This window comes from Schistocerca serialis, chromosome 7 (genome assembly GCF_023864345.2).
Source record: "Schistocerca serialis cubense isolate TAMUIC-IGC-003099 chromosome 7, iqSchSeri2.2, whole genome shotgun sequence".
Lineage (NCBI taxonomy): Eukaryota > Metazoa > Arthropoda > Insecta > Orthoptera > Acrididae > Schistocerca > Schistocerca serialis.
Genome location: NC_064644.1, coordinates 570,718,865 through 570,863,043, shown reverse-complemented (window position 1 = coordinate 570,863,043; position 144,179 = coordinate 570,718,865). Strand labels below are relative to the sequence as shown.

Here is a 144,179-nt window from a genome sequence, read left to right as displayed (position 1 = left end):
GAAAATGATATGGAACATTTCTTGTCTGTTCTGGACACAATTGACCTGATTCAGGAGGATGCTAAGGCAGCCTCTGAACAGGGTAGAAGTAACGGAAACGGTTATAGAAATGGTAGAAATAACACGCCTCCACCAAGTAATGGAAACGGCGGAGGTATTAATAGGAGACAAGATTATGCACAAAACGGAAATAGAGGTAGAGACCGGAACGGCAATAGTCCGCCGGTGAATAATGACCGGAAAAGGAGGTTCGATGACCGGTATGAGACAGGCCCACCAAGCAATAATAGATGGAAAAATGCCAGGGGGCCGAGCAATACTAATACTTATAATGATGCAAACCGAACTTGGCCGCAGAACCAGAGGCCCAGTCCGGACCGGCAAAACAGTGATAGATATGACAATAACCGACCGCCACCACAAAATGCGCCAATTGCGCAACCGTGGCGGCCGACGCAACACAACGTGCACATAGTGGAGGTCAGTGACACAGAGCAGCCACACCCATCCACTAGCAATAATTCAACAAACTAGATGCAGCCGAGATACGCTCTCCATCGTCGGCTGAGGTTTGGAGTGAGAGCAGCCCGACACAGAACAAAACACCGAACAACATCTGTATCCTTAGGTATAATGACGGGGTACAGATGGGAGATGAATTAATAACTGAACCATCCACGTGCATAAAGGAGCACAAAGACAAAGTACAAGCGATAATAGGGGTCAAAATTAACAATATTGATGTGCAAGCGGTCGTAGATACAGGTGCTACTGTCAGTGTTATGAGTATGGACTTATTCAAAGTACTGGGGAAGGAAAGGCGTATGCTGACTTTTCCCGTGAATAATTGTAAAGTCACTGGAGCCATAAGTGCACAGCGACAAATAATTAAACTCCAAGTGCGGGTAGAGATGTATTTAGGGGATGAAGCCATAGCGTGCTCATTCCTGGTAGTAAAGGGTTTAAAAGTAGCCTGCATTTTGGGGGTAGATTTTTTAAGAGAAAGGGACGCAATAATCGACCTTTCTCGGGGAAAATTAAGTTTGATGAATGCTGGTAGGAGAATAGAATTGTCCATGCTCAGATCTGAAGAGGTACCTGTACCTAATTGTAACGCTATTAACATAAGGTGTAGGAATCAGTGGATACTACATTTAGACAATCATTGTCTAGGTCAGAATCTCTATTATCCTGACGTACAAGGTGATCCATTAAAAGCAAATGTGGACGCACTTGTGAACAAAGTATCACAGTCCAAAAATTTGAACTCTATGCAACAGCAGGATTTGGTACAGTTATTATCTAATTAAGCAGATGTATTTTCTGAACGACCAAGAATTGTTAAGGGATATCAATACAATATCGAGGTGAAGCCTCACAAAACTTACTGTCGAGCCTCATACTCCATTCCTTGGTCCAAGAAGGAAATAGTAGCTAAAGAAATAAGAAAACTGATCTAGTGGGTAATAATAGAACCGTCTTTGTCTCCTTATAGTAGTCCTTTGGTGGCGGTAGCAAAAGCAGACGGACAGGTACGGTTAGTACTAGATGCGAGAGACATAAATGAAATTATTGTACCTGTTAGGACTCATCCGGAAAATCTTGATGAGCAAATTCAAAAATTTCATGGAGTGCAATATTTGACATCTATTGATATGAGAAGTTCTTTCTGGCAAATCCTGCTCACACCCGAGTCGAGGAAATATACTGCATTTATATTTGGGGGAAGGAGCTACCAATTTAGGGTACTACCTTTCGGCTTAAATGTAAGTGTAGGAGTTTTCATAACAGCCCTTGACGCGGTTTTAGGTCCGGATTTGCTGCAAAGGGTAACAGTGTATGTAGACGATCTAGTGATTGCCACTGCCACCTTGGAGGAGCACGTAGAACTACTGAGTAAAGTCTTAGAAAGGTTTAAGCAAGCGGAAGTAACAGCGAATCTTGATAAATCCAAATTTGGACGTAATCAGATTAAATTTCTAGGTCACATAATAACGCCACAAGGCATCAAACCTGACAGCAAAAAACTTGATGTAATTCGTGGGTTTCCTAGTCCGAGAACTAAGAAACAGCTCAAAGCGGTTTGTTCCCAACCAATTAATGAATAACGAATCTTTATTGAGCCTGTAGCGTTAAAATGCGCACTGGGTGTGGACAGAAGAATGTCAACGCGCATTTGACGATATCAAAAATGCCTTGGTGAATGCAAACATACTGCGACACCCAGACATGACAAAAGATTTTTGTATAGCGACAGATTCGTGTTCATACGGTCTGGGCGCGTGTTTATTTCAGTGGGACAGGAGCAACGACCCCACAACAATCAATGTAATCGGATTTGCCAGCCGCACACTAAACAGCTGCGAGAGAGCATATTCCAGTACCGAATTAGAGGCTCTTGCAGTGGTTTGGGCGGTAAAGAAATTTAACTATTACATCTATGGTAAAGAAGTCAAAGTATTCAGTGACCACCAGGCTCTGAGCTATTTAATGACTTGCAAATTATACCATACCCGCTTGCTAAGATGGAGGTTAGCATTACAGGAATATAAAATTAAAATCATGTACCTAAAAGGACAAGATAATGTTGTAGCAGACGCCTTGTCGAGGCTTCCACTAGGGCAATCCTCAGTGTCAAATATTTTGGAACAATCGGAGGAACATCGAATACTATTAGTACAAGATAAGGTACATAGGAGGGACTTTTTACATATGTGTAAAAATATGTCTATATTGCAGGAAACTGATCCGATTTGGCGAGATATCATTAGCAAAATTAAAGAAGGAACCAATCTTCAAAGTGTTCAGAATTTCAAAATTGTAGATAATATTCTGTATTATAAAACAGGTGTGTCAAATGACCATGGAGTCGTGTGTATACCACAACAGGCTATCCCAGCTGTAGTGTGGCACACGCATTTAGCATGGGGTCACGCTGGGATAGGCAAGACAATAAGGATTTTGTCCAAATTCTGTTATTTTAAGGGGATAAGCCAGCAGACTCGCACCATTATCAGGACTTGTCCTCTGTGCCAAAAAGCTAAGTTTCAGAATAAGTCCACAAGGTTTGAACTGCATCCTATAGTGCCTCATCGACCACTTCAGTTAGTATCTATAGACATAGCAGGACCCTACCCACGAGCCAGGGGTGGATTGAAGTACATTTTAGCGGTGTATGACCTTTTCTCTAAATATTTAAAAATATACTGCCTTAAATCAGCCACTGCTCGTGGAATAGTTAAATGGTTAGGGAAGGAATATTTTACACAAGTGGGTAAGCCTGAAGCGATAATATCGGATAATGCTTCCTATTTTACAGGCCATACCTGGAAAAACTATTTACATGAAGAAGATATAAAGCATATATTAATTTCCCGTTTTCACCCACAAGCAAGTTTAGTAGAGAGAACATTTGGAGAGTTAAATAAATTTTTCAGGTTATACATTGCATATAAACACACAAGATGGCCAGATGTGATACCTAAGTTTGTAGAAGTTCACAACGCAACCCCGCATGCTTCTATGGGGTATCCACCAAACGAGATTATAATGAATAATAATGGAGTTTTGAATGAGTGGCTGGCACCTTTGCCTAAGGTCCCAGTCATTCCTGAGCCTAAGGAAGAGAAGATAAGAAAAGCAGGGTGCAACCTTACCAGGTGCGCTCAGAAAAGGAAAGAAAAATATAATCGACATGTGACGAATAACCAAAAATTTAGTGTTGGGGACTTGGTACTCTTACGCAATCATCCTAAGTCCTCGGCATCCTTGAAACAGAATAGCAAGTGGCAATTGGTGTACAATGGACCTTTTAGAGTAGTAAGTGTGCCACATGAGTGTAGCTATCTCTTAGCAGATCCCCACTCAGGGAGAGTACGGGGACTGTATCCGCGTAAGGATGTAAAAGCATTCCTACAGTAAAAGACTAATAGTCCTATGTGGACACCATTCTTTTGTAAATAATGAACATTAATGATGTGTGATCTTTAGACATAATGTACTAGTGTAGAAGTGTTTAGTTATAAGAATATGACTGACTTTCTCATGTGTATGGATATTTGTGTTACGTACTCTTTTAATTTGTGTTATCTAGAACATGCTCTAAATGTTTGCACAGATAATCTGATTAGTGCAATTATTTGTAGTGTTAAGTTGTGACAGAGTTCAATCAAAAAAATTTTAGTAATGATTAGTTAGTGTACTACATAATTTTCTATGTGCCCAAATTTGAAATATTTCTTGGCACAATCTTTTCTATTATGTGTATGTATGTATATATGTGTAGTTGTCAGATTGACAGATTCGAACCCAGAATAATATCAATAATATGAGGCCCTGAGAACTTTATTATCTAACCAATGTTATTAGAAAAAATAATGCACCCAGTAGTGACCCGAGGGCACCACGGGAGGCAAACTTGTTGCAAATTTATGTAATGCAAAGTTACGCACGAAGAAGCTTCAATTGAAGCATGTGCAGATTCAAACAGTAAAAAAGAGCTAGCCAGATACAGTCCAAGTCAATTTTTGCCTACAGAGACTACAGTTTAGTTACGTAGGACGTTGATAGTAAAGTGTGACATGAGTTCAAAGGAGTTATTGAACAATATGCCTGAATCCGGCTGGAATGCACAAATAAAATCTACTCGAACACGAATATAGATGACTTTTGGGCAAACTAATACCAAATTTTAATATTTTGTTACCATGTACGCAAATATCACACCTTGGTAAAGAGTTACGAATGTGCTGTTACAAAAAAAAAAAAAAAAAAAAAAAATTGTACAGCGGACATTGTAAATAAAAATAAAGGAGCTTAAACAAAAGTGCAGTATTGTGCGGCAGAGACAGACAGTGACTGTTAAATCTGCAGCAATACGTCACGGAGTAGTTGTGTATAAGTGATAAAAAACTGTATCATCGCCGTGTGTGCAAATGGACAAGGAACTAGCACGACACGAACAGTGAACCGATAACGGACGATGGATCAAGTTAGTGTCAAACTTTAACTCTTTGTGTGTCAAGAGACGCTAGGAAAGCGCATTGACTACAGAGATACATTTTGTCCAAAGGTGAAAACTTGCGTGTGACTAATGACAAGTCATGACATGGTGAAAAATATTGTATGCCCATAAAACGTGTTATTGTGACAACGAAACATTGTGCAAACCAGACTAGTGAAGGCCTACTGAGTAATAACTGCCACTAACTGTGTGCGTTCTTTCCCACAGCAGGAAAAATGCCTATAAGGATAGTACACTGTTTCTGAACTTGTTGCATGTTTCCTGGAGCACTGCAAGAAGACGTCGCACGGGCGAGCGGATATCCAACGCGCACCCGGCTACATCAGCTATGCAGCGGCCGCAGCAGCCCGTAGCAGACCAGACAGACAGCCACGCCCCTCCGCGCCGTAGCTGTCAACGCCGGGGGCGGTGACCTACACGGAGTCAGCGCGCCGCGCCGAGCGCCGCTCAACAATCACTCCGCACCGCTCACCAAATACAGCATTATTGATTTTTTTTTATGTTCACATAAACTGAATAACATGTCAATGACTTCATTTCGATAAACATTGAACATTTACTATGTATGTCTGTAAGTGATATATCCTAGGACAAGTGACCTTGTAGTGTATCACAAGAATAATAGTATCACACACAAAAAACTTCCGTTGAACTGTATGTGACTGTGATATTGTGTAATTGTGTAACCGTTTGTGACGAACTGCTAATTTAATTCAAATGAATAACTGCTAAAGAGACAATATTGACCATGAACCAACTGGGATGGCTGGGCTCCGGCACAGTTTTGCCCAGGTTTCCTGTTTGCCTACGCCCAAATGGGGGAGCCATGAACTTATATAACCCTGGGACTAAATAAAAGAGCCATTCCGTAAAAAAATACAGAAGTGTAAAGAACATTACTGGCACCATTGTGTCAAAGTGTAAAAACTCTTTGCCAAATGCTGCCAGGGGGCAATGTAACGTTCCCTGGCAAACTCACGTTATTAAAGAACAAGAGTTTATTTGTACCATATACGCCGCTCTGGGCAAGTTGTATATATCGTAATTATTGAACAAAAATATTACTGAATGTGGTGTAAAAGACATTTGTTATTCTCCTTATATTTTTTGTTGTAATATTTCTCTGTATTTAGGATAGGAATTTTTCTGTATTTATTATGTGATTGTAAAATGTGTCAGTATTTGCGATAGCAGAGATATAAAATGTTGCCAGAAGAGAATAATATCGTCAATTTGCAAAGAAATGTTAATAGTCAGCAATACTATTGAAGCACAATGCATTATGTATTCTTTGGTCTTCTCTGTTCAGAAGTCATTGCGGTAGGAGACTGTGAAAGAGTTTTTTACGAATGTGTAGAATTCTTTTGTCTCTGTCTGGACTTAGCCGCCATTAGACGATGCGTTACGAATTAATGTGAGTTGTATTGTTGTTTGATCTAAATATATTAGAGTTTATCAAAAGTGTGAATTATTTATGTAAATTAGCTTGCCCACGTCATCTATAAAATTTCTTTAAGAATTTTTCAGCATTTTTTAGCGGTGTTGCTGGGCTGTGCCGCGACCAACAATAGCAGAGGCGGCACATTTAAAAAATTATCAAACCCGTAAATCAGGAACAGATGCATAAAAATCAATAGTGAATTAAGAAATTGTTCTTCTTTTTCAGTGATCCTGTGGCTGATAAAATTTGAATTAATTATACGTTTGTGCATTCGTAGGCGGATAGTTAATGTTAGTTAACATTGAAATTTAAACAGTTTGGTTCTTTAAAAAAACTCAAATGCATAGTGAAGTAGGTTTGATCAGTGATAAATGTCGGCTTGGCAATAATTAAAACATTTTCTGCTGATAGAGATAATCTTGTGTTCTATGGCTAGTGCCGGGATAAAATTCAGTAAAAATATTTAACAAAAAACCCACTGCATCTGGAAAGTGTATGCCAAGGCCGAATGATTTAAAGGACTCATTTCTTAACCAAATATTCTTAACCAGTTCATATGAGTTCACGTAAATATTATTTTTTCTTTAAATGTACGTAATTCTTAAGAAAGTAAAAATTTTTATTACCACACGAAAATAAGAGAGTGGTTCTACAACAAAGTTCGCACGAAAGAAAATTAACTTAAAAGCAAAAGATAAAATTTATTATTCTTCTTTAACGAAATTGCGACGATTTCGTTAAAACTTGTTCCGTCTAAGTTTGAGTGAAGTGTAAAAAGAAGAACTGATATAACTTATCGTGACGACGCACGGGCGACTCAAGAGGATAAAAAAGAGCACTCAATGGACATGAAACGGACGTAAAAATCTAGCGTCATTGTTGTACTAAGCATAAGGTACGATATATGTTTTAGTTATAATAAATATTTGTTCTGGAAATGCTGAATCATTTAGCAGTGCTCATTCCTATCATCTCCTCAGTATTATTTTCATTTTAATTATGCATTTTGCTACGATTACAGACGCCAAGATCAGCAGTCCAATGCGTGTGTTACATTAAAAAAAAACTATTTTATCGCCTTCTTGCATCTGTTTTAATATTAAATTCCTTTTTTGTGTGATATTGCAGTTGTTCTTGCGCCCTTAAGAACTTTCTGGTCCGTTAGGAAATTGTTTTGTCGTAACAAGGACTTCACAACCGAGTATAATCGTATCTACGTTCATGAACTAATTAGAAAAACGATAATGGAAATTATTAATCAATAGCACGCTTGCTGTGACTGCCTCAAGCCACGCGAAACTGCAAGTGAAGACTATTCACATTTCATAATGCAATATCTTATAACAATGGTCAATCCATGATTCTTACGCCAATTGTGATTGATACAACAGTAAACGAAATCTCGAATTCCAACTTTTCACTGAATAACAACATCACTTTTACTTTATTACATCACACTTGGCGCGTCGCACGGAGTCGGGCTGGAGCTTCTAGCGGCGTGCACGCGCGGTTTGAGTATGAGGTGCTGCTTGAGACTGCTGCGAAGTTCGTCCACCACCGATCTTGAACATGAAAGTTGGGTCCTCAATTAACTTAACATCGAGCATCAGCTCTTTACATTTCTTCGTTTGATCCTGGTTGTCGCTTTTGGGACATTCCCGAGAGCAACGACGTGTGTGTATTTAAGTCGGCCTAAGATTCCAGCCGCCTTCCTGTGAAATTTAGCTTAATTTATTCCCTGTTATGGAAGTTCACCAGCGGTATCTTCTGGCTTGTGGCCGTTGACGTTCCGTTTACCTGCCCTGGTCGTTGCCGTAATTTTAGGCAGTGTATTTTCCTCGTCGTGTTGTTGCTGTCCAGCGCGGCGTGCAGTTCGACAGCTGAGGTGTTGGTGGTCGTTGTGGCCGCCTGTATTCTGTGTGTCGTGTACTGAAATCTTGTGGTCGTTTTGCTGGTCGCGTGGAGTGGAACTGATTTGGTAGACTGGTCGGTCGGCTGTCTGTCGGTTGGGTTGCCTCCAGATTAATAAGTCGTTGGACAGGCTGCCTGTCTCACCTAAACGTGGGTCAGCGTTACAATCGTAGGTCGACCCTTGGAAAGTTCTGAGCGCCGTTCCTTGTGTGTTATGTAGTAATTTCCCCGTTTCGATTTTAGTTATTTGGTTGATGTGTGGCTTTCAGCTGAGTATCAATATCTCTTAAATTAATGTTCTTGTCTTGCCCTTAAGGCATGAGATTGTTATATTTTTATATGGGGGCTTCAGCTGAATTTTACTGGAGAGGTTTTAAGATAAGGCCTTCTGCCTTATAGATTGAAATGTTTTCCAGGCCTTAAGCCATTAAACATATTTGTTGATATGCAGCCTTCAGCCGAGTATTAATATCTCTTAAATTAATGTCCTTGTCTTGCCCTTAAGGCATGAGATGTTATTCTTTATTTTATATGAAATGTTTTAAGATACGGCCTTCTGCCTTTTGAAATCGAAACTCTTCTTCTAGGGCTTAAGACGTTAAATTATTTGTTGGTGAACGGACGGCCTTCAGCCGAGTTTTAATATCTCTTAATTAATCTTCTTCTCTTGCCCTTAAGGCATAAGATTGTTATGCTTTTGAATGTTGCCTTCAGTCCAATTTGCATAAATATTTTAAGATAACGACTTCTCCATTTTTATTGAAACTTCTCTTATTGCTTAATATGGGACCTCCAGCTTAATTCCATTAAAATTAAATTGCTAAGACCTTCAGCCGATTAGATTGAAGACTTGGAAAATATTCTTGGGTGACACTTCCAGAAGACTTCGTATTTCAGTTTTGCTTAAGCCTTGCGTCTTGGATTTTGAGGTCGTGCGGTAGCGTTCTCGCTTCCCGCGCACGGGTTCCCGGGTTCGATTCCCGGCGGGGTCAGGGATTTTCTCTGCCTCGTGATGACTGGGTGTTGTGTGATGTCCTTAGGTTAGATAGCTTTAAGTAGTTCTAAGTTCTAGGGGACTGATGACCATAGATGTTAAGTCCCATAGTGCTCAGAGCCATTTGAACCATTGGATTTTGAATGTGGCCTTCAGCCGATCTAAAGTTAATCACAGGAGGTCGATTAAAGTTTTGAGTGTTTTTCGTCCTTGCTGTAATACTGTTTGTTGATAAATAAAGTTTGTATATGGAGTGCAACTGACTGGAACTCATTTTGGCCCCTTTCCACAACCTAATCCATTCCGTCATACTAGTTCAGGCATTTCACTAAGGTTCATTGTATACTCATGAAACCAAAAGCCAAAATAAATTTAAAAAAAGAAAATAAAGAAAACACAGAGTCGATGATTTTTGGAATGGGTGCTAATAAGAGGAGGGAGGATTCCCATAGTAACAATGAAAAAGTAGGTCCAGCATCATTAGTTCCACTAATCCTTAATCACGTCTTAAGCTGTCCTTCAACTACTTTAAAACAGTATCTCCAAAATCTTGTAAAAGTATGAAAGTGTGTAGCAAACAGGTCGGCAGTTTCAAAAAGCAGGACCCTGGTACTCCGACACTAGCAAACATTGTTGAGACAGTGCTCGTGAGAACGCATTTCAGCCTTTCCACAATAAGCAGGATTCTCAGCAGGATTACAACGATGGGAAAACCCGAAGCGTCGACATCATTGCTGAGGAGGGACAAGCTGAAGCTCAGTGTGACCTGCCAAATGGACCAAAGAGGCCAAGACGTTATAGCTTTCCGTGTGATTCTGTATTCTGTTACATGCTTTTTTCATTCATGGTTATTTTCATGTCTTAAAAATATGTTTAGCTGGTAAAGACTAATAGAGAATCAGATGTAACGGAAATTTTTCTAAAGTACACTTTATGTAGGTCAAAAATTGTGTGTGTCTGTGTAGTTTCGTACCTCTGCTGGGTGAAGATCGCATAACGAAAGTTACAAGGGGCGTTCATGAACTTGCTAAACGCTAACAATTATAAACACCTAAAATGAAAAACCTGCGTTTCTGTCGTTTTTGCCAACTTTAGTAGAAATGTGTATCCCCATTGGGAGAAAGAGTTGGGGCTCTTGATGTTAAGCATTGACCAACAGAGACGCTTAGCACTATACTTTTAAATAAGTATTATAATTACAGGTATAATTCTAAAGCTTGTCCTTTTTTCAGTTTTTTGTTAATTTGACAGTTTTATTGCTCGTTTGAAGCTCTGCATATTGGTAAGCATGTGGTGTACTCATAAAAATGCATTTGAACAGAAAAAATTGTAGAAAACAGTACACTGTACAAGAATGATCAAAATTTTTTTTTTAGAAAGCAGGGAAAACATTTGGAGGGATGAGCTGAAAAGAAAACTTTTCAACTTCGTGGTTTTTTCTAACCCGCACCCCAAGTTGGAATATGGTTCTCAAGGTCGAAAACTTGGAATCTACGGTAGAGACCTGTGCTCTGTAACCTTTCAGTGCTCAAGACACATCCAGATTTCCCTAGACTCAACATGGCACACCAAAATGTCCTCAAAATCGTGAAAATCATAATATTACGAAATAGAAAGGGTTGAAATAGCTCTGAGCACTATGCGACTTAACTTCTGATGTCATCAGTCGCCTTGAACTTAGAACCTAACTAACCTAAGGATATCACACACACCCATGCCCGAGGCAGGATTCGAACCTGCGACCGTAGCAGTCCCGCGGTTCCGGACTGCAGCGCCTAGAACCGCAAGACCACCGCGGCCGGCTATTACGAAATATTATGACGTTATGAAATCATTTATTACTGTTTATTATTATAGTTATTAATATTAAACACGGATAGCTCATTCATTTATTAATAACATACTAACTTCAGTTCTCTCACAAAACATTTAAAGTACCGTAAACAACTTCTTTCATGTCCGCCCCTGATAGCTAAGTGGTCAGCGCGACAGAATGTCAATCCTAAGGGCCCGGGTTCGATTCCCGGCTGGGTCGGAGATTCTCTCCACTCACGGACTGGGTTTGTGTTGTCGTAATCATCATTTCATCCCCATCGACGTGCAAGTCGCCGAAGTGGCGTCAAATCGAAAGACTTGCACCCGGCGAACCGTCTACCCGACGGGAGACCCTAGTCACACGACATTTCCACTTGATTCACACCTTCAATGTGATACTGTAAGTAGGCTGTTTAGGTTTTTCATTGGTAACGCCACCTCTGTATGAAAATCACTGGCTGTGCTGTGTGCAGTCTGTGGCTGTTTTGCATTGTTGTAATACTGCCATTGTAGTGTTGGGCAGCGGTAGCTGGATGTGAACAGCGCGTAGCGTTGCGCAGTTGGAGGTGAGCCGCCAGCAGTGGTGGATGTGGGGAGAGAGATGGCGGAGTTTTGAAATTTGTCATGAACTGCTATATTTATATATGATGATATCAAGGTAAATACATTGTTTGTTCTCTATTAATATCTTTCATTTGCTAACTATCCCTATCAGTAGTTAGTGCCTTCCATAGTTTGAATCTTTTATTTAGCTGGCAGTAGTGGCGCTCGCTGTATTGCAGTAGCTTGAGCAGCGAAGATTTTTGTGAGGTAAGTGATTTGTGAAAGGTATAGTTTAATGTTAGTCAGGGCCATTCTTCTGTAGGGAATTTTGAAAGTCAGATTGCGTTGCGCTAACAAAAACATTGTGTGTCAGTTTAAGCACAGTCATATATAAATTGTTCAAAGGGGACGTTTCATATGTCGACCCTTAGCCGAGGATACCTCACTGGAATCTTCTGATTTTTCTTGTAGTTTGTGTAATTAGTGTAGATTTTGTTTATTGCTAGCGCGTAACTGTAGAGAGAATCTCCTTTGTAGTTGCAGTCTTTCATTGTTGTACAGTAAAACAGTTGTGGCATGCATGTAGATTTGCACCAAGTATTTCGCAGCTGCGCTTGCAATTAACTAGATATTATTTTCAGTGCTATGTTAATGTGTTCTCTTATTTTTGATCTTCAAATTGTGTTTTTCTGTGTTGTCGTGTGAAATACTGTAACAATAATGGCGTGGGAAAAACGTAATACTAGGCTCCAAAGTAAACTGAGAAATGACAGTGAAAATGAAAGCAGTGTGTTAGCGCCACCGAGTAATAAATTAACTGATGTTCAAAGTAGTAATTTGATAATTGTGCATAGGGAAATGGAGCGGGCGGCAAACAATGGCGTGGACAGTGAAACAATTAGTGAAGAGGGAAGCATTATCGATCGATCGGTCGGCAACAGCTCGCCTCAGGAATCCGAAATGATAGGACACAATTTTGCAAACACTGTAGATTCAGGTTTTGCGTCCTCACCGTTTTCTCAAATAAGTCAAGACACATTTTCTGCTTGTCAAAATGTGAATGTTTCCGGTGTAAATTCACTGCCGAAAAGCACTGAGGAACATGTTTCAGACACCAGTGCATTGTTATTACAGTTAATGCAACAAATGGGACAAAGGCTACAAAAGTTAGACACAACGCTTGAACAAAATCAGAAACAAACACAGCAACAGTTACACACAATGGAACAAAATCAGAGACAAACACAGCAGAATCTTAAAACATTAGACACAATGGAACAGAATCTTCAAAAGTTAGACTCATTGGAGCAAACTCTTGAACAAACACGTGAGGATTTAACTACTGAGTTACATCACATTGAATCGAAATGTCAAAAAGTCTGTAATGACGTAAAAACACAAATTTGTGAGCATTTCCAACCTATTTTTTCGCGTCATGAAAATGCATTACAGAATCATGAAGCAGCCATAAAAGAACTGCAAACTATTGTTCATGAAAATCACAACACCTTGCAAGCTAAAATTGACTCAGTTGCATCTACCGATTCGGTTACGCAACTTGCAAAAACTCAGGAAAACTTAAAGGACACAGTAGATACTCTGAAACTTGGTTCAGAAAAACATACAGAGGAAATAATTTCACTATCGGATAAAGTAGCAGAACTTTCAGATCAGTTCACTAACTTATCTACAAAGGTAGATGATGATCTGAATAACACAACACCTGTAGCCTTCACTGACACTGAAGAGTATGTAGAAATTAGAAAATTCAAACAAAATCAAAATCAAATCAATACACAGTACAAAAGAGAAATCCGGGAAGTGCAAGATCAGTTGGCACAAGTAGTACAAGAATTACGTATTTCAGAGGATACTCGCGCCCCAATACGGGAAGAGGGACACAGAAATACGGAACAGCCACAAAATAATAACACAGGGCATTTCGGAAGTTATGAAAGAAATTGGCAATGTGCCCCGAATTGTGAGATGGAACGGCCGACACGACCTAACAATGACCGATATGCGACTCGCCGACATGACGATTTTGACTATAAGCTGTTCATTACTACACGTAAATTCAAAACATTTAAGAATTATGGCAACGACATTCATCCACAAGCATGGCTCCATCAATTCTCTCATTGTTTTCCTCCCAACTGGTCGTTAGAACACAGATTAGAATTTATGTGTGGCTACTTAGAGAATGAACCAGCTGTAAGAATACGATCGGTCATTCACGATTGCCACAGTGAGGGAGAATTTTACCATGCCTTCCTCTCAGCATATTGGTCTCAAGCCACACAAGACCGTGCAAAACATAGCATCATGATGATGAAACACTTTGAACAGTCTGAATTTTCCAGTCTTGTGAAATATTTTGAAGACATGTTGCACAAGAATCAGTACCTGACAAACCCATACAGCCCCTCAGAACTCATCCGCATTTGCTTAATCAAACTGCCTGAACATTTACGACATATTATTTTGGCAGGACGTTGCAAAGACGACATTGAAGCATTTCAGGGACTTTTACAAGAATTAGAAATTGACACTGACAATCGCGGAACGCGAAAGCAGGAACACAACAATTACAGGTCACATCCGTCGCAATTCCGCGATGAAAGAAGTAATAACTTGACACGACAAGGCTATTCTCACAACACAAATCGTGACCAAAACAGACACCACCCGTATGACAACCGTTGGCAGAGTAGTAATAACTACAGGGAAAGATCACCTCTCCGTGGTAATGACTATCACAGAGACAATAAGAGAAACAGACAATATGGGAACCAAAATAAATACTATCAAGGGAGACAGAATAACTTTAGACGCAACGGATCAGCGCGCAGTTACGATTCAAGGAGAAATTCTCCACCATGTGACCGACAAGAAAGAAACTATGGAATCTACCGACATGACGACAGACGATATGATCGTAACGACAGACCTGAATTGCATCAGAACTGGCGGGATTCAAACAGAGCAGGGCCCTCTCGTCACGGTGAATTTGTAGAAGTTAGGTCTCCTAACCCCAATAACGACGCGGGCCAACAAAGAGACAATAGGCAATGACTCACACCGCTGGCAGCCACAAAACATACTTATGAAACTGACGACGCAGCTGCCGTAGCTAGTAATTACGTAAAAATGGAAGACATTAGGGACATCTTACTCCAGGAACACGACATAAAACATAACAACATTGCATATCCTGTGATTCACATTACAGTAAATGATGTAAAATTTACGGCAGTACTTGACTCTGGCAGTCCCATTTCAGTAATCAGTGAAACAGCCTTTAGCAAATGCAACAAATCGAACGATTGCCCCACACTTCCGTTACGTAAGATTAAATTACAAGGTGCAATCTTTGGAAAAAGTGTAGATGTACGCCAACAAACCAACTTAGAATTCTTTTGTCAAAGCCACAGCTTCTCTACGAACTTCCTTATTGTTCCATTATTGTCGACGGAAATTATACTGGGAGTAGACTTTTTGAATGAATACAAAGCAATCTTAAGCTTTCACGATGCTGAAATAAGTTTAGAGAAGGAAGGTAAGTCAATAGCTTTGAAATTTGAAGACTGGCTCTCAAACCATGATGAGGAAATTAATCGGCTTTACCTTCTGTTAGATAACAGTTCGGAATTTTCTACGGAACTAGACACTAACAATCACTCTGCAAGTACTGACAGGGATGACATCGACGGCATATTTGAAATTAATGAGTTAATTCAGAATAAAATTCAAACAATTGAGAATTGTAATGACACTGATAGGCAGGACCTCTTTGAGATTTTACAAGCACATTCCACAGTTTTTACTCACAAAACAGGAACAATCAAGGGATTTCAATACCAATTTCGTGTTCGTGAGCATACTAAATTTTGTGTTAGACCATACGTAATTCCGGCGCATTATAGGGACCGTGTTAGAACAGAAATACAATCTATGCTTGACGAGGGCATTATTGAGCCTGCAGTAAGCTCATACAACAATCCGTTACATGTTGTTGAGAAGAAAAATGGATCGATCAGACTTGTCTTAGATTCGAGACAAATCAATACTATCATTATTCCTGAAACAGACAGGCCGCAGACGATGGAAGAACTTCTTCAAAATTTTAATGGTGTAAAAGTGTTGTCTTCCATTGATCTCAGATCCAGCTTTTATCAGATCGAACTTCATCCAGAATGTAGAAAATATACAGCTTTCCTTTGTTTCGGCGTTTGTTATCAGTTTCGGAAACTTCCTTTTGGTTTGAACATTTCTTCAGCAGCATTCATTCGCGGGCTAAATTCCATATTACCTGAATTCTTAAAACGCCACATCACATTATATGTAGACGATATTCTGATAGCAGAAGCCTCATGGGAACAACACAATCGCGTCCTCAACAGCGTGTTACATATTTTTGCAGAATCTGGAATTACAGTTAACTTGGAAAAGTCTGAATTCGGTAGGTCAAAGGTGAGGTTTTTGGGACATATTATTTCTTCTGAAGGCATTCAGCCGGATCCTGAAAAGTTAGAAGCAATCAGAGCCATTCCAGTTCCATCTACAAAAAGACAAGTCCACAGTTTTCTAGGTCTCGTAAATTTTTACCGTCGTTTTCTGAATATGCAAATTCTTGTTACACCAAAACTTTGTTCTCTCACTGGAAAAAATACTATTTGGAACTGGGACGAACAAGCACAGTTGGAATTCAATTCTTTGAAAGAATCGCTACTTAACGCGCCAATACTAGCTCATCCAGATCTGTCACAAGATTTCTGCCTTAGCACAGATTCTTCTAAAGTCGGTCTTGGTGCCCATTTATTTCAAGAAGCCATAGAAAATGACACTACCGTTCAGAAAACCATTGCTTTTGCTAGCCGAGTGCCAACAAAATCTGAAAAAAATTATTCCGTTACTGAATTAGAAGCTTTAGCTATCGTTTGGGCATTTAACAAATTCCGTTTCTTTCTTTCTGGTAAGCACGTAAAAGTATACAGTGATCATCGTGCATTACAATTTCTTATGTCTTCAAAATTAAATCATGACAGGTTAAAACGTTGGGCATTGTTTCTGCAAGAATTCCGCTTCACAATAGTCTACATTCCCGGCAAGGAGAACATTTTTGCGGACGCACTGTCACGCGCACCGGCTGGGCTTGAGAAAAGTAACAAAGAAGGCAACCTCGAGAAAAATTTCAGTATTCTTTACATTCAGAAAGTCGCCTTTGAAAACTTCATCACCACATCTTTAAAAGACATTGCTCATGAACAAGATAAAGATCCGATTTGGAGAGACATCAAAAGTAAATGGCATGAAAAGACACACACTCAGATTCGGCATTATTACCTGGTTAGAAACAACATACTCTTCAAACGCTGCACTGTTGATGACAAGCTATGGGTACTTTGCATTCCAGACGATTTTGTTAATAAGCTCATTTGGTACATTCATTTCAGCTACGCACATTTTGGCCCACGAAAATGTTATCATATTCTTCGAACGACTTGTTATTTTAACAATATGGAAAAGAGAATTCGAAGAGTCTTGTCTATTTGTAAACTTTGTCAAAAGGCGAAACCATCTACTATCTCCCATAGTGCTCCGCTGTTACCTATCATTCCTTCTAAATTAAAAGAATTTGCTGCTGTTGATCTCTTGGGACCGCTTGTCAGAACATCTAATGGATTTTCGTACGTTCTAGTCGCTGTTGAACTTACTTCAAAATTTGTTTCTTTCACACCGTTACGTAAAGCCACTGGACGGTCTGTATCCAACGCCTTTGTTAAAAATTTCTTACGTGAAGTTGGACACGTTAGCATAATCATTTCAGATAACGGACCGCAATTCAGATCTGCTGTTTGGTCACGCATGCTTCGCAACCATAAAATCAAACCTGTTTTTATTTCATTGTACTCACCACATTGTAACCCGTCTGAACGGATTATGAAAGAAATCAATAAGCTTTGCAGACTTTATTGTCACAGAAAGCATCAGCATTGGGACAGATATTTACACTTATTTCAAAATGTGCTGAATGAAATGCCTCATGATTCCACTGCTTTACCACCTACTCTTGTACTGAAGAATGTGGAACCTCCGAACAGAATCAGAGAGCTTGTACCTTTCCCGAATACACGTTAACTTCGACACAAAGACATAATTGATTTGGCTCTTAAAAATATAAAATCTGCAGCAGACAAACGGAGAAAACTAAACGGTAAAGCAAATGCAAAGAAATTATGTATTGGTCAGAAAGTTCTCATTAAAGCTCATTCATTGTCACATAAGAAGAAACACTTGAGTCACAAATTCTTTCTAGTTTACAATGGACCTTACAGAATCCGACGTATACCACATGATAATTGCGTTGAAGTTGAAACTCTGCGTACTAGGAAGAGTAAAGGTTTACACCACATTTCTCATGTAAAACCATTTATTGACAGATAATCTGCCTTTTAACTTTGTCTTTGCCATAAAACGTTTCACTTCACGTTACTAGTATGCTTTAGAAACTGTTACCATGCAACAATGTTTGAAGTTAAATATCCAGCCAAGAACCAAGAGAAATTATTTAAACAGAAATTACGAATGCATTGTTATTGCGAACAGACGCCACAGTGTAATTGTGTGTGTACATTCTTGCTTGTTAGTTGCACGATTATGGAACGACTATAAGGCTTACATACTTAGAACATTTACCAGTACTGCTAATGAGATTTTAATGCAACATTTTGGTTTATTTGAAAATACATTCTGAATTTAAAGTGCTTTCTGAGGGATACCAGATGACACAGAGGTTAGTTTATGTGACAGCTACACGATTTTATCACGACGCTACTAATGAGTGACAATTTACAATGTTGCTTTTGCGGTGTTTCTGTTTTATATCTGCACAGTTTTTCTGTTTTATTCTGGAAAGTAAAACATGTTTTAGTAGTAACTTTTGTAGTATAGCTACAATGAGACAGGGTTTTCCGTAGCATAACAATACGTTACAGCACAGTACGTTCTTCACCACAACAATAAGCATAATAACTACGATATCTATACGCAAAGCATTTCATTTTTGTTTATCATGAGGTAAGTACATTGACTTCTGCAGAACTTAGCTTTCGGAGGAAAATAACTACGACACTTCCACAGAGATTATCTTACAACAAGATGCACATTTAGCGCTACAGGACACGCATTTCAGTGATTAATTTTGTACTTAAAACATTTATTTTTAAAGATTTTTGAATTACAAAGAAAGTTTTCCGCGATATATTTCCTTCCATTGGTGTAATCTGTAACACCTGAGGGTATAATTACATTAATCCTCAGGGAGGTACACGCTTACTTTGTGTACCATGTGTGTGGCAACCACAAGGAACCCTAGGTAATATGGTATTTGCTTATACAACTTTACACATCGGTACCATATTTCTCTAACACACAAATTACACAGCTATCTGATCATTTAACTGAGAGATAAACATTTTTTTACTACATCAGTGAAACATGTTTACGCAGTACACAGTTGGATTACTTCACACTTACGAAATTGTATTTTGTCTGTACTGTGTGATCTGTTCATATTTTTTTGGAACCATTGTGGTACTATGAGAGCTTTGAATGATATATTTGGTAAGGGAGCATGATATTAAAGTACGTTTGAGGCAGCTGACACTTTTGACATGAGCAGAGAATTTTTTTAGGCTTAGAAATTATTGGAGGAAGTTACGACGATTTTGAGATTTGACTGAAGTGTTATGATGTTATTATTACGACGACGATGTGTATCATGTTGTTGGGAAATAATGACGAATGAAGGGAGATCTCTGAGAAATAATGCAAAATACTGCAGTACAACAAACCCTGTCCTTTCTATTGGTGTTATCCCATTACGTGTTTGTGTACCCTTGTGTATTTGTTTTCTTTCTGTCTCTGTGCAGTTTCATAGAATTTTTTTTCTTTTAATATTAAGCTACATTCACTATGATGAGGAATACTGTTATCCTCGAATATAATTGGCATTAATAATATGTTATTTACTTTGTAAAGATGTTAGTCATTATTAATTCTGTTCTGTTCAATGCTCATGTGTGAAGTTGATGTTTCAAAAGTTATTGTGATCTTTTATGTATGTACTCATGTCATAATTCCACTGATGTATATGTTAGTTCGATTCTTTTGTAAAGCCCCTATTACTACAAATGTTATCTGTATTATTATGTTTTTAGTGATGTATTTTGTACCTTTGTAATTGTATTCCCATGTTATAAAATTGTAATTGTCACCAGTTCATGATATTATTAACTTGTAAGTTACATTTCACTGCACACGTTTCTGTTGGTCATAGTATATGGACAATATGTGAGAAGTAGGGACTGATAGTGTTTGCATGTGTGTTAATAATTCAGCAAGGGACTGGATAACAGCATTGCTGGTTCTAAGGACAATTCCAAAAACTTTGTGAGCGCACAAGTGGTGGTTATGGACTTGCTACATTATCCGCAAGACTCTTCAGTGGTGATTGTGCACCTGCACAGTCACAACAGATGGCTGCTGGCCACCTCTTCAAGGACTACAGTGGGTCTACATCTTTGATGATCCATCAATACCATTATTTCTACAAGGACTGCAGTGGGTCTGCACCTCTGGTGGCCCACCAATACCATTATCTCTACAAGGACTGCAGTGGGTCTGCACCTCTGGTGGCCCACCAGTATCGTAATCTCTACCAGGACTACGGTGGGTCTGCTCTGTGATGACTTACCTACCAATATTCATCAAAACATCGACTGACTCTGCAGTGGGTTTGCTCCATGGTGGCCCATTACCTGTCAGCATGTCGAGAGTCAGCACTGTCTTTCTGTTGGAAGGACAACGCTACTTCTTCAAGACTGCATGGAAATCCACTACTTCTGTGTGCAATTTCTTTTACTAATGAGACTTTGTGAAAAAAACTGTAATTACTATTATGATGAATGATTAGGACTATCTTAATGGACTGTGAGAAAATTTTAGCTTTTGACCAACATAATATCAATAAGTGTGTGCATTTGATTTCTTTGTTATTGTAATTATGAAAAATTTTTCAAATCTGTATTGGCCACTGCCCAATACCATTTGTAAAATATTTTTGTGGGAAGCTATGTAAGTAGGCTGTTTAGGTTTTTTATTGGTAACGCCACCTCTGTATGAAAATCACTGGCTGTGCTGTGTGCAGTCTGTGGCTGCTTTGCATTGTTGTAATACTGCCATTGTAGTGTTGGGCAGCGGCAGCTGGATGTGAACAGCGCGTAGCGTTGCGCAGTTGGAGGTGAGCCGCCAGCAGTGGTGGATGTGGGGAGAGAGATGGCGGAGTTTTGAAATTTGTCATGAACTGCTATATTTATATATGATGATATCAAGGTAAATACATTGTTTGTTCTCTATTAATATCTTTCATTTGCTAACTATCCCTATCAGTAGTTAGTGCCTTCCATAGTTTGAATCTTTTATTTAGCTGGCAGTAGTGGCGCTCGCTGTATTGCAGTAGCTTGAGCAGCGAAGATTTTTGTGAGGTAAGTGATTTGTGAAAGGTATAGTTTAATGTTAGTCAGGGCCATTCTTCTGTAGGGAATTTTGAAAGTCAGATTGCGTTGCGCTAACAAAAACATTGTGTGTCAGTTTAAGCACAGTCATATATAAATTGTTCAAAGGGGACGTTTCAATACGAGTGTGCTTAGTTACATACAGACCGCTGATTCGTAGAGGAATCATTGACAAAGTAAGCCTCATTTCTTCATCGATGGATTTCAGTCTCTCTCTCTTTGATGTTTTTCTTTCAGTCAACAGCGAGAAGCCCAGTTCACTGAAATGAGTAGTTAAAAATGGTAATAATTCATTAACTACCATCTCATAGATTGTATTCACTGGTCTGCTTATTGAGAACCAAAATGTATCCTAAGGAACTTCGAAAAATTTTGATTTCAGTGTTCTGTTCGCTTTCAAAACTGCCGGTTCCTCTTGTAAGCCTAAACCCAAATTATTTAGAGGATGTTTAGAATCAACGAATGCATCACGAACCCAGTCAAAATCTTTAACACTCTCTTTAACATATTTTTTTTTAATTTGCTGCAAGAGTACTAAATGTTTTTAAATAAGTCCATCAACACCTTATTATCGTCAGTAAGGAGCCATACAATTGGAAACACTTCAGCCGATCTATTTTCAATGGTCTGTATCCAGAAATTTAACTTGTTAATAAATCCTTAAAAATTATTCATACTTGTCAGAATGTTTCTGTTTCTACCTTGCATTTTTCCCTGTAGTTCATTTAAGTGTAGGATACGAAAATATCAGAAAGTTACGCCAAATTAGATATTCATTCATCATCTGCAAATAAATCTGTATTCTCAGTAGTAAAAAATGCAAGTACTTCATCTCTAAGCTCAGACATTCTCATTAACACTATACCTCCTGACAACCATCGTTCTTCTGTATGTAGCAGAAATGTAATGTGGTGATCCCATTTCATAACACAAAATGAAAGGAAGTCGGATATTTAGGGATTGCGATTTGATGAAATTCACGGGCTTCACTACTTCGTCCATAACAGTTTTCTGAGGAGATGGCAAAGACTTAATTAGCAACAAAGGCTTCGCGGTGAATGAGACAATAGTCATTTCGTAAGTTACTTCGTGTACTTCGCCAACGAATCCTCTCACTCTACCTGTCATAGAAGGGGCTCCGTCTGTGCAAACACTAACCACTCATTACAGACCAAATATTCATTAGTCGCACAAATAATTCTTCATCTGTTGCTCGCTCGAGGAGTTCTGTAGCAAAAAAGAAATTACTTTCAATTACATCCCCATAATTATACCTTATGCAGAAAAGGAGTTGTGCGTGACGGTAAGTGACGGTGGACTCGTCGATCTGCAGGGTGAATTTACGACTGCTTATAAGCCTACCACTACTGTTGTAATTTAGTCTGCTTTTACCTAAGTAACAGAAACCCCTGTCTCTATGTTGCCACTTATACCATACCCCAACAGAACAAATAGTCCTGTCACGGGAAAAACTGCGTATAACCCTCGTATTAAAATTTAGTTAAGTTTCCAAATAAAGTACACTATGGGACGATAGTCCTGTCAATAGGAAAAGCTAATCAATAGAGTTACCCTTTTTACAGGACTTGAGCGTGTGTTGTGTCTAATGGATAAGTACATCAGATTATTCTCTTCTTTTCCTAAGATCCTACCCAGGGGTTAGATGGAAACGCAGTATGAATAATATTACACTGAAGCTAGGACAACTCAGTTCCAAGTTCATTTAGTGGTTTAAAACATGTACTAACGGTCGCCATCCTATCCTGGCAATTAAACAGTGAAGTGTTGGAAAATCAAAAGTATGAACTTCACCTACTTTCTTGGTACTGTTTAATTTGGTTCTTCAAATAAATTTTACTCCAGTTAATCAATGTTCAACTACACTCTTATACGTTACGTTTTAAATAAGAGAGACACCAGTAGATAACTTCAAGGAAGCTAAAAAAATTTGGGCATGGGGGACCTTTAGAAAAGCCTTCCCATAATTGACAAACTTAAATATTAAATACTCAGATACCAAAGCACGCGCTTTTTATACTGAACATTTCACTTCAAGAAAAACTCTTTCTTACTGAAATTTAATTCCAATAGCTATTACTCTTTGAACTAATTCTGTATAATCATTTAACAGATTCTAGTAACATGACTACACTCTGATTGAATTTTACATAAGCAAACTTTTACTATAACACTTCACAACAGTTAATAAAACACAAAAACAACTTTAATGGTGCCTCTTAATCTTAACTTGGCACTTCAAAAGTCTGTAAAATAGGATACTCGGATTAAGCAAACACCAGGAAGGAACCCTATATAGGTGTATGATTAGGATGAAATAACAGGGTGAACGTGTTTCTTTAAACTTCAAGAATGATTATTAAAACACAGTTTAAATTAATGGTTCACGCTGTACGAAAGTAAAAGTACAAAAATATCTTATCTGGTGCCTGCTGGCTTGGGTGTGGCGAACAGCTGTGACTGCTCCACTACCCACAGTATGGCCTGCAGGGATCTTGCTGTATGGACTCAATTTCTCTTCTCAGCATCGTTCAATTTTACATTCAGTAGTCCAGCAACTCGCAGGTATGCCGTAAACCGTTTGCAGTCTCCAATCGAGGCATTTTTGTGCAAATTTGCAGGCAAAGCTTCTCCTGTTCCACACAGGTGTTGCCTCAATCACTGCTACCTACAGACTGTGTGACTAATTTCCCTTGCTTGCTCTAGGTAGCGCGCCGATTCGCCCTTGCCAACTTCTCCACTCCCCAGAGCCACTTTCGTTTCAAACAAAAGCACACTGACTTTTACATAACATATATTTCTTACATTGTTTCTAAGAGTGACCAATTCTTAAACTGTCAAATTTTCATCCACATGAACAATTTATATAGACAAACAGTTTTAAATACAAAATGTCATCAGAATATTATTTAACGTAATAGACAAATTACGTAGTTTTTACATACATTACTCAAATATAATGAAAAAAACTTCAAACTCCAGTATAGCACACTTAACATCTACAGAAAATATAGTACCAATACGTGAAAATTGTAAATAAAAAAGAAATTATACAGATTTAAATGAACCATAAAGAAATGACGTTACATGCTCTGTATTTTGTCCATCAAAATGTCCTCGATGCCACTGGCCACCACACTAACTCGGCAGCTGATTTTTTCAGCGGAATGAGGAATTTCTGAAATATCAGTAGCAGCTTCTCACCTGAATGACTGATTTTACCATTTCCTTACATGCAGGTGTTAACAAAGTTCCTGCTATTGTGTGTGGTTTCTGGTCTTTACGATAAGTCCAGCTGCCTTATAGCTGGCTTCCTATACTGTTTAATCATCACGTACCCACTTCATTTTATTTTGTTACTCCAGCTGACGAAAATAATTCACATCATAAGTTATTAGAGAGGAATTTTTTGTTTGAGAATTTTCGTTTCCATATACTGGGAATCATAGCAGCATTAGGTTTTCACGACACACAACAGACTCGGAGACTGGGCACGTTTTGTCACCACATAAAAAAAAAGTAATATAATTAATCATCACGATATTGTCTCAGAATTATTTATGTTCCCTTTCTTCGAGCCCGATGGATTCACTGCTTGCACTCGAGGAGCGGTCCGCCCCTTATGATACAGTTACCCATAACGAGGAAACTAAACAGTGCAATAACACTGTAATAGAAAATAGTGGTGTAGCTGTCATAATATTTGCACTACTGGAGAGCACAGCTGTGTAAAAACTGAGCCGAAATACTCAAGTAATGTAAATTCCATGACGGGAACAATATTGTTGAACTGAAATTGTCTGACAATATGTGGTCCCTTTGGCGGTGAACGAGACCTCAGTGTTTGATTTGCAATGCAATATTGTCTTCACAGAAGAAGTACAGTGTCAAGCGACGCTATCGAATGCTTCACGAGAAGGATATAGTCGGTTTCAATAATGAAGTTGTTGTGGCTAAATTTTTACTCTTTTTCGTTTATGAGCTGCTGTTTGTCGGAAATAACATACGTTATTCTGTGTAGTGAAAGATAATATGGTAAATACAGTATCTAATATGTGATTCAATCCGGTTTTACAATGTGCAGAAATGCTACACATGCTAGAAAACGTCTGGAGAATCGCATGCTGTTTCAGCAGCGTGCAATGATAGCTTCAGGATTTGCAATGTGAATAAATATCAGTACCTTTTCTCATAGTCTAGTCGGTCCTACAAATGATCGGAATTCTATAAGCTCTGAGTATGTTGTGTGCAGGCGGTCCACAGCAGTGTACCGCAAGATGTGGGCCATGGGGCATTGGTTTCCCGCCACGAACTGAAAGGTGTGACATGAACATTTACATACGATTGTAAGAAACTGAGGGATTTCAATTTCATACATAACGTGAATTTTTAACTTATTTATTTAGACTTCAAGTAATAAGCTGTACGTTTTGAGCCGTGCATGGCTCGTGTCCGCGCCATCTCTTATTTTACATACTTTTTTCTCTGCCACCTCGTTAGGTTAGTTTCAATTTTTGTTGTCACTCAGTTGCTGCTTTGCCTCCCCATAAGCAACAGCAGCGGCGCTTATCGATGTAAGCCCTGACTATCTTTGCTGACTGCTATTACTTCTCAGTTGTCGTGTGTTGGGAGTTAGTTCGGATCTGCCAGTGACTTGGGAGGCGCTAGCAGTGCACTTCGGACCTGGCAGTGTTTGACTTAGGACGCGGCAGAAGTTCATTCGGGGCGCGGCTGCAGTGAGGTCCGGACAGCCATGACTCGCCCGACGGGTGCCGATACGTATGACTTGAGTGCGGACCACCTTGGTTGGTCGTCCGTCGGTCGCCTTGTCGGACGACGTGTATGTTGGCCAGCGATCGCTTATGGGTTGCCTGCTTGTGCCGACTCGTGATTCGTCCTTGTTATTGCACAGTCGCTGCCGTTAGTATTGGTTCAAATGGCTCTGAGCACTATGGAACTTAACATCTGAGGTCATTAGTCTCCTAGACTTAGAACTACTTAAACCTAACCAACCTAAGGACATCACACACATTCATGCCCGATGCAGGATTCAAACCTACGACGGTAGCAGCAGCGCGGTTCCGCACTGAAGCGCCTAGAACGGCTCGGCCTCAGCGGCCGGCAGTTGCTATGTTAAAATCTGTTTCTTTTGTCAGAACACAGCAGAGTCCAGGGTCAGTGAGCCACGGACCTCGTAGCAATGGGAACAGCTCCACACACTTCGACACAGCGTAGAGACCACCAGTGGGCCCGGCCAAACTACGCCCCGCAGAGATTTCCTCGCTGTTCCACGCCAACCGACCGACTGACACACATCAGCACGGAGACAGCACCAAAATAACTGAGCAGTCGACATCACAAGCTACACACAGTTTCACGAACACTTGCACGAAGGACTAGACAATACTAACGGTAGCGACTGTGCAATAACAAGGACGAATCACGAGTCGGCACACGCAGGCAACCCATAAGCGATCGCTGGCCAACATACACGTCGTCCGACAAGGCGACCGACGGACGACCAACCAAGGTGGTCCGCACTCAAGTCATACGTATCGGCAACCGTCGGGCGAGTCATGGCTGTCCGGACCTCACTGCAGCCGCGCCCCGAATGAACTTCTGCCGCGTCCTAAGTCAAACACTGCCAGGTCCGAAGTGCACTGCTAGCGCCTCCCAAGTCACTGGCAGATCCGAACTAACTCCCAACACACGACAACTGAGAAGTAATAGCAGTCAGCAAAGATAGTCAGGGCTTACATCGATAAGCGCCGCTGCTGTTGCTCATGGGGAGGCAAAACAGCAACTGAGTGACAACAAAAATTGAAACTAACCTAACGAGGTGGCAGAGAAAAAAGTATGTAAAATAAGAGATGGCGCGAACACAAGCCATGCACGGCTCAAAACGTACAGCTTCTTACTTGAAATCTAAGGAAATAAGTTACATTTAATTTCTTTAAAAATTCACGTTATGTATGAAATTGAAATTCCTCAGTTCCTTACAATAGTATGTAAATGTTCACTTCACACCCATCAGTTTGTGGCGGGAAACAAATGCTCCGCGGCCCGTGGCTTGCGGAACACTGCTCTGAACCGCCTGCACACAAAATACTCAGAGTTCACAGAATTCGGATCTTGTGTAGGACCGACTAGACTTCGAGAGAAGGTACTGAGATTTATTCACATTGCATCCCCTGAAGCTATCATTGCCAACTACTGAAACAGGATGCGATTCTCAGGACATTTTCTAGGATGTGTAGCATTTCTGCACATTGTAAAGCGGGAGTGAATCTTATATTAGATACTGTACTTACCATATTATCTTTCGCCACACAGGATAAAGTATGTTATTTCCTACAACAGCAGCTGATAAACAAAACAGAATAAAAATTTAGCCACAACACGTTACAACCATCAGCACTAAAGCAGTTTTGAACAAGGGTAAGATATAACTACAGAAAAACTCCAGGTATTTGTAGTGCACCAATGCGCCATATTCACTGAAAAACGTGAGCAAATGAGATAATCTCAGATGAGTGCATCTGAAAGACGTCAGTTTCAGAATAAACCAGAATAAAGACAACTTTTACCAAAAATAGGTGTCTTTCGTCTTAAAGAAACATGGAGAGCAAATGGTAGAAGCACATATATGGCAACATATCGTCAGAAGGACTTAACACTGGTCGGACTTGCACAGAGTACAAGAAAATTGTCACAGGTCCCTGCAGAGGAAATATGTCACAAACGAGAAGTAAAACAGCATCTCCAGCTATCTGCTTCTACAAATATTGTCCGAAGGTGTAAGTTAAACTTACAGGTCAATTTGTTTCATTTAGGGTAACCATACATGACATAAATAAGGATGACAATACAGATTATAGTCCAGCGCTGGGTGAGACGATGCGATGGAGGGTGGGTACACTCTGCTGCATCGGCGGTTGTGGCATTTATCACATTTCTGATCTCCGCATAGGTCGTTCTAACTTGATATAACTGGTGTCGGAAAGGCAACATATACAGTCGATGACAGTATTATCTCAAAAAGGCCAGGTGTGAGTAAGACCTGCCGGCCGGTGTGGCCGAGCCGTTCTAGGCGCTTCAGTCTAGAACCGCGCGACCGCTACGGTCGCAGCTTTGAATCCTGCCTCGGGCATGGATGTGTGTGATGTCCTTAGGTTAGTTAGGTTTAAGTAGTTCTAAGTTCTAGGGGACTGATGATCTCAGATGTTAAGTCCCATAGTGCTCAGGGCCATTTGAACCATTTTGATTAAGACCCGTGTGCGATCGCCGTCGAATTTACAGTCAAGAGCGATACAGATAGAAAAGTCGCGACATATTTTATCGATTGGGGTGTTTGGACGGTGGGGGGGGGGGGGGGGAGGGGGGGTGCTACCACGTGCTCCCTGAGTGCACTACTACTGGAGTGAGTGCAGTTAGCTACAAGACTAAGAGAGGAACTTACAGCCCCGAACAACCGGAACAGAGAAAGAAGTTAAATCGGCGGAGTCAGTTTCCGCCCTCTACTTGCCCACAGTGCTTTCTTACACGATGACAGATGGACGACCCAGTGCCTATACGGCTTTTGCCCCTCTTTGACTCGCATGTCGTCTATCTACTGTAGCGAAGGACAGCTCACTCTCCCTCCAACGCAGCATGTGTAATTATTTTAATTTATCTTCGCAGCATCAGAAGCAGCTCCAAATCTTATCAGCGAACGTCGTGCAGATTGTACGCTTTCGAGATAGAATCAGGTGACACTGTTCACATGATTTCTCCGATTATCTAAGTAATCTTTTTTCAGAGTTGTAACCACTTGAAATCATGTGTAGCGAAGGACAGCTCACTCTCCCTCCAACGCAGCATGTGTAATTATTTTAATTTATCTTCGCAGCATCAAAAGCAGCTCTCAATCTTATGAGCGAGCGTCGTGCAAATTGTACGCTTTCGAGATGGAATCAGGTGACACTGTTCACATGATTTCTCCAATTATCTAAATATTCTTTTTTCAGAGTTGTGAGCACTTGAAATCATGTGACAAGTGTCACCTGATTTCTCAGATTATCTAAGTACTCCTTTTTCAGAGTTGTAACCACTTGAAAGAGGCTGCCTCAGGTAGCAAGTGTGACTAATATATAAACGCCGTTGAACTGCCAGGCCATACTGGACTCCGTTTTTTGCACGAAATGCAGCGAGTGGCGCTACATGTTGCGGTGTTGACCGCAGTGAGTCTGTTGCTCGGAGTTCCCCAATCAGCGTTGGCATCACGCAGGGCTGCCAACCAGTTCCCAGACGACTTCTACTTCGGCGCTTCCACTGCCGCCTACCAGACCGAGGGCGCCTGGGACGCAGATGGTGAGTCACGATCTGACGTGCTGCAAAACTAAAAACAATGGAAAAAATAAAAAGGGTTATTATCCCATACCAAACTGGATAAAGAACTCGAGCTTTTAGTGAACGCCCCCAGTAACGATCAAGCTTCTTTGTCAGATTCACTCTTTTCTATCTGTCAGTTCGTCCAAGAAGCTGCCAGACGTACCAACAAAGATGGTCAAATTGGACTTCATTTTAGAAGTAACTGTCAGGCTGTCGTGGAGTATTTTGAAACTAATGGAGAAGGCTATAAATGCAGACAAAACGTTTCTTGCATTGACTTTATCGCTGGATATAAAGAAAAAACAAGACGCCAGTCCAGTGGATGTTTAAAATTCATATATAAATAAAACCATTAAAATCTAATGAAATTTTATTGAAATACCACAATGAGGAAGATGTGTGCAGAATATTGATTACCATATTATGTCTTCCTGCATAATGTACGGCTGGGAAAGACGCAAAACCTCTGCCGTTTTGGTAACTGCCACTGGTCCTCCGTTTGTTTTGTTTCCATATACTCTCACACAATGCAGTGAGGAAAACTGATTCTCCCTAAACATTCCAAGTGAAACGTTACCAGAAACGGTGTCTGTATCAAATTTGAGGGCAATCAATATTCCTCTGAAACCTTCCACCGCGGTCTATGTTTGACAAACATATCAAACATTTGAAAAACCGATAAAGTTTTGTTGATCTGGGCCTCAGATCTTATCGTTGTTGTTGTCAGCAATAAAACTGACTTCCAAATTGCAGTTGTAGCAGCACCTGTCTTTCTCTCGCTTTCTGTCTCTCTCTTTCTCTCTCTCTTCCACAAACACACACGCACACACAGTTTTCTACGCCTTTAATACTCTTCCTGTCCCATTCCTCACCATCTCTCTCACTCTTTATAAGCTTCTGTATGGTAGTAAAGGGAGCCTGCCAATTTGGATATCTAAAAAACGTTATTTGCTTCTGGCAGAGTCACAGCTGGTTTATACAGGTTGCATGTTCCGAAACAGAGACTGTCACGTTTTTCTGATTTGTCACATGCAGAGAACATCCAAACAAGCACCTTTGACTATAGCTCCATATGTTCTCAGTTTCGAACATAAAGCAGATGGATGTCTTTTGCGTAAGTCTGTGATATACAAAGACAAGCATTTTGTCGCATTACGCAGAAATGTAATACTGAACCGTCACGAGACCAGTACAAGACTTCCCTCCCTCAGCTTTCTCTGAAGCAGTGACAGATCTCACAGAGGCAATTCAGCTGCTCATCCGCACTACAGCTAAGCTCTACTCTTGACATCAATAAGAAAAAAGTGTATATTTTCTAAAGAAACTTCCCAAGACTAACAGAGAGAAAACGCAGCATTTTATTCTACGCGAGTAGTGCTATCTAATGGGTCGTGTTTCATGTGAAGAACCTGACTTATCAGCCGAGAGAAATTAGATATATATTTCTTTCTTTTTTCTGGAGAATACTGACGGGACATCACGGGAATAACTTTGATGTGAAATGACCAACAGCCACTACGATTTTAATTATTCTGGAACTATTTTTGACGTTAATATCACCATCTGGCAGAATTTATGTTTTTAATAATGGACACTGCACGTCTACAATTTAAGAAAAAATGTTAAATGTGTGTGAAATCTTATGGGACTTAACTTCAAAGGTCATCAGTCCCTAAGCTTACACACTACTTAACCTAAATTATCCTAAGGACAAACACACACACCCATACCCAAGGGAGAACTCGAAACTCCGCCGGGACCAGCCGCAGAGTCCATGACTGCAGCACCTTAGACCGCTCGGCTAATCCCGCGCGGCCTACAATTTTAAAATATAATAGATATGTATTTAGCAATGTGAATGTAGGCAACGCAGGAGTATGGCTCGACATCGTCAGAACCAGAATACAACTTGGTCGCGTTATGCGACTGGTTGGTTGTATCAGACGCGCGGATCAGTCCCGAAAAGCACACTTGGGCTCAAGGTTCGCCCTGCGGAATGTAGCCAGATAGCCACTGCACTCCCTCCGATGGCGAAGACGGACGCAGTGAAGAGGCTTGACATCGCTTAATTCCGTACAAATGAAACGTAACCTGGTTGATAAATTAAGGAGAAAATCAATAAATATTGGTAGGGAATCAAACAATGTAATACTGATTACATATTATAATAGGTGAAAAGTGCCATTAAAAAACACTCGATGCTGATACATTTCATTGTTTTGTAAGGAAATATCAAAACTAGATAACAAGGCGAACCAACTCAAAACTGAGGGCACTTTCGTTACGAGCTATGTACCACTGCAATAATTCATCATTACAGAAATAACCGCCGTCAAAAACGAGTGAAATAATCAAAATTAAAACCACGGTGCCGTTTAATAACTTATTAGCACCTTACAATTAATGAGAAAAATAGACCACACAAAGAAAGGCGTGGGTGGTCAATAAAGAAATATCAAACGAAGAAATACTTCATCCGACGTACATACTCACTTTTTGCTACATTCGTACTATGTTTTTATTAATATGTTGCGTGCTGTCGAAGAAAATGTGTTTAGAAACCCATATTTGTGGAGACATTTGTAAAGGCTGATTAGAAAGTTTTCCGGTAGAGGGCGTTGCTGCAGCTTGTATGCAACGTAGCGCAACTACTACGCCGGAATACAAGCATCGTTATATACTGCGTGATCCAAAAGTCAGTATAAATGTGAAAACTTAACAAACCACAGAATAAACTTAGGGACTGATGACCTTAGCAGTTAAGTCCCAAAAGTTTCACACACATTTGAACATCAAAAAAAAAAAAAAAAAAAAAAAAGAATGGTTCAAACGGCTCTGAGCACTATGGGACTTAACTTCTGAGGTCATTAGTCCTCTAGAACTTAGAACTAGTTAAACCTTACTAACCTAAGGACATCACACACATCCATGCCCGAGGCAGGTTTCGAACCTGCGACCGTAGCGGTCTCGCGGTTCCAGACTGCAGCGCCTAGAACCGCACGGGAAAATCTAACAGCTCAGCTGCGGTTCAAACTGCAAGAATAAATATTTTAAAAATTTCGTGCACTTGCATACTTTCCCTTGATAATGTGTCATCCATCGTTAAATATGCATGCGATTTTAACATTCGATATTCGTGGAAAAGAAAAATTTCTGTATTTCTGGAAAAAAATTTATTTATTCCTCTACATTAATGCTATATCTTTCAAAATAGTCCGCATTGGATATTATGCACTCATCCCATAGCTTTTTTAACCCCGAAATCCTTCTGGAACAAGATCATTAAAAAGCATTTAGCTCTCTCAGCGATGAGTTTTTAAGCTTATCTTGCGACTTTTCTGGCTGTAGAGCCATAATATTCCATCCTACCCATCACTACAAAGTTTTGTTGAGATTGTGTTAGCTGAGGTATGACGTCAGAAGGGGCGTGAGAGACCGAAAACATATGGTACAATGAGTACCATTTCCGTGAAGAATTGAGCTAGTTTAGTAAGAGGATAACATGGATGGCTGCCACCACAGGAGCCAGAGCGCCAAATCTCAAAGTATAATGATTGAGATTTAATTATCAATAATGCAAGTAACCCCTCAATGGTATACTAGCATCCATTCGTTTCAGATATGATATTTACAATAATCATCGTTAACATTGTAATAAGGATATATAGTGAAACACTTCAAGCACCTTCAGTTTCTATGGGAAGTGTGCGCCGAGCAAAGTGATTCGGGCAGACCACTCCAGTCTGTTAGGAGGGCCATAAGAGACACTCAACAGCAAAAATACTGGGACACTGTAGACAAAACGGCAGAAAAACGGATCATTTGGGAACAGTAGCATAAAAATTGGGCCAGAGCGTGTCATCAGAGAGAGGAAGTGGGTCATTGATTCAGGAAATGGGAGCTACCTGACGGTCATTATATTCGCTTATGCCCTGTATTTTAAGGATTGATTACGTCACGACACATATTATGGACCAGACAGAACATCTGAATTGCAGTGGCAGCATCTGGATACCAACAAACACGAAGCACAGAGGGTTTTAATAATGCGTTTACAAGTGATCACTATCTATCATTCAGGCTTAACTAACAATGAAAGACCAGTTCTGCCAACTCGGTCCTCGTCCTCGTCTTTTGCAAGTTGAGATGATAGCTCCGCACGTTTTAGAATGAAGATAAGATCAAAATCGTCTTCGACGAGCACATATTCAAGGAGAGTGCGTCGGAGCCTGTCTGTCGTGGCGTAATGGTTAGAAGAGTGCTAATCTGAAGAGTGCTAATCTGAAGGTCGCGGCGGACGGACACTCGAGCGTGTAACTTGTGTTTACTTGCTGATATTGTGCGGTTCTCAAGAGTCTTTACTTAGCGATCTTTTCAGGTTGATAACCGTTCCTGGAAAGTGTTGTTTACGTGTATCTTCACTATTTCAATAGTGCAACTGCAATGGAAACACACCCCAGAAAGAATACTTTCAAACTTGAATTCTCAAAGGATAATGAGCAGCCTACAGTCTTAGAAAACGAGCAGTAAGTAACTATCAGTCTCAGACTTACTAGAGATCAAGTGAATAGTATACAGCGTAACAGTCTATAATTTATTACAAAATTAACTTTCATCCAGTTTACGAACGTGTTGTTTGGTACTCTTCACGAAATATTGACATGGTACTAACTTCCGTACTTTAAGTTTTCTGTCGCTGCATAGAAGGCAACGTGCCCAAAGTGTTTAATATATTAGTGGAATTGCCGAACGAAGTTATGAGACGAAAGTTACATTTGTGGTATTTAAAACAAGGTATGGGCTGACTATTAACAGTTTCCCGTTCCCAGTCATATACGATCAATAAAATTGGAGGTGAAAAAGCAGGTTCCATCAGTGATCGACTCGAGGAACTATCAGGGCTATTTAACGTATCTGGGGCAGCTCTCATTGTGTTTCATATGGAACCAAACCGACCATGTTAAGCAGGACTACTAGAGACGGAAATTTCATATGTAAATAAATATTGCCGAAGGTCATCCTCTACTTTATGATCGGGTTCCGGGTACAACAAGAGATTCAGATGTAAACACTACTGTCTCAGCTGAAAACCGTGAGGAGTTGAGGACGCAGTTCGTGATCCCGCTGATGCAGTCAGTAATTTAGCACAGCACAGGACAGAAACAATGTAGAGAATCGATCTGACATTAATAACAGGAAAACAGCTTCGGCAGCAAGTATTCAGGATCCGTCTAGCCTCATAGTTGAGGTCAACAGTGCACCTTACTCGGACAGTGTTGAAACACGAAATCATGAGCATGAGCCACGTGACGTAGCAGACACTAATGTGAACGTGAGTAGGCGAAGTCCGAAACTCAATCTCACCAATTTCTAGGTGGAAGCAAATCAAATCGTTGCGTTGCTTGAAGAATCTGTAACAAACCCTGAAGTGCAGAGTAATATCCATTCCACAGAAGCAGACACAGAAGAAGTTCACTTAGCAGAGGAGTTACAAAAGAAGACAACTGTAGCTCAAGGTGTAGGACTACATATTAACAGAAAGAATTAACAACATAAAAGGAAGATATCAGGGACTAGCACTGAAAAAGCGCAGGAAAAAATAGAACAAGACCTCTTACACAGTCAAATACTGACCTAGGTGAGAGTAGTGTGTCAGGCTCCAAAAGATTCCCCCACACGGTGCACCCTAAGTTCCTGTAGGACCAAAGTGCTGAGGTCATCAGTCCCTAGGCTTACACATTACTTAATCTAGCTTAAACACGCCCAAGGGAGGACTCGAACCTCCGACGGGGGGAGCCGCGCGAACCATGGCAAGGCGCCTCAAACCAGGTAGCTACCCAGCCCCCTATGAAGAAAGGGGAAGACGAAAAGAAAGGACCGAAACAGGGTATCGTTGTGACTGAAAGCGTAAAATCAGAGACGCGAAACCAAATCTAATTACAAAAATTAAAACAAAAGCCGAAACTGACTATCAAGAAATCGTCAGCCATCGTCAGAAATCGTTGCAGAACCATAAAGTCTGCACTTTCAACAATAGCAAAATCTCTTCGTGGTTAAAACTCGTGTGTCTTCAACAGTTTTTATATGCAACTGTATAAGACCCAACATTACTACCGGAAGTTTCTACCATCTCAACTTCAGGCGAGAATTGTGATATATGTAGATTAATAAAGGATGGTACACCATCTGTAGAAACTGGAAGGTTGTAAAAAGAAGGGCGTTAACAATGTCCGAAACAGGGACACACTTCTTAAATGTATACATTCCGTCTGGAAGTAACTATAAAAACTTCACAGATGCTAAGTTCATTAAACACGAAGTTGTGCCTGTTTAGCCGATGACGTGGAACAAAGTTGAAACTCAGGAGATTTTAAATGTGGCATTAACCAAAGGGACCAAACTCCAACTTACAACAAGTGAGCAGAGCTGGAGCATATGATCACAAAGCTAAGTATGCGGGACATCTGGGAGATTGCAAACGGCGACACAATGGCCTACACCTACGTCACCAGCACTTCGGAAAGTAGATTTAATGGGATCTACGAGTCACGAGATACAGCTATTAATGTTACACCTGCTCAAATGTGGCCAGTAAAATTTTCGGATCACTGTGCCTACACAACCAGAATTAATTTGGCAAAACAGCAGTACTTTCTCGGCAGGGTCTATTGAAAACTAGACAGCAACTCACTCAGCGATATAAATCATTGGAGATGCTGTTTAGGACATGGGGGGCTTCCATAACAAATATTAGGAGATACCCAACAAACTGCAGTGGAGGGTGGAGCATGCGAAACCAAAACTGAAGACGCTGCCGTTGTAACAGGCATGACTGGAACAAGCGCTCTGAAGTATTTCTTTTCCTTTGTCTTCAAGATCTCTACACACACTTAATACAGATTTTTCGAACCCCTAAAACCGTCGTCGGGACACAAATGTCCCATATGTAGTCGATACTTTCACATCTTGTTCGTAGTCTTCTTTTCTTAATTTTACGGGGAGAGTTTTTTTTTAACAAATAGTCACACTAATGGTCTGTTGTTTTGTTTTAACTCTAGACATCGAATATTTTCTTATTTCTTGTCTGCATCAACTTAAATACGTATACACTTGAAAACTGTTCGTAATATCGTAAAGAAATTTTGCAATTCTATAGAACTACAGCCAAGTCAAAAAGCCTTCAGTAAAAAATGATGATTTCTGCAAGTAAGCTACAGCAGGTAACACAGAATCAATATATTGGCATAATCTAATACAGGTCTACATTTTCGCACACAGTGTCTATAAATGAACGTTGCGATCTGTGCAAGTAAATGTGTTTCAGGTACCTACGGATCATCACTGTCTGTAGACTGAGCTTTTGCAGTCTGCACCAACATAGGAACTTGTAACAACACATTTCCTGCAAGCTGGTTTTTCACACAAAGCACATCTATACCTACTTTCTTGTCTTGGCAAGATTTTCACACCTGGCAGATGACTTCCGCCTATGTGTGATGATTCAACGTGGATAACTCTGTCTTCCGTGTGATGTTTGGCCAGCTTGAGTGAAAAATCTCGTTTGTTGTTTTGATGTTTGTTTCACCACAGTAGGACACACAGCCATTGATCTAAAATGTATAAAAAGTTATCTTTATTATAGTTATTCTTTCACTGAATATTTGAGGGCCATATATAATTATTTGTAACATGTCCCTGCGTCAGGCTTTGACTTCCTACAAGTTGCAAACAATAAAGCTGGATGGAAGCAACTGACAACGGTTACAATCTTTCCTGGCTCTCTTTGATACACATGGAGGATCATATCGTCGATTTTGAAAGCTACAGTCTTGTATGGGTTCTCACGAGCTTTATGCACACACTTAAGACACTTCTTTTAGAATTTTGTTTATTCTAGTAAACACGCTTGTTGACTTTGTTTCCAAATGGCATGATAGTGAAAGTGAAGTGAAGAAGTTGTCACACGTAAAATGCCTTCTTTTATTTAGGTGTAGGAATAGTCTTTTCTTTAGTACAAATTCACTCAGATTTACACCAGCATGACGAGTTTCAATTAACGTATATTTGGAATCTTTATCGACAGACATGCAGTATGTCTGCCCATTCTTGTTACATTGTGACAAAAATGTCGCATTGGGGAATATAGGATTTTATATCTTTTATTTTTTTTAAGAACGCAATTATGGGAGACCCCGTGAAATGCTTTAGAGAAGTTTAATTTGCAAATGTCCGTTATTTCTAGTACATTATATTACGCAAGTCGCTTGGTGTGTGTGTGTGTGTGTGTATGGTACTGCTTCCGAAACAGAGCACGTCTGCTCCTCTCATGTCAAGATTTTCATTACTTCCCCTAGTGCGGAGTTAATACTTGGGCCAAAATTTCATAACCTGCATACATCCAAGTTGTTGGCCTCAACGATTCTATGATTGTTGGTGGACATATCTTCGGTATTAAAACGATTAGTCTTTCCTGGAAACTTGCAAGGAGTTGTCGGATGTTCCAGACATCGTTAAAAACGTCAACAAGTTCGCCTTCCAGAATGTCACAATAAGTGAGGTAGAATTCCGTTCGCAATCCATCTAAACTTGGTGATTTTGCTATCGGACTGCTGGACAATGCTTCAAATGCATGATTCCGTATTCTATGAGATATCCGCTCTCTCTCTTCTAATTGTATGAGAAGTTGGAAGAGGGTTTCTGACTTTTACTGTTTTTAGCCTTGTTCAGTCTGAAATTAACTTCTCTAAAGCATACCGAGAACAGCGCAGGCATTTGAAATTAGTAATAAATTCAGAGAGATCATGAGATAGCGCTCGTTGGCATTAAGCGATCAGTGTGACACGGTTTCCACTATCAACGGAATTTCACGCAATCGTGATGGAACCACTGTTAAAGAAATTAAACAGTGAAATTCCGAGTTTGACTTTAATATGAGAAAAAGTTACGTGCAGCGCACTAGCCCACAACTTGAGCGTATTTGTTTCGTTACAGAATCAGATAGCAACTTCCAGAAGCATTGTAGCCGCTGTTGCCGAGATACTGTAGCCATTATCAACTATAAAAAATTTCTAACCATGAATCTTAGCAGTGCTCTATAATTAGACGAACAGCAGTGGATCTCTGTAGCGAAGAAGATATTAGGTCTTGGGATCGACCTCGTATCATACCCACTGAAGACGGCGGCTTGCAGCTGGCGTTCAACGCTGCCGAAAGTTAGAGCTAATGTCCAAGAGCACTTAATGCGTCGTTTAAACATGTATCAAGAGACAAAATTGGTAAACGGCTGCTACTTATTAGGTTTTTTCTATGTCGTATTCACGTTACCGGCCCCGCAACAATAGTTAGGGTAATTCGCGAGAGGAAGAAATATCTTCAAGATCAAATAGAGATTCCTTGCGAGAAAGATGGATCGGCATAACTGATATAGAGCAAACTTGCAAGCCCTTCCTGGTAACGGTGTTATTAATGAGACAAGAGTAAATTCTCCAGATCTGACGGATACCTTTGCAAACGCTGTTACTCCTGAAAGCCGTATAGCACCTGTTAAGATTGGAAAATAAACCCAAAACTTAACTTCTTGAAAATGTCGATAATTGAGAATAGCTACACAAGCCGGAGCGCTAAACTGTGCACTGAAAGGAAATGGTGGCCAATTTACAAAAAGATCTCGAAACAGAATCCACAACAAGTACCCTCTTTTAAATTGGCCTGAGGTCTGGAATAATATTAATAACCATCAGTTATCAACAGATACCAGACCGACGTGGTATAAGGTTGTCAATGAAAGCATTCTAGTACATAGTAAGTTACATGCATTCACTAAACCCTCTCCCTCAACTGTGTAAAATGTAACAAACAAGACACATTGACACGTAGATTTACATGTAGCACAGCCACCGAAGTATGGCAGTGGCTTCAAGGAAGACTTGGTACCAGACTAAGAACGGCGATACAGAACGTACATGCAGAACAAGTGCTACTGCCAGACGTAATGCTACTTCCAATAGAAAACACAATATAATTATCAGGTCACTTGCTCCATTATATAATGAACGTGGGCAACCCAAAGCTCTTGAAATTCAAATATAGCCTCGCAACACTGCGTGATGAACCGCAGAAGAAACGAAAGTATGAAGTGCTAATTGCTAACTATACAGTGGCGTGGTGTTCTTATACTTAATTTTGCAACCATTCATTTCCTTGTTGTTTCGATTTCTTTAAGCAACGTAATATTCAGCCATCAAGTAACAATTGGAATACATAATTAATATTACACACTGAAGAGCCAAAGGTACTGATACACATGCCTAATATCGTGTAGAGCCCCCACAAGCACGCAAAAGTGCCGCAACACGACGTGGCATTGACTCAACTTACGTCTGAAGTAGTGCTGGAGGGTACTGATACCATGAATCCTCAAGGGCTGGCCATAAGTTCGTAAGAGTAGGACGGGGTGGAGATCTCTTCTGAACAGCTCGTTTCAAGACATCCCAGATATGCTCAATAATGCTCTGGGGATCGGAAGTGTTTAAACTCAGAAGAGTGTTCCTGGTGCCACTCTGTAGCAATTCTGGACGTGTGGCTTGTCGTATTGTCAAACTGGAATTGCCCAAGTTCATCGGAATGCACAATGGACGTGAATGAATGCATGCGATCAGACAGAGTGCTTACGTACGTGTTACCTGTCGGAGTCGTATCTAGACGTATCAGAGGTTGGAGTGATCTCCAACTGCACATGCCCCACACCATTACAGAGCGTCCGCCAACTTGAACAGTCCCCTGCTAACATGCGAGATCCATGGATTCATCAGGTTGTCTCCATGCCCGTACACGTCCATCTGCTCAATACAACTTGAAACGAGACTCGTCCGATCAGACAACGTGTTTCCAGTCACGAGCCGTGCAATACCGGTGTTGACGGGCCCAGGCGAGGTGTAAAGCTTTGTTTTGTACAGTCATCAAGGGCCACGAGTGGGCCTTCGGTCGTCGTTGGTCCCGTTCTTACAGGATCTTTCTCCGGCCGCCGGATGTTGGAGATTTCATGTTTTACGGGATTCCTGATATTCACGGTACACTCATGAAATGGTCGTACGAGAAAACCCCGCGTCATCGCTACGTCGGAGAAGCTGTGTCCCATTGCTCGTGCGCTGATTATAATGTTCAAATGCACTTAAATACTGATAACCTGCCATTGTAGCACTAGTAACCGATCGAATAACTGCGCCAAACTCTTGTTGCCTTATATAGGTGTCAGCGACCGCGGCGCCGTATTCAGCCTGTTTACTGAAATTTGAATTACGACTATCATAGCGTAGCAGTATAAATGTAGAGAATATATTTTTTTATTCAACAGTAGAAAATGAAATATTGTAAATTTACCAAAATTTTTGCAAATCGGGAACTGTAGTTGTAATTGAAGATCGTAAATTTATGTCTTAAAATAAAGTATTGATCGAAAAGGTTGCAGAGTACAAAGTTACATGTTTAGACTTTTTTATCTTTTGTAAAAATTCATTACAATGGAAAAGACGGCGAAATTTCGGACAATGCTTACGAAAATTATGAAATAGAGTATGACAGTAACGGAACAGCTGGCCTTATCGCATATCGGTTTCTTTATTATCCCAATATTTTTCTTCAGATAGCTAAAGTTGCCGTAAGATATGATGTTCTTGATTTCCTGTGACTGTTGGATCTTTGTTGCTTTGAGCATGGTGCTCAGAATTTTTCTTTGCTCGGATTTTTTAAGACATGCAGTGTTTCAGCCGGGAGTTAAGCAGAGTCAGTTCAGTAGAGACAGGTAGCGATGTATGTTTGTGGTTCAGTGAGAGTAAATTGGAACTTATCGTAACGTAATGAGAGCTGATAGTAGTGAATGAGAGGTACCATTCTTATTCTCGTCTCACGGGCCAAGGTGAGGCTGGTGAACTCGAGTGTCGATTCGGCTCTGCTGATCAGCTTTTCCGACAATGCCGCAAATGACTCGTAGAGTGAGACTGCGTACCTCACCGCACAGGGAGAGCGTGTCTGGTCTTCGGAACGACCACGATCTGCGAAAGTAGGAAATCGTCCGCGACGCATACAGCCGGTTCGTTCGTTATTCCGAGACAAATAAACATAGCAGAATCAACAGGTGCAATTAACTTCTTTTGCTGCTGAGTCGTGCACGGCTCGTGTTCATGCCATTTATTGTTTGTCATCTTCTATTACGGTACTGCCACCTCGTTTCCTTATTCCATTTACTGGCGTCACTAACTTCCTGCTTTACTTGCCTGTGAGTGGCAGGAACAGCGCGTATAGTTAGTGCACTGTCGTGCCATCTCTGGAGCGACTGGTCTTGTGGCCGTTGACGTTCCGCTTACCTGCCCTGGGCGTTGACGCAATTTTCGGCAGTGTGTCTTCCTCGTCGTGTTGATGCTGTCCAGCAAGGCGTGCAGTTCGACAGCAGAGGTGTTTGGTAGCCTTGGGCGTTTATTCTGACTTGGGTGGATTGGGCACCAGTATCCAGAACGTTGTGCTATTGACATCTTGTTGTCAAAAAATTGTTCAAATGGCTCTGAGCAATATGGAACTTTACATCTGTGGTCATCAGTACCCTGGAACTTAGAACTACTTAAACCTAACTAACTTAAGGACATCACACACATCCATGCCCGAGGCAGGATTCGAACCTGCGACCGTAGCAGTCTCTCGGTTCCGGACTGAGCGCCTAGAACCACTAGACCACCGCGGCTCGTAGTCAAAACAAATGGCATGCTTGGAACAAGAGTATCATAAGGCTGTTTAGCCAAGAGTCCTGTTGTCTCAGCAATACTCCATGTCTTCCAAGCCAAAATGTTAGCATCAGGAAATGCTTCAAGGCCACCATAATCTGCTTGATTTCCCCATACAACAGCAAGTGTCAACCAGGTCCAAACACTGCTTGTACATCACAGATGAAGTTCAGATGGAGTCCACGACAAACATTTGGACCTCCAATCAATTGCTGCTTATTAAACTGCCCAGCCAAATCAATATCAATGGCCTTCAAACTGCTTTGCCGGTTGGGTGGGCCAGAACTGATCTTGTTGGTTGGTTCGTCGTCTGACTTTCAGTTGGGTTGCCTTTCGTTTAAGAGGTTATCGGTCTGGCTGCCTGTCTGTCTCACCTAAACGTGCGTTAGTGTTACCTTCCCAGGCCAACCCATGGAACCTTCTGAGCGCCGCTCCTTGTGTTTTACACAGTGATTTCCTTTTTAGTCTTAAGTACTCTGTGTGGCCTTCAGCCGAGTTTTAGCTTAGTAAAATTGAAAGGCTTTTCTTCTTTGGCCTTAACCCGTAAAAAAAAAAAATTGCTTCTTGTTTGGTTTGTGGCCTTCGGCCGAGTTTCAGCCTTTCAAAATTAAAATTGAAAATTCCTTGTGCCTAGGCCTCATGGCGTGAATTTGTTTCAAGTTGGTTTGTAGCCTTCAGCCTAGTTTTCAGCCATTTCACATCAAAACTTGAAAAATTTTGTCTAGGTCTTAAGCCGTAAGAAATATTTTCTGGTTTGTATATGGCCTTCAGCCGAGATTTCCAGCTTAAATTTAAAATTGCACATGTCTTTGTCTGCACTTTAAGCCGTGAGATTGTTTGGGCTTCTTATGTGGCCTTCAGCCGAGTTTTATGTCAAGTATTTTAGGATAAAGCCTTTAGCATATTTTAGTTGAAATTTAACTCGTCCCTCTAGGCCGTAAGCCGTAAAACTGTTTTCTGCATGGTGTGTGGCCTTCAGCCGAGTTTTAATCTCTCTTAAATTAAAAATTCAAAATCCTTGTCTTGCCCTTAAGTCATAAGATTGTTATTCTTTAGTATGAGGCCTTCAGCCTTTTCAAATTGAAAGCTCTTCTTCCTAGGCATTAAGCCGTTAAATTGTTTTGTTGATATGCGGCCTTCAGCCGATTTTTCAGCCTATTTAAACATTGAAAATCATTGTCTCGGCCTTAAGTCGTAACACTGTTCTTGATTAATGTGTGGCCTTCAGTTGAGTTCTATGGGAAAAATTTAAGCTAAGGCCTTCAGCCTATTTATATTGAAGATAATTTTTTTTCTAAAGAAGTGAAACCACAAGAAGAACTGCTGTACTTCAATTCCTTGCTTAGGCCTTGTGCCTTGGATTTTCGATGTGGCCTTCAGTCGATCTAAATTAAATCAAAGGAGGTCTTTCGTTAAAACATTGAGAGTTTGTGATTCTTGCTTGTGTGATTGTGTGTTTTAAGAAAAAAATTTATACGTTCAGTGCAACTGACAGTAACTTATTTTGGCCCCTTTACACTAATATATCCCCAAAACCGCTCTGTCCTGCTAGCACACGGATTTCAGATGCACAGCAGTTTAATCTGTTGCATTTTCATATAATCTATACTCGTTACTTTAGCTGCTTTCCGCCATCGCAACCATGTTTTCAAATTCTTGCATGGTGATTTCAACAGTGGGGCTGCTGGTCTCGATATCTATTTGTCATTCCCTTTATCACTACAACGCAGAAACGACAAAACAAATAAAATAAAAAAAATCGATGCACCACGTAGGAATTATCCGAAAGGGACGGGAATCTGTAGAGCTGATGTACGTGTACAGAGAAACAACTGATTACAATTTCAGCAAAACTTTGATTATTTATTCAAGAGAAAGAGTTTCACAAACTGAGCATGTCAATAACGCATTGGTCCACCTGTGGCCAGTATTCAAGTAGTTATTCAGATTGGCATTAACTGGAAAGGTTGTTGGATGCTCTCCTGAGGGATATCATGCTACGTTCTGCTCAACTGGAGGGTTACATCGTCAAAACCCCGAAGTAGCTGGAGGGCTCCGAAATGAAGAGAGACCCGGCGACCTTGCTGGCCAATGTAGGGTTCGGCAGGCCCCATCACAAGCAGCATAAATTCCCGCTATGTGCAGGCGAGACATTATCTTTCTCAAATGTAAGTCCAGGAAGGCTAGCCACGAAAAACCATAGGTGTCCTGCTATGAAAACAAATGGCACCCGAGACCATAACTCCTGGATGTCGGGTCGTCTGGAGAGCGACACTCAGGCTGATATCCACTGCAGTCTTCAGACACGTCTTCGGCCTGGAACCCAGTGATCTGCTTCGAACTCAGCCCCGGCGACCTACAGAAACGTGTTGGGAGATGCCGCAACAACGTTGGGATACCAACCTCACTATCGCCAACCATACGGCCCAACAGTGGTAGTGGTCCGTGGTGCCATTTCTGTTTATACCACGACCACTTTGGTTGTACTCCGCGGCATTCCTACAGTACAGCGGTACTTTTACGATATTCAACGGCCCAGTTTGTTGTCCTTTATGCCAAGCCATCCTGGGCTTGTATTTCAGCAATATAATGCCGCCTGCACACGGTAAGAGTTTCTACTACTTGTCTTCGTGCCTGCCAAACCCTGCCTTGGCCACCATGGTCGCCGGATCTCTCTCCATTTGAGACGGTTTGGAACATTATAGACAAGCTCCTCCAACCACTTCGTGATTTTGGTAATATAACGCGTCAGTTCAGTACAATCCCTCAGGACGAAATCCAACAACTCTATCAATCAGTGCCAAGTCCAGTAACTGCTTGCATAAGGGTCAGAGGTGGACTAATGCGTTATTGATTTGATCAGTTTGTGAAGCTAATTGTCTTGAATAAATCATCCAATTTTTATGAAACTGTTCGCATTTGTTTGTTTGTCGGTACACGTAGATCATATCTATCCATTTCCTTCCCGTTGGAATAATTCCTTCGTGTTGCGTTTTTTTTGTTTTTTGTTTTTGTTGCTTTTTTTTAGTAGGTCCGGGGGAGGGTACAACAAAACAGCGAGGTCATAGGTACCATCTGACTAGGGAAGAATGGGAAACGAAGTCGGCCGTGCCCCTTCAAAGGAACCATCCAGCCATTTGCCTGAAGCGATTTTGGGAAATCACGGAAAATCTAAATGACAATGGCCGGACACGGGTTTCAACTATCGTCCTCCCGAAAGCGAGTCCAGTGTGCCAGCCACTGCGCCACTTCACTCGATATTTTTCTTTTTTTTGCGTATGTACGTATGAAAAGGCTGCAAGTGGCATCGCGGTTTGGGGGATACTGGTGTTCGGTTCCTATCCGAGCTATGAGCATGGGGTGGATAGTTTGTTTTTTTTGTGATCACACACATTTATATGCTTCTAGAGAGTGGGATGAAACTACAGAAGAAAGTATACGAGGACGGGTGTGCATCGATAATAGGATGTATCACAGAGTGATATATTCTAACTTCACTGACTTGTACACAACTTCCATGTTGGATGACATGATAGCACTTGTCATGTTATACAACATGATATCATGTACCATGTTACTTTACTTGACACGACGCATTGCGTTACATCACATGAGTACTAATACTAACAAGTAAAAAAGCGAGAGAGTTTCATGTTCTGATGTAATCTGTTGGAAAAGTCTGTAACATTTATTTGAATCACATTTTTTCAGTTCAACAAAAGCTGATGAGCAGTAGTGCAAGGAAACAGCTTGATGTTGCCAAGATTTATGTCGAAGGCATTATTTTATCTTTACAATAGCCTCCAAGCGTTTTGACAGGTTTAAGACATGCCAAACGCTATACAGGTTCATATGCGATCAAAAGAAACAATTTTGCAACCGTAATAAATACAGAGGATTTAACTGAAATAGAGAACGATATTTACGTAACAAAACATTAGATTAGGTCCAGAAATAAGATTTACGTTCCATCCACATCCTGGGTGTTGACGGTGGGAAACTGTTGTTTATCGTTGCCGTGGCCAGGGCTCATTCTGCTACAGACGAAATTATGTTTTTTACCCACTTACAAATTGATCGGTGCCACTCAGTATTTAAGCAAATCATGTATTCACAAAATAATTTTAGATACTACTGGCTGAAGTGGAAAAATGTTGGTATTAACAAATGTGTAATTGAAGAATTTCTTAAGTTTTTCACCTTCAGATCTAAAACGAACTGAATGAATGTTATGATAATTCTTATGAGACACAGGTTTTCTTATGATATCCTTGCCGATTTTCGATCCGGCAACGTAAAGGAGAGGAGAAACGTAAATGCAAAATAATAGTCCTCCAGCACGCTTCCAACTCACAGTTTTTCCCTCGACGTTTGATCTGGGCGGACGTCACAAGACACCCATTCAAGTTCATGGATGAATATTTAAGTCAGTCTTCTTAAGGCGGGGAGCAGACAGCCCACTGACCGAACACGCTGAGTTACCATGCCTTCAAAACTGGGCAGCCGTGACGCTAACCACTGAGCCACAATTTCGGCCTTAGCAGAAACAGGGAACGATATTTATACTTCAGACAGCGATCCCGTTACCACTACTCTAGCAGGACAGTGCTGCTGTCCCTCTCCAGTCATTGCTACACTATGTTATCAAAAGTACCCGGGCACCTGGCTGAAAATGACTTACAAGTTCGTGGCGCCCTCTATCGAAGATGTTGGAATTCAATATGGTGTTGGCCCACGCTTAGTGTTTCTGACAGCTTCCATTCTCACAGGCATAAATACACTCCTGGAAATGGAAAAAAGAACACATTGACACCGGTGTGTCAGACCCACCATACTTGCTCCGGACACTGCGAGAGGGCTGTACAAGCAATGATCACACGCACGGCACAGCGGACACACCAGGAACCGCGGTGTTGGCCGTCGAATGGCGCTAGCTGCGCAGCATTTGTGCACCGCCGCCGTCAGTGTCAGCCAGTTTGCCGTGGCATACGGAGCTCCATCGCAGTCTTTAACACTGGTAGCATGCCGCTACAGCGTGGACGTGAACCGTATGTGCAGTTGACGGACTTTGAGCGAGGGCGTATAGTGGGCATGCGGGAGGCCGGGTGGACGTACCGCCGAATTGCTCAACACGTGGGGCGTGAGGTCTCCATAGTACATCAATGTTGTCGCCAGTGGTCGGCGGAAGGTGCACGTGCCCGTCGACCTGGGACCGGACCGCAGCGACGCACGGATGCACGCCAAGACCGTAGGATCCTACGCAGTGCCGTAGGGGACCGCACCGCCACTTCCCAGCAAATTAGGGACACTGTTGCTCCTGGGGTATCGGCGAGGACCATTCGCAAACGTCTCCATGAAGCTGGGCTACGGTCCCGCACACCGTTAGGCCGTCTTCCGCTCACGCCCCAACATCGTGCAGCCCGCCTCCAGTGGTGTCGCGACAGGCGTGAATGGAGGGACGAATGGAGACGTGTCGTCTTCAGCGATGAGAGTCGCTTCTGCCTTGGTGCCAATGATGGTCGTATGCGTGTTTGGCGCCGTGCAGGTGAGCGCCACAATCAGGACTGCATACGACCGAGGCACACAGGGCCAACACCCGGCATCATGGTGTGGGGAGCGATCTCCTACACTGGCCGTACACCACTGGTGATCGTCGAGGGGACACTGAATAGTGCACGGTACATCCAAACCGTCATCGAACCCATCGTTCTACTATTCCTAGACCGGCAATGGAACTTGCTGTTCCAACAGGGCAATGCACGTCCGCATGTATCCCGTGCCACCCAACGTGCTCTAGAAGGTGTAAGTCAACTACCCTGGCCAGCAAGATCTCCGGATCTGTCCCCCATTGAGCATGTTTGGGACTGGATGAAGCGTCGTCTCACGCGGTCTGCACGTCCAGCACGAACGCTGGTCCAACTGAGGCGCCAGGTGGAAATGGCATGGCAAGCCATTCCACAGGACTACATCCAGCATCTCTACGATCGTCTCCATGGGAGAATAGCAGCCTGCATTGCTGCGAAAGGTGGATATACACTGTACTAGTGCCGACATTGTGCATGCTCTGTTGCCTGTGTCTATGTGCCTGTGGTTCTGTCAGTGTGATCATGTGATGTATCTGACCGCAGGAATGTGTCAATAAAGTTTCCCCTTTCTGGGACAATGAATTCACGGTGTTCTTATTTCAATTTCCAGGAGTGTACAATCAGGTGCTGATAGGTTTCTTGGTGAATGGCAGTCCATTCTTCATGGAGTTGTATCGATGTCGGACGGTGAGGCATGGCACGAAGTCGGCGTTCCAAAACCTCCGAAAGGTGTTCTATAGGATTCAGCTCAGAACTCTGTGCAGGCCAGTCCATTACAGCGATGTTATCGTCGTGTAACCATTCCGACACAGGCCGTTTATTGTGAAGAGATGCTCCATCGCGTTGAAAGATACAATTGCCATCCCCGAATTGCTCTTCCACAGTGGGAAGAAAGAAGGTGCTTAAATCATCAATGTAAGCCCGCGCTGTGATAGTGTCACGCAGAACAACAAGGGGTGCAAGACCCCTCCACGAAAAACACGACCACACCATAACATCACCGCCTCCGAATTTTACTGTTGGAATTACACTCGCTCGCAGATGATGTTCACCGGGCATTCGCCATAACCACATCCTGCCATCGGATGGCCACATTGTGTACCGTTATTTGTCACTCCACACAACGTTTTTACACTGATCAATTGTCCAATGTTCACGCTCCGTACACCAAGAGAGGCGTCGTTTAGCATTTATTGGCGTGATGTGTGGCTTATGAGCCGCAGCTCGACCATGAAATCTAAGTTTTCTAACCTCCCGCCTAACTGCCATAATACTTGCAGTGGATCCTGAAACAGTTTCGAATTCCTGTGTGATGGTCTGGATAGAGGTCTGCCTATTACACATTACGACCCTCTTCAACTGTCGGTGGTCTCTGTCAGTCAACAGACGAAGTCGGCCTCTACGCTTTTCTGCTGTACGTGTCCCTTCATGTTTCCACTTCACTATCACACCAGAGACAGTGAAGCATTTGACATAGTGATGTTTAGAAGTGTGGAAATCTCGCATACAAACGTACGAGACAAGTGACATCCAATCATCTGACCACGTTCGAAGACCGTGAGTTCCGCGGAACGCCCCATTCTGCTCCCTCACGAAGTCTAATGACTACTGAGGTCGCTGACATGGAGTACCTAGCTGTAGGTGGCAGCACACTATGAAAGACGTATGTTTTTGAGGGGGTCCAGATACTTTCGTCTGAAATGACAGCTAACATAGATAATTTGAAACGTAAACGCCGAGATAAATGGTATTTTCTCCGTGGAACGACTTCCCTGGATTGAACACAACAAATTCGTATCCTGATGTCACGCCTGAAATGAAAATCACTCAGATTATTTAGTGCAACTGACGCGAATATAATGAGTGAATTTAGCAAGACAATTCTTCTCCATTTGGAAATAGGTTGAGGATCACTAAGTTGCCAAACATGTTATGCTGTGTTTCCCGTTTTACCGACGCAGGCTGCGTTCGAAAGATTATGTGTGTCTTTTTAATGCGCCGATCCGCTACTTAGTGTATTATCTTTATGGGAAATCGCAATGTCTTTTCCTACATTCTTGATATTTTAAAGAAGTTTATTTTAACGTATAGGGTAAGGAGGCTAGGTGTGACATTCTGGTCGACATAGCAATCTCGTCCCATACAGTGTTATGTTAAACATCTGGTGTCAGGTGAACTATTTGGGCTCCTTGCTTCTTCATTTTCCCCAGGGAACCAGGTTCACCCAGGGCAATCACACAGCCAACTGTGCTACTTACATAAAAGATAATGACGTCAGATGTCATAAAAATGGCGGCAACAGATTTCCCTCCCCTTTAGACGCCATCTAAACCTTCATCTTTATAACTGGGAGGTGCAGGTGAGCAGTATAGGAAGAGAAAGAGTCTATTTGTCTACAACAATCTAGGTCATTGTACGTCTATTTGTTGAATATTGCCGGCCGTTGTGGTCGAGCGGTTCTAGGCGCTACAGTCTGGAACCGCGCGACCGCTACGGTCACAGGTTCGAATCCCGCTTCGGGCATGGATGTGTGTGATGTCTTTAGGTTATTTAGGTTTACGTAGTTCTAAGTTATAGGGGACTGATGACCTCAGAAGTTAAGTCCCATAGTGCTCAGAGCCATTTGAACCATTTTTTTTTTAATATTTCGAGACCCCCAACAGACGCTACACCCAAACAAATAATACATTAGTTCTCTCAGTTTTACGCATTTTCCACAGTTTTGCACGATGTACCCAATTACGCGAGTTACGTGTCGACATTGCGTCGTGTCGCGCAACACACCACGTCAAAGTGCAGCGTCGCGTCGCTTCGAGTCACGACATCATATTGTGTCGCATCGACGTAGTGATGTCCTCACCTCTGGTCCCGATTCCTGTATCTTTCCTAAGCCACCACTCCAATACTAGTGTGTCATACTGTCAGAAAAGAACACGATGGTAGAAATAGTGACGTCATAGAGAATTCTTCAAGAACTACCTATGTTCTAACCAAACATATTTCATAAGAGATACCACACTACATTACTATATAATGTGACGTCATAGCAGAATTATGATGCTTCCAGCCAAAGATACTGTACTTGCAGCGCCCCTTTAAAGAGCGGCGTCCAGTATCTGCGGTAGCTACGGAGAAAGTCATGTCGTCCAATAGAGGGTAGACCGCCACCCTCACTCAGTCTCCGACAGTGGATGCGTAACATCGAACGGACATGCTTGCGAACTGACTACCGAGCAGTTACAGAGAAAATTGCGGTCGCTACGAATCACTGCTGCTATATCAGTTCCGGCCGAGAAATCTCCCTCTAGCGGTAATAACAGCAAACAGATCCCAAGACGAAGGTGGAAATATCAAATCCTCGTGCACATCTAGATTACGAGGAACTCTTCCACTGTATTTGCCGGATAATGCCGAAACGGTATGGAAATCCTCGTACGATCGTGGCCATCTCCCAGGCGTAGTACAGAAATATGAACAATGGGTGTGTAATCACATCCGACCCTCCGACCTAGTAGTCATCACAAATGGCTCCAAATCGTCCAGGAAGGAAGCGTGACGCCAGAGCAAAACCTGTCGTAACTTGTCGATGCTTTTGGAGATGAATGTTGCTAACAGTAGGGGAAGGAGTAGAAGAAAAGGTTACAGGAGAATATGGGCTTGGGACAAGGAATGAAAGAGAAGAAAGACTAATTGAGTTCTGTAACAAGTTTCAGCTAGTAATAGCGAATACCCTGTTCAAGAATCACAAGAGGAGGAGGTATACTTGGAAAAGGCCGGGAGATACGGGAAGATTTCAATTAGATTACATCATGGCCAGACAGAGATTCCGAAATCAGATACTGGATTGTAAGGCGTACCCAGGAGCAGATATAGACTCAGATCACAATATAGTAGTGATGAAGAGTAGGCTGAAGTTCAAGACATTAGTCAGGAAGAATCAATACGCAAAGAAATAGGATACGGAAGTACTAAGGAATGACGAGATACGTTTGAAGTTCTCTAACGCTATAGATACCGCAATAAGGAATAGCGCAGTAGGCAGTACAGTTGAAGAGGAATGGACATCTCTAAAAAGGGCCATCACAGAAGTTGGGAAGGAAAACATAGGTACAAAGAAGGTAGCTGCGAAGAAACCATGCGTAACAGAAGAGATACATCAGTTGATGAAAGGAGGAAGCACAAATATGTTCCGGGAAAATCAGGAATACAGAAATACAAGTCGCTGAGGAATGAAATAAATAGGAAGTGCAGGGAAGATAAGACGAAATGGCTGCAGGAAAAATGTGAAGACATCGAAAAAGATATGATTGTCGGAAGGACAGACTCAGCATACATGAAAGTCAAAACAGCCTTTGGTGACATTAAAAGCAGCGGTGGTAACATTTAGAGTGCAACGGCAATTCCACTGTTAAATGCAGAGGAGAGAGCAGATAGGTGGAAAGAATACATTGAAAGCCTCTATGAGGGTGAAGATTTGTCTGATGTGATAGAAGAAGAAACAGGAGTCGATTTAGAAGACATAGGGGATCCAGTATTAGAATCGGAATTTAAAAGAGCTTTGGAGGACTTACGGTCAAATAAGGCAGAAGGGATAGATAACATTCCATCAGAATTTCTAAAATCATTGGGGGAAGTGGCAACAAAACGACTATTCACGTTGGTGTGTAGAATATATGAGTCTGGCGACATACCATCTGACTTTCGGAATAGCATCATCCACACAATTCCGAAGGCGGCAACAGATGACAAGTGCGAGAATTATCGCACCATCAGCTTAACTGCTCCTGAGCAGCAGAAACGACGTCAGTCGACATCAGATTACGACGCTGGTCGAATGAGGGCTTCAGTACAAACAACTGACATGGGCAATTAGACCTAAGATAGCTGGTTTCATTCAAGAGAAAGCATGTCCCCACTTTCCCACTATACCTTGTATGAATGCGTTAACCACCGACCGTAGATGGGAGGAATGTTATGTTTAACTACGATTTCCACTGAACAGATTCTGCTCTAACATTGAAACTGGTGTTAAGCGGACTAGCGTTCGCGTCGCGTAACCGTCACATCACCAGAAGGGAGCAATAGCTGCTTCAGTAAACTGTCGCCAACTTCCGGCTTGAGACTGAATATTCGGACATTGATATAATGCGCTTCCGCGTTAGCAAGAAAGACCATGTGATGTTTAAAGCTTTCCCGGAACCAGAAACACCATACTTACGGAATGATCAGGACGCTTAAGGAAAACTTGAGTACCATGACGCAAATGCAACCTATCTACTTGTAGTGGATCCAAGAACTTTACCAAAAGGACATAGTTATCAGAATCAAAGTAGGCAGTACGAACCTGATCAGATGTTACACGCATCGTATCAACGGACTGCTCGTGTATCTCCAAAGATCCGGGCTGCACGGAACTCGTGGATTTGTCGAAACTGAAGCTGACTGTTTTTCCTCTTGGAACACACATGGAACTCATGGCGGACGTTATGAGCGGACTACACCGCTACCAACTGACTCATGCAACAACCAACAGTAGGAACCAAACGAGGAAACGACACGCACAAGGACACAAATAAGACTGAGGGAAAACTGTCAAGGCGCGCGCAACGTTGCAATAAGGCCCTAAACTAACAGACTTCCCGCTCAGCGCTCGAGGCGCAGCTAACAATTAGGCCACAAGAGGCACAAGGTAATTATGAGGCTCTTATCTTCTTTCTAAAATGTGAAAAGCTATCAATTCAACTAACAAAAGATCAAGATGAGAGATTTAGTAAAAAAAAAATTTGATGGTAAAATTGGTCTTCCATTCTTAGTTATTCCTGATCTGTAGATGGTAAGCCATTCTAAGCGCGTTCCTACAACTGTTATAGCCTCTGTACCTCATATTCGTTGATATCCACATGCTGCCGTAATCAATCCTTACTTCAAGGAGTATAATTGAATACTGTGTGACCGTCGGATATTCCCAAAGGAGTGACACGCTTGCTATGTCTGACGTCACTCTTTGGATCGGATTTCACAATGCTATTACCAAACGGTCTGATTTTTCTGGCATTTTATCTACAATGGACATTTTTTTGCTGTTGAGTGTACAGTTTGCATCAACGGTCGCACGATTAAGATCTGCGTTGGGTATCATATAAAATTATATTTAATAATCGCGACTCTGTGTGCAAAGTACAGAGTGGGAGTGTAACTTCGTAGGCTTTCCCGGCGTAATAAATCTTGAAAGTCTCTTCGGATTTGCTTCCGGATCCTAAAATCGACTTGATATTTCGGCGATCCAACTGGTCGCCATCTTCAGGAGAATGCTGATTCTGCTGATGAGTCTCGCTGAGATGGCGACCAGTTGAATCGCCGAAATATCGAGTCAAGTTGATTTTAGCATCCGGCAGCAAACCCGAAGAGACTTTCAAGGAGTGTAACTTGTTTATGAGCGTAATTTCTCCAAGATACTTATTGTACAAGACTTATTAGTGTTCCTAAAGTGGACTGTGAAACATGTGATGTTGCAGGCACATGTATGTAAAAGATCTTATCAGCAGCTTATGGCTTTACTAGCTTCGTGTGTTATGAATAAACGAAAAGCTAATGGCGTCCCAAGATTGGAAATTGACAGGTTATTTCGTAGAGCTGAGACTCTTAGTCAACTCACTATCTTCTTACAGTCTCGACTCAAAAACAACCTATTCGCGACCTGAGTGCTACATCAGCAATGGCACACGGACATCTTTACAAGACGTCAAGTTGATGAATCATTATAGAGTCTCAGTGTTCTTCCTTGATGCGGAAGGATACAGATAGGCCAGTCCCATGTGCTTTATTTCCAGTACAAATGACAACGTTAAACGTCATCTGCAGTAAGACAGAGGAGGGAAAGAATGAATCAATGTGGGAGAGCGTGTGCTGTACTGCACAACGACTGCGTTAGTCAGTTCATTTTTGGTCAAGATGAGTGCCTTACCCCCCGTGCCATGGGGTCATGTTTGACGAATTGGGAGCTGGGACATCGTCAAAGTATTGTTTCTGGCCATAAAGTCACGAACAACAATGAAGTGTGCACAGGTGTAATGTGGACGTGCAAAGGCCATTAATTTGTCTTGTCACGAAAGCGGGCGTTTGCTGGATTGCTTCAAGCAAACGACTTTGGAATTGTAGACAGCACTTTTTAGTGATAGCTCGATCTTGTGGAAAGAATTCATGGTGCTCTACAGCGTTAAAATCGAAGAACACAATGAGCATAACCACCACATTTGACCGCGCTTGTCAAAGTTTTTACGATTCTGGTGATCCAGAATGCTTCCACTCGGACGATATGGCCTTAGTTTTGACGTCATATCCGCAAACCCATGTTTCATCATTTGCGATTACATGTTTTAACAGCTATGAATCGTTGTTGACTTCATCTGGCAGATCCTAAACAACTGTTTGTATTCACTGCTGTTTCTGTCCGGATTTCAACAGCTTCGAACAAATTGCTTTCACACTTTTCATACACAAAAGAACCGAAAAATATCGTTACATGAACCAGCTGACTTTCCAGCATCTTAAATGACTTCTGTGACCATGACTTGGTGATCGTTCATAATCATTTCTTTCACCGTTTGCACGGTTTCATCGGCTGATTACCTTCGTTATCTTCAGCATCTTTATGGCAGTCTTCGAAACGCTTACACCACTCGTAAATCCATGTTTTACCCACAGCAAGTGGTTCAAATGGCTCTGAGCACTATGGGACTTAACAAAAAAAAAAAGAAAAAATGGCTCTGAGCACTATGGGACTTAACATCTGAGGTTATCAGTCCCCTAGAACTTAGAACTACTTAAACCTAACCAACCTGAGGACATCACACACATCCATGCCCGAGGCAGGATTCGAACCTGCGACCGTAGCAGTCGCGCGGTTTCAGACTGAAGCGCCTAGAACCGCTCGGCCACTCTGGCCGGATTACCCACAGCAGATTGACCAGAATCAGTAGGGAAGATCTCAGAAACTTGCTGCAATGCCGTTACGATGATAAAATTTAATACAAATTCTCTGATGCATTTTTAAACGAAATAAAGTTCCAACGACGTTAGGAAAACACATGTAATCTATACGATATCGCAGTGCCTGCGTTATTCTGATTACGATGCAAAGATCCTTTGGACATTCATGCATATTGACAACATACGGAGGTTTGTATCTGACCGTGAGTCAGCCAAATGGTAAGGCGACCTCTCGTGACAAGCTTGGAATGCGGGTTCGAGTTGCGGTCCGGCACTAATTTCCACTGTCGTCATTCCATTCTACAGATGATTATTGTCCTTATTCGCAACTGCGAACATATTTGATGTAAGTGTCCGATATGGCAAACACTGTACAGATACTTTTCATACGTGTTACCAGCTCAAAAATGAAAAAAAAATCATGCGAATCGGACTAACACATCACATGGAATTATAAAATTTCTGTTACTTTTTGAACACACCACACACGAAGATGAGTTGAGAAGTCCTTTGCTTTTCCTAGCTAAAATGAATGTAGATTCATTCTGACGATTTGGCATTAAGCCTTTTTCTTTATGTTACATGCATTAGTAATTGCTTGGCTGTAATATTGGTTTTTATTTTCCGGGTGAAGTGGACATGCCGCAAGAAAACAGAGAATTCACTGTGACAGAGACTCGATGACAGCTGGAATCCATTTAGGGTGACATTCGAAACCGGCGCCTATACAGCCACAATCGACCGGAAGAGGTGCGCTGGCTGCACAGGTTCATGTCCAGATGAAAGTCACAGAAGGTGTAGCAGTGTCCTCGGATGTCGCTCAAGAAGTAACTCCGCCACCCTCTTCTCTCCAAACAGCGCGAAACATCAGATGAAGAGGTGGCAACATACATGTTCATGTCAATTTTGAACGTTAACGATGGCGTTCCGCCTTATTTTTAGATTGTGGATGGAACGGCGGGGCGAGGATGTCACAGATACCAAGGGAATCGCAAAATGCTGCAGACTCTTGTGCTGAAAATTGCAGACCGTTATTGGACACTAACGTCGTGGGCAAGCCTCCAAGTGGAAATATTTTGGACAAGGCTGCGACGGAGATTATGTAAATGTTCCTCTGTGAAGGCATCGGAAACTACAGTATCATTGAAATAGTTTTCACAAGCCGGTACAGACGCTGCAAGTTGTTCCCAAAAACGTTGACAAATAGCGGGAATGCTGGCGACTTCAAAAGGCACCCGCAAGTATTGGTACAGTCCAAAAGTATTATTGAGAACTGACATGCGTTGTCACTCCACATCTTAAGAGAGTTGTAAACAGGCATAAGGCAAGTCAATTTTTGAGAAATATTCATCTCCTGATAAAATTTGCAAAGAGTTAGTCCGGGTACGGTATGGGGTATGTATCCACTTTAATAGACTGCACGTTCACAAAAACTTTAAAATCGTCGCAGAGGTGTAAAGAGGCCTGACAGTTTATTTACCAGAACTAAGGTGGTTAACCCTTCACTTGATGCAATAGGCTGACGAACAACGCCGGATTCCACGAGGCGATCTAATGCCCGAGTGACACTGGAACTGGAGAGGCCCAGATAAATGAGGCCGAGCTGAAGGTTTCATGGTAATGGACGCTTGAAAACTGTTGACGCAGTCAACTCCAGGAGATAACAAAGAAGAAACCTCAGAACATGACGCATCTAACTGTGTATACGACACTTGTTGAGATACTAAATTCACTTCACCTAAAACGGTAAAACCAAACAACTTAAAAGCATCTAATCCAAAAAGATTCTAGATACTTGTGTACACTACAACAGGAAAAGTTAGTGACCGGACTACTGACGTGAGCGTCACTGGGGCAGAGAATAGGAATCTGCTAACTTTCGTGACACGGAGAGAAGAAATTTTGGAAATTTGTGGTAGGTTCGTATGCGACCAAACTGCTGAGGTCGTATGTCCCTAGGCTTACACACTATCTAATTTAACTTAAACTAACTTACGCTAAGGACAACACACACACCCATGCCCCACGGAGGACTCGAACCTCCGATGGAGGGGGGGGGGGGGGAGAGGTGGAGCCGCGCGAACCGTGGCAAGGCATCTAAGACCGCGCGGCTACCTCGAGCGCTAAGGAGAGAAGAGGAGTGGAGCCCGAGGCCAAACGCCCAAGGCCATATAAGTTTGTAATGTTACCGTAACTCATGTACCCATCTGAATGTGCATAACTTTACGGAAAACCATAACATCAGTGAAAAGCTTGTTTGGCGCAACAGTATTACACGATACAATCTTTACATCCAGATCCGCTTCAGGATCGCCATACTGAATTTTTTCTTTACAAACAGAAGCAATGTGACCTTTTTTGTTGCAATTATGACAGGTAGCTCAGTGTTTTGGACAGTCTGGGCGCTGTTGGTTAATGAAACAATAAGGGCGGGACGGGAGCATGAAATGCGTATGTTGCTGTTTACTGGCCTGTTTACTTTGTTAGTGCGGCTGTTACACCGGAGTGACAGAGTGGTCGTGTGCGGACCACCGCAACCATGTCTCCCCCCTGCGAACTGTCTAAGCTGTTAAGCTGTGGAGGAGAGTGTTGGATTGCTGATATCTTACACCATGACCCAACCTGGTTACCTGCAGCTCGCGACACCTCGAACGACTGTGCAATAGTTAAAACCTCGGATATGGGTGGATTTTCACACTGCAGGACACACTCTCGGACCTCACGATCCGTAGCTAGACAAACTATAGCATCTCTCATCATCTGATCAGCATATGGCTCTTTATTCACATCGATCATAAAATGACAACGGCGACTTAATCCGCGGAGCTCAGCCGCTCATGCTCGGTAGGACTGATGTGGTTGCTTCCTACAGCGGTAAAACTCAACCGGAATGCAATAACAAGAGTGCGCTTAGGGCGGTATTTTAAAAGTACTTCTCACATTTGGTCAAACGTTAAAGAAGACAGATCTTGTAAATGGGCAACTTGACATGGAACTTAATACATTCTTAGCGATATCAATGAAAGGAAGAGTGCAAGACACAAAATAGCGTCAATGATCCCAAAAGCTTGAAACCTTGTCACAGATATTCCTTGTACGCGTCCCATTCCTCTATGGACTCATCGTACGTAGAAAAGGGAGGGAGACAAACGATGGGCGCCGCGGAGGGCAAATCAGCAGGCGACACAAACTGAGGAACATGCCGACTAGATTACACGAAAGCCAGGGACTGCTGGACCCTGTGGCCGAGCAGTTCTAGGCGCTTAGATCCGGGACCGCGCTGCTACTACAGTCGCAGATTCGAATCCTGCCTCGGGCATGGATGTGTGTGATGTCCTTAGGCTAATCAGGTTTAAGTAATTCTAAGTCTAGGGGACTGATCATCTTAGATGTTAAGTCCCTTAGTGCTAAGAGCCATTTGAACCATTTTTTAAAGCCAGTGACGGAATTATCTGGGTTTGATCGTCCAGAGCCTGTGATTCTGTGATTGATGGTGCAACGCCGTGACGAATGATTCTTTCTGTTCGGACAAGCAACGTAAAATGACCTTCGTAACACCATCATCACCCCCCTCCCCAAGAAGCAAGGACCTAGCCGTTGCTCGGGTGGCTTGCGTCCCTCAGCGATACCGTACCGTAGGTGCGACCACAACGGAGGGGTATCTGTTGAGAGGACAGACAAATGTGTGGTTGACGGGCAGCAGCCTTTTCAGTAGTTGCAGGGCCAACAGTCTGGATGACTGATCTGGCCTTCTAACACTAACCAAAACGGACTTGCTGTTCTGGTACTGCGAACGGCTGAAAGCAAGGGGAAACTACAGCCGTAATTTTTTTCCGAGGGCATGCAGCTTTACTGTATAGTTAAATGATGATGGCGTCCTCTTGGGTAAAATATTCAGGAGGTAAAATAGTCCCCCATTCGGATCTCAGGACGGGGACTACTCAGGAGGACGTCGTTACCAAAACAGAGAAAACTGGCGTTCTACGGATAGGAGCGTGGAATGTCAGATCCCGTAATCGGGCAGGTAGAAAATTTAAAAAGGGAAATGGATAGGTTAAAGTTAGATATAGTGGGAATTAGTGAAGTTCGGAGGCAGGAGGAACAAGACTTTTGGTCAGGTGAATACAGGGTTATAAATACCAAATCAAATAGGGATAATGCAGGAGTAGGTTTAATAATGAATAGGAAAATAGGAATGCGGGTAAGCTACTACAAACAGCATAGTGAACGCATTATTGTGGCCAAGACAGATACGAATCCCACGCCTACTACAGTAATACAAGTTTATATGCCAACTACCTCCGCAGATGATGAAGAGATTGATGAAATGTATGATGAGATAAAAGAAATTATTCACATATTGAAGTGAGATGATAATTTAATTGTCATGGGTGACTGGAACTCGATAGTAGGAAAAGGAAGAGAAGGAAGAGATGCATATGGAATAGGATTAAGGAATGAAAGAGGAAGCCGACTGGTAGAATTTTGCACAGAGCATAACTTAATCATAGCTAACACTTGGATCAAGAATCATAAAAGAAGGTTGTATACATGGAAGAATCCTGGAGAGATTAGAAGGTCTCAGATAGATTATATAATGGTAAGACAGAGATTCAGGAACCAAGTTTTAAATTGTAAGACATTTCCAGGGGCAGATGTGGACTCCCAGCACAATCTATTGCTTATGAACTGTAGATTAAAACTGAAGAAACTGCAAAAAGTTGGGAATTTGAGGAGATGGGACCTGGATTCTGTAGAAATGTTGGAACACGTGAGGCAATACTGACCCTACGATTTATCATAGAAGCTCGATTAAGAAAAGGCAAACCTACGTTTCTAGCATTTGTAGACTTAGAGAAAGCTTATTACCATGTTGATTGGAATACTCTCTTTCAAATTCTGAAGATGGTAGGGGTAAAATACAGGGAGCGAAAGGCTATTTACAATTTGTACAGAAACCAGATGGCAGTTATAAGAGTCGAGGGACATGAAAGGGAAGCAGTGGTTGGGAAGGGAGTGAGACAGGGTTGTAGCCTCTCCCCGATGTTATACAATCTGTATATTGAGCAAGCAGTAAAGGAAACAAAAGAAAAATTTGGAGTAGGAATTAAAATCCATGGAGAAGATATAAAAACTTTGAGGTTTGCCGATAACATTGTAATTCTGTCATAGACAGCAAAGGACCTGGAAGAGCAGCTGAACGGAATGGACAGTGTCTGGAAAGGAAGATATAAGATGAATATCAACAAAAACAAAGCAAAGATGGAATGTGGTCGAATTAAATCCGGTGATGCTGAGGGAATTAGATTAGGAAATGCGACGCTTAAAGCAGTAAAGGAGTTTTGCTATTTGGGGAGGAAAATAAATGATGATGGTCGAAGTAGAGAGGATATAAAATGTAGGCTGGCAAAGGCAAGTAAAGCGTATCTGAAGAAGAGAAATTTGTTAACATCGAGTATTGATTTAAGTGTCAGGAAGTCGTTTCTGAAAGTATTTGTATGTAGTGTAGCCATGTCTGGAAGTGAAACATGGACGATAAATAGTTTAGACAAGAAGAGAATAGAAGCTTTCGAAATGTGGTGCTACAGAAGAATGCTGAAGATTAGATGGGTAGATCACATAACTAATGAGGAGGTACTGAATAGAATTGGGGAGAAGGCGAGTTTGTGGCACAACTTGACTATAAGAAGGGATCGGTTGTTAGGACATGTTCTGATGCGTCAAGGGATCAGCAATTTAGTATTGGAGGGCAGCGTGGAAGGTAAAAATCGCAGAGGGAGACCAAGAGTTGAATACACTAAGCAGATTCAGACGGATGGCGGCTGCAGTAGGTACTGTGAGATGAAGAAGCTTGAACAGGATAGAGTAGCATGGAGAGCTGCATCAAACCAGTCTCAGGATTGAAGACCACAACAACACCATCGTGAGAATAAACGGAAGAGCAAACTCAACAGAAATCGCCGCGACAACAGGATTAGACTCGTCGCCAATAGTGTTGTTTTCAGGTACAAGTACCATACGTAGACAACGCAACTTTATTCCATAGAATCATTAACAACTTTTACACAATATTTAAGTAATTTAACTGAACATAACTTTATTTCACGGAAGCATTAACAAGTTGACCATAATATTTAAGTAACATTTAGCAGGAACTAGTTACGAACACAAAGAGCTGTAGCAATACACGTAGAGAACTGAGGCCGAGCACACACACACACATACAAGGCATTCTGAAAGTACGCGCACGCGTCACTGCAAAGACCATTTCTGAACACTGAGAAATCGTTAAAAGTTGCGAATGAGTGGTTTGCAGGACAATCGATACTTTTTCGTGGGTTAAAGAAGCTGGAACAAAGATTCCATGAATGTGTTGAGCTCAAGGAGGAATATGTTGGTGAATAAACAATTTTTTCAAACCCGTAACAACATTTTTCTCTTTATAAATCTAAGGACTCTTCCAAACCCTTGCGTAATTCTCTTGTCATACAAGCTTTTGCAGCTACTGCCAGTTTGCATATTATACCCTCTATACTTCGCCCATGTCAGCTATTTTGCTGTTCAAGTAAAAAAGAGTCTACTACAGTTCCTAATCTACTTCAGTCAGTATCGACTGATTTAATTGAAGTACATTCTCTGTATTTTACTGTGTTATCTTCGTCTTATAACTTTTTTAAGACACTGTGCATCTCGTTCAATAGATTTTTCAAGTCATTTTCATCTCTGACAGAATTACAATGTCACATGTATTTCTTCTACCTAAACTTCAGTTTCCTTTTTAAAGTTTCTACTTGGTTCTTTTAGTGGTTCCTCAGTGTTCACATTGAGTAACATGGGTAATAGATTACACTCCTGTTTCTTTCCCATGTCACAAACTGCTTCCCTTCCATGTCTTTCGACTCTTCTAAGCGCATTGTGATTTCTGTGTAAGTTGAACTTACACAAACTTCCGTTCCACGTATTTAGACCCTCTCAGCTCCAGATTTCAGAGTGTGTTCCCCACAGCATTGTCAGAAGCTCTTCTCCGATGTGGTGAATACGAGTGGTGTGTGCGTGTTGCAGGCAAGGGCGTCAGCATCTGGGACTACATGCTGCACTCCCAACCCAACCTGACCGCCGACGGCCAGAACGGCGACGTGGCGGCCGACTCCTACCACCATTTCAGCGAGGACGTGCAGGCGCTGGTCGGACTCAACGTGAGTGCCTGCGACCGCTCTGTGAAGCACTGAGGAGTTCGTGGCCGGGGGGCACTTCCCGTTCCACTGCGCACGCTGCAATTAGTCTGCTCTGTTCTCCGCTGTTCCTGCGGGACTGATACGTCTGGACTCTCCGAACACTCCTATATTTCTCACTTCAAAACTTTGCAAGAAGGCTTTGCGGCCTTTTTGGCGTCTCCCTTTAAGCGTCAGCGAGTCCAGGTCTCTCGGCATCGTCGTGGAACTCTCCCACGGTTGAAGCAAATCTGTGGTCACTAGTGCTGCCCTCCTTTGCATTTAAACGTCCCCTTAGAAAAATTATACATGACTGTGCTTAAACTGACACACAATATTTTTTAGCGAAACTCAATCTGACTTTCAATAATCCCTACAAGAGAATGGCCCTGACTAAATTAACCTATACGTTTCACAAATCACTTACCTCACAAAAATCTTCGTTACTCGAACTAATGCAATACAGCGAGCGTCACTACTGCCAGCTAAATAAAAGATTCAAAGTACTCAAGGCACTAGCTACTGGTACGCATAGTGAGCAAAAGAAAGATTTTGATAGAGAACAAACAATGTATTTACCTTAATAGTGTTCAAAAGTCATAATATATGTATCAGTCCATGATATCCAATATTACAAATTTACTCTTTCTGATGGACACACGTCCAGATCGTCCGCTCTCAAAATTCCGCCATCTCACTTCCCCACATCCACCACTGCTGGCGGCTCACCTCCAACTGCGCAACACTATGCGCTGTTAACAGCCAACTGCCCAACGCTACAATAGCGAATATTGCAACAATGCCGACCAGCCTCAGACTGCACACAGCACAGCCAGTGATTTTCATACAGAGCGCTACGTGGCGTTACCAATAAAAAAACATATACAGCCTACTTACAGCATGTCTTTGTTTCTCTGTGATAGTCCCACTTGGTATAGGTGCCATACTCTTGAGTAGATTGAATATATGTATTGAAATCTTTCCAGTTGTGTCTGTGATCTTGCAGTCATGGATATTATTTTTCTGAGTTTCGCCAAGTCCACAATTTTACATTACAGAACATTTAAAGCACGTAGCCAAACATTGCATCATTTTGAATTCTTGTCAAAAACTGACTGGACAATCTATACAACTTTTTTGTTATAGTATTTCGTTATAGATGATAAGTGTATCATGTGTAAAAAATTTTATACCTCGTCATTAATGTAAAACATGGACAGCGATGCACCAAATAAGTCAATTTTCCAATTATAGTACACTTTCCCAGTGGTACATTAGCAATTTCCTGACCATATACATGAGTGTCTTAAGCTATTTCTTTATTGAGATTTAACTATTTTCAGCCCCCCCCCCCTCTCTCTCTCTCTCTCTCTCTCACACACACACACACATACACACAAACACACACAAAATCTCTCTCTCTCTCTCTCTCTCTCTCTCTCTCCCTCGCTCACTCTCTCAGTTTTACTCCCCTTCTTTCTCTCTATCAATCACACACACACACACACACACACACACACACACACATATGTATACATATATATATATATATATATATATATATATATATATATATATATATGCGCCCATATATATAGATATATATACACACATATATATATATATATATACTATTACTAAGTTGTGTAATTTTCCAGGTTGAATTAGGGTCTGAATGTTAAAGGTACCAATGTACATGGGAACCTTGGGACGAAGTTTGCTTGAGAACTCTGATCGTGATGGCCCGGGTTCCCCAGAAACCCAGTTGTCGTCTGTCGACGAGTGGTTTGGTTACCACCTGGGATAATTCTGTCATTACTCTCACGAATCATGATAGCTTGTAAGTTTTGGTCCAGTGTTTCCACTGGGTGTTTAGAACCAGGGATTGTCAGTTCCTGGAGCATATAATACAGCCGCACCTACTAGATGGACAGACGCTGACCTCGCTGCCGCTCGACTCGAGTACAGACGCATTGAGGAATTGGAATGTGAGATTTTTTTTCAAGGTTTTCTCCTATAGATCCGCCGTGTTCTGCCTTAACAGGGTCACCTCGTGTAGGATGTGGCTCTTCACCACGCACGGACGGTCTTGGACGTAGCTTCCTCAGAGGCAAAGGTCTTGCATACCTCCTCAGCTCATCCCTGGGGTGGTGAGGACCAGTACTGAGTCAACCCCAAGCAAAGGTGCTACCTCTACCAACCACCTTAGTAACAGAGCTAGACCAACAAAAACTTAAGATCTTAGCGTTACAAGAAACTAGATTCACGGATGAAAATACAATAGACTATGGAAACTATCGCATCTTCAAGAGCAAGACTGACAAACGAATTGCCAATGGTGCGCCACTCCCGGGCATGGCATTTGCGGTGCACAGAAATATATTAGGCTCAATTAGAGAGGTCTCTTCCATAAATAATCGCCTCATGACCATGCGTATCCAGTGCGCCAACAAGAAATACACATTGATATATGTTCATGAACCCACAAACATAGACAACAAAAAACGCCAACTACAAACTGAAAAATTCTGGACTAAACTTGAAGATGTCATGGCCAAAATTCCCCGGGATGATATCAAAATTTTAATGGGAGATTTCAATGCACAAATTGGCAGAGAGAAAGAACACCAAAAAACTGTAGGAAAATATCCAGCACACAGATTCACCAACAGAAACGGACTGAGATTTATTGAACTATGCGAACAAAATAATCTAAAAATAATGTCTACATCTTTGAGAAAAAAACCTAGAAAACAAAAGACCTGGAGGTCCCCCATACAAGAGATCGGCGAATATCAGATTGACCACATTGCCATCTCCTATTTCGTACAGAAAGAGATCCATGATGTCCAAGTCCGCAGATGGGCGAACATTGACTCAGACCACTACTTAACACGCATTAAAGTGAAATTCACCCCAAAAAAATTCTATCCGAAGAAAACACACATGATGAAATTTGACACACGAACAATCAAAGAAACCAATCTGAAGGAGGAGTGCGAAAAGGAACCAGCTGACTCTTGGGAAAAATTTCGAACAAAAATTACAAAGAAGGCAAAAGAACTGATCCCATTAAAAAGAACACAAAACACCCCTGGTGAATACCAAGCTGGCTTTCGCCCTCACCGATCCTGTGCAGAACAAATTTTAAATTTGAAGACAACACTAAAATACAAAGCAGTCAGAAACAGTCCGATCATTTGTTCCTTTATTGATTTCGCAAAGGCTTATGATTCAATCGATACGCAATCTCTCTTTATTATCCTTGAGGAGCTAGGACTCGATCCGAAAACCCTAAACCTTATCAAAGAAACGCTCACAAACACAACTTCTAAAATAAAATTCCTGGGTGAAATATCAGAGCCCTTCCTGATCAAAACCGGCGTCAGACAAGGTGACGGCTTGTCTCCACTCCTCTTCAACCTTGTCTTAGACAAAGTCATCCGAGAATGGGAAAAAGAACTGAAGAATCAAAATTACTGGAAGCCTATACAACTAGGAAGATCTAAAGATGGTATTAAAATTTCATGTCTGGCATTTGCAGATGACGTGGCCATTCTAGCAGAAAACGAGACCACAGCAATTAAACAGATAGACATTCTCAAAGAATGCGCCGAAAAAGTTGGGCTCCAAATTTCCTTCCAAAAAACCAAATTCATCTGCTCAAAATTTGAAACTCAAAAACTGACTACAAAATATGGACAAATTGAGAGAGTTCCATTCTTTAAATACTTAGGCGAGGTCCTAGAACCCACAGGGGGAGAGAAAACTGCACAAAAAGTTCGACTGCAAAAACTGAAAAGAGCATACTGGAAAACCCACAACATCTACAATAAAAAGTGTCTCTCCATTCACTCGAAAATACGACACTACAATACAGTAATCAAGCCCGAAGCACTATATGCCAGCGAAAAACTCACACTCCATAGAAAAGGCGACCTGGAAGGCATCCTGAAAGAGGAACGCAAAATTATCGGAAAGATTCTTGGCCCAAAAAGAACGGAAGATGGATACAGGTTACAGTCTCGGAAAACTACAGAAAAATTATCTAACCTCGCCGCATACATCCGGAAAAGAATACTAAAATTTTACGGTCATATCCACAGACTCCCAACACCCAGACTCTCCCACAAAATTTTAATATACATTGAAAAATTGAAAACCATACCCTGGATACAAGAAACCAAAACAGATCTAGCAAATGCACAAATAAATTCTTCAGAAGTTATAAACAGAAATGTATACAGGAAAAAAATCAATTGTAGGAAAGTACAACCCGAGAATGAAGTTTGCAAGAGACAGCGGACAAAATGGACAGAGGAAAGAAAGAGAATTCATGGTGAAAGAATGAGAGAAGTTTGGAGAATTAAAAAATTGTATCGGAAAAGCTTTGCGTGATCCGTATGGGTCCAATCGCACATAATAATAATAATATATATATATACTATAACGATACACGTTCCATCACTCTCCTATAGAGTAGAAAGAGTAGTCAAAAATATGTTTCCACTTTGTTTTCCAAGAAATTCACGTGAGTAAGTAAGTGGACTCCTTACTATGCCGCGCTATAGCTGGGTGAAGGAGAACGTAAGTCATTTCTCCTTCTAGTATCTGTATTATTAATGTTATCTTTGTTGCTGAAAAGCGATCGTCGACATTTTGATATAAGAAATCTAATATTATTCCTAACAAACAAGTCACCAACCTTAGACATTTATTTTAATCTGGAACATGTAGCTTCCAGTTCAAGGTCTTATTAATACCCACGGCTAAGAACTTAATATATACTGTTTCATTTATTGATTGACCAACATGGATTATTTCTAATAATGTAGTCTCAACCTCCGCAGTACATTTATTACGTTTTATGTAAGGTCAGTGATGGTCGTTTACAGTTTTTGTTAATAACTGTCAAGAAACATTTGTTTCCATTTTGACGTGTTGAAGTTTATCTGTTAGGTTTCGCCGCAGTTCCGTTTTCATCCGACGTAAGTGTCTCACTCATAAGGCACATTAAATACTTAGTGAGGGTTATTGTGTTACCGCACTTTCGTGGTATCTGTTTTGATCTTGCAGTGTTCATTACAAGTAACATAAATGTAAGACAACAATAGTTTACGTGAGCAAACGACTGCGATAGTGTGTATCAGTTCTTCGTGAGAGATTCAAAAGCAGAAACTGTGAGTCAACGTGAAGCATCCATTTCGGAATTTTATCGAGTCACATGCAAGGAAAATTAATGCAAGCTCTGGTTACCTTTACGCATAGTCCTCCTAGTTAATGTGTGGCGGGTAGGACGCTGAACTCGAGGCTTGGCAGCCCCTCAGTCCCGCATAGAAGAGAGATTTTAGTCCTTGCAAGACGGCTGCAGCTCCATCCAGTCCGCTATCAAACCGAATATCGGGCATCTTTACCGGTGACAAGAGGCGCCCCCGGGGCAGCTGGGCTTGCCACCCTCCCCCTCCCCCTCCCCCTCCTAGTGCCGCGGCTAGTGAAAGACCGCATTCCACCAGCAGTCAGGCCAGAAGCCGACCACGGGTTGAGCGCCACGGACACTGACGCTTTATCTCTGAACTAGTAACCAAATATTACTGACATGGAGATAAGTACCTTTCTCCATTTCAAGCTCCAAACATCAATTTCCAAAAGTCAGCTGCCCATATGTGTCCTCACAATCCTGTTCCTTCTGACCATCAGACCCGTCTACGTGATCACCGTCACGACATTGAGGTTACCTGCGTTAACATAACCTGCATTCTTGCTCGCATGTTAATGAAGAAACGAGGGACACCTACAGATGATATTACAATAGAAATGGCTCAAGCAGAAGGAAACGAAGTACTAGAGGCACATGCCAAATTATTCACAGTATGTCAGTGGACTAAACAATGCTGCAGTTGTTCTCTTTCACTTAACTGGAGAAGGGCAAGAGATAACAAACTGTAAATCCATCAGCGTCCTCTACCACCTGCTACCAACTGCTAAGAGAGATAATCGATTTTAGATGATCAAGCATGCGTTAGGCTCGGAGCACTATGGGACTTAACAGCTGAGGTCATCAGTCCCCTAGACATAGAACTACTTAAACCTAACTAACCTAAGGACATCACACACATCCATGCCCGAGGCAGGATTCGAACCTGCGACCGTAGCGGTCGTGCGGTTCCAGACTGTAGCGCCTAGAACCGCTCGGCCACCATGGCCGGCCAAGCATGCGGTAGACGTGGCCCAGTTGCAAAGAGATGAATGAAAGTCCAGGACGAAACGGAGACTACAGATTATCAAATTACCTGCGAATGGTAGATTTCTAGAAAATATTTGACTCAATTTCAAAAAATCTGTACCCACGCCTTTCATAAACAAGGCGATGATCGAACCTCTTCTGATACACTGATGAATTTATACAAGAATGTTGTAGCTTCCAACAGGCCTTCATCAAGTTACCGGAAAATAGAATTTTAAGTGGCGTCAGGTTAGAAGATTTCATGTGATCAAAGCCGTTCTCAGCAATCATGGAGGAAGTTTTCAGATCCTTAGACTCAGGAAACTAAGAAGGGATACGTGTTGATGGAACATATTTGAACCACTTTCCTTTTGCTGATGGATTGTGCTGTAGACCTCTAGTTCAGATGAACTTCAGCAAGGAAAGAAAAATCTTAATAGAACACTCTCCTGAAGATAGCTGGACGTTTGCCAGCCGAAATATTGTTGCAAGAAGCCAACATGATCCGGCTGCAATCCCGAAACCGCATCGAAAGTTCAGTACGCCGGGGAAACGTCAAAAATCACGCTTAATAGAACAAGCTTGAAAATAAGCTTGAAAATTAATTACAGTAAAATAAAAAATGTATAACCAAAGTAAAAGTGAAAATCGTATAAATTAACAGTCAAGACACAGAGCGGAGTGTTAGTCTTTACATCTGCTGTAGTTGAAGGCAATCACTAGATAAACAGGAACATAAATCAAAAGAAGAGCAAAAAGTTAATGATAACGCGCAAGACCGTAGTGCCTGGAAAAGCCTAGGGGAATCCTTTATCCAGCAGTGGTTTTCAAATGGCCGTTGTTAATGGCGATATTGATAATGAACATAGTATAACGTTAATTTCGTGACGCGTATCTTCTCGGTACGGTAAACTTTACAGCCATTGTTGTGTTAGAGTGTCTCGCTGTGGTAATTACAGTTGACATCTTAAGAATACTGTTCACAGCGGTATATAGATTTTCACACTTGATCACACCAAAACACACACACACACAATGTATACACAAACAGATCACAGATACTTCAAATGTTACACTCGAAAGTTGGCAATAACATTCAATCTTTAGCAATAACATCCGACAGTCGGCAACACAAACCAAAGCATTGTATCAAAACAAGTGTTCAGTTCCTAGCGCTGTGAAATGTGAGAAAAAACCGCAAGTGGCATTTATAAGAAAAGGAACGGCACCAAAAATGGAACAGAAGCGTAATATGTAGAAAATCGTCCACGCAACCTGTAAGTACAGTTCCAAATATTACTACATAATAGCAAAAAGCAACCACCAGAACTGTTTATAACCTATAGGTACATTGCCCAAAATGTAAACTAAATAGTAAAAATAATGACATATTCCAGGCCACTAAAGATGGCTTGCACAGAATAAAGGCGAAACGCGTATGGCATGAAAATTGTGTTTCATTCAGTTGTAGTCAGACGGTTCAAAAAGTTACTCAGGAAGAGACGCCTACAAAATTTGAAGGCGGTAGATGCTTCAGTGTCGTGGTGGGTCACATGGGTAACATGATCCACCCATTCCTGGAACTGTCAGGGTGTTCAAAAATGGCGAGTTGGCTGTAAAGCGTTGAGTCTGCCCTACGAAACATCCATCATGGCAGATGTCTTCTGGGCACTATTCTGTCTGACTGGTAAATTCAGACTGGGAAGTGGTCACTTGAGTGCAAATCATCAGTCATTTCCCATTGGGCGGTGTTTGTGAGAGCTGGGCAGTATACCGAGAGATCTGTGGCAGTGAACGACCATGAACCAGTGCTGAAGTGTGTATTCCGCCCAATATTCAGCAAACGTGCATACAAGGACAACAGAAGGCTCTCAGTCGCTCTACCCCTGGGCCAGGTGGTTGCAGAGCCCCAAAGCACATTTTGTGCATTAAAATCGTCACACAGGATAAAGTGGAGGGGAAAATGAGTAAGGAGGTCATAGAGAGCTTCTTCGTAACACCTGATGTGGCGGCGTGCACAGAGAATATTTTATCGACTGACGACACACATGTATCGATACAGCGACTGCTTGCAGCCTGGTTGTGAGGGAGAGAAGGGAGGACAGGTAGGCGTTGTTGACGAAAATTGCCACTCCTTCTTTAGGTCTGTCTCCACTGATGTCGTTCTTCTTTTGAAGAATGTAGCCACGTATCTCTTGAGCGTCAGAAATTTGAAATATGTATAAATTTGAAATATGTATCTTTAAGACAGAGACAAATCGGTCTATCCTCAGTTAACAGACGTAGTTCTTCCACATGTGTCCCGAAGCCACTCAAGTTCTACTGCAGGATGGAAGACTGTTGATCGGTGAGATTCTTTATCCCTCGCCTTCTCGTTCTGTTATGGTGGCAAGACTGCAGCGGAAGCAGGTCACTTGAGGGACTCTGTGGTTCCCTCTGGCAAACGTTGACGTCAATATTGAGAATGGTATAGTCATTGTGAGATCAACCAGAGAGCAATAAGGTCGAAAAGTCCAATGAGTTTGGAGCAAATCACTTTGGCCATTCAGTTTTCATCTCCAGCTTGGAGTTTGGGAACGGTGGCAAGGTCGATGTACCAGAAACACACTGCCAGATCTCTTCTGATATCTACGGTGACGGTTTGCTGTCTAGACCCACTTTATATTCGGCAACTTTCAACATTTATGCGATAGGAAGACTGTGGCACCAGCAACGCCGGCTGGCAGCTGCATTTACCGGTGCAGGTAGATGTGCCCTGCTCAACTGTCAAAGACTGGGAACTAAAACTGACATCCTGGGCAGGCTACTTCAACGTTGAGGCAAAAGACTTAACAAAACTTGGTGGCTGCGTGGCCTTCAATTCCTTCTTTGTGACAGAGTCTGAGACACGTCGCGTGACTTTAATTTCCAGAATCTCCTTTTGTTCAGCGAAAGCAGGACAGTCCCTGCTCCAAATCGGATGGGCCTGCAAACAGTTAACACAGCTGGATGGGATAGTGCACTGGAATCCTTGATCGTATGTTGTGCTACCACATTGTCCACACGTATCCTGGCTGTGGCTGAAGTAATGGCACTTGAAGCAGCGCACTGGATTTGGGATATAAAGTCTAATCTTATGGCGGAGAAAGCCTGATGCAATATGCCCAGGAAATTTCGGCAGACAAAATGTCAGAGCCGGCCGGAGTGGCCGTGCGGTTCTAGGCGCTACAGTCTGGTGCCGAGCGACCGCTACGGTCGCAGGTTCGAATCCTGCCTCGGGCATGGATGTGTGTGATGTCCTTAGGTTCGTTAGGTTTAACTAGTTCTAAGTTCTAGGGGACTAATGACCTTAGAAGTTGAGTCCCATAGTGCTCAGAGCCATTTGAACCATTAAATATTTCCAAGTCTAAATTGTCTATACTTATCGGAATACACACCTTTCACTTATTGACACTGCTAATGTAATTTATGTGATGGTTGATGAGCTTAATTCGACGTTCGTACCATCCATTCAGAGCCATTTCCAGAATGTCAGAATAAATGAGACTGGCTTTTGAAGTTCACCATCAAACCTTTTCATAACGTTCTGGACTTCAGTCACTATTGCACTTTTTTAACCCTGTTGCAGTTCTTGTATATCCATATCCATAATGTCCCGACATGTGGAAACACTTTTAACACTATTTAACCCAATGTGCAGCTCACTGTTGGTGGGATTTTCTCCAAGCAGCTTGGTATTCAACAGCTTATGTACTTGGGGAACCTTCACAGCCTCCAGCTGGAGAGTACCATTCCAAAGCCTCTTGATACATTTGAGTTGACCTGCAAGTCACTCGAAAGCTTTATGGATATAGAATAGCGATAATTTTTCAAAATAACCACCGACACGTTTCATGACAACAAAGATGTTATCTATCACAGGATGTGTATGTCAATTTTAATACCGTCGTTGTAAGTCTGAGATGACTGAGGTGGACTAACCACAAGAGACCTCTTCAGATTCTGGGTGTTAATACTACCAAATGGCCCACCCGAACCACTCGGAGTACAAACATTTGTTTTCATGGTGTTCCTACGAGCAGCTAGGGAAGAATGTCCACCCACACAGAGCCCTGCTTGCCTGAATAAGCCCTATACAACCGAGGTGCGGCAGGCTCCTCAGAGGTTGCGCACTAGCGACTGTTCCTCCTTCAAAGCCACGCGTCCCATCATCATGCAGCACAACATGAAAGCGAGGTTTTTTTTATAGAGGTTCCACCGTTCTCGCGACCCGGGCAGTTGAGCCAAGATCTCTGATCCCTCTGACACACATCGTCCTACCACGGCGCCACCCGGTGGTCGCTGAACCACACCCGGAGCTTATGGTAACAGAGGACTGCCGTTGTTCATCAGTACCCAACTCAGGAACCCCACGGCCGCCAAGCTCGTACCAAGAAAATGAGTGCTGAGCCCCTGTAAGGCTGAAACTGCCATGTGACCACACAGCTTATAGCAAAATTAATGCTATGAGGATCTTCCTCGTGACTATAATTACTTAGCTTGGAGTCGGAAAGATCTATCACTGAATTACTTCGTTAAACCAATAGAAATATGACTGTGATTAATTACCTTCATTCACTTGTAAATTACTCGTGGGCAGAGCGGTATATTTACTATTAATGAACTGTAATAATAGTGTACAACTGAAGTATTTGATTATTCACACAATGACTCATCAATATTTCAGAAACAGGTGCCGAAAAGACAGTGCTGCACCGGCGTGTACAGCTTAGGAAGGGCAACATAGTGACAGGAACACTGAATACAGTCACTATTGGGGCCTGCTCAAAAGTGAATTTTTATATAAAACGGACGTTATTAACGTTCTCCATATTTATTACTCATGAGTACGTATTTGTTTCTCAACATAGTCACCCTGGCGACAAACACATTTCTGGCAATAAGAGAGCGGTTTGTTATACCGTCACTGTAGAATGTCTCATTTTGTTGACGGAGCCACAACCTCACTTCGGCTTGAACCGCTTCATCGGTATGTCAGAGGTCTTCTTTATGTTTTGGAAACAGAAGAAAATCGATGGGACCAAGTCTGAACTGTATGGAGAATCAGTCACAGTGAACTAAAGGCGACTGATTGTTGCAGATGTCGCAGCACTTATGTGTGTTCTCACATTGTCATTATGAAAGAGAGAGTGCCCCAATTGTTGACGATCTTTTCGAATTCGAAACTCAATAACAGCACGCTGTTCCTCATACATATAGTTACGTTGCACATTGTCATGTGGAATGTTAACAACGTTTGTTTTATTTAAAAAGCTTTAAGAGTTTTCAATTTAAAAAATTGGGAGTTTAACGTTTCCCTAGTATATTGTTTCGTCTGTGGAGACAACACAGTAAAAATCACATGGATTCTTAGTACACATAACATTAATTGAAGTTCTGACAGAAAGCTTCAAAATATATATTCTCTACATAAGTGTTCAACAAAGACATGAAGCTATTAATACAGAAGACAACCTAATCATAATACAGAAGACGACGATAAGATTGAAAACCGAATGCGTTGTGCAAATCAGCTTCCATCTTACGAAAAACGACTTGAGCCGTTGTGATGCACGCGCGTGAATACCACGTTACATTAAGAATCAGTGCAATTCCTGGGGGTATTTTGGTCCCATCATTACAACTACAAGGAAACGAGTGTTTTCTTTTATTTTTTCACCACACGCGTTTCGTTTTATTGAGGTAAAGTATCATCAGCAGCTTGTAGTTAAAGATATTTACAGCCTGATTTGTTTTTAAGATCAAAAACGAGTTCGTTAACAATCTGTTGGATTTTACTTAGGGATATTCTTGCCTTATTTCTCGTCTACATCAGGAAATGCCTTCTACTAGCACGTCTTTGGTGTCTTTCTTCATTATACACATGCTTCAAGCCTAATTTTCCGTTGTTTTGCAGAACTGTGCTTTACTTACGTTTCACACAGCACACTTTTTCGTACACCACTGTTTATTGATTATTTATATACTTTGAAGTGTGCATTGTCCTTAGTAGTGTTGCCAACTTAGCTCTACCATTAGTTTGTCTTTGACCTATACTTTTTTTAGTTACTTGTATGTGTGTTATTCTATTTATTTAAGTTTCTATGTATTTATATACTGTACAAGAGTAATGAAGGAATAGGGATGGAGTGTTAATTAATAGATTGGGTAGGGAGAAGTAAAGACGAGTGTACATAAGTGCATAGTAGTGTGATGGAGAGAGTGGGAGGGACGGTGAGAAGCAAGAAGTGAAATGAAATTGGTGGGGGGAGGGGGAGGGGGGGTTTAGGTGGGAGAGGGTGATGGATGGGAAACACTTTTTCCTATTTCATGTATTTTCTATTGTATTAAATAGCGTCTGGTTCCCAATATTTATTTGATCATTTAAGAACTGTTTATTTTGTGTTAATGCTTTGTGTATGTGGAAATTTTCTTTATTTTCTTTGAAGGGGAGGAGTGGTGTCTGTCTTTGCTGATTCTTATGATGTTCATATCCTTTTCAATATTGCTTGGATTGTGATAATCTTGTTTAAATTGATCTGCTAATGTGTTTCAATACTCTGATGTGTTCTTTATATCCTGTGTTGAATGTCCTGCCAGTCATTAGAGTGTATATATTTTTTCACAATCCCTGGAACTGAGGTGACAGATGTCAGATTGTTGGTAACTGTTTCGTTTTGATTTCAGTTTTGGAATGTGTTTTAGCACTGAGTTTTTTGATTTGTAAGCAATGTTTATGCCTTGTCTTTTGAATGTGTTACCTACTTTATTATGAAATTGTTGTGGCAGGCCACAATATGTCATTTTTTGTGGTAGTGTAAGTTGTATTTGTTGGTATGGTTTGGTTAGTTTTCTTCATTATTTTTGTCTTTGCTTTTATATTTAGTTTGTCTACCATTGTTCCTTTGTGTCCATTTTTAATGCTATTTGTTTTATAACAGCCAGCTCTTTTTGTAATTAAAAATGGTTATGAGGATCCTGTTCAGTCTGTTTAACTTGTATCTGATTGCAGCCTGTTTCTGATTCTGTGGGTGGTATGAGACTGCATTCAGAAGGTGTCACTTGTTGTGGGTTTTTCGTATATGTCAAATGTGTGCTTGTTATTATCTTTTCTTATGGTGATGTGTAGCAAAATTTGTGAGTTCTCTTGAACTTCTTCTACAGTGAACTTTGTTTTCGCATACAGTATTTATGTCTTTGTGTAGTTGGTGTATTCTATTTCTACATTCATCTTCCATGGATATTATGTCATTCATGTACCTGTAACAATAGATGATGTAGCTTTTCTTCGTTATTATGTTTTCAAATATTAATTTTTGTATATGGTTCACAAAAATGTTGGCTAATGTTCCTGAAATAGGTGAACGCATGGGCGAACCTTCTTCTTGTATGTAGTATTCTTAACTGGATTCAAAATAATTTTGTTGTGTTACTAACTGTATCAACTTTATTGTTTCATCTGTGTGTTCATGAGATAGCTGGTTGTGTGTTTTCAGGTTTTCTTCACTTAGTTTTATAGTTTTGTTAACAGGGTGCAATTGTACATACTTTCTACATCAAAAGAGAGCAGTGTTGCTATGCCAGGGATTTTAATGTGTCTTACATGTTGTACTAGCTGAGAAGTATTTCTTATTGGTCTATCATTTTTAGTTTATATTATTGGGTGAGCTGTGTCTGCGTGTGTTTTGATAGTAAGGATGTGATATCTGCTCTGAAATTCACTATCGGAGGGACAGGATCATTTTCTATATGGACCTTTGGTTGGTACCGCATTTTGGAGGCTTGAGTAATTTTTTGTACAAGTCTCTGTTTCTCGCGGTCCGTAAATGTATGCTCTATGCTTTTGAGTGTGTTTTTTTACATGTGTTTGAAATCTATTAGCTGGGTTCCGTTTTAATATTTTTATGTTGTTTTTTTCTGATGATTATTTTCATACTTTCAACATTTCGCGGCCCTGTCAGCAACTGTATAAATATTAATTTTAAATTAACAACAACCTCAGTTGCAATGTTTACCTAAATTTACCTAGGTTTCAGTTGGGATAACCCAACCTTCTTCAGAATAAAAAGAACTACGATTTGTCCATTTAGATAAACATTGCAACTGAGGCTGTTGTTAATTTAAAATTAATTTTTATGGTGAGTTCATGAGGATAACATTATTACCCTTTTTTAGATATTATTATTGTGATGTTTTCTGATTGCAGTCTTTCTTTTGTTTCGTCAGAATTATTTTTCCCTTTTCTTGTTCCCTTTTTTTAATTTGTGTTGCTATGTTTTTAATTTCTTCTTTTACTAATTCCCTAGTAGGCACTGCAAGTTCTGTAGGCGGAATGATCCGAAACAAACGTGCAAATCTATACATCACACGACTAAAATTACAAATCGGTACTTATTAATGGCAAAGTAATTGAAAGAGCACACCCAAAATCTCAAACACTGCAAGCCTCCGAACGGGCTCGCGCCGGCAGTGGAACGCGCAGTACCATACAGTGTCCTTTCAGATTTACGGTGCCACGTGGCCCCGACAACTGCCAGAGTTTCTCATCGGCTGGAGACCCGATCAGAACATGAAAGAGGTAAAGATTCTTCAACGGTGCAACAATCATATAATTCAAAGAGTTTGCTCGACTAATCGAAAGCTGACCGTTGGATGTCCGAGTAGAGTATTGCAAAAACTATTTCGCTATTTTATAAAGAAAAAAATCCAATAACGTATGCACAATTTATCTAGTAACTCTCTAGATTTATGTTTGTTCTTTCTTGAAAGTACGTTCAGTCTAAATTTTGTTTCATGTCCATGGACAGAGCTTTTTGTGCAGAAGTTAGCAGCGTTATTGTTCGTGCGCAAAACTGATCCGTAAATATACTGAAATGCTGTGGTTAAAATCCCCAGTGTTTGAACAGAGATCAGCTAATATTTTTGAGTATAATTCTCATGGTCCTTTACTGTAGTTTGAAAACTGCGTTCATGTTTACTGTATTTATTCCCAGAAAAGAATTCCATGGAGAAGAATCGAGTGCAGTTATGAACACTACGTAACTAAATGACGCTGGCTGTTACACAATGATGACAGGACTCTAAGGACATAATATTCTGATGACACTCTTTGCAGGTACCTTTGTGTGCTCGCACCGCTTCAGCTGTACCTGGCACTGGACCGGCTGACATAACTGCGCTGCGATAAACGCCTACAGAGACTCGTGATAAGAGTTTGTTGTGGTTTGCAGGCGAACGTGTACCGCTTCTCGCTGAGCTGGCCGCGCATCCTGCCCACCGGGGACACCGACAACATCAACCAGGCGGGCATCGACCACTACAATGACGTCATCGACGAACTGCTGGCCAATGGCATCCAGCCCATGGTGAGTGGGCTCCAGGCGAGCTGTTCCACTTGCTCCTTCGACGAAAATATTACCGTTTCTTCAATATAATAACAAAAATTCCTTGCTCCCTCTCTCGAAATCTGAACATGCAATCTTTCCACATCCGTCATGTCGTCTCTACTTTATTTTCAGCATTCTGGATGGTGCAACTGCTCTTGAACAAATAATAGCTTCTGGTCTAGGGGCTAGCGTTGCTGTCTCTGTATCACGTGGTCCCACGTTTGATTCCTGGCCGGGGGACTGGGTGTTTATGTTGTCCTCATCATTTCATCATCATCATTAGCGAGAGTGACAAGACTGGATTGGGAAAAGAAAAGGGACTGTGTACAAATTGGGACTTGCACTGGCGCTGATGACAGCGCAGTTGAGCGCCCCACAAACCAAACATCATCATATACAAGCTTCAAGCTTTATGTGATGGTTGAAATAGTGTCAGCAACATTAATTATTTTTCAGCTCACCACTACAATGAGCAGAATCTGATACAACTTGCGAGCGCCCTTCCGGCATGTGTCCATTCGCCACGGCTGCTACCATAACACAAAGGAACGAATATCATCCTTTTGTTTTCCTTCCAAGTCGGCACCGGAACTGCATACAGGTGTTAACCCAGAGCCACACGAACTGAGCTCAGATGACAAAAGATAAGGGCACGTCTTTTCATGCTGACTCAACTTTTTTACCAGAGTCCGTCAACCGTAGTGGCTACCGAGTGCTAGCGTATCAGTGTCTTGGCAACCTATGATAAGATTTTTAAAATAATTGAAAAGCCACGATCGCTTCAATATCGTTTACTACATGACCGGTTTCAGCACTCTGAGGATGCCATCATCGGATCCGTGAAGGTATAACAGGTTTGAGGGAGGGCTTACGTGAGTTAACTATATACATTACAATTATAACAGAACCACATACCTGAAACGTGGATTGACATTTATAAAACCATATGGACATAATGACACACGAGGCAGACCATATGATAAAAATCATAGGCACAACCAATAAAAATAATAAAATAGTAACAAAAAACTGCTCCCATGGTCCTTCTTTCCATTAAATATAAAACTGAAGTCACCAGATAAAACTACGACGGCTCGCCTAACACCGGAAGGCGAGCAGTGGTAGTTTTATCTGGTGACTTGAATTTTACATTTTATGGAAAGAACGACCATGAGAACAGTTCCTTCATTATTTTTTTAATTATTTTTTATTATTTTTTATAGTTGTGACTATGATTTTTATCAGATGGTCTGCCTCATGTGCCATGATGGCCATATGGTTTTATAAATGTTAATCCACGTTTTAGGTATGTGGTTCTGTAATAATTGTAATGTACACTACTGGCCATTAAAATTGCTACACCACGAAGATGACGCGCTAAAGACGCGAAATTTAACCAACAGGAAGAAGCTACCGTGATACGCAAATGATAAGCTTTACAGAGCATCCACACAAGGTTTGCGCCGGTGGCGACACCTACAACGTGCTGACATGAGGAAAGTTTACAACCGATTTCTCATACACAAACAGCAGTTGAACGGCGTTGCCTGGTGAAACGTTGTTGTGATGCCTCGTGTAAGGAGGAGAAATGCGTTCCATCACGTTTCCGACTTTGGTAAAGGTCGGATTGTCGCCTATCGCGATTGCGGTTTATCATATCGCGACATTGCTGCTCGCGTTGGTCGAGATCCAATGGATGGAATCGGTGGGTTCAGGAGGGTAATGCGGAAAGCCGTGCTGGATCCCAATGGCCTTGTATCACTAGCAGTCGAGATGACAGGCATCTTATCCACATGGCTGTAACGGATAGTGCAGCCACGTCTCGATGCCTGAGTCAACAGATGGAGGCGTTTGCAAGACAACAACCATCTGCACAAACAATTTGACGACGTTTGCAGCAGCATGGACTATCAGCTCCGAGGTCATGGCTGCGGTTACCATTGACGCTGCATCACAGACAGGAGCGCCTGCGATGGTGTACTCAACGACGATCCTGGGTGAACGAATGGCAAAACTGGATTTTTTCGGATGAATCCAGGTTCTGTTTACAGCATCGTGATGCTCGCATCGGTGTTTGACGACATCGCGGTGAACGCACATTGGAAGCGTGTATTCCTCATCGCCAAACTGGCGTATCACCCGGCGTGATGGTATATGGTGCAATTGGTTACACGTCTCTGTCACCTCTTGTTGGCACTGACGGCCCTTTGAACAGTGGACGTTACATTTCAGATGTGTTACGACCCGTGGCTCTACCCTTCTTTCGATCCCTGCGAAAACCTACATTTCAGCAGAAAAATGCACGACCTCATGTTGCAGGTCCTGTACGGGCCTTTCTGGAAAAAAAAAAAATTTTCGACTACTGCCCTGGTCAGCACATTTTCCAGATCTCTCACCAATTGAAAACGTCTGGTCAATGGTGGCCGAGCAACTGGCTCGTCACAATACGCCAGTCACTACTCTTGATGAACTGTGGTATCGTGTTGAAGCTGCATGGGCAGCTGTACCGGTACACGCCATCCAAGCTCTGTTTGCATGAATGCCCAGGCGTATCAAGGCCGTTTTTACGGCCAGAGGTGGTTGTTCTGGGTACTGGTTTCTCAGAATCTACGCACCCACATTGCGTGAAAATGTAATCACATGACAGTACTAATATAATATATTTGTCCATCTGCATTTCTTCTTGGTGCAGCAATTTTAATGGCCATTAGTGTATATAGTTAATTCATGTAAGCCCTGTCTCAAACCTTCACAGATCAGATGATGGCACCTTCAGAGTGCTGAAACCGGTCATCTAGTAAACGATATTGAAGCGATCGTGGCTTTTCAATTATTTTAAAGACAGAGTGAGCGTCTCACGACACACAATGTGTTCACTGCTATGATAAGATGTTTCCACTGGGCGTGAGATCTGAAAAACGTGCTGCCTAGAGAAACAGTCGAATGCCCTTTGTCAGGACAGCGCGTGCAACATACGGTCTTCGAGTAACTTGTCCAAAGAGAACGTTGCAGAGACCTCGAAAATACGGCCCAACCGCGGCATCAGCAAGTCAGACATTTGACGACGGCTGTCCAGGTTACTACGAACCAGCTGTGAACGTCCTGTGTAACCAGTGCTACCCCGCACAGTATGACGACCACGAATACGCTGTGGGAACGCCGGCTCTCCTCGGAGCCTCCCCTCCACTATCAGTACGTCTGTCGTGATGCTGCTGTATGCAAAACCAGAACTGTTCTTGAAAATGGACAGGTTGCCGCCACTCGTGCGCCTCCCTCTGCCTCCCTCTGCTGCCGCTTGGAGAGACACGCGCCCCACTGCGAACGAGCTCCATCATTTTCTGGTTAGATGTACTTGATGTGGCCGCACGATGCCCCACAGTCGAGGGAACTGCGCGACTGCGCGTCTTTCCTCTCGGGCGTTAGTCTCACGGGAACGTTGACATCGTACTTGTTGTTTGTTGTTGTGGTCTTCAGTCCTGAGACTGTTTTCATGCAGCTCTCCATGCTACTCTATCCTGTGCAAGCTTCTTCATCTGCCAGTACCTACTGCAGCCTACATCCTTCTCAATAGTGTATACATCTCTTGGTCTCCCTCTACGATTTTTACCCTCCATGCTGCCCTCCAGTACTAAATTGGTGATCCCTTGAGGCCTTAGAACATGTCCTACCAACCGATCCCTTCTTCTAGTCAAGTTGTGCCACAAACTCCTCTTCTCCCCAATTCTATTCAATACCTCCTCATTAGTTATGTGATATACCCATCTAACCTTCAGCATTCTTCTGTAGCACCACATACCAAAAGTTCCTATTCTCTTCTTCTCTAAACTATTTATCGTCCATGTTTCACTTCCATACATGGCTACACTCCATACAAATACTTACAGAAACGACTTCCTCACACTTAAAACAATACTCGATGTTAACAAATTTCTCTTCTTCAGAAACGCTTTCCTTGCCATTGCCAGTCTACATTTTATATCCTCTATACTTCGACCATCATCAGTTATTTTGCTCCCCAAATAGCAAAACTCCTTTACTACTTACCTAATCTAATTCCCTCAGTATCACCCGACATAATTCGACTACATTCCATTATCCTCGTTTTGCTTTTGTTGATGTTCATCTTATATCTTCCTTTCAAGACACTATCCATTCCGTTCTACTGCTTTTCCAAGTCTTTTGATGTCTCTGGCAGAATTACAATCTCATCGGCGAACCTCTAAGTTTTTATTTCTTCTCTATGAATTTTAATACCTACTCCGAATTTTTCTTTTGTTCCCTTCACTGCTTGCTCAAGATACAGACTGAATAACATCGGGGAGAGGCTACAACCCTGTCTCACTCCCATCCCAACCACTGCTTCCCTTTCATGTCCCTCGACTCTTATAACTGCCATCTGGTTTATGTAAAAATTGTAAATAGCCTTTCGCTCCGTGTGTTTTACCCCTGCCACCTTCAGAATTTGAAAGAGAGTATTCCAGTCAACGTTGTCAAAGGCTTTCTCTAAGTCTACAAATGCTAGAAACGTAGGTTTGCCTTTCCTTAATCTAGCTTCTAAGAGAAGTCGTAGGGTCAGTATTGCCTCACGTTTTTCAATATTTCTACGGAATCCAAACTGATCTTCCCCGAGGTCGGCTTCTACTAATTTCTCCATTCGTCTGTGAAGAATTCGGTTTAGTGTTTTGCAGCCGTGACTTTTTAAACTGATAGTTCGGTAATTTTCACATGTATTAACACCTGCTTTCTTTGGGATTGGAATCATTATATTCTTCTTGAAGTCTGAGGGTATTTCGCCTGTCTCATACATCTTGCTCATCAGATGGTAGAGTTTTGTCAGGACTGGCTCTCCCAAGGCTGTCAGTAGTTCTAATGGAATGTTGTCTACTCCCGTGGCCTTGTTTCGACTCTGGTCTATCAAATCTCCCATGTCATCTTCATCTACATCCTCTTCCATTTCCATAATATTGTCCTCAAGTACATCGCCCTTGTAAAGACCCTGTATATACTCCTTCCACCTTTTCTGCTTTCCTTCTTTGCTTAGAACTGGGTTTCCATCATACAAGTGGTTCTCTTTTCTCCAAAGGTATCCTTAATTTTCCTGTAGGCAGTATCTATCTTACCTCTAGTGAGATAAGCCTCTACATCCTTACGTTTGTTCTCTAGCTATCCCTGCTTAGAGTTCCGTTTTACGTTTAATCGACACATCGATTCCATATTCACGTGACGGCCGTGAGTTCCCGACCAACTCCAGCAGCTGTATCCCAGAAAGCTGGACTGCGGTGTCGCCAGGTCGCGGGCACGTCACAGACACATTCTCACATGTACTGAAAAACGTTTCTGCTTCTTCTGTCTATACCAGTACTCCGCAAACCACCTCAGGGTGTGTGGCGGAGGGTGCGTCTCGTTCCACTAACTGATCCCCCCCACTTGCCGCCTCAATTCGCGAGTGGCGCGTGGGAAGTCTTATCGTCGGTTTTACGCGAGGTATAGTGCGATCATCTTAAAAAAAAAAAAAGAAATGCTATTTATGAATAAGAAACCCGTTGTATAACATTTTTTATACATATATACGGCATAGCCCCTATTACTGTCTACGTTCTAGATTTTCGCTAAAATGCTGATCATTTGCCTTTGTACACTTCAGGAGAATTTGATACTTATTTCATGCTGTCTCCATAGCGCTCCATAGCGCTTTCAGCTCTATATTTGTGTAATAGTTATGGCTCACCGTCTGCAAGACAAGACTTAGGAGCTACCACCTCGCCATTTGTTTGGTCTACCTGTCTCTTTAGCTGTGTGCTCACTCGTCGCAGGTGACGCTGTACCACTGGGACCTCCCCCAGGAACTGCAGAAGCTGGGCGGCTGGCCCAACATCGTCATCGCCGACTACTTCGTCGAGTACGCGCGAATCGCCTTCGAGAACTTCGGAGACAGGGTGAGTGCTTCTCTCTCGGCTGAAACGCTTGACGCTGGAACTAACTGTGTCCCGAATGTACGTTAGGGACTTGTCAACGGTCCAAGTACTGCCTAGCATTGATAATCCACCTTATTGCACTACTTCCAGGAGAAGAAACACGAAGCAAAAACTCGAATCTCCATTATTGTAGCGAACAGATCAGACTAGGAAGTAGAAAACGGTCCTATTGTTAGTGAAACTATATACATTACCACTTACACCTCTCAGGAGATTCACAGTGTTTAAAATTAATGACCCTGTACTCATTGTATTTGACTATTATGGACCGTGTAGAGGACAATGAAACAAACAAATAACCCTAATAAAAATAACTCCAGGAACAAATCGTTTTCCCGATAAGACGTCTTACGACCGTGTGCATAACACAGACCTCGAGGATCCAGACCGCACACACGCACCTAACGACGAACGCACCACGACAAGTGCTCCACATGGCCACCGTCAGTGTGAGACCAGGCTCCCCATCGATGCTCGTACACGTTCAAAGATGTCAGCCGTCTTCCGAATGCATTTACAGTCATTCACAATGGGTTCCCGGAGTTCGTCGGAACTTATCAACAGGTCTGGGATAACCAAAAGCTTTTAAATATCTCCTGACACAACACAAAATCCAACCGGTTCAAGTAGGGGCACATGGGAGCCCGTAGCATTGGCCAGCAGCGACCGATTCTCTTGTTGTCGAACAATCGTGCTACGTATTGCGGGTGTTCATAATATCGCCTCGGGTAAAGCATGCTTCGTCTGTAATTGCTATGTGCACGAGGATCTGTGGATCATTTCCGTATTGTACAAGAACCCAGCGGGAGAAGGCATGGAAAGTGAGGGGCGTCCAGGGCTTGCACACGTTGTACGGGATAAGGGTACGTCTGAAACTCATTTAACAACTGCCAGACGTCTAATCGATCAAAGCGTTGCGTTCCGAACGTGTGTTCATCAGGATTATTTATTTCTTCCAGGGCCCTCTACTCGCCCCTTTCGTTTTTGCCTATAATAAACAGGCGTCATTCCACTGATATGTGAATTTGCCGAAAACTTCTGCATAAACTAACAAGCTACGCCAACTGCGCAATAAGTCAGGTATTGACAGAAGTGGTGGGACTGGAACATATTGTGAAGCTGGATAGGGATTTGGCAAGATTCTAAGACACATGTGAAGCCGTTATTAACGAGTAATAGGTTGTAGCACGCAAATCAAACTACACAATACGCTAAGGCTTCGCCGAAGAATCATGAAGGTTCTACACGTGGAAGAGATCTGGAGACATCGGAAGGTTTCAGATAGATTACATATTCATAAGACAAGGATTTCAGAATCAATTTTAAACTTCAGATCATTTACAGGAGTAGATACGGATATTGACCATGATTCATCGGTTATGAACTACAAATTGAAACTGAAGAAAATGCAAAAAAAAAAATGAAATGAGGGAGACGGGACATGGACAAATTAAAAGGGCCGGATGCTTTTGAGAGTTTAAAATAGAGTTTTAGACAACTATTGACTGAAACAGGGAAAAGGAATACAATAGAAGACGAACAGGTAACTTTAGTGTAGACGGTCAAATACGAGTGTTGGAACTTTAATAGTGGCAACTATTTATTTACAGCTCGTACAAAATAGATACGTGTTTCAAAATTTTACTGACCTTCAAAGTAGTCACCAGCATTGCGTATAAACCGTTGCCAGCGATGTGGAAGGCGTAGAATACTCTTAGCAGTGCCAGTTGAGTTGACAGTTCGAGCGGCGCCGTCTATTGCCCGACGAATTAGTAGCAGTTCCGAAGCGAATGCCATGGAGTGTTTCCTTCAGTTTAGAAATCGAGTTGAACTTACGAGGGCTTACGTCAGGGGAGTGCAGTAGGTGGTATAGCCCTTAGCAGCCCCATTAGTCAAACAAATCAGTAATATCTTACACTGTACGTGATTGAGCATTGTCCTGCAAAATGATGGTCAGGTCCTGCAGAAAGCGTCATAACTTCTGTCTCTATGCTGTTCATTTTTTTGGAACACAACCTACGACCAGCTTAAAGACAGAGGTGATGACATTTTCTGCAGCACCTGACCATCATTTTGCAGGACATTGCTCAATCACGTACAGTGTAAGCTGTTACTGATTTGCATCTTCATATTTTCGCGGTGCAAATACGGATCCATAAAATTTCGGCCATGCAGCCGCTTAAATTTTACTTCTTCTTCTAATATTTGGTGGCTGCAGGCCCGAAAATTTATGCGGCTGCACGCCCGAAATTTTATGGATTAGCATTTGCGCCGCGAAAATATGAAGATGCACATCAAGTATCTCTTCGGGGAGGAGATGGTTTTAAGTGTTCGCCGATTGGATAAGTTAAGACACACCTGAGAGCGAGGTTACTGAGCTCTTCTAAGTTTTTTATTAAGATCCCGTGACCATGGCATAGTTCCAAAGTTTACCAGGTTAGTGCATTTTATAAAGTCGACTGCCATGAATAAGATTTTAAGGAAAGCTGGTGCTGCTATTGTTAAGGAGAGGATCCGTTTTACCCGCCGAAATTGGACCTGGTATCGGAACAACTATATCGCCTACATCTAAAGATATCTGTGGAGTTACCCTACAATTCGTGGAACTCTATCGATGGTATAACGTGGGCCAAGTCAGACTGGGTTCGTGAGATAACGACATCGAGACAGATGGCAATCTTTAGACGGCATGAGACGTCTTCGCAGCAAGAAACTGCTATTCGACGCTCCGTCATTAAAATGACGGATAAAGTTTTGGACGGCGCTACGTTGATGGTTTTAGCTACTTTACACCCACGCCGAAGGTTTTACCAATACCAGCTTTCATCAGTGCCGTTGAAGGAGCTGTTCGTCCTCTTTCTACAGAATCAGCAGAAGGCATAAGACGCTAAACTTGTCTAGCAGTTATGAAGGCTCGCCCACAAAGGAATAACGTATCTGTGGCCGAGAGGGCTGCACTACGTAAACTTTGCCAGGATACCAAGACGGTGGTTCTGCCAGCTGAGAAGGGTAATGCCACTGTATTAATGTCTCGTGACGATTATCATCATAAAATTGAACAGTTTACTAACAGCATATACCGGAAGATCAGTAAAGAGGCAACCAACCAGGTGGTTAGGACAACTGCTCCGCTTCTGAACGCCTCCCCTCCCCCCCCCCCTTTCCACCAGAGGTTGTGCGAAGATTGAAACCAAGTGGTGCGGTGCCTCCAACGCTTTATGGACTTCCAAAGATCCACAAGAATGGTGTTCCTCTGCGTCTGATAGTGAGCAACATCGGCTCTCCAACCTATGATTGTGCCAAACACTTAGCATTGTTATTAAGGCCTATGGTGGGAAAATACGCTCATCGTTCTAGGCGCTCAGTCCGGAGCCGCGCGACTGCTACGGTCGCAGGTTCGAATCCTGCCTCGGGCATGGATGTGTGTGATGTCCTTAAGTTGGTTAAGTTTAAGTAGTTCTAAGTTCAAGGGGACTTATGACATCAGCAGTTGAGTCCCATAGTGCTCAGAGCCATTTGAACCATTTTCAACCAATACGCTCATCATATATGTAAATCTGTGGACTTCATTGGCAAACTGAAATCACTCACATTGAGCAATTATGATATGTTAGTCAGTTTCCATGTAGTATTCTTGTTCGCAAAGGTTCCCCTATCGGAATCATTGTTTCTCATTGGAAAAAGTTTCGATAAAGAGATTTAAGCTATGTTTGAACATGTTTTGAGCTCGACATCTTTTTTATTCACTAACGAATTTTATGAACAGATTGACGGTGTCGCCATGGGTAGTCCTTTGTCGCCTATGATGGCCAACATTTTTATGGAGGACTTCCACGAGAAGCCGCTGGAATCTACAAGCTTGAAGCGCACAGTGTTTTGGAGGTATGTTGACGACACGTTTGTTGTGTGGCCCCATGGTAAAGACAAGTTAAAAGGATTTTTAGATCATCTGAACTCCATCCACAGACAAATTCAGTTCACGATGAAAATCCCAAAAGATGGATGCCTTCCATTTTTGGATGTGCCGGTACGGCGTAAACATGATGGCACCTTGGGACACCCGGTTTATCGAAAACCGACCCATACGGATTTATATTTAGACGCAAATAGCTGCCACCATCCTTCACAGACGATGTGTACTCAGAACTCTGGTACACAAAGCACATGTCACTGCTGACGAGAGCAGTCTGGAGGACGAGCTTTTACACCTCAGAAGAGTTTTTGAAGCCAACGGGTCCTCACAACAGCAGATACATAAGGCGCGACAAATGAAACCAACTGTGGGTATAAGAAAATCAGAAGAAGACAAGGAAAGTTTTAAATCGATGGCTTTTCTGCCATACATGGAAAGCCTATCGTCAAAAATAGGAAGGATCGTCAGTAAGCATGAAGTGAAAGGATTTTTCGCCCTCCACCAAAGACAGCTGCACCCCTGGGTTCCGTTAAAGATGATTTGTTGTTTCGGAAGTCTAGGGTTTACAAGATCCCCTGTGAGTGCGGCCGTTCATACATCGGACAGACGACACGTACTATCCAGGAGAGATGCACAAAACACCGCTGGTACATCCGGCTCTTACAGCCTAATAAATCTGCGGTGGTCGAGCACTGTATTGATACTGGGCACTCTATGGTGTATGATAACGTCGAAACTTTATCCTCGATCTCTGGGACTCAGTAGTGAAGGAAGCAACTGAAATTCGCTTGGCGACGAATTTAATTAATAGAGACAGCGGCTTCAGCTTGGACAAATCTTGAAATACGGCAATGTCTGTAGTAAAATCACAAAGACGTCGCGACGGTGCAGCTTACAGTGATACATCAGTATCACCGTGTGGATCGACTGCGCAGCCATAGATCTGTTTCCATTAATATGCCATACGTCTCTGGCGTCACGTGTCTCTGTGGCCGCATGCGCAGTGGTGCGGTCCACGGCTGTAAAAGGACGGAGCAAGTGCTGGAGCGTCAGCCACCGCGGCTCACTCTGAAGATCGCTGGACGGTATTCAGTCGGCATATTAGAAGAAGAAGTAAAATTTATGCAGGTGCACGCCTGAAATTTTATGAATCTCTTACTAATTTGGCTGCTAATGTGACTGCTAAGTGCTATACCACCTACTGCAGTCCCCTGACTTAAACCCTCGTAAGTTCAACTCGATTTCTAATCTGAAGGAAACACTTCACGGCATTCGCTTCAGAACTGCTACAAATTCGTCGCGCAATAGACCGCGCCGGTCGAACTGTCAACACAACTGGCACTGCTAAGAGTATCCTACGACTTCCACATCGCTGGCAACGGGTTGTACAAAATTTTGGTGACTACTTTTAAGATCAGTAAAACTTTGAAACACGTACCTATTTTGTACGACTTGTAAGTAAATAGTTGCCACTATTAAAGTTCTAACTCTCGTTTGTAAAAAGACAAGGCCTTGTAGAAGTCCTTGTACAACACGGGAGGTACTGAATTTAAACGAAGAAAGGACATAGTATAAAAATTTAGCAAATGAAACAGGTAAAATCTGTAGAGATGTATAACAGATGAGATTGACAGGACATGTAAAACGGCTAAACGGAAATAGAGGACAAGACTGTAGAAGCTTTCATGACTAGAGGAAAGGTTGGTGCATGAAAAAACAAGAGAACCTCTGAAGAACACTGTACGAATATCAAGAACTCAAATACCAAGTCAGTATGAATCGAAAAAAGGAAAGCTGATAATTCGAAGGTATAGGTCTATAAAAAAGAATTGAAACTGAAGGCAGTGGTATAGGAAGGAAAGAGAGATCAGATGAAGATGAGTCTGGGGGACATGGTATTGCCAGAATGATTTGACAGACCGCTGAAAGCCCTAAGTCGGAGCAAGGTCCCTGTAGAAGACGAAATTCCGTTACAATTACTGAGATTTTTACTGGACCAGTCCTGACGAAACTATTCCACTTGGCATGGAAGACATACCATAGAAGCGAAATACTCTTTGACTTGAAGAGAAATGAAGTAATTTCAATCCCAATGACGGAAGTTGCTGACGGGTTTATTTCCGATCTATCAGTTTAAATATCACGGTCGAGTACAGAGCTATAAAACCATAACGCTGGAGAAAGGAATTGGGTGTTCCATGGTCCCAGTTCGTGATCTGCCACTGGTGATTTATCAGCGTTGCCCAGGTGACAATTGGTCTTGCGTTCTTTAAGCCAAGTGCTGGCGCTTGTTTCTGTAGTTCCTATGCGCTAGGACCAAGGATAGTTTTACCAAGGTCCAGTCATAACTGTGCTAAGATATACAGAGAAGCCATAGAAATCCAGAAGCACAAAACCAACTTTTACAGAAAAGAAAAAAGACTGAAATTAGTCATGTTGTGGGTCTTTGCGGTACATAAATCGAATATCACCTTCTCATCCCCGCTATTGGCTCCATACTATACGTCGTTGTGATCCCGCGATCTTAGACTGCGTTCTGACGTCACGAACTCAGTGTTGCGTAGATACGTATAAACGGATCGGACTGCTGCGCTTGTTTTATTTGAAACTACTTTCTGAGTCTTTACAGCCTCTGATGATGTGCCCAACATTAGGAGGAGAAACATTAGCCACAGGAACGTGACTTTTGACCGTGGTCTAATGTCCATAAAAAAATTTCATCAAGGATCCTTTTTTATTTTTTATTTTAGTTGGTACCTCCGTTCTTCTTGGCCCTTGTCGCTGCAGGAGTGATCAATAGCTTTCTGTGAACGGCCGGTGCCCGCAGGTGAAGCTGTGGCTGACGCTCAACGAGCCGGACATCTTCTCCCTCGGCTACTCGACCGCCGCGGCGTTCGCGCCCGGCGCCAACTCGTCCGGCATCGCCGACTACCTCATGGCCAGGACCATCCTGCTGGCGCACGCGCGCGTCTACAGACTCTACGACGAGCAGTTCCGTGAGGCTCAGCAAGGTAGGCGGCCATCGCGCACGTATCTTGTAACCGATAGCAGATGAAGGGGAGAGGAACGCGGTTCTCTGCAACAATCTGTCTTCACACTTCTTAAAATATGCCGGGCTATTACGCGGTGGTCAAATGAATTTCTTGGAGGAACCCGACGCTCTTTCTCCATCAGCTGAGACCAGTTTCAAGGTTGCTTGTGGCTTCCACGAATGTCCTATCCTCACTTCCAGCCCCCAGCGCAACACACTTTTCATTTCCTGTAAACACTCAATAATTCCTATTCATTCAATAGCTTTATGATCTGCGGATCTAGCAGGCATAGGAACTTGTACCAGTGAGTGGTACGCGGCTTCGAATCTGTCTTATGTATGATGATCCGTTCACCTAGCTGTTCATAGACGTTTACCAATATTCATATTTTATCGTTCATTAGGCGACCAACTCCAGCCTCTACTTGATTTTGTGTAGAAAGGCATATAACCTCTGGCCAAAAATCCTATGCTTCCTGTAATAACACTTCACTAATTCTCGCTATATCTACCTTCAAACCATGTTTAACGTGTTTAACCTACCTACTCAATTAAAACTTAATGTCCCAAGCACTGACCGGAAACGTCAGTTTTTTTTCTGATGACAGCATCCTCCTGAGTAGCCATTGCAAGGTGATCCAGATGGGGAATATTTTACCTCCAGAATAATTTACCCAAGGAGATGACATTATTATATTACACTACAGAGCTGCAGGGCGTCGAGAAATATAACGGTTGTAGTTTCCCTTGGCCTCAACCAAGCAGTAGCAACGCCATATTGGCTAACGTTAAAAGGCCAAATGAGCCAACCCTGCAACGATTGAAAAATAAATATGAAAACTACTTTGTTTCATTATATCCACCTTCAATAGACACACAATTTTTATAACGTTTAATTGGTATGCCTCCGAAAAGTACTTCTTGTCTTCCCCTGTACAGTTCTCTCTAGTATAGATTTCTGCGTCAGACGAGTCTGTATTTCAGTTTTTCAGCACGAAAAGCAATCGTACCCAGGTACGGACTGTACGTATGAAGAGATTATGCAAGCTGTATTACTCAGGAGGAGCATCTACACAGACGACATAACAGCATGTGGGCCGCTGTTCTGCCATTTTCGAAAGTCTGTTCCTGCACCTTTGTTTTAGGGCATCACAAGACTATCTAACGTAGCTCATAGTGATGAATTTCGTTTCACACTTTTGTACTCAAGTAACTACACAAGATGAGTGGGAAATGTAACATTTGACTGCACTGCCAACAAGTATATAAACGTTTCATGTGCCTCTTTCTACGTTCAAGAATAAGAAACCGACGTCAGGTCCGATGATAAATGTCCTATGCAACTGAGTTCATAGCAGCTGTGGTACGATATTTTTAGTTTATCCAAAGATGATGGTAGCGGTGGCACATAATCAGTTTCCCTTACGGATTTGCAGAAAGATCAGTGGCAAATCGCGATGTCAGCAGACGCTGACGTCAGAGTGGGGAGTCTTGCGTTATTGTTAATTAATTTTCTGGCAAACTCAATTTCTGGGAGTGCAATGACAGCCCGGGGCCCAGACTCGATGCGCTTAGTTCTTGGGGGCGCTCTGCATCAGGGTCGGCCAGGGCGTGCGACACTTCACGCGGTCAGCACAGTCGATGATGCCGACGGGATCTGTCAGGGCAGTTTTCTGCCCTCTCCGCACCACCAGCTGACCAAAAACTTGTCGTTTACTTTGTCATGAAATACGCTTGGGAAAACTGATGAACAAAAATTTGTTTGTTAGATGCAGTTACCAAGTTTGTAGCACGTGCAACAAAGGCTGATACAAAGATTGTTCCGCGAAGCAATGTGTGAACAGGCGCCTGAGAGAGGCTCAGTGTGTACCTTGGTGTGTTTCAGGCAGGGTGGGTATCACTCTGGAATGCAACTGGTACGAGCCTCTGACCAACAGCACGGAGGACGCCGACGCTTCTGAACGTCAGCTCCAGTTCCAGGTGAGTCGCGTCCACCTGACGTCATTAATGACTCAACAACACACAGTTGTTTTCATGTTTTGTTACTTCTTTTTATTGCGCATTTCTTACGTCACAAATGCAGCCTCTCGCTATGATGTGGACCGAAACAGTTTTACAATTTAGGCTACAGGCTCTCTGTCAAGTTGCTGACCATTCACAGTAACCATTTGTCAGGCAGATATGATTTCAGTTTGTGTTTCCTGTTAATTTGGTAATCTACTACATTCCTTACATTAAAGATTATTAGGGCTGAATATACCACTAATTCATGTGCCACACTAAGACTGAGTGATGGATAGAGTAAATCATTTTTCCTTCTAGTAGCATATTTAAAGATCTGACTGTTGTTTTGAAATTGTGATTAATTGTTGGCAACAAATTTTGTAAGGTAGAAAATGTACTGTGAAGCTGTTGTCACTATATCCAACTGTTTGAAAGACCTGACAACAAGACGTTCCAGAATGCGTGCAACATACTAACCTTACCACAAATTTATGTGCAAAAAAATTTTTTCTTCAATCACAAGTTATCCGGATAACACATTAGAGAACGAAATTCGAAAAAGTGAGTCACTCTTCCTCTCCAAAATCTGGTATTACTGCCAACGCAAAAGTTGCTGGCCTTAGACATTTGAGAAGATCTGTAACATGACTCCTGACAATTTAGAATATTCTGCTTCATTTATTGATTAACTTTCAGGCGTTACTGAGAGTGGTGTGGCCAGGCCCTGAACAGCCCTGAACTGCCTGTCTTGTGTCTTGCCGAAGTCCAGTGACAGTCCATTTGCGGAGAGTCATTCACTAATTTTCAGTGAAATATTATTTACATTCTCGACTATTAAATTTACTCCAATATGCTTGATTATATAATTCTTCCGCCGTTAGCAAAGAGAAGTGTTTCTGCTTCTTGGATATACACTCCTGGAAATTGAAATAAGAACACCGTGAATTCATTGTCCCAGGAAGGGGACACTTTATTGACACATTCCTGGGGTCAGATACATCACATGATCACACTGACAGAACCACAGGCACATAGACACAGGCAACAGAGCATGCACAATGTCGGCACTAGTACAGTGTATATCCACCTTTCGCAGCAATGCAGGCTGCTATTCTCCCATGGAGACGATCGTAGAGATGCTGGATGTAGTCCTGTGGAACGGCTTGCCATGCCATTTCCACCTGGCGCCTCAGTTGGACCAGCGTTCGTGCTGGACGTGCAGACCGCGTGAGACGACGCTTCATCCAGTCCCAAACATGCTCAATGGGGGACAGATCCGGAGATCTTGCTGGCCAGGGTAGTTGACTTACACCTTCTAGAGCACATTGGGTGGCACGGGATACATGCGGACGTGCATTGTCCTGTTGGAACAGCATGTTCCCTTGCCGGTCTAGGAATGGTAGAACGATGGGTTCGATGACGGTTTGGATGTACTGTGCACTATTCAGTGTCCCCTCGACGATCACCAGTGGTGTACGGCCAGTGTAGGAGATCGCTCCCCACACCATGATGCCGGGTGTTGGCCCTGTGTGCCTCGGTCGTATGCAGTCCTGATTGTGGCGCTCACCTGCACGGCGCCAAACACGCATACGACCATCATTGGCACCAAGGCAGAAGCGACTCTCATCGCTGAAGACGACACGTCTCCATTCGTCCCTCCATTCACGCCTGTCGCGACACCACTGGAGGCGGGCTGCACGATGTTGGAGCGTGAGCGGAAGACGGCCTAACGGTGTGCGGGACCGTAGCCCAGCTTCATGGAGACGGTTGCGAATGGTCCTCGCCGATACCCCAGGAGCAACAGTGTCCCTAATTTGCTGGGAAGTGGCGGTGCGGTCCCCTACGGCACTGCGTAGTATCCTACGGTCTTGGCGTGCATCCGTGCGTCACTGCGGTCCGGTCCCAGGTCGACGGGCACGTGCACCTTCCGCCGACCACTGGCGACAACATCGATGTACTGTGGAGACCTCACGCCCCACGTGTTGAGCAAGTCGGCGGTACATCCACCCGGCCTCCCGCATGCCCACTATACGCCCTCGCTCAAAGTCCGTCAACTGCACATACGGTTCACGTCCACGCTGTTGCGGCATGCTACCAGTGTTAAAGACTGCGATGGAGCTCCGTATGCCACGGCAAACTGGCTGACACTGGCGGTGCACAAATGCTGCGCAGCTAGCGCCTTTCGACGGCCAACACCGCGGTTCCTGGTGTGTCCGCTGTGCCGTGCGTGTGATCATTGCTTGTACAGCCCTCTCGCAGTGTCCGGAGCAAGTATGGTGGATCTGACACACCGGTGTCAATGTGTTCTTTTTTCCATTTCCAGGAGTGTATGATGGCAGATGAACAAGAAGAAGCGCGAACACAAAATCGACCCAGTGGTGCACCTGTAGTGGTTATTCCCGATCCTGAAGACGATCTTTCATTGTGTACTCCCCTTGGGTTTCTTAATTCAACACTATGTATCCTTTCAGTCAGGATGAAAACTAGTTCCCAGAAGATCTCCGATGGCACGATGTTTCAGCTTCCTTATTAGAATACAATGAACTGCACATTCAAATCCTAGTAGGGAGTTTAAGTAAAAACCATTGAATATATTCCATACAAGCGCTACATTTGTACAGGCACCGAAAGACGACATTAGAGTCAACGGTTTAAAGCGTCGTCCAATGAAGGCAGTAGGAAGCAACTACGGACCTTGAAAATGCTGAGCACTTAGCAACTGAGTTTTCTTGGTGGACGAGGGTCTGTCATTTCGAGTATCGTGTTCGCTTGGTAAAATTTGTAAGGCGGCCACGACAGTCATAATTCGAAGAGTTAGCTGCATTTCAGCGATGTTTTGACCAGTGGGAGACTGGAAGGCCCCCCAGAAAGACTGTCCAACACGTTTGGCGGTAGGTTTCAGACGAGCACTTCGCCGGTCCCGGTGTTAAGAGAGGAGCAGACGCTCGCCATCTTGGCGGCAGACTGCAGGGTCGTGCAGGCGCACGCCTGGACCGCAGGCATCGCCGACCGCGTGAGCACCGCAGCGCGGGTTAGGACCTGAGCACGTCGAGACTACGTTTCGTATGGTGTGCCTTACCCGCAACCTACCCCTTTTCCAGTTGCGACAACAGACGGAAATAGCGTACAAGACTGTCTCCAAATATTTCATGTTTATCCCCCCCCCCCTCCCACCAACACCACCGCGGCAACGGCCTTCCCGCAGTGGATACACCGGTTCCCGTGAGATCACCGAAGTTAAGCGCTGTTGGGCGTGGCCGGCAATTGGAGGGGTGACCATCCAGCCGCCATGCGCTGTTGCCATTTTTCGGGGTGCACTCAGCCTCATGATGCCTACTAAGGAGTTACTCGACCGAATAGCAGCGGTTTCGGTCAAGAATACCATCATAACGACCGGCAGAGCGGTGTGCTGACCCCAGCCCCTCCTATCCACATCCTCCTCTGAGGATGACACGGCGGTCGGTTGGGCCCGGTAGGCCACTCGTGGCCTGAAGATGGAGTGCATCCCCCACCCCTCTAACCCCTCACCAAACAGTCTCCGCAATTGAAAGAATTCAAGCTACTCCAATGTACTTCGTGCTGAAGTATCCAGGGACTATTGTAAGACGGTAGAATTAACCATCACTCGTAAGTTTCGCTACCGTAAAGTCCCTGAAATAAAGCTAGACCATTTCTGTGTTTGTAACGGAGCAATAAATAAAGTAGTACTGTCATAAACAGTTATCACTGAACTCAGTATATCGAGTTGAAGCGCCAAGGTATCGATCCCTGCTGAAAACGAAATCAAAAGCTAGCATGGGCACTGTGCCTTCCAAAGTTTATTCAGAGTCTCAGCAACGCTGGCTGCAGTTCTGCACCACGAGCTAAGTCTAGGAAAGGTAATTACTGTATCACTGAAAGACACTGCCCTCCCCCCCCCCCCCCTTTCCCCAATGCTTTCGCAATACTGGGCAACATCAGCTTCACATATTCCAGCAAGAGGTAATATTGGCCAAAACGAGAAGAAAAGTTCCTGTAGTAATTCGCTTCAAAACGAAAAGCTTTTGAGATATGGGTCTGACTACCATCTCTCTGTTAGGTATAAGTAGACACTATAGGCTGAATCGCATGTGGTTACCATGCATCCTCACACACCCTTAAGCCCTTCTCGCAGCGAATCCAGCACCGTTCCCCATATACCTGTTTCCATCCGCGTTGCGTAACATGCAATGAGCCCACGTTCTTGTAAACTCTGCACATTGCCGATGGATTGAGCATACATAAAAAGGCCTTTAAATGTCCTGACAGCCAGAAATCTAACGGATCCAGGTTCAGTGGACGGGGAGGTCATGCTACAAGACCTCTTTGACCAATCCATACTCACGAAATGTTGCAGTGAGATAGTACCGCTCGCCCGGCAGAACATGTGCGATGCCCAATCGTTCCCATACTCCAGTTTATCTCCTTCTGCAAGGAGTGGTGGTAATTAATCTGCTTGATAATGTGAATGGCCTATGAATCTACCACCGATAATCCCTCTCCGTACATAGATACCGAAGCAATCCTGGTGCCTCACCTCCGCAACTGCACGAGGATTTGCATCTGCCCACAAGTGGCAATTGTGCTATCTACATGCAAAATGAACTCCAGCAATAAGATGAGCTGTTCCAATGAGCACTAGACATTACTAAAACATCCTGTATCTCAATAAGTATTGGTTTCCAGATATGTATTGGTTTCCAGATAGGAACTTTTCTTCTACACCCATGTAAGAATATGTCCAAAATTTTAACTTCTCTGGCAGCTGGTGGTATGGACAGTGGCTCAGACTCGTTACAGCTCACAAGGGAAGAGCACCGCCAGAGATGCGGGAGATGTTTTATTTGGACTCAGCCGCTCTCAGCAAACAGATAAGCAACCAGCTGCGACTCGGTCTTATGCAGTACTTCATGTCAGTAACAACCTACCACGCCTATCTGCTTTATCTATGCCAACCTTGCTGTGGACTGTAACTTTCTCCATATCATTATTTGCATTTCTCCCATGTACCGCACATGGCGAACATGGTTTTATTTACGGATTACAAACCCGTATCAGGCTCAGATGCAGCTGCCTTACGTTTAAAAATAAAAATAGCACTGAAATCTTAAATACATTACAAACATCTTATAAAATATATATTCATGTAGTTGCATGTTTCTCATGGTCGATTTCTGACTTCACAAAATATTAAAAGTTCGTGTTTATTATTATGATTGCTGATCAAAAATGATTTCTCATCTTTAATAAATCCAAGACTGGGTTGGCAGCAGAGAGCGAGAACGCGGAGAAACCTTGTTGGACTTCGGTTTGTTGCTCATACCGCCATGAAGAACGTGGGCAGACTAAGTATAAGCAACATTGAAATGTAATGATAGTGTTCTGAGGTGTATCAGTTCCTGGGAGAGACTCTCTGCATCTTAGATTATGCGTGATCTTGTTGAGCAACCCATTCTTCTGCAGAGGGTGATGGCAGCTGTCTGCGACGCGCCTGGTATTGTACCCCCTGGGCTCTATGAACTGGCAGTACACCTATGAGCTGTTTGATCAACTACCACGTCACGACATACTGAAGAACCACAATATTGGTCTTATTTTAGTGAATTTAGATCTGAAGACAGATTACATTAATAATTTAACGATTTCTGTGAATGAGGGAGACTACAGATACGACTGTGAGAGAGACGCTAGGAAGAGCGTTTGTGGTCTGCAGTTCACTGTTGTATACGTCTAAGCAACTTTCTGCTCGGGCGGTTTTAGCAGCGTGCTAATGACTTCCTTGCTGTTGGCATCAAGCGCACAGTGGATGACGTACCCTGCTCTACTGTTGACAGCTGGGGATGTACGCGCAGCCCATATTTTCGTCCAGCGGCGACTTCCCGGAGGTGGTCAAGCAGCGGGTGGCGGCCAACAGCGAGGCAGAGGGCCGCACGAGGTCCCGCCTGCCAGCACTCTCCCAGGAGGAGATAGACTACGTCAAGGGTGAGTCGCCGGTGTCAGCTGCAGAGGGGGGCGCCGCCTTCCCCCGTGCCCCCTGCCGCTGTCACGCGCCACAGCAGAGCCCGGCAACCGCCTGGCCTATCCGCGTGGCCTACACGCGTGGTCAGCACGCGCCTGTGTTGTGCGAGTGAGAGCGCCAAATGGGTTAGCGAACGTTGGTGGAAGTTGCCGAAGATTGCCGATGCTAATGACAGCTGCATGAGCGCATGTACAGTCGTGGACAAAACGAGCCAGAGCCCTCCCCTTTTCGTTATGCTGATCCGCACAGCTTTTAAAGTCTGCTACACAGCATAACAGGCAAGGCGACGAAGTGCTGCCCCTAAAATGGCTCTGAGCACTATGGGACTTAACATCTTAGGTCATCAGTTTTATAGTTTTGGATGCAAACAGCAGTGTATGGCACACATCCCATATACATATATTTACTTTCTACTGCACTACATTGACATGCTTTCTAGTAAACTATAGCTAGTCGTAACTGTACATAACATTAGGTTTTTGCCATTTTACAGAAGAAATCAATTACATGTGTTGTAGTTAATGTATAACATAGCATGTACTAGAACGAATTTAGAAAATAAAGAAACGAGTGAAAACGTAACACAATAGAAAAGCAAAAGTTACACCCATTCCACTTCTAGTCTGCGCTCTGTGAATCCAGTGGCTATCCCGGAATGTGTGTCTTGCCATTTCCGTACACACTCGATACGCTACCTGGACGAATATGGACCCTTCTTGATTGTGTGTCCACACAGGACTCAAGCCACCACTAGGTTTTCCAAGTCCATCCATTTGTCTGCACTTATTTTCCTCAAATACTACGAAGGCTATTCGGAAAGTAAGGAACGACAGGTCACGAAATGGAAACCACAGTGAAAATCAAAACTGTTTTATTTGCAACAATTAGCTACAACATCTCAATAGTCGCCGATCCCACTTAGACGTTTGTCGTAGCGTTGTATCAACTTTCCAATACCCTCGTTATAGAAGGCAGCCGCCAGTGCTTTCCGCCAATTGTCTACTCTGGCTTACAGCTCATTGTCTGTGCCAGATCGTTGCCTTCATAGCCAGTGGTTCATGTGAGGAGAGATCAAACTCAGAGGGAGGAAATTACGGGCTGTATTGTGGGTAATCAAACATTTCCAATTAAAAACGATGCAGGAGCATCTTCATTGCCCCTGCAGAATGCGGCTGAGAATTGTCTTGAAGAAGAAAGCGCACTACAGTTACGTAATGTTGGCTGCATAGTTTCAGGCGAAATTTCTTACCAGGCGCTCGTACTTGGCGGGAGACACTATTGTTCCAGGTATTTTTATGTACTTCCTGTGTGCTCAGAACTAAAAAGAACGATTTAATGCAATCGAAGGGCATACTAGAGACACTGGCCAACACACCTGTGCAAAACGTCATCGGATTTTCAGTGGTTTCCATTTGGCGACCGATCGTTCCTTACTTTCCGAATAACTCTCGTACATGGAACAATAAGTAATGGAAATTTTCAATGTGCTGGTCTTTTTCAGTGTCTAAATCAGTGGCTATATCTTCAAGTTCCAGAATGTATCAGACTCCTGAAGGATTGCAGCGACTGTTGAACGTGATCTTCCAGCCAGAGCGACCCAGAGGGAGTGTGTGTTTCGCATCCATGCGCGCATATGATCTCCAAACTACAGGAGGCTGTGAATACTGTTACCCTCTTCATCTTGTCATGACTCCCCAGACACAACTTCTCCCAAACGCTGATGTCCTAAATCTACTGTTACCCTTCCACGATTTTGATGGTACCTACTCATTTCAGATGCAGATATCTTATGTAATATTCTGTCAACCGCACTCCGTAGCTGTGTATTCATTTCTATTTTTCCACGATGGTACTAGGTGCTACTGCCATTCTATTTACAATGAACTTTGTACACTGTGGCACAGCTTGATCTGGAGTTCTCTCATAACCACAACCACAAAGGTTTCTTGTGCACTTGGGCGTTCTCTTCTAAGTAAAGGGGACAGGAGTCTTGCTCTTTTAAAAACTGTGTCATTCCATTACTGTCGTCGATATGCTTCAACTTTAGTCTGTCCATAATGTTTGGAAATGTTGCGCGAACCCTGCGCCCAGTGTGCAGTTAGTCCCGTTCACGCGGTTGCTCCTGCCTCTTCCAGTCCCGTAGGCCTAGCTGGGTGTCCATTGTGCTACCTATGATACAAAAGATCCTCTCCCACTCTCCAACTTCCAATCAACACCTGGCTGACACCGCGATATCGAGTTGTTGTTCCCGTGGCGAATTGGAATGCCCTTCGATCTTACTGTGCTAGTTGTATTAGATAACACATTTCACTTTACTAGTACATATGTTTCCTTATTGGCAGTGATAGTCATGGTATTGCTAGCGTACTATCCCTGCATATCAAAGAACGTACATTTACTTTCCTCTCGAGTTTTGGACTAGAACTTTCTGATACTACTACTGCAACACATTCAGGATATGCTACCACACCGACTACGTCTTCATCGTTCTCGAGTATTTGCAAAAGTGGCTCAGTAATTTAATCCCAAAATTTTACCTCACAAACAATATTATTCAGTATTTTCGTCTTCTGTGCAGTCCAGTTCACTGCGCAGGTCCTACAGTAGTCCAAAAGGCTACAGCAGAGCATTTAGGCGTCTGGATGTCTCTCAGTATTTGAAAGATTGTGGGCCACCATAAAGGAAAAAGAAACGGAAACCTCACGTTCAGATCCTCAAGATCACGTGATAGTCGACCGACCGCCGTGTCATCCTCACTCATTCATCATCTGATGCGATATGGAGGGGCAGAGGGTCAGCACACTGCACACCGACCACCGTACGTTCTCGCAAGACCCAGATATACCTGTTAATATTGCAGTTATTTGGTCGTGGAGGGTCGAGTCCACTATTTTAAGAGCTCTATTGATGGCATCTACAATTGCTCTTCCTTTTCTGAAGCCCAATTGACACAAGCGGAGGTCAAGGAGTTCCTTGTGCGCCTGTAATATGTCACACAAAAGACGCTCCTGACTAGTGTTTTAAGCAGACACGTAGGTCTGTAACTCTTTGGTTCGACAGGGCCCTTGCCTTATTCTTTCTTTATTATCACAGCTTTAGGCATTTTTCAAAGTTTCTAAACTCTTCCCTGAAGAAGTGCTTCGTTCGATACTGAACCTAGAAACGTTGTGATATAGGTTACCATATTGTGTAATACTTCCGGATGAAGCCCGTCGGGACGTAGTGTTTTGTTTCTCTTCAGCTTGTATATCGAAATAATCAGCTGTTCTTGTGTGAAGAGCATTACAGGACTCTTATTGGATACTCTTCCGACAGAAAGTCCCTACCACATTTTTGTTCAGCGGTATTAGGAGTTGGTGTACCATCTTGTAGAAGGTTCGTCAGCAGACAGCCCGCCAGGTCTCTCCAGCCACGGGTCGTAGTCCCATTTTCCTTGCGCACCGTTGATAGGACTAGCAGTGATTTTTCTTTCTCATAAGCAGCTTATAGGGCTGCCCCGATACATTCAATTCAACATATGTCTACATGTGATATTCTCACTGTTATTGTTTGATTTCAAAACTTCTGGTTTTGTACGCACCCTTGGCATTTCTAAATACGTAGTTCAAATGTTCAAATGTGTGTGAATTCCTAAGGGACCAAACTGCTGTGTTCATCGGTCCCATATGTTTACCATCTGACGGTTTGCCATCTCAGGTTTCCAAGCGTTGGTGACACACACTCGTTGAATCTAACTGGAGTAGATTCCCGCAAAGTTTTTTTCAATAAAGTTGTTAATACATGCACGCTCCGATCTATGCTACCACTAACCTCCTCTTTCCTGCATTTAATGTCTGGCGGTGGTGAATACTCCTCTTCCAGATGCGCTTCAGTTCTTCCATTATTCGTAATTTCCGCGATAATCGCGTTATGATCGCTAACGGTACAGTGACGCTGAACTGATCAGCCAGAGATTCTGTGGCCCGCTGATCAGTCAGGGTCTGAAGTAGCTCCAGCACGATTCTCATAAGTGCACGGCTGTCCAGGTTCCTTCAACACTAAAAGATCGAGTCCGGCAATAATGTCTGACAGTTTTTGTCCAATGTCATCAGTTTCTCTACTTAGCATTAGCTTCAGTAACGATGCAGTGTTCATCACTCAACTGGATAATTTTCGTAATTGGCGTAAGACTGTCTGACACTATAGTGATTGATTTAGTGTATCCACATCCTGTTATTAGTGCAGCTGTTAATAGGGTGCGCGGCACTTTGCCACCTTCTACCTGTATACGGCGTCTGCACGCACACGTTATCAATCCCGAGCCCTAACTATGCCTTACGATCTTTAGCCATGTCTAAAGCACTTCTCGTAGCTTTTAACTGCAACTTAGGATGGAGGCCTTTGCAAAATCTGTAAAAACCCGTTCCACATCTAAAATTTCTTATCTCCGAGAATAAATCTGCCGCAGTCAAACGTCAAGTTCATCTACTGCTGTGCATCCATTATTGCACTTAAGAAAAATTCTATCAACCTCTTCTGCAACATTAAAAGTTATAGAATTTCCCGTGGGACGTGTCACACGAGTGATCGAACGGAGACCAGTTTGCAGATCGTTTGTGTCCCCAGGGTTGTGTAATATAACATCCCTCTCTATAGTTAAGTAGACTCAATTTGGAGTGAGTAAAGACTCACATTCACTGCCTACTGTTGCTCTGACTGGTGTGTCACCTCTAGCACCGCTATCTGTATTTGTAGTTGCTTTTGCATGCATTCATCTTCACGATTACTCCTCCTAACTTCCCAGACTTCACAGACGTCCCCTACCGACTTCGCCACTTCTCATCATACCAGTTTTGCAGATGGCCAGCAAGAAGTAGGTTCTGTATTGTGTCTTGGACTTCAGTGATTTTCGTTAACATTTAGCTCTTGAGAACATAGTTCCAGAGTGCTGTGCTCAAGTCTATTATCGTAGACTCGGTTCCAGGCTGCTCAATTCTTGAGGTAAGTTGGCACTATAAAATTTTAGGTTCTCTTCGATCATCTTCCTCTATTAGTTGTTGCTTACCGTTCTATCTACACAGGCAGCACAATCAAAACAATAACAGTATAATACGTCACTGGTCTGCATTAAATGAATGTTGCCATCCTCTGGATGTGAAAGTGGGCGTATACGCAAGTACAGAATCAACTGCTTGCGCCATTCTACAATGACTCTCTAACAGCATGTAATACGTTGCACAGTCCCCGCCCAGTTTATTGCAACCTTTCTTCCTTAGTGCTCATGGGATGCAGACGGCTTTTTCACCTTTCTTTGGACTGTCCTTCTGACATCTTTCAGCGCCGTAATGAGAGAACTTCTTGTGCAAGATTTCGCCGAATGGTCCAGATTGTTGCGCTTGAAACATCGTTTTACAGTTACAAATTTCTTTAAATTAGTAGTACGGAATCGTAAATAGTTTCTCTCCTTCTTCAACAGGATATTTCTAAGCCGTGGGTTCACCTCAAGGACAAGGTTCACAACATGCTTAGTTTTCTGCCTTTTTCTAAACCGCAATTTTATTTCCGTCATCAAATCGTGTTTAGACATAATCTCTGCTAGACAGAGTTCAAATCTTTCTTCCAACAGAGCCTCATTAGGACGATCTTTGGCACAACATAAACTATGACCAGAGATCTCCTCTTCCGAGGAGTTCCAGATTCCATGTTGCGAATTTAATTTACTTTCTCCATCAACTTCTTTTGATTCTCTTGTGACACTGTCTCCATTATCATCATGTTGTTGGTCATTCTAACCGCTCTGACTCTACGTCTGTCACGTTTTGGGTTGGTTGTCAAGGTGACTTTAACCTTGACTGCCATGGTGCCTTGTCAAATTGTCATTTGTCGGGTAAAGACCGTATTTACCCGTTTGGCCGTGGCCTGGGTGATATTTGCCGCTTAGCCTGCTTTTCAGCTGTTTTTTCCCGTTACTTGGTGCATTTGCAACGTATTTGGGAAGAAGGTTCTTCGGATTCTCGAGCAGTGCACGATTCTCAGACTGTGGCAGTACGCCATAGTAGAGCTGGGGCACTTGACTTGCTCAGTTCCTTGTGCAGTCCGGCGTTTTCAGCCAGGAGTTGTTCCATTTGTCACGTGAGCTTTGCCTGGTTGAGAGGCCGCTTGGTTAGTTAGCTTTCCAGGTTTTCTACGACGTTCCATGGCAGTTTCTTTGACTGTATACATTCCTTCGTCATATAATGCATTACACCACTGTAGTAATCTTCCGGTCAGTTTGGTTCAATAGAACATTTCCCTGTATCAGAGTTCATTGTCACGCTATTTCGATCATCCTCCTGGTCGTTCCTGATCGTTCGTAGTTGACATCGTGTACTTTCCATATCAATAACTCTTTTAATTCAGCTAACTTGCGCTACTTAATCATCGTGGTACAGCACACGAACCACAGATTCACCTTACCCTCTATCAAAATGATCGTGGTACGCCTATCGAACTGCAGATGTGGTATGCAAAACGACCAATCTGTGTGGTACAGCGAAAGAACCACAGACGCGCCTTAACTTCTATTCAGATGGCCAACGTTTTCCAATCGAATTACAGATACGCTATGCAAAGCGAACTATGTACGTGGTACAGAGGACTCAGTACAGACACACCACATCCTCTAAATAAATGTGTCATAAAAATAAAATTTCCGGACGAAACTACCAGAGACGATTTTCACCGTCCAAAACAATAAATACAGTAATACAAACACTGTACCCACTCATATAACAAAGTAAGAGCACAAATGAAGTTTGGTGAACAGCAATCCTCAACAAAGAAATTGTCGACCACTGGCTGCTAACTTGCCACCAAAACACATCCATAAATAACTTGTAAATGTTTGAAAACAGGGAATTTAAACAATGTAAAACGGATCGTAGGTGAGGTACGGTGAACGGCAATCCACGTCATGGGAATTCCAAACCGCGGCTGCTAATTTGCCGCCAAGACACGTCGTCAAATAACTGGTCAAAGATTTACAAGTATAAACTTCAAGTTCTTTCCCACACGAGGTAAAAAGAAACTATTGTCCGCCAGTTGATACAATTTCTTGATACATCAGGTCGATGATGGTGTGTGGATACACCGCCATCGAGGCAAACGGCTTCTCGAAACATGGTCCGTGACTTCTACGCAAGCTTGTGGGCTGGGAGGGGGGGGGGGGGGGCGGCTTTATTATACTGTGGGGGACGTTCACCTACGGTAGTGACACTAGACAGGTTTATAACTGTGAGCTTTGTGACCGCTGTTGCGGACCACCCAAATCCTTACACGGTTTATTTCCTCCCCGATAATGACGGCATAATAACTAACTGTCCATTCAACAATGCCAGAGAGTGCTATAGTGGTTTTATGTGCTTGATAATAAACTCGCGTTGATGTCTTGACCAAAAAATTATCCTGATATGAACCCTGTGGAACACATCTAGGATGCTATCCGGTGCTAGGTCCGCGGCCACTTGCCACCGTCTCATAATTTACGGAAGACATCTGGTACCGCGTACCACCGGAAACCTACCAAAAACTCAACGGATGGATCCAAGACGCCCGAAAAGCTGCTATATTAGATTGCAAAGGTTAATAAGAAGGGATAACAATATTTTGGCTTACCAGTGTGTATCATGAAATATTTGATTGCACTCTTCGACAACTATGATTATTAACACATCACATGGCCATTAAGATATACGAAAACTGTTTAGAGACATCAACTTGCCCATATACTAAATATGTCACGACACAGATCTGTTATATTGTAATCATATGTTTCTTATAAAACCCACGCGATAGGCTTCGTACAGCGTAAATTCTCCGCTTTGCTGCTGGCCACAGCTCTGATGTGCTCTGTTACCATCTCTGACGAACGTTCATTTCTTTGAATCACGTTCTCCGTCAAATACGTCCCGTGAGTAGCACTCATAAGTTGCTCAAAGCGAAGAGAAAAGGTGTGTCATTTGATACTGAACTTCTAAAATTATTTGTTTTGCGACTTTTTCCCCTTAAAGATCATACATTACGATTTACCTTCAGGCTTTCAACTGTATTCGTTGAAAATGGATTAAATATACTGAAATGAGATGAATCAGTTGATGAGATTACGAAATCAGTGAAGAAACCATAATACGAAATGATGCAAACAGTTCTAATATGCTTAATACTCATTTAAATGAATATTTAATGACAACTGAAAGATCTTGATTAGTTTGGAGAGCGCTCTTATTCCGCAACTGTGTACTCAGCTGAAGAAGAGAGAAAACTGTTATTTGTTCCACTCTGAGACAAATTTCGGCCTTTAGATTGAAATTAAAATTTTAGTCGAAAATCAAACACATTCTGAATGCAACTGAAACCTGTATATAACTATGCAATGAATATTTAAATACTTTACGCAACAGGAATGTAGAAGTTTGAGCACAAAATAAGTAACATATGTAGAATTTGACGTGATGTGAGTGTAAGCACCGTAAAATATGTGACTTATATTTTGCTGTGGTGAAGTCAAAATTATTAATAAAGTAAAAGTCGGTAAATTTAAAACTGCTGTGGCCAATAATATAGTAGAAAAGATGTGTGTATGTGTTTGATTAATGTGAAAATTGCAGACTTTGACACATTAAAAGTATCATTAAAAGGAATTATATTTTGACATATTTAAAATTTGAAATCGCGTGCCTTACCAATGAAAAGTTAAAGCTAGTCGTCTGTATAGGATGAAGTACTGAAGACGTTGTCGCGTCCAGGTCAAGCGTAAAGTGACGTCCTGTAGGGTGAGTGGGGTAAAAGTTAGAACACAGTTGTTAAGGCTGCTAGCATCCCCTGGACACGTGCCAGTACCCGTAATTTACTGTTCTTATGATCATGACACGCCCATTTTTCCCACTTTTTCCTACGATTCTGTTGGTCACAGCACTTTTATATTCTCTCTACCTTTACCTCCGTAATAATTTTTAATTTCCATTCGGAATCATGTGAGTTTGCTATCCTGAACCTATACTTTGCCTGAGTGTTGTCGTTTTTTTTTCTTAAAAAATAAGCAGAATCAGAAACTCCTACATTCCAGTTATTTGAGGTATTTAATCATTCATTGCATCATTATGTACAATGTTTGGCTGTAATTACGTTAGTTTGAGATTCCACTAGAAAATGATTTCAATTTTAAAACCTAAACTGATCGTGGAGTAGATAAAAACTGCAGCCGTGGCGACTGTCCATTGCGTCAGACACGTCCCAGAGAGCGACTCCAACCCGTATTTCCTTATCATCACGAACAGTCGCCTTAACTGTCCGACTATCTGAGGACACCGTCTCTGAAACTTTGTTACAGACGTCTCTATGTATAATTTTCTAGCTTCCGAATAGTACTAGCAGAGGTTATCGCAGGGGATGCGTAGCAACAACAACTGGCGGCGGGGAGAGGAGTCGACCAGGGGGTGGGAGTGGCGGGGGCGTGGCGACCTTAGTCGGTGTAGTCCCGTGCCTTCCTCACAAATACACAAATGCAGCTATTATGGAGAATGGAGGCGCCGTTTTGCTACATCCTCGAAACGACGTGAGGCAGTGAGGTGAATTGTCAGGAAATCGTCTCTCCGGCCATGTGTCTGGTAATTGATTGTAATTAGACGACAGTAATTCTGCATGAGTGGCTACTTCTTACAGCACTGAATGCCTTCAGTGAAGACAGGCATTTGGGAATCATATCGTTACACTTTCTAGTTTGAGAAGAAGGTTACTTTACACACAGAGCAACTTATGAACGCAGTATGTGTTGCATGAGAAACAGCGAAACGTTGTCAACGATGCGTTCCGACCATCGACCTTCCGAGACTTCTGGAATATCACAGTGTAATGTACTGTTCCAGAATCAATGGGTCTCTTTGGAATTACGTTCCAGATAACCACAAGGGTGTTACAACTCACATCCCCCTGTATTATTGCTCGCAGGTACCGCTGATTTCTTTGGGCTTAACCACTATTCAACTTCGCTGATAACATCAGGACTACAAGGCTCAATCCCATCCAAGGCATACGACACGGCCGTCGTCACATCGCCCATCGAAGGCTACCCGACAGGCGAAGGAATGACGGTAAGTTGGAGGCAGCGCCACACATCTTTATGAAGTACGAAGTAGAAATTTGAACTTCTAATCAGGCGTTAATGTTCACTACAACAACGCTTGTGAAAACTGCCACACCCAAAAACAATAACCCAAATGAACTGAAACGTTGTGGATGTGTAGAACTACACTGCTGTCCAAAATTAAAGCAACAAACTATTATTTCCACGTCCTCTCTCTGATTCACGGTATAATCATACAGACTGCCAACAGATGTCCGTACTATCATGTTCCTCAGGAAATATGGCATTCCTGGAGACGGACAACAGCGGCCACGGTGACAGCAACACACCTATCAAACTGCATAGTGCTTACCGGGTAGTTCCATATCCCCAGTCACCAGTGTGCGATTTGTGCTTTTACGAGTGGGGGGGGGGGGGGGGTTAGTATAATTACATATGTTACTAGCTTGGACCGCGGCGTTACCCATGGTTAAACAGTTATTTATAAATAGATGTTAATGCCGAAACACACTATGCTCGCGTATGCACTATCAGAAAACCTTCCCTTGTTGTATCTTTAAAAGTTCATTATAGGTAAAGCTTATTTACAAAATCATCTACATACAGGTATACGACGGGAATTCAAAAAGTAAAGGCACATTTGTGAAAAGCTGTACTCATTCTGATGATAGAAAACTGAAACATGCGTTATTTTTCTACGTAACCTCCCTGGACTTAATGTAGTTTTCCCGACGTTTTACGAGTTTTTTTTTTCCTCAGAAAATACGTTTTTCGGTTGCATCTGTAACCAATTTTGCACTGCAGCAATGACGTCTTCATCACTTTCAAATCTTCCGTTAAGGGTCCAAACATGTGAAAATCACTTGGAGCCAGGTCTGTACTGTATGGTGGATGTTCCAGCACCTCGAATCTCATCTTCTTTTTGCGTCGGCTGTCCGTTTGGTAGAATGCGGGCGAGCGTTATCTTGCTGCAGGATCACCTCTTCACACTTTTCCACGACGTTCGGATCTGATTGCAGGTTTTAGTTTCGTACGCAACACATCACATCCACCATACAATACAGATCCGGCTCTAAAACCTCGTATACGCTGGGGCGACGTCTTGCAACAATGTGGCATGCTACGGAAATGTGGCGTGCGTCGCCTTGTAGCATGCTACAAAAGGCAACATCTTGCGGCGTATGTTGCATGCGGCAGGTTAATTTGCACCAAAGCAACAGAATTTGTGCCACACGTGTGTCGGTCTTGCAGTGTAAATGACGATAAAGTATCGCAGCAGCGGCCTACTTGGTAATTGCACTGCAGCTAACAACGGAAATGAAAACCAAAGGAAAAGAAAACGATGGTAGAAGAGAAGAGTATTTAAAGAAGGTCCACGAAATAGTATCCTAGGAACTAGAAGCACACGATGGTGCGTTATTTAGTAAGGTGTGCTTTCGTCCCAGGCGCGTAAGTCCGCTCCATACCGTTGCCAAAAGCTGGCCTAACGGTAAATGTTCGCACAGGCACCGGGCCGGTCACCACCCTGTGTCAGGGCCTGGGGTGGGAATTTCAGCCCCCAGCTCACCCAACTCTGCGGTACGACTGCTGCGGTATGACAGCCACACTACTTCCCTCGCAAGCAAACAGATGATTCACCTTAGACGAAAGCAACAATGACAACATGAGAATGGTGCTTTAGTTCTAAATGTTTTGAAATGCTTAACTACTACATAACACTTTTTCAAAATTAATAAGCAAACATATTAATAGTATTAATAGTAAGACTGTATTAAAAACTTTCAGTGTAAATTAATAAGCAAACATATTAATAGTATGACTGTATTAAAAACTTTCAGTGTTCGGCTCCACAAATTTAAATTATATGAGTTTTACTCCAGTGCATGGGAAATAAACATCCCAGGTTGGGATGCATAAACTAAAGCCAGAGGAGGGGAGATGGTCTGATGCAGAGGGAGGGGGGGGGGAATCCCCCCCAACACCCCCTCCCCTGCAAATCGCACACTGACAGCCACAGACGGTGCAGAATGACACAGAGAAGACGCCTATCATCCTCTCTGCGGTGAGGAGCGTAGGGAGAATAGAAGCAGGGCAGTCTCTGGCTTAATGTGAATCATCACGTTGTCTCTCGGGAGTGGAGACAGTTTATAGAGACTGAGACAGTATCCCGAAGACCAGCGCAGTGCCGACCATCAGAAAGAGAGGACCGTTATTTAGTTGTAAGGGCAAGACGATACCGCCTTAGTACTGCACGGCTACAGGCATCTGACTTCGCGCAGCGTTGACTCGTCGCGTTGTATCGTGGCAATCGGTGCACAGAAGGCTTCGGCAGAGTCGCCTTTATTGTCGGAGACCTGCTGTGTGTGTACCTCTGACGCGTCTTCACAGAAGGAAACGTTTAGAGTGGAGTCGTCAACATGCCACCTGGACGCGACACAGTGTGTTGACGTTCTTTTCGCAGATGTGTCTCGATTTCGTCTGATTCTCGACGGATTCTCATCTGGAGAGAACGTGGAACACGATTTCTCAATCCAAACATTGTGGAAAGAAATCAATATCGAGGAGGATCCCTAATGGTGTGTACCTAAATTATGTTGACCACTCGAACACCTCTTCTTTAAGTTGTACGGATGAATCGAGAAGGTTAACTGGTGTCGGGTATCGTGACGAGATCTTGGGACCTCATCTGCAGTTGTTGGCGCTGTGGGCCCAGACTTCTACTGATGGACGATAATGCTCGACCTCATACAGCACAGGTGATTGATGTTTTCTTGGAAACAAGAGATACTGCGCAGATGGCGTGGCCTGCTCTCTCTCTCCCGATTTGAATCCCATAGAGCACGTCTGGGATGCACTAGGGACACGGGTTGCAACCACCAGCCAATCTCTAAGATTTGTGGGCAGCTCTGCAGGAGGAATGGGCGTTACTGCCTCAACATGAGATTGCCATACCTGTATTGCTGCCATAGATGGTCACACCCCATACTGAGCACATTGACCAGTTGCCGGAATGTGTGTGCCAATCCGTTAAGTTGGAAGAAAGGAAGAAAATTTTGTCTACCGTTATGCATGTTGTAGTCTGCTTACATTATGTATTCTTTACATTGTTTCTATTTTACTGTCACCTGTTTATACTGTTTTGTTACAAAATAAGAGCAACCGTGAATAATTTCCTTTGGTTACTTTAATTTTCGACAACAGTCTATGTTCCAGCAGTAAGTTATTAACACTTACAGAACCCTCGTTACGACACTGGAGTGTTTCCTCTTTGTATGGAACGCTTACCAGCTAAGACTGATAGTGAATATCCACAGAAAAGCAGCTCGCATCGTTAGGAATTTCTTAACTGATCGCCAAAGCGTTCTCAGATACACTGATCCAATTCCTGTGGCAGACGCAACCAGGAAGTCGTTTTGCATCACTGTGTGATCTGTTGTTAAAATTTGGACAGCATACGTCGCTAGAAGAGCCAACCAACATATTTACTGCTTCCCCCTACGTCTACCTCGCATAAAGAACAAAGATAGATTCGAACTCACAGCGGGGCTTAACAACATCCGATCTACCTGAGGATCTTTTGCGTCTACAGCGGTAAAAGAGGGAAGTGACATTTGTACACGAAGTACCCTCTGCCAATGGTGACTTGTGGATTTTACATGTAGATGTAGATGTGCGGCAGAGAGACGCGGTGTACAGATATACAGAACACAGGACAGTTTTACGCCGGGCTCTGGCCGACGACATACGAGATGGAATGTGAATGTAAATGCCTGAATGCCTCATCGACGTCAAAGAGTACATGATTGTAGGACTATATCGTTGACGGCAATCTGTTTTAGAATAACAGGACCTGTTTTAAGCTCGTGAATTACGATCTTTTTGGAAAATGACAATCCTCTCCGTAAAAATCAATATGGATTCTGCAGACAGAGGTCTTGCGACACTCACCTCGCTTTGTCAGCCGATGAGGCGCAGAACGCAGTAGACAAACAGACAAAAGGGCCCAGGTTCACGTTGCGTTAATTCAGTTTCGGAAAACAATCGACAACAGTTCCGCGCTCTCGTTTAGTAAACATAATATGAGCTTACCGATTACTTGGCGAGATTCCTAATTGGACTCAGGATTTGCTGGGAGATATATTCAACACTCGTTCTGAACTAAATCGACAGATGTGAAGGTAATTTCAGTGGATACCCAGATGGATTTATATTGAGTCGTTGCTATTTACGGTGTACCGTGTACATATACAAACTAGCAACCAGCCCTGTGTTTGTATGGATGACATTATGTTTATGCGACAACTTGTGTGGCGATATTGAATTAGGTATACAAATTTTTCCTCGTAAATCAGTCCGTGTATTAGAAAAAAGGAAAATCCTACACAAGTTCCAGAGATTATACGTGAGATATGGGCTCCACAGAAAAACCCCGCGATAGACTTTAATTTAAACATATTACATTATAGATGACGCATTGGATAACGTTGTACTTTGCGCGAGGCTTTCCACTAACGATGGCGTCGACTGCATCATAATTGCAATCCTTGAAGATTGTAGGGAAACGCAAGAAGACCTGTAGATCCCAGGACTTGTAGCAAACCCTTAACGTAAATAAATATAGCGTATTGCTTTTAAATAGGCGAAGACATCTGTTACTGTCCGATTACGGCACTGGAAACAAGTACTTGGAAACAATAACCTCCGCAAAATAGCTAGAAGTGATCCTCCGGAGCGACTTAAAGTGGAAGGACAACTAAACTAATATAGGAAAATTCCGGCTGAGATTCATTGGAAGAATATCAAGGAAATGCAATTCGTCCACGAAAGAAGACGTTTATAAAACGCTTGTTCGACCGTTTACTGTGTCTTGCTCATCGGTGTCTGACCCTTACCAGATTGTACTAATAGCGGTGGAGTAGATCCAACGAAGGCGGCGCGTTTCGTCACGGGATTGTTAAATAAGAGCGACAGCGTTACGGGTATGTTAAACATACTTCCATTGGCAGACGCTAAAACAGAGGTGTTCTTCATTGCGGAAAGGTTCACAGAGCCGAAATTCCGAGACCATATGTTCCGACAAGAATCGGGCAACATATTACTCCCTCCAGATATGTATCACGAAATGACCAGACCACAAAATCAGGAAAGTTGTAGGTCATATGGACGCTCAGCGACTCATTTTGGCAATCGTTCTTCGCACACATCATTCGCGAACGTAACAGCACACCATCCGTTGGGGGTACAGATACAGATGTAGACGTGTGCGGTATCAGTGTCAGTTGAGTCTGAACGGGATGGTATGAGGGGCTTTCAGGAAATGGATGTACCACGCCGTAACTGTCTTGTGGACTCAGGGGACAGGAGATGAATTTTTGATTAAGCTTTACCGTGAACATTACTGGCAGCGATTGAAACGTGGAGCTTACGGTTACCAGTCACAACTTATTTTACTTCTACTGCGCCGTCCAGAGGTATAAACACCGATCATCAGCCGGATTTACGTCAATTAATACGATATCTATGTGTTGTGTTTATGTGTTCCTGGTAACTTGCGAGACTCATTGCTGCGGTCACAGGCTCCTCTTCATATTGTGTTACATCGCATGCGCTCTGTAAATACTGAAATGTCATGCACTGGAGTGATCTTTTTTCCCGATTTAGCTAATCGTATTTTCTGACTAGCTGGATACAGCTCCCCGATGTTTCCTCTCTTACCACAACTTCTCATCTTTCAGCAGTCACCTTTCAGTCGGTTAATTGTTGTGGGTATTCTCTGTCTTCCTCGTCCCAGGGAGCATGCTCAGACATTCTTAGATTCCACGCAGTGACGTACACTATCTAATCAAAAGTATCCGGACTCCTGTTAGTGAACATTGATATGGGCTGTGTCTGTCCTTTGCCATTATTACGGCCTGAACTCTACTGGAGACACTCTCACTACTCGTAGCGCTCATTGGCGGGTCCGTCCGCTGATTTCCTACGATTGTTTACAACCATCTTCCGCAAGGGTCGACGGTCGCTATCCGACAATGTATGGGGTATGTCTGATCTCGGTTTAGCTGTGCTTGTTCCTTCGCATTTCCCACTTCGCGGTCACATCACCAACAGTCAACTATGGCAGTTTTAAAAGGGTTGAAAAGTCCCTAATGGATTTGTTAGTCAGCTGACATCCAACGATTAGTCCACATTTAATCTCACTGAGCTATCCTGACAGAGCCATTGCGCTGTCACTGCTTGTCTGCTGACAGCAAATTACTTCCCGCCTCCGCTTTTCTTGGCAGATCCGCCTTTTGTGAGACCTAGTTGTCAGTTCCGCATCACCGAGGTGTGTCCGGATATTTTGGATTGAGTAGTCCACTGTTCTCTGACCTTAGCACGTATGGACTTTACGCCTTACTGAATCCTCAAACTCAGGAGAAAAAATACTGTTACGCAACCCTAGGAATGTGTTACTATCGTGCAGCTGATCTGTAGTACAAGGTTCATTTCAGTCACATGTAGAATTCTTAGGGTCTCCGGGGTTCCCAATGAGTCTTGCAACAGACTCTATTTGCTTGACTCTTAAAACTGCGCCTTGGTGCCCCCCACTTCGGTTTCAGGATGTACCGTGGGGCCTGCGCAAGCTTCTCCGCTGGGTGCACAGCCAGTACCCCGACTACCAGATCTTCATCACCGAAAACGGCTTCGCTGACCCCCCTGGCGTTCTCAACGACACGGGCCGCATCCACTACCACACGGTGAGTACCGCCGCTACACTCTGCGACAGACGACCAGTTTCCTTCGCCTATTGCCACCCACTGTATGGCGCATGGCATAGGGTGCTTTCCATTTGGATGTTCAAATCCCTTCCGGGCATCCAAATTTTGTATTTCCATACTTTCACTTAATTATTTCATTTTACATTGTCACAGCCGAAATCTTTTCTCGTTCTTGTAAAGTCCCAACTTCGGCTCAGTCACTAATAACCTTTCTAGCGACCTTCTCCTTCCATCTTTCTTTATGGGTACCAGCTCAATCACCACAGTATATTTTCACGGGGATAGGAGCGGCAAATAATGGCAGATATCTTTCCATGTCTCTATTCTTTAATGCCAACTGCATTCTCACACAAGCGTGGAGTAAATTTACCCAGTATAAATGAAGTTGCTTATTTAGTTTCCTGCTTACTGTTGATGAAATTACCAAACCACTCTCGATCTCCTTATCCAAAATCGAGCCTTCATTTATTTAAAATGTCATTGAAACCCAGACCCCAGTGATAGAATGCATTACAACGACCAAGAAACCCACGAATGTAAAACTTCACCAATCTGACCTCGTTACAAGTCGCATCACCTACGTAAGCAATGCCTCAACGTTGACTCTCTACCTACTATTAACCGCACTCCACTCCACACGTTCCCTAGAGAATAAACTGAGGCCACTTACTAGGAAACCAGAGTACACTGTACCCATAATATCAACGTCCTCCTTATCACCCTTAATGCTCCTTTAATACCTTTCCAGCGGCTGAAGATATAGACCGATTTATCACAATAGCCCTGCAAAACATCTACACTTTTGTACGCTCTCACACACACCAACAAATACCGCTATCGCCACATTCCATCTTCTACCTCATTGTAATAATAAACTAGCTCCACAAACAGGCTCATTTTCTTTCCAAGTCTTATGAAACTCAGTTAAACCTACTCTTTGCCCCAGTTCTTTAACCCAAATGGTGTGATAGCTGCACAAATTATCTCACTCCCTCATCCACTTCCTAAACACCAACGCACTGTGGTTACTTACTTGGCAGCCTTAGTTGGCACTGTAAAGATATCCACAAATATGTTGAATTACACCTGTCTCTATCCACTACCCGGTGTGGCTTCCGTCTTAGCCTCCCAAAGATGCCTATTTCCTCTACCCAGTCCGCTTTCTGTAGCAACAATACAACGAGTGTCGATGCTCCCACTTTCTATCCCCATACGATATTCCGCCCCCCTGTTCAAACATCACTGGCATTCACTTCCAATCAGTTATATCTTCCAACTGCTTACCTCCTGACTAACTGTCTATCTTATCCAACAACAAACAATTTGATTACCGAATTTTTCACGCAGATGCTGGAGTGCCCCAAGTACCTATCATTTACCTCCAGTACAAAGCTGTCATGCCAAAATTTGCCCCTTCTATGTAATTACTTCAATAAACCGATGACAGACATTCTTTGTCATTCGTCCTTTGCCCTCAAATTAGCTAAACAGTCCCTCTAACTCCGTATCAACACTTTCACTTGCTGGTATAACGGAAGGTGTCTTCCATCTCTCCTGCAGAAACTACGCTTTAATCACGGTATAACAAGTCTGCTGTATGGTTTTCCAGATTACATTTTTTTAATTATACACGTCAAAGAACAGAACTTGCCCTCTTGTTTATTATTTCTCATTGGTGCGATGTATTAATCGAAGATGGTGTACTTTTTAAATAACTGACAGAGCTGAGTTTTTTCTGTTTCTTGGCTATTGCACCTAGTCCATCTGTATAGCAACAGTTACTCTCATAGGACCATGGATGGCATCATGTTACTAAACAGAAAGTCACTGTTTGATTATCTACTGCCGTTTTTTGTGTGCAAAAGAATAAACTGATTTTGTAAGGTACGCCTCGAAGGTGGAAACGCCAGATGCCAAAGTGGACACACAGCGGTCGAATAACACCTGCTGATGTCCACAAAAACAGAAGAGAGTGAGCCGGCCGCAGATGACCAGACGTAATGCCTGCTAAATACTGGATGGGCAATGGATATCACGTAATCTGTACATGTAAAATAAACCAATTATTAAACGAGTCTTAATTCCAACTACTGGGGATATTTTCAGGGTTACCTCTCCGCCGTTCTACGAGCCATCAACGAGGACGAAATACCGGTGATCGGCTACAGCGTCTGGGCCCTGATCGATACTCTAGAGTGGATGGATGGATATACGTGAGTACAAGCGTTTACAGCTTTCTCCATTTCCTTTTTCTACACGGTTCGGGCTCTTAGCCCAAACTACATTTCTTCTTTCCACATCTCTTTAAATTTCCACTACTGACATGTTCAAAAACTCTTCTACTGTACATGCTACGAATATTCTTCCCTTTCAGTTTCCCCTAAACTTATCCCTCCAGATCTCAACTTAGCAAGCCTGGAATATTTTAAAGCGTTCTCACCAACTTGTCTCTTTCTTTTGTACATATCCTGGGTAATATCTCTTTAACGTGTAGTTTATCTTACGAATCTACTTTTACCGGCTCACTTCTCGAATTCTCCCACTATCTGCTTCCCATTTTCTCTCGCTGTCCACCCGTCAGTTTCGTACAGTTATGGGCCTGAGAAGAACAGTTCCAAGACTTGAGACTGACTGCTGGAGCGCATCTGGAGACAAGTCTATTTCTCTTGGCATAGGCTTCCTTCACCAAAGATAGCCTGTGCTTAAGGACTTTATTGGTTGCATCCTGATGTTAAACTTGGCGGAATTCTATCACTTTTTAATCTTCAGTTAGCTGTTGTCGTTTGGGGTACTCTCTCTTTGATTTCTCTTTGTTTTGATATAATCAAATTTTCTTTGAGACATTTGAGTCTCTTCTTTATCTACAATAGAGATGAGACACAAATGTCTCAAGGAAAATTTAATCATATCAAATCTATAGACCATCTACGCCTGAGCTACAGGCAAGATTTTACCCATTATGTCCAACACTGGCGTGGTTTTCCAACACCGGAGAGCATCGGCGATAGTGACGATCTAAGGAGGGGAAAATAAGCTCAAGATGGTATAATGGCTAACGCACCTGTCTAGAAAGTAAGAAGACCCAGGTTCAAGACCTGGTCGTGGTACAAATTTTAATTCATTTCTAGAGCTTCTATAATTTCTCTTTGTTTTGTTTATCCTTGTCCAGATTTTGCTGTAAGCGATCTGTCCATTTCCATTAACAGTTCGTCCAAATCCTCATCATTTTCTGCCTGTTCGTCTCAGGTTTTGTGCAGTTCGCTGTGCTTGTGTCTCTTCATTTCTGCAACCTACATCCATTTGAGCCTGCTCACTGCTGGTCTCCTTGGTTTCCTGCTGCAGGTTTTACCGCCTCTTACTCCCCTCCCCCCCCCCCCCCCCCGCCCACCACCTCATCACCATCACCACCACCAAATTTGACGCCTTACAATGTGCCTCATCTCTTCCTGTAATCAAGTTGTACCATGAATTACTTCCTTCTCCAGCTCGGTTTAGTATATCTTCGTTAGTTATTTGCTGCACCCATCTAGTCTTCAGCACTCTTCTGTAGTATCATATGTCCCAATTTCCTACTGTCTTCTTGCTTGAACTTCTTATTGTCCACTTTTCACTTCTACATAAGACAAATACCTTCAGAGAAGAAGCCGTAACATTTAAATTTATATTAGCTACGCTTTTCTTTCTATTGGCAGCCTCCTTACTTTGGCCATCCTCAGTTATTTTGTGGCCCAAATAGCAAAAGTCATCTAATAGCTACAGTGTCTTGTTTCTTAATCAGATTTATGAAGCATCGCCCGCATATACTATTACTCTCCCCTAATCTCAAGCTTTTTTATTACTCCCCCTCGATATGTTATTCCGAAATTTTTGTAGAGATTGTACGTTACCCACATACCTCCATGATGGACACAACAGCATTTAAAAGTATAGAGTGTGTTTCAGATTCAACAAATAAACACTTTTCCTTGCAAACGTTGCGTTCACTCCTTTTCAGGTAAAATGTGTTTTAACCACAACGGTAAAGATGGATATTATGGTGTCTCTTACGTTGCTTGGAAACTGTTGGGAAATGGAGAAGACAGAGCCCAATTCTGAGTATCGAGGAATACTGGAGCAAAAGTTGATATGTTGAAAAGAGGTTACACAACAGAACATTTTTGTGAAAGAAACTTCTTTCTTATTTTGCACCATTTCGGTAATATAGTTAAAAACTCAGTCTGGAGAAAAGAAATAGAATTGTAGGATAATGGACGTGCTTTCTGATGTTCCAGTACAGGAAAGGCTATTCCTTTCACTTTCAACTAACATGAAAAAATCACTTCCCGTTCCAACAATTCTAACAAATTATTAGAAAATTACACATTTTTGTTTTGGTTTACTATAACAGGTGCTCAAAATTGTTTCCGTCCTGTTCTAAACAAAATCATGCCTCGCCCTCCCTTTGTGACTTTGACCTCCGTGGAGTATCCCTGCATCCGCGACGCACATACTTGGCGAATTCTTTCATCACATCTCGCTTCGTAGAGCATTGCTGATAAAATGTCTTTTATATCCCCCCCCGAAATAGATAATGTATGTGGTTTAACGTAGAGAGCATGGCGTCCAAGACATTGACACTGCCGTACCGACCTATTGATCACGGAAAGTTTGATTAACGATACACCTGGCAATCAAGAAAAATAGTTGTGCACACTCACACTTTGATACAATCGCATTAACAACAGTGGTGCCGGTGGAAAACGTTTTAGTATTTCTGTCATTGCATGGTGCATAACTTTAGAGCAGCGTCCACCATTTAACTGTTCATCAGTAAAAATAAAGTTCGAGAACTTTGACATGGATGAAACCAAACCAGGTTTCTGTGCTCCCGATGTCCCGCTGACATAACCAGTTGTGACTTCCTTCTGACGAACAGTAAGGATTCTTAATATTTACCTAGCCATTAGATTTGGAAGTAGCTTCACGAGTCCACAGTACGAATGGGGCTACTTCCATATTTCGAGTGATAAAACAAGTTCGGAAGGCGAATCTTGTCTGGAAATGATCTTCGCTTAATGCCCGATGAACGTGGGTGTGATGTGGACGTAATCAGCTATCGTGTGAAATACGGCAGGCGGTACTTGCAATCACCCTGGAATCCAGTACTTCTCTTCCTGTAGAAATAAGTGTGTCGAGACTTAGTGCAGCAAGATTATCTGCACTGACATAGACTCCAACACGTCAACTGACTGGCTAATTGCTATTGTGAGCAGGCTGCACCTGAACATAGTTGCGAGTCCGTGCCTCAAGTCGCTTAAAATCGTGTCGTGTCCGCGCCGATATAAACGTATCCCTGCGCAAAATCCCCTGCTTGTTTCTGGCGTTCTTCTCCGGATAACTCTTTCTTAGAGTACGTCATTACTGAACGAATAGCTGAGGACGACCAGTCTTGAGAACGTACAGCCATGACGTATCCTGTTAGACGTGAGTGCTGGCAAGAGTCAAGGAGGAACGCAAGCTGCACCGACTACCGGCAGCTCTCGCCAGTTGGATTTGCTTGCCTAGCGTGACGTGGCGCGTTTCCACGAAGAGTTTATTGATGATGTTACCGAATTTTTGAACAAAAATGTTCAGTTTTGAGAACTCTTTCTGATCACACTCTTCCTTAGCTGTGTTCCCGTTTGAAATACTGAAATTGAGTTCGTTTTGTCCACTTTTACCAGCCAGCGAGATGGCTCGGTGTTTAGCACTCTGGAGTTGCAGTCAGGGGGACGGCAGTTGGAATACCCGTCCGGCCATCTGGGTTCATGTTTTCCGTGGTTTCCCTCAATTGGCTGAGGCAAATTCTGGCACTTTTCCTTCCAGAAGAACTTTTACTGATTTCCGTTGCTATCCTTCCCTCCGCCTCTGATGACCTCGTCATCAATGGACGTTAAACCCTGATCTTCCTTTTTTCTTCCACTTTCCAGCTGATTCCATGCAATATACAGTTTAGCATTCTGTTCGCTTTTATCAGTTTGCCGAAAACACATTTTTCCCGAAACAGGTGGGAACGCATCGTCTGAGAGAAAAAGGCAATTACGCAGAAAGAGCAGTGCGCTGTCAGAAGAGGCTACGTGTGCCAGGTGTCTTACACACACAGTTCTGCTTCGGTGCGGGTAGCAGCTGCACCACAGTCTGGGAGTAAAAATGGCGCGGCAGCTGGAAAAATACTTCAGAACTGAAGTACGGGCAACAGTACGATTCCTGTAGGCACAACGTTTAAACTGCACAGAAATTCACCATGAAGTTCTGGCGGTGTACGGACCACGGACCACGGTCCAGTTGTAGTGGAATGATGCCCATCGGGATTTCGCGGGCTTGCATCATTTGAATTCCATCTTTTCGGCAAGTTGAAACAACATCTGGGCTTTGGTATGGATAGGGAGTGTGACCACTGCGTTCGTATACGAACTAGTCGGTGACCCTTCGCACACAGCTCCGGGCAATGTTGGCTTCGCTTACACAGCTTGACACTGTCGCCAATGGGCGTTACTGTCAGGGACCAGACGTGGGAATCCAGGTGACACAAAGCACGTTCCACATATCCCCCGTTAGTCCAGACTGAATTTGACTTGTCACCCGTGGTCGAGTAGGAGATTGCTCAGAGGACAGGCAGACTGTGAAAGATTTTGTGGGGAAGCCGACCGGGAGGCCACCTTAGATCGTCTAACAGACAGGATTTGGGCGCTATCTGTTCTTGAGTTTTCGTTACTGTCTACAGTAGAATACTGCAGGGATGTTACTAGTCTTAGTTCGTCTGTGTGGAGTAGTTTCTCACGATCTTTAGTAAGGATAGGAACTGTGTTTGCCGTGAGTTGATGCGAGCCGAGTTGGTGGCACTTCACTCTCAGTTCCAGACTGTGTTGGCTTCGGTTACACAGCTTGAGGCTGCAGTGGGTAGGCATCACTGTTGTGGGCCAGCTATGCGAATCCAACGGACGTTCAACATGACCTGTGAGTCCGCCGAAAGGTCTGCAGTCGTGGCCAGCCCAGTTACTACTCACATTGAGGTTCACCCCTCACCTGTGGTCGAATGGGAGATTGCCTCAGGACACGGCAGGTAGTGAAAGACTTCCCAGGCAGCTGAACGTAAAGCCGCCCTTCTTACCCTAGCAAACAATTTCCAGGTGCTGCCTGTGGTTGTCACTGTCCTTCAGCCAGATGCAATAGCTTGTCCTCTTCCAGAGGAAGCCTCTCAGCCTGCAAGATCCGGGCAGTCACGAAGGGTAGGATTATTGGTAGTTGGGGGCTCCAATGTTAGGTGCATTTTGGAGCCCCTTTGGGATATGGTTGCCAAGGAGGGGAAAAATCCAGTGTGCACTCTGTGTGCATACTGTGTGGAGTCATTCCAAGTGCGAAACACACGCTTCCAGATGCCACTATGAGCACAGGGTGCAGACAACAGCAGGTGGCCGCTCACGTCAGTACCAATAATGTGTTTTGCTTTGGATCGAAGAGAGTCTCTCTGGTTACGAGCAGCTATCTGAAATGGTCAAGGCTGAAAGATTTGCTTGCGAGATGAAAGCAGAGCTCACCCATTTGCAGCATAGTCGACAGAACCGATTGCAAACCACTTCTACAGATCCAAGTGGAGGTTCTGAATAAGAGGCTCAGACGCTTCTACGACCATGTAGACCGCAGATCCCTCAACTTGCGCCATAAGATGGTACGAGTTTGGTTTCCGTCAAATAGATGAGGAGTCCATTACACACAAGAGTCAGCTGCACGGGTAGCGGGCGCTGTGTAGCGTGGACTGGCTGGGATTCAGGTTAGAGGGTCACAGGGAAACACAGAGAGGTCTTCAATCTCAACGGGCGCAGATTGAAGACAGGAAGAACATTGATCTAGGAATGTGAATAACACTTGTGAATTGTCGCCGGCCGTGGTGGCCGTGCGGTTCTAGGCGCTTCAGTCTGGAACCGCGCGACCGCTACGGTCGCAGTTTCGAATCCTGCCTCGGGCATGGATGTGTGTGATGTCCTTAGGTTAGTTTAAGTAGTTCTACGTTCTAGGATACTGATGACCTCAGAAGTTAAGTCCCATAGTGCTCAGAGCCATTTGAACCAGCCATTCCGAGTTCTAGGGGACGAATGACCTCAGATGTGAAGTTCCATAGTGTTCAGAGCTATTTGAACCATTTTTGTAAATTGTCATAGTGTATTGGGAAAGTACCAGAGTTCCAACGGATAATAGAAAGCACTAATGCTCAAATCGTTGGCCGTAACTTCAATTTATCCTCGATAAGTTGGCGAAATTACATACCTCATGCCAAATTATGCTAAACGCATTCTCCGGAAATTATTTTGTACAATTAGTCCATGAACAGTAAACGGTTGTTGAATCACACTGGACCTCTCAGCAATAAGGAATCCTGAGCTAATAACGAGCATCAAAACGGTTATTGGGATTAGTGAAGACAGAGCTGTCATAGCGTAACTCCCAAATCCTCCGAAAATAAACGAACAATATTTCGATTCAAAGAAGCACATAAAAATTCGCTTGAGATCTTCCTGAGAGACTATCTGCACTCCTCCCTCGCAGTCCTGCAGTCGCAAAGTAAGTTAACTAACTCAGATTCCAAATCAACTAACACAAATTCCGAATCAAAATCACACGCAAAATCAGAAGTTCCGCCGAACATCCGGCGAAAATAACAGAGGCCTGACCACTGCAAGATAACTAAGTCTCCAGTGAAGTCACGCGATATATTTCGGTGTCACGACCACCGATACGAAAATGTTCCCTGACCGAAGACGTGCGGCTGTATCACCGCACAGACCAGCACTCGTCTTCAGTCTTAAACAGTGCCCTCTGAAGACGTCGGTCCCGCCCTACAACGAAACACCCTCCATGACATCACTAATGTCTTCATGTTACAACCAATCTGATACAACGTTTTACACATAAATGATAACAAAAATCTGAACGCACCACTACCTGCGCGCTAAAATTGCAAATGAAACTAATGCCCCACACTTGGCTGGCTCTGAGCACTATGGGACTTAACATCTGTGGTCATCAGTCCCCTTGAACTACTTAAACCTAACTAACCTAAGGACATCACACACATCCATGCCCGAGGCAGGATTCGAACCTGCGACCGTAGCGGTCACGCGGTTCCAGACTGAAGCGCCTAGAATCGCTTGGTCACAACGGCCGACCCGCAGGTCTGATATCTGAAGTACGCCACCTGTCACAACGCTGCTCAAGCGTCCCGGTTCACGCAAACTTTATTGTACAACCACTGGACACTTCTGTTGTAGCTCCTAGGCAGGCAGTGGCCGGCCGGAGAGACCGAGCGGTTCTAGGCGCTACAGTCTGGAACTGCGCGACCGCTACGGTCGCAGGTTCGAATCCTGCCTCGGGCATGGATATGTGTGATGTCCTTAGGTTAGTTAGGTTTAAGTAGTTCTTAAGTTCTAGGGAACTGATGACCTCAGAAGTTAAGTCCCATAGTGCTCAGAGCCATTTGAACCATTTTTGCAGGCAGTGCAGCACAACGTTACGCCAGCAGGCTGTGGCAAGTAGTACGATTACAGCAACGAGCCCACGGTTTGGCTCACACCATTGTAATAGACTGATAGGAAGTGCACACCTTTGAAGTAGAAATTTGCTGATTTGCTGATGTGTAAAGTTCAGTACCGTATTCACTTGCATGTCCGTAACAACAGATCTTGTTGATGATCCACACTTGTAAAAAATAATTCTAAATTTGTTCTGCGAATTTTTTGAGATCGGGTGTATTATGTGTAGATGTAATTATTTTAGTGACTCATAAAAATTTGTGCCAGAGCAAGACCTGAATCCAAATATCCCACTTACCGCATGCACTTGCGTTGACCACTTGGTCCATCCGTGCACTCTCCCTTGGATCGACCTAGACCTTCATACGCCATATTGTCTACATCCTTGTGCTACAGTTTATTGAATTCATCACCTAATGTTCACTAACACTATTAGCTGGATACCCACGCCATGGAGAATGAGAGTGCGAGGAATCGGGACTTACTTTGTTGCTGTTATATGCTTGTGTAGTTTTGTAACACTTGCTTGCATGTCTGAAAGAACAGACGTTGATGATCCAAAGCTGTACGAAATCATTCGAAATTTGTGCTCTGGCCGTGAGTTCTTTGACATCAGCTGTATTTTTTGCTAGCGTATCATGTCAATTCTGGAAATCCGGAATCTACTCTGTAGGAATCAACATGGATTCCGGAAAGAGAGATCGTGTGAGACACAACTCGCTTTATTTGTTCATGAGACCCAGAAATTTTCCTTGACTTCCGGCAGGCGTTCGATACAGTTCCGCACTGTCGCCTGATAGATAAAGTAAGAGCCTACGGAATATCAGACCAGCTGTGTGGCTGGAATGAAGAGTTTTTAGCAAACAGAACATTGCATGTTGTTCTCAATGGAGAGACGTCTACAGACGTTAAAGTAACCTCTGGCGTGCCACAGTGGAGTGTTATGGGACCCTTTCTTTTCACAATATATATAAATGATCTAGTAGATAGTGTCGGAAGTTCCATGCGGCTTTTCGCCGATGATGCTGTTGTATACAGAGAAGTTGCAGCATTAGAAAATTGCAGCGAAATGCGGGAAGATCTGCAGCGGATAGGCACTTGGTGCAGGGAGTGGCAACTGACCCTTAACACAGACAAATGTAATGTATTGCGAATACATAGAAAGAAGGATCGTTTATTGTATGATTATATGATTGCGTAACGAACACTCGTAGCAGTTACTTCTGTAAAATATCTGGGAGTAAGCGTACGGAACGATTTGAAGTGGAATGATCATATAAAATTAATTGTTGGTAAGGCGGGTGCCAGTTTGAGATTCATTGGGAGAGTCCTTAGAAAATGAAGTCCATCAACAAAGGAAGTGGCTTACAAAATACTCGTTCGACCTATACTTGAGTATTGCTCGTCAGTGTGGGATCCGTACCCGGTCGGGTTGACAGAGGAGGTAGAGAAGATCCAAAGATGAGCAGCGCGTTTCGTCACGGGGTTATTTGGTAAGCGTGGTAGCGTTACGGAGATGTTTAGCAAACTGAAGTGGCAGACTCTGCAAGAGAGGCGCTCTGCATCGCGGTGTAGCTTGCTCTCCAGGTTTCGAGAGGGTGCTTTTCTGGATGAGGTATCGAATATATTTCTTCCCCCTACTTATACCTACCGAGGAGATCACGAATGTAAAATGAGAGAGATTCGAGCGCACACGGAGGATTTCCGGCAGTCGTTCTTCCCGCGAATCATACGCGACTGGAACAGGAAAGGGAGGTAACGACAGTGGCACGTAAAGTGCCCTCCGCCACACACCGTTGATTGGCTTGCGAAATGTAGATGTAGATACTGTCAATAAGTGACACGGAAATCTGTGCTAGACCTGGATTCGAAGCTGGATTTTGGATAGCATTAGATGATGAATATAGTGGACTATGGGATAAGGTCGTACAAAATGTGACACATGCACGTTTAGGTCAGTGCAAGCTGTGCACATGGCTGACAGAAGTGGTCAAGGCGACTGCTCACGATGAGCGGGAAATTCGGGATTGAGTTCTGGTCTGATACAAATTTTCATGTGTCACTGAGTGGTAGTACTCATATATCTAATACATTCGATGTCGAAGAAATTGCATTCAGCAAATAAATTTCGTATTATTTGATATAATAGTGGATCGTCAACAATGCTTGTTCTTTCAGAAATTAAGTATCACAAGCCTAGGTGGGCATATCATGATAAAAGACATTAGTCTTGATTCATCGTAGTTTTCTTCTCTCTGCTGCGGGAGTCCAATCAATAATGTTCATGAGCTTTAGTTGGCGAATGTAGTCGACTATAGCAAAGGATATAGGCAGAGTGACATATGCGGATTCGGGTCAGTGCGTTGAGCATGCACGGGTAGCTGATGTAGTTAAGCCGACCGCTTATAAGATAAGCGGGAAATTCAGATTCGAGTCCCAATCTGGCACAAATTTTCATGAGTCACTAAAAGATAGTGCATCTACAGATAGTACATTTACACATAACACAACTGATGTCAAATAATTCACTGCCAGTGAATAAATTTCCAATTATTCAGTACCGTATTATATCACCATACGGATTGTAACATACCTGGTTCCATCTTTTCATGCCTCCCACTATGTCATCCAGTCTGTGAGGAATCTTCTTCTGATGACACAATGCGAGTTTCAGGTATTCCAAAGTGCGCTCAGTCAGGTTCGTGGCCGCAGATATCGTAGATCATTCTATTTTTGAAGAAAAGTACTCACTAGGTAGGTCCAACCTGCTAGTGCGTAATCCTCTCCAAAGCCGAACGCATCGCAGACGGTTGAGTACTTGTCCCAGTACTGCACAACCTATGGATTACCCTCAGCCAACGTGAGAGCCGTTCGACACACTTTCGCAGTATTGATCCAACAACTTACCAAAATTGTGAACCTGTGGGGCTGCATCTGTCAGATGTGGAATGGTACCTGGTCACCTCCACGTTCCTGTATGACGTTCACCGTGCGTCAAACAAATCCTACACATTACTGAGCATCTGAAGCTGTTTTCACCCAGGATCCTTTCTGTCATATTGCCTACTGTCTTCACGCACAACACTGCTGTGAGGTTTATACCCTTGTTCTAACGGACTTTAGAAGGCAAATTGAATATGGAAATGACTGCTGGCCGTCTTAGACCACCCAGTTGCGTCTGAAACGGAAGCACATAGTTCTGTTTTGCTCTCCTCAAGGGACCTAAAAGCCAAATTTAGTAGAGAGCCTACTACGAGAAACATCGTTAAAATTTTGTGCCCCACGATAGCGGTTAAACATTCGAATGACGTCCTTGTGGTCAATGACAGTTTGATAGCCAGCTTTCCCATGCTGACAATCCTTCATGCCGTGAAGTCACTGTGAGCACACAGTCTGAGCTTGAAACGACCTTCCTAGGCGTCACAGTCCCGTCCACGGCTGGAGAGAGCCGTACCCAACGGCGCTGACGCCGGAACTGAGACCTTCGCCTCTGTTACACAGATGAATGCTCGTAGCTGTTTCATTTTATGAATGAAGTACTGGGCAAGAGGTTATTATTTTAGAAAAGACCACGCAGGTCTCTTTTTGAGCAGATTATATTATTTTGGAGAAACTTTTGACACTGACCCTACTATGATTCCAGTAGGTGCAGTCTGCGCCGTGTTTGAACACTACACATGGGTCGTATTTCACTCCGCTGTCAGACGGAAAAAACACCGAACGAGACTGCACAGTGAGCAGCACACTGAACTCGTTTTCGGGATGACGACGGTTCAAATCTGCATCTGGTAATCAAGATTTAGGTTTTCCGTGGTTTCCCCAAATCGCTCCAGGCAAATATCAGGATGGGCACGGCCGATTTCCTTCCCCATCCTCGAAACAATTAGAGCTTGTTCTCCATCTGTAATGATCTCGGTGTCAACGAGATGTTGAAACCTAATTTTGCTTCCTTTCTCCCTTCAAACTAAAAAATCACCAAAAAGTTTCCTCCAGATAATGGACCATTATGCAGGATACGAGAGTTGATGTGTTGTTGTTTCGTGGGCATCTGTCGACAGATTGGTTTGATGCAGTACTCTAGGCTGATCGGGCCTGTGGAGGTCTCTTCGCTTCTGCGTAACTATTTGAACTTGCTCCTTCCATTCCATCCAAGAGCCCACTGTACAATTTCTGGCACTCTCACTTCCCTCCACTACCAGGTTAACTATTCCTTGATGCCTCTGGTTGTGTCCAAACAATCGATCCCTTCTGTTAATCAAACTGTGCTCTACATTTCATTTTTCCCAATTTCAGTTCGGTACCTCGTCATTAGATACTCAATCTGTTCATCTAATCTTCAGAATTCTTCTTCAGCACCAAATATCAAAAAATTCTATTCTCTTCTTTTCTAAACTGATTATCGTCCTTGTTTCACTTCCACACAACGCAACACTCCAGACAAATACCTTCAGGAAACATTTCTTAACATTTAAATTTATATTCGGAATTTGTAAATTTCTCTCTTCCAGGTGCTCTTCTCTTACTATGCCAGTCTGCAGTTCATATACTCCCTAATTCGGCCATTATAAGTTATCTTGCTGCTCAATCAACTATACTCGTCTATTACTTTAGAGTCAGAATTCCTACTGCAATTCGGTCATCTACATATATACTCAGCTAGCCACCAAGCGATGTGTGGCGGAGGGCACTATTCGTGCCAGTCATATTACCTCCCTCCCCCCCCCCCCCGCCCCCGCCTTGTTCCACTCACGGATCGGGCGAGGGATAAACGAGTGTCTGAACACCTCAGTACGAGCTCTAATTTCCCTTATCTTTCAAAGGTAATCATTGTACGATCTGTAAGTTGGTAGTAATAATATATGCTCTACATCCCCGGTGAGCATCGGGTTTTAGAATTCAGTGAGCAGCCCCTTCCGTTTAGCACGTCGTCTATCTGCAAGTGTGTCCCACTTCAAACTTTCTATGAGATTTGTAACGCTCTCGCGATGGTTAAATGTACCAGTAACGAATCTTGCCGCTCTTTTTTGGACCCTCTCAATCTCTTGTGTCAGACAAACGAACAATACTCTAAGACTGGATGAACTATTGTAAGCAATTTCCTTTGTTGAAGGACTCCATCTCTTCAGGATTCTACCAATAAACCCCAATCTAGAGTTCGCATTAACCATTACCTGTGTAATCTGATCGTTCCATTTGAGATCATTTCGAATAGTCACACCCAAATACTTGACGGATTTTGCCGCTTGCAAAGAGTGGGCATTTATTTTGTACTCGTACATTAATGGGGATTTTCGCCTTGTTATACACAGTAGGTTACACTTACTAATATTGAGAGACAACTGCCAGTCATTACACTACGCATTTATTTTCTGCAAATCCTCGTTGATTTGTTCATAATTTTCGTGTGATACTACTTTCCTGTAGACTACAACATCATCGGCAAACAGTGTAATGCCGCTGTCAGTCCATCAACCAGATCGTTTATGTAAATTGTAAAAAGCAGAGGACCTATTACGCTGCCCTTGGGCACACCTGATGTTACGTTTGTTTCTGTTGAAGTCTCTCCATTCAGGACGACGTATTGCTCTCTGTCTGTTTGAGAACTTTCTATCCAACGCCATATGTCATCGGATAGACCGTAAGCGCGCACATTTGGAGCAAGCGACAGTGCGGAACTGAGTCGAACGCATTTCGAAAGTCGAGGAATATAGCATCAACCTGAGAGCTGGTATCTAGAGCCTGTTGTAATATCATGCACAAAGAGGGCCATTCCACTATGCTTATTTTACTTCAGTTGATGTTCACCTTATAACCCCTTTTTAAGACGCCATCCATTATCTTTTAGTACTCTTTCAAGTCCTTTGTCGTCTCTGTCAGAATCGCAATGTAGTCGGCAGACGACAGTGTTTTTATTGCTTCGTCATGATCTTTAATAATCCCTTTCAGATTTTCCCTTGGTTTCGTTTACTGCTGGCTCCCTGTACAGTCAGAATAACATTGTATGCTACAACCCTATTTCACATCCTTCTCAACTGCTGCTTCTCTTTCATGTCTTACGACTCCTATAACTGCTGTCTGGTTTCTCTGCACATTGTAGATATCCTTTCACTCACTGTATTTTGTCTCTTATAGCCATATAATTTCAAAGAGTATATTCCAGTCAGTAGTGTGTAATGCTTTTTCTAAATCTATAAATGCTACTGAACGACAGTTTACATTTTTTTCAATTTGTCTGTTAAGATATGTCACAGGTGCAGTATTGCCTCACGTGTTCCTACATTTCTCAGTAACACAAAGTGAGTTTGCTCGAGGTCGGCTTCTATCACTTTTTCCAGTCTCCTGTAAATTATTCGTGTTATTATTTTTTCAACCATGATTTACTTAACTTATAGTTCGTTAATATTCACACCTGTCAGTACTTGTCAACTTTGGAATTAGAGTTCTTACGTTCTTCTTGAAGTATGAGGGTATTTCGCCGAGAATCATGCCTTTCACATCAGAATGAACAAATTTATAACAACATGCTCTCTCAAAGATTTCAATAATTCTGAGGGAATGTCACCTACTTCAGTTGGTCTTGTTTCCACATTGTCGTTTTACTGCTCTACAAAATTCTCTAGCAAAATATCATATATCCCACCTCATCTTCACTTATTTTCTTTTCCGTTTCTTTAATGTAGCTTTCAAATTTATTTCCCTTATGCAGCTGTTTATTCCTTCCACCCTTCAATTTTCACTTTTTGGTTAGTACTGTCTTGCCATCTGAGCTCCTTATATTGATAACCCTGCTTTTCTTTTCTCCAAAGGTTTCTTTAATTTTCCTAAAAGCGGCATTTATCTTTCGCTAAATCATCACTGCTTATACAGCCTTTCATTTGTCCTAGAACCATTCCTGGTTAGCAATTTTGCATTTATTGCTCATCTCATTTTTAGACGTCTTATTCCCATACTCCTCTTTTATTTGCTTCATTTTTGTATTTTCCTTCTTCTTACTTTAGATGCAGTAATCCAAGGATTTCATCGACGCATTTTCTTTTCGCCTTTTTTACACTCTGATGGGTTCACTCAATAACGTTATCTGAAGCCTACCCATTCGTGTTTCACTGGATTCTTTTCCACTGATTCAGTCGAATATTGCCTGATGCTGACCCTAAGATCCACTCTCAACTCCTTTCTTTTTATTCGAGCCCGTTCTCCTTAATTTCCTATGCTTCTGCAGTTTTTCAGTTTTAATCTGCAGTTAGTAACAAATAAATTACGGTCAGAATCCACGTCTGCTGCTGAAAATGTCTTACAGTTTAAAATCTGGTCTCAGAATCTCTGTCTTTTATTTATAAAATCACTCTGAAACCTTCTGGTGTCTCCAGCTCATCACTACATACACAATATTCTTATATGATTCTTAAACCAAGTGTTAGAAATGTTTAAAATTGTGGCTATGTGCCAAATTCTACCAGCTGGCTTCCCCTTCCACTTCTTTCTCTTGGTCCATGTTCTCCTTGAACTTTTTTCCCTTTTTCTTATTTTTTCTCCTGTCTAATCACAATTGAATTAAATTTTCGTCTCCTCCAGTTATCTTAATAATTTGTTTTATCTCATCATAGATTCTTTCAGTGTCCTCATCATATATGGATGTAATGTGCTTATAAAGTTGTAGTATCATGATGGGAATTGGCTTTGTCTCTGTCTTGGTTACAGTAATGTGTTCACTATGCTGCCCGTAGTTGCTTTCCCACATACCTATTTTCTTAATCATTATTAGACTAACTCTCGCATTACTCCTATTTCATTCTTCATACTGCCCTGACAGAAGTCTCGTTCTTTCTGCCACCTCACTTCATTAATACCCACTATATCTGGTGTGATTTGTTTTGCGTCCTACAGGAAGAAGTTCGGCCTGTACGCTGTGGACTTTGACGACCCAGAGCGGCCGAGGACGGCGAAGGCGTCGGTGTCGGTGCTGGGGCAGATCTACCAAAGCAAGGAGGTGCCGCTGCAGGACTTCGAGGACGCCGACACGACGCCCCCGCTGCTCTGAGGCGGGCCGCGGGCGCAGCACTCTGCTTCTTCTGACAAAATTAGCCCTCTACACAAGCCGCCTTTCGAGTTTTTACAGAAGCAGTGAATAAAATATATTAGTGTGCTACAAATAGTTTTATTTTTTCCTCAACACTTACCGCACCAGATAGAACTCAATACTTTATAGTTAACGGGATGAAATCAACAGACAGAAAGGTAAATTTTAGAGTACTTCAAACGAGTGTTATAGGGCCTTCACTGATTAGAATATCCTCTGCCTGACTAGATCAGTAAATCACCCGGGAGAGGAGGAGGAAACGAAATGAAACTTCAGGAGATGAGTGGGCGTGTGATGTTGTTTCAGTGATTACTGTATCGAGTCAAATTTATAAATAACCTAGCAGTTTGAGAACACGAACTCTGGCCTAGATGCTTGCACTAACTCGGTTGCGAAGGGCGCCATATGGTTCAAATGGCTCTGAGCACTGTGGGACTTAACATCTGAGGTCATCAGTCCCCTAGAACTTAGAACTAATTAAACCTAACTAACCTAAGGACATCACACACATCCATGCCCGAGGTAGGATTCGAAACTGCGACTGCAGCGGTCACGCCGTTCCAGACTGAAGCGCCTACACCTGCTCGGCCACCATGGGCGGCAAGGGCGCCATAAGGCCGTCGCATTCTCTCCTGAGGAGGGCTGGTCCACTGCCAATGTAACTGGGCACACGCACCTGGACGGACCGGGCTGAACTTCCGAGCTGGTCCCGCACGCGTTCTACGAAGGGCAGGTATAGGGATCGTGGAGGTCACGGGAGTACTTAAGAATCAGGCAAACATTTCATAGAGACACGTGTCACGTGTGAACCAGCTGACTCTGAAAAAAACGCTCCACAGTACCGGCCAGTGAGAGGTAACACACAAGGACGCAGGACGTCGTAGATGTGTCGCTGTCTTGTCAGAGTTCTTTCAGGGAGTACCAGCCGTGACCTGAAGTCATACCCGAAGGCTCCCCACACCGTGACACCAGGAGAAACGTCGTCGTGCCTTTCCAAAACACTGGTACATTGGGATCCATCCACAGGTAGCCACTATACTCGATACTCGTCGACGACAGTCATCCGTGGTAGAGCAGAATAGCGATTCATCGCTGAACACAGTGCGACGCCATTCAAAGCAGTGCATGCTTCTTGGCCGTGGCACCATCCCAAACGCAGCCATTTGGTTTGTGCTATTAACGGTAGCTTATGCGCTGAATGAAAATTCTCTAGTCCGCTCCTGCTCGTCTCCGACCAATGTTGACGGATGACATGTAACTTTTCCTGTTATTGGATGGCAAGCTGAGATGTGGAGGGCTTACAGTCTACTCGGTGCACTATACGGCGATCTTCCCTCTTGGTGGTTGGATGTGTTCGACCGGAATATTCGCTATGCATAAGCCTGCCTTCGTGCACCCATGCAGTTCAGCGTCAGGCCATTGTCACACCCAAATCCACAGCAAATTTTGATATTGCATGATTAGACAACCTGCCAAATGGAGACCCACGTTGTGGTAAGCTTCAAGTCACCTGTTACCCTTATCAAGGCAGATGTGCTGCGTTGTTTACCGAAACTTGATTGCTATTCGTCTTGTAGGTTGTTTGTCGTTCGGTAGTTTGTTAGCTGGCCTTGGACAGTACAGGAAGAATGCAAACGGGTAGGTAATAAGAGGGTGCTGCAGCAACGTCCTTTTTAGATAGTGGCTTAACTAGTCACTTTTTCCAGGAGCTGAGGAAAACACCTGTGGCTAAGTAGTGGAAGATAAATGTTATAGTGAGCAGTAGTAATAATAAGCTTCATTATTTTGACTGTGATGCCATCGCGTCCAGTACATGTTGATCTGATACGCATGATAGCTTTTTTGACGTTATTGCTTAGATAGAATTTTTTGTGGCTACAGCCGATTACCCACATAGACAATCAATGTGCCTTTGTTTCGTCTGTGGTTCAATTGTTGTTGTCGGTTATGTGAACAATCGTTTCAATTCTTCAGCTGGGACAATGGGATCAGCTGCATCTTTTACTTTTCCTGTGTCCACGCAGATTTTTCCATAGGACAGCTGTTATGTTTCTGTTGTCAGTTAAGGTATGGGCACTCCCTAGTTTAGGATTTCTCACAGCTTGACTGACTCTGTACCGTCTCTGTCTCTAAGCAATATGATTTTCAGGAGTGGGGCGCAGTTTGTAGTCCTGATGTGCAGCGTCTCTATGATTCACGAGCGGCTATTGTTCTTCAGTTAGTCGAGGTGCAAATTTTCTTCTTACATTTCGTGTCTTTAGAGGAGCATATTTGTCATGTAATTGAGTAAGTTTGTTAGTAAATTCTTAAAGTTTTTCGAGTATGCGCAAGAAGGTAATGGAAGGCGTCCCCCAAAACTATTTGTAGAATATCAGTTGCAAATTCAAATAAATTAATGTCTTTGAGGTCCCAGTATGTAGTCAGTCGTGGTGTCTTTCTGGAACGTTCTGAGGAGTATTTCACGAAAATTATGTCATGGGCAAACATGTCAGGTGGAGATATTTTAGTGGTTGGATGCACAAGACGCGACTGTCACGCGCTTCTTAAATTTTAGCAAAGCCTTTGACACCGTCGACGTCAACGTTTTACTTGTCTAACTTAGCAGCCTAAATTTCTCGTCAGATTCAGTGCAATGGTTTTGCTCATACCTGACGTCTCGCCAGCATTGCGTCATTTCCAGCGCCGTAAGGTCCCAATGGAGGCAGGCAATGTGAGGCGTCCCACAAAGTTTGGTATTAGGTCCTATAAACTCATGTTATACGTCAAGTTATATACATCAGTTTTGTCCTACTGCAAATACCACATGTACGCTAATGACCTCCATTTGTATTTAAGTGCAAGTTCAATAAACCTGAAGATAGTTGTCGAGAATCTCAATACTGACCTGTGTGCACTATCAAAAGTGGCGCAGAATGTAGAGTTAAGACTCAGCCCATCCAAAATCTAAGCGATATTGGTTGGTCATTCTTGGTTCATTACCCAAAATATTGAGAATCGATGACATCTTTAACACTAAATAGGACAAATATCAACTTCTCTCTGTCAGTAAAGAATCTAGGAGTAAGAACAGCCCCCCGGGTTCCCGTGTTCGATTCCCGGCGGGGTCAGGGATTTTCTCTGCCTCGTGATGACTGGGTGTTGTGTGATGTCCTTAGGTTAGTTAGGTTTAAGTAGTTCTAAGTTCTAGGGGACTGATGACCATAGATGTTAAGTCTCATAGTGCTCAGAGCCATTTGAACCATTTATTTAGTAATAACAGATGAAAATCAAACCTGGATTGTGCATGTAACTGCAATAATTTGCAAGAAGCAATAATTGTCCCTCCATGCCCTACCAAAATATAGAATTGGAAGTAAAATCAGCATTGGCCTTATTTTGTTCTTTTATTGTCAGGAAAATCGATTTTCGGTCACTAAGTGACGATCCTCAGTGCTGTAATATAATATTTAAAATTGGTAGGCACTGGTATCAAGCTATAACCACAAGCTTAGAGCGATCACATAAACTGAGTTTATGTGATCGCTCTAAGCTTATGGTTATAGCTTGATACCAGTGCCTACCAACATTAACTGCATATTACAGCACTGAGGATCGTTACTTAGTGACCGAAAATCGATTTTGCTGACAATAAAACAACGAAATACGGCCAATGCTGATTTTCCTTCCAATTCTATCCACTATTTGGTCGTGGTGCACACAAAACGCCATGGAATCGCCAATCAATAAAAATATAGAACCTCTTCCCTCTAGGCCTGAAAAAGAAACTTGTACAAACCCTTCTACTTTCAATTATTTATTGCAGCGATGTTATGGTGCAAGGTCTTTCGCAGAACAGCTCACGGTGTCTGGAACTGGTTATGAATGATTGTGTTCGTTATATCTGTGGAGTTCGACTCTTTGATCATATTCCACAATAGTATGGAAAGCCATCCTGGCTATGTGCAGACAATCGCAGAGATTTCCATACACTTTCCTTTCTCTACTGTCTTGTCAATGAACACTGTCCTTCACATCTCTCCTCCATATTAAAGCTCTTGTCTGAAGAAAATGGCAAAAACACTCACTCCCATCAGAGCAAAATGCTTTCTGTCTCCCGACTCCCGAATAAACTCTCACATAATATTAGAGAACTGAATAACATCTGCAGCTTCAGAGGGCGGATTATGACATATCTACGAAACTCACAACAATGATTGTCATTGTCCCTGTTTGTACTCGTTGCCGTCGTACATCCTTTCCAACCAGCTTCTTCCTCATTTCCCAGTATCATGCTTAAATTTCCTTTCCTCAGATCTCACTGTATCAGAAAACGTCTGTTGCGTACACCTATAAAGTCGTTTTATATCTTCCGTTGTCTTTATTGTTATTTGTAGCGCAACTTTACGCCAGCACAGGAAAGGTTCAGTTAATGAAATGAGCGGGCCACAATTCTGAAAAACGATTGACTTTATTACAGTATAACTCTCTGAGCAAGTTCCATGCCTTGGTACTTATAAAAAAAAAGAAAAAGAAAAAAAACACAGATCAAAAATCTTAAGACAAAGTTTCCCACAAAAACATAACTCTAATTAAATAGAGAAATCTCTAAAACAAATTCAAGCTGACACTTAAGTGACTTTAGAGTTATCTTCTGCAATAGTTCAACACAGGATCATCAAACAACGTTAAAGAAACTCGTGGTTCTAAAATTAAGCCACCACTCACGCAACTACAAACGCATCAAGAGATAATGGTTATAACTGGAGGTGTATACTTAAAGCAGAATACACAGCATTCCTCTCATTACACACGAACTGCCGCTCTTGGTACGAGCCCTTTTACTCTCCAACAATCAACAGGCGCAGCTCGCCCGTCTCCTCAGGCAACCGTTGTACACACGGGAGAGAACACAAAGCAACGAGACAAGTTTCTAAAACAGATGGTGTTAACTCGACAAGCCTCAAAAACATGTTCATAAGTGTCTCAGGGAATACAGGCCAGACAATAATGAAAATTGAGACTATGGGTTGGAAAACTTCAAGCAACCAATTGGTCCAGTGCATAAAATTAAAAACATTTTTAACCACACTTGATAAACCATCAAAACACGGGCTTTTCTCTACTAACAAGAGAACCTCCCCATCGCACCCCCCTCAGTGGATAGGCCTTGAAAAACTGAACACAGATCAATCGAGAAAACAAGAAGAAGTTGTGCGGAACTATGAAAAAAATAAGCAAAATATACAAACTGAGTAGTCCATGGGCAAGGTAAGCAACATTATTGATAAAGTGAGCTCACGACCGCCGTGGTCCCGTGGTTATTGTGAGCAGCTCCCGAACGAGAGGTCCTTGGTTCAAGTCGTTCCTCGAGTTTTGTTTACTTTCTTTATTTTCGCAAAGTTATGATCTGTCCGTTCGTTCATTCACGTCTCTGTTCGCTGTAATAAGTTTAGTGTCTGTGTTTTGCGACCGCACCGCAAAACCGTGCGATTAGTAGATGAAAGGACGTGCCTCTCCAATGGGAACCGAAAACATTTGATAGCAAGGTCATAGGAAAACACGTCTGATATATTCTATACGGCACTGGTGACTGCATGTGCGTCACATGACTGGAATATGCTGTCGACCTACCTAACTAGTACGCTTGGCGAAAGGGTGAAAAGATTCTTCTACCTTGCCCGATTTAGGTTTTCTTATGGGTGTAATAATCACTCCCAAAAAAGTGATGAAAACATAAGAGTTTGTCACATAAACTGCAACAAATGAATGCAACAGTTTCACAGTCTCACAGTTTTCCCTCTGCTCTGTCAAAACATATATTTTTAACGTTTTCAAATTTTTCCGTGTGTAGGCCGTCAAATCCTGCTAACGTCCAAACAAATCTGAACACGTGCTGGAATTTTGGAGAGCGAAGTTGATATGAGAGAGTGCCTGAACTTTGATAATTGACACACGATCACGTAAACAATACTGCTCTGTGTACCCGTGCAGCTTCGCAAAATCATAGAAACTTTTCACAGATAATAATTGTCTTAAAATAAAAAATTAAACTACTCGTTCGAGGGACGACTTGAACCAAGGACCCCTCGCTCCGCAGTTGCTCACGCTAACCACGGGACCACGGCGCTCCTGTGCTCACTTTACCTTTGATGTTACCTATCTTGCCCATGGACTACTCAGTTTGTATGTTTTGCTTATTTTTTTCATAGTTCCACACAACTTCTTTCTGTTTTCTCGATTGATCTGTGTTCAGTTTTTCAAGGCCTATCCACTCTGCCAACTTATAACTAAATCTGAGGGGGGTGCGATGGGGAGGTTCCCTTGTAAGGAAATCGTTCAGGACTGGCAGTTGGCAATATCCATAGCGCAGATTGAAGTAGCTGAGGCAACAAGAGGCAGCAGTACACCCTTTGACATAAAACTCGACCGGCGGCCGGCCGCTTCAGAGGCTAAGTCCGCGCCGATCGCGACATGGGACAATAAAACTGTCCAACTCGCTAATTCTCCAAGTCCGGTTTTCTGCACAATCTGGCAACACTGCAGACTGCGGCACTTCCTGGAGGAAAACTTGTCCCATGATAGAGAAACACTAGGCTGATTACGCCTGTGGTTTAGCGGTAGCGTGCGTTGTTTCTAGTTCGTAATGTCAGTGGATCGAGAGCAGCTGGCATAAAATATTTTTATAGCCTCTTCTGTCTGAATGCTGAAGACGTGAATGTAATGGTAGCGCAGATTCAATCTATTTCGCTTCCTGACACACCGATATCAAAATTTTATCCAGTAACGATTTTGCGGCAGATTTCCTGCAGACTGTCCTCCTCTGGACACCGTATGCGGCAAAGCTCCGGGATCCATTTGCTGGCTACCGGCAGCGGCCGTGGCGACAGCAGCGGCGCTGCACTCCCCCGTTCTTTATCGAAAGCGCCTGCTCCCGCTCATCGCTTTTGATGATTTAAAACGCTTTATTATTAAATGTTGCTCCACAGAAAATTTCTACGATTTCCATTCACGCTCAAAAGCAACGGAGACAGACGCCCTGATTAGTAGGCGGGTATTATATTACATTAATCGGCAAGAGCTGAGTATGGCCCGAAATTAATTTTATAGACTGGGACGAAATTAAACCACCTCGCTACATTCGATGAATTTATAAATGCTTCAGACCTCGTTTCTTTTCCTTTCAAACTCAATTATTTGTGCAACTTTTGTTCAATGTTCGGATGTTTTCGTCAAGCCGGGGTGAGCGTCTGTGGTGTAAAGTGTATTACAGTTCTTGTTTCATTCCTTATGGTAACTCTATGCGATAAACTGTGTGAATACCTTGCAATGCATGCTCCTTAGCAGTGCAGGAACACTGCACATTTGGAGTTCCATGTATGGGTTCATGAAGTATTTAATGTTGATCGGAAGTGATAGTTAAGGTCATCAGATTTAGACAAGAAAAATTTGTCGTTTTGGAGGTTTCAGAGATCGGAAAGGAATTGCTAACGCCGGTGTTAGAAAACGTCTACAGTTAAATGCTATTGCAAAAATTTAGAAGAGGGGAACTATATTAATCAACATGTGCACTTCATAAATAACCTTCTGACATGTTAGACCTATATGACGAACAAAACTCAAATTTATATCGTTGACAGTCGCTTTGAATCTTTTCAGGATCTATTTTACAGTGAAGCACCTTGGCATTTGCAAAGCAGACATCCATGATATTAACTTAATTTACTAAGTCGAATCGGACGAAGATTGATGTTTAAAGGCATTCTTCAGATTTCGTATAAAGAATTTTTATTAGCCGTTTGCAACTCCATTAATTAAAACGGAAAATAAAAGGTTGTAGTCAGCGGCTTCCACCGAGATTGGAACTTCTATGTCATACAGTACGACCACCGCAACGCACAAGGGAATCTCTTTTTTTTTTAATTTTGCTTTTTTTTCTTTTACTTTTTTTGACGATTACCCCTTTTTTCTCTCTTATTTTAAAGCCCCTTAGGAAAATGGCAATAAAAAAAGAAACTAAGTGCCACCGCAACTTTTCATCCAATAACAAAAAAAAAAAAATCTGATCCACTTCAGGCGTTGGCTCCTGAATAAACCTACCCCAAGAGCTGCCTATATACCAGGGGAAATATGGGAATTCAAGGTTAGGGCTATCATTATAAACAAAACAAAATCTTCCTTTTTCTGAATTTTATTTTTATTTGATTTTTATTTTGTTTGTTTTTGTTGTGTAATTGATCAGACGCCTTCTGCGCCCCGCTGGTAATATGTTGAGTCACGTCTTCTCGAAATTGGTGTGTTCCGTTCAGTAGTTCAGAAATGTTCATTGGTTCAAACTGGAAACCTTCTTCACTCTTGTCTTAACACATTCCAGCTGCGAGGCGGGTCGTGGAAAGCACTCCCAAGGAAGTTCGAGAAACATTGTCTGTATTTTGGGTGGCGGACAACGACATAATGACGGTCGTTGAGGTATGTCCAAAAATCGAGTACAGAGTCAAAAATGGTTCAAATGGCTCTGAGCACTATGGGACTTAACATCTCTGGTCATCAGTCCCCTAGAACTTAGAACTACTTAAACCTAACTAACCTAAGGACATCACACACACCCATGCCCGAGGCAGGATTCAAACCTGCGACCGTAGCAGTCGCGCGGTTCCGGACTGACCGCCTGAACCGCTAGGCCACCGCGGCCGGCGAGTACAGAGTCTATAGTTTGTCCAACTAGGTAGTGAATGGCATGTCCGCGAATCCAATTCACAACATTGCTCTTTGTCCGAGGAAAATAGTCACGTCCCGGAACTAATAATGAAAGGGGAGTATTCCGATTCAGAATGTCCCGCGTTAGAAAAGCCACAATATGACGAATAACCTCTGAGCTAACGACATACTGGCGACCACAGACGGGCTATAGTCACTGCGATGTTGCTCGAGCCTCAAAACGCAACCTTAAAACACACAAACAGGTGTTACTTATGTGAAGAACGCCGTTCTTGGAGTCCAGAAATTAATTATACTTTCTAAGTGTCTCATCTTACAGTGGATTCTATCGTACGAGTCTTCGATGTGGAAAACGAATGTCAAGTGAATTTAGCGAGGTAACGCCGACCTAACCCCGGAAGTAAATGCACTATCAGAGTGTTGACAAATACTTGCTACGACGCTGCCATTTCTCGGTTCTCTTACGAGGCAGCTCTTCAGCGAAATGCTTGCCGTGATTCTCCGATGCGGTCCTTCAGAGTGGAGACGCGCGCGCACGTTTGGTTTTTATGGGGCGTTCTCCCCTGATGGTCTCTGAAGTCACCTTGTGGGCTATGTCTACATTTGAGACATTCAATTATCATTAATCCAGAATGATACATGTTTCAGCTTCCGGCGTGGAGGAAGGCTATTGACGCCGACATTATATCATTTCAACGTAGGGAAAGCAAAACGGGTCATTCAATGTTTCTCATTCAACATAAAGCATGTGAGATAATTTCCGTAACGTTCATAATCATCTAAAAATACAGACAAAGTAAAAATACAGCTGAAGCTTATTCGAATTGAATATAATGTAAGACACCAAACGCTTTACACCTCTATGTCGAATTTGTCCACGTGCAATCTTTTGCAGCATACGAAAAGAATGTCATGATTACCACGACAATGAAGAAATATGTTGGTACGGATGGAAGCAAGGAGAGACGCAGTCAACAAATATTCGATTCCTCATGGCATTCATTTCATTTGAGACGTAAGAAGAGTTAAAGCGGGATATTACTTTCGTTAACACGAAAGAGATGCCGCACATATTGATAACGAGGAAGTCTGCGTCTTCATACGTTTCCTCCTTGAAATCTGTATGCTCTCTTATATACTAAGTAGCCTGATCATAGTTTCAGTAATG

General features: G+C 42.8%; 1 protein-coding gene across 1 annotated transcript; it reads left to right on the top strand.

Moving 5' to 3' along the window:
- The first annotated feature begins 24,905 nt into the window (after positions 1-24,905).
- LOC126413257 (myrosinase 1-like) lies at positions 24,906-134,278 on the top strand. The gene is made up of 12 exons (XM_050083158.1): positions 24,906-25,051; positions 29,590-29,672; positions 63,103-63,236; positions 78,723-78,857; positions 84,692-84,814; positions 91,594-91,777; positions 93,683-93,777; positions 99,654-99,921; positions 109,802-109,944; positions 116,537-116,674; positions 118,802-118,908; positions 134,125-134,278. The coding sequence occupies exons 1-12, from the start codon at positions 24,906-24,908 to the stop codon at positions 134,276-134,278; spliced, it is 1,710 nt and encodes a 569-aa protein (XP_049939115.1).
- The last annotated feature ends 9,901 nt before the right edge of the window (positions 134,279-144,179 follow it).

Coding starts and splice junctions, on each gene's coding strand:
- LOC126413257 (XM_050083158.1), top strand. CDS start 24,906: ATGGATTCACTGCTTGCACTCGAGGAGCGGTCCGCCCCTTATGATACA. Junction 84,815..91,593: donor TCGAGAACTTCGGAGACAGG/GTGAGTGCTTCT, acceptor CGGTGCCCGCAG/GTGAAGCTGTGGCTGACGCT. Junction 99,922..109,801: donor CCGCGTGGCCTACACGCGTG/GTCAGCACGCGC, acceptor TATTGCTCGCAG/GTACCGCTGATTTCTTTGGG.